General features: G+C 45.6%; 2 protein-coding genes across 3 annotated transcripts in view; one reads left to right on the top strand and one right to left on the bottom strand.

Moving 5' to 3' along the window:
- The window catches only part of ECRG4 (ECRG4 augurin precursor), an 11,414-nt gene extending 4,204 nt beyond the window's left edge, over window positions 1-7,210 (top strand). The window contains exons 2-4 of the mRNA XM_047068552.1: window positions 680-727; window positions 2,748-2,905; window positions 6,851-7,210. Coding sequence (XP_046924508.1) covers window positions 680-727; window positions 2,748-2,905; window positions 6,851-7,000 — 356 coding nt within the window. The 3' untranslated portion in view covers window positions 7,001-7,210. The remainder of the gene's footprint in view (window positions 1-679; window positions 728-2,747; window positions 2,906-6,850) is intronic.
- Window positions 7,211-23,333: 16,123 nt separating this feature from the next.
- Window positions 23,334-119,481, bottom strand: UXS1 (UDP-glucuronate decarboxylase 1). Of its 2 annotated transcripts, none has more exons than XM_047068645.1 (15): window positions 119,340-119,481; window positions 89,889-89,916; window positions 88,553-88,616; window positions 87,432-87,475; window positions 82,384-82,444; window positions 71,247-71,427; window positions 57,352-57,456; window positions 54,262-54,321; window positions 51,341-51,462; window positions 40,793-40,912; window positions 33,176-33,219; window positions 29,560-29,620; window positions 26,475-26,532; window positions 24,483-24,586; window positions 23,334-24,125 (listed from the first exon to the last, which is right to left on the bottom strand). In XM_047068645.1, the coding sequence occupies exons 1-15, from the start codon at window positions 119,431-119,433 to the stop codon at window positions 23,994-23,996; spliced, it is 1,278 nt and encodes a 425-aa protein (XP_046924601.1). In that variant the 5' UTR covers window positions 119,434-119,481; the 3' UTR covers window positions 23,334-23,993. The 2 variants fall into 2 exon arrangements, with proteins under 2 accessions (XP_046924601.1, XP_046924602.1); XM_047068646.1 differs by having other exon boundaries at window positions 88,553-88,601; window positions 119,340-119,480.
- Window positions 119,482-144,179: the final 24,698 nt, after the last annotated feature.

Raw genomic sequence — 144,179 nt, 5'->3', positions numbered from 1 at the left:
AGCCAATGTCAGACACTTAACTGACTGAGCCACGCAGGTGCCCCTGGACTGGATGTTTAAAGAGCTAAAGTGCCTTCCTCGGCTTATGACAGTGAAACTTCATGGTGCTTGCCCGCCTTTGTCCTCACATGGCTTCTTTGTACCCCCTCCCCCTCCTCCAAAGATTCCAGCCATTGGACTTTAGGTTCCATCCATCCGACATGATATCACCTCCTTCACGGTTAACTGAGATCCTTGATTACATCTGCAAAATGCCCTATTTCCAAATAAGTAAACATTTAGTAGTTCTGGGTGGATATGAATTGGAGGGTGGGAGGCATTATTCCATTTACCATACCATGAAAAGGGAAAGTCTACAGAAAGGTACATATGACAGACAACCGGCCCTCATAATAAGACGAAAGGAGCTTGAAAGAACGATGTCACTTCTCCTAGGGAATATCTCAAATCATTATGCCCTGGGTCAGCCATGGTCATTGTCACCAGTTTGAGCCATGAGTAGCCTGAATTGTTTTTCCTTCATGACAGGGAAGGCAACAAACATCAAATACTGTGATACCTCCAAGTTGCCAAGACAAGATAGGGGCACGCGGTGCTTTATTCCAACTCAGATTTTTGCACTTGAGAATGTAAAGGGTACAGTGCAACTCTGACATGATTTCTGTTTTCATTCCATTAGGTGGCGTAAGTGGGAATAAACTCAAGCTGATGCTTCAAAAGCAGGAAGGTAAGTATACCCCCCATGGATAATGGCTGCCTTCTTAATGGGGCACAGTGAAAGGCAATGTTGAGTGTGCTCACTGGGGTCTTGTATTTGGAAAATCAGAAGTGTTTACTCCTTAAAAGGTTGGCAGATCTGAAGGTCTTACTGTGTGTGTGTGTGTGTGTGTGTGTGTGTGTGTGTTTGTGTGTGTGGTATTTCATTGAATAAATATTATTGCCAGTAAATGTTTGAAAATTATTTTTCTGAAAGCTGTCGGTGTGGACTCAAAGATAACAGAAACAGTGCTACTGTGTTAATTGAATGCTATTTATTTTAGAACCATGATACCCTGTAGAGCACGTATCTAAATTTAGAGCATATCCTTTAGAGCACATAAAACCTCCATTGGTGGAATAGACACAGAATGGTACTGTTGTAGTATTCTATATGCAATCAGCCCCCGGGGGCAGGGTTGAACAGAAAAACTGTTTGTCACTAACACCTGTTGTGAAAAATACTCCTCCAAGGAATGTGATAGATGGCCCCAAAATGTTGTCGAACCACAACAGGTTGGGAGCCATACAATAGGAGTTCCAGGCCCACCATAATCAGGTAGATCAGTTGGACCAATCATGTGGTCTTACGAAGGCCATCTTCCCTTGGAACTGTCATCTTTGCCTGTAAAATGAAGAATTTGTACATCTCTTAGAAATTTAGAAGTGTGACATTTCTGATGCGAACCTTTAATCCCTTATATTCCTTCCCCGCCCCAACTCTGCCCCAGTTAATGGGAGAGTCTGGCAGGCTGAAGCCTGCTCCCTGACAATGTGGGGCTCCCTGGTGCTATTCATATGCTTCCCAGTCAGCCCCCCAGAGATCCCCTGGATGCTGAGCCCTGGGGGTTCCCCTCAGGGGCAGGGGGCTTCTGAAGGGGCTCCCAGCATCTTCCCCAGCATTTCTAGCTGCTCGTGAGGCCCTGGCCCATCCTCGATCTCTGTGCTGGGCAGCCCGCTCCTCCAGGACACCTGGGGTGACTGAAGCTCTTGAAAGGCCACCCTGTCAGAGGTGGGAGCAAACAGACCACTAAGATAATCACGAGTCCTGATGTACATCCTCAGCTTTTATTCAAGTCAAACCTAGAAACACATATTGAGCCCCTGCTGTGTACAAAAGGGTGCAACAGGCCCTGAAGGAAACAGGGATGAGCAGGAAGTGAGGAAACAAATCCACTGATACTTATCCATGTGACCAAAGAACACATAGAACACTTCACTCCCATTATCCTGTGCAGCCTTCGTAACACCACCAAGATGGGGACCGTCAGCCCGGTTTTGTAGATGAGGGGACAGACAGCAGGGGAAGACCCAGTGGCAGAACTGTGTTCCCTGAGCACGTCCTGCAGAAGGGGAGCCCTCTGAACCATTGAGACCACAATGGGAAGATGCTGGGAGAAGCCACATGCTAAAGCAAGGGCCAGTACCTTTCGAGACTCGGTTGAACAGTCGATGATCTGTGAGGCCCGCAGATGGTGACCCCAGGTGGCCCTGTGTGCTCCAGCTCTCCGGGGTGAGAGCATGCCATGGTGCCAGGCTGGGCCACTCCGAGCTCATTGTTCTAGTTCTTTTTCCTTCCTGGTCACCTAATCAGGCACAGCGCTCTCTTGTTTGCACGTGCAAGGAACGTACACCTTTATGGCCCTAGACATCTACTTGTTTCCTAAATGTCTAAGGGGTGGGCCACCAATCCCTGCAAGCGGCCTGGGGTCTAGGCCCGGTGAGTGGCTGCAGAGAATGGGCTACATTTCTTCTCTCCCCTGTGCGCCTTTATGTGACTGCACTCAAATGGAGAGCTTACTACCAAGGGGTGTGGAGACAGATGACGGGCAGCTGTATTTCATCACATGTGATGTAAGAATGAAGTTGAAAGTCAAAACCATCTAATGCGGGGTGGGCTTGGGGTGTGGGATGTTCGTTAGCGATTCACCCACGCTAAGAAGAGAAATCAACCTTTGTACTTTGGGGGGGGTGGGGTATTGATATTTCAGCACCTGCTTCACCTAAGACGAAAGTGGCGGTGGACGAGAACAAGGCCAAAGAATTCTTAAACAGCCTGAAGCGCCAGAAACGGCAGCTGTGGGACCGGACTCGGCCAGAGGTTCAGCAGTGGTACCAGCAGTTCCTCTATATGGGTTTCGATGAAACGGTGGGTATTCCTGGCCCCTGGAGGACTGGCTCCCTACAGAGCAGCACCATGGGGACAGATGCTTGGCTTGGGAAAATGGCACAGAAAAGTAGTCTTCATAGTTCACTCCAAAAAGTAGGAGACCCCATTATCTGTCAAGTGCTACCCAGGCATTGGATAGCATTACCATTGAGATGTAGGGACATCAGCTAGAATTTTCCATCACACTACGCCCAAAAGGGAGTCTCTCCCAACATGGTTGGGAAGCGGGGTTCCAGAGAAGCCACTGCCCAAAATGGCTGGTACCTAAATTCATCCAGAATCCGATTTCACTTATCTGTACAGTTTTGCCCAGGGGGTGTTTTTTTTTTTAATTTTTTTTTTTTTTAACATTTATTTACTTTTGAGAGACCCAGCACAAGCAGGGGAGGGGCAGAGAGAGAGGAAGACCCAGAATCTGAAGCAGGCTCCAGGCTCTGAGCTGTCAGCAGAGAGCCTAACGCAGGGCTCAAACCCATAAGCCATGAGATCGTGATCCAAACCGAAATCGGATGCTTAACCGACTGAGGCACTCAAGTGTTTTTGAGTGCCTGGGTGTTTTTAAGATAATTTATAACCTCCCCAAAACATTTGCAGCTTTACCTCCAAAAAATGTCAGAGACAACAAGATTGATGCAAAGACCCATGAGGATAATGGAAAGAGATGAAAAGTAACTTTTTATTGTATTCTTAATTTTTTAATGTTTATTTATATTTGAGAGAGAGAAAGAGAGAGAGAGCACAAGAGGGGGAGGAGCAGAGAGAGAAGGAAACAGAATCTGAAGGAGGCCCCAGGCTCTGAGCTGTCAGTGCAGAGCCAGACAGGGGGCTCAAACTCACAAACTATGAGATCATGACCTGAGCCAAAGGTGGACACTTAACCGACTGAACCACTCAGGCACCCCAAAAGTGAGTTTTAAAAAAATGTCTATTTATTTTGAGGAAGAAAGCATGAGGAGGGGAGGGGCACAGAGAGGGAGAGAGAGAAAGAATCCCTAGCAGGTTCTATGCTCAGCCCAGCTGGGGGCTTGATCCCATGACCGTGAGATCACGACCTGAGCCTAAATCAAGACTCGGACACTTAACCACCCAGGGGCCCCTGAAAAGTGGCTGTTAAAGAGAGATGGTCTTTGCATGTGCTTTCAGGGAAATTTGGCAATGCATTTACAGGAAAAGATGGCTCCGTTCCTGCGTCCAGGAGGTAGGTAGGTGAGTGGATGTATTCACGAAATCCAAGGAAAAGAATGTTGACAATCAGAGACTCCCAGCAGGAAACAGGTACAGGTGAGGTGGCAAGGGAGTTAAGGTCACGGATTCCACAGAAGCAAGTGTGCAGAGTGACCAGCAGGAGCGCTGGACTGGAGGCTCTGCAGCGACATCGAGAACACTCGCCCTGCCCCCCAGCCGGAAAGCATGCCGGGAAAGAAGAAGGGTGACATCTCCAAGCCGGGGGAGCTGGAAGGGCTTTTCCAAATGGACCCAAGATTCGTACTGTGCACAGAGGGTGTATGTATACAAAGCACCACAACTGATGGAAAAAAAAGATGAAACTCTTTAGAAGCCTTATTTTTAAAGGTTTCTTTAAAGGCAGCCATGTAACTGTATTACAATGTCCTTTCCATTCATGTATGTGTATATATATATATATATATATATATGTATGCTCTCCGTGTGCAAAAGGCTGAACACATACATCCAGACTCTGTGCCAGGCAGGGGTCTAAGCACGTAATATGAATGAACTTACTTACGGTCGCAACAACCCAAAAGACAGGTACTGTTACTTGCGTCCTTGTGTTTGATTTGTTCCTTCCTTGGTATTCCATTTTCCAGTGGAGTTACTGGGGCTGAAGGCAGAATTAGGTAAGGGTCTGTAAGCACTGTCAAAGTGCACATTCCCGTGAGTCACGTGGGAGAGCACCAGTCTACCCGCATCCTCAGGAACACCTGGAATTCTCACTGAAAATTAAAAAAAAAAAAAAAGTACTTATTTGAACATGAAAATGGCATGCCAGTTGTAGTAACTTGCATTTCTTTGCTGCAGTCCATGAAAAAGGCTACTAAGAGTTTAACGTGGAGAGGGGCGCCTTGGTGGCTCAGTTGGTTGAGCGTCCGACTTCGGCTCAGGTCATGATCTCACAGTTCGTGAGTTCAAGGCCCACGTCGGGCTCTGTGCTGACAGCTCAGAGCCTGGAGCCTGCTTCGGATTCTGTGTCTCCCTCTCTCTCTGCCCCTCCCCTGCTCGTCCTCTCTCTCTCAAAAATAATAAATATTAAAAAAAATTAAAAAAAAAGAGTTTAACATGGAGAAATGGCTAAAATAATGACTGATGACAGAACCAGAATAAGGGTGAGGATCCATAAGATTATAACTAGCCACAGAAAAGACTGGAAGGCAATAACGTCAAAATGTCAGCTATGCTTGTCTTTGGCAATGGAGTTGTAATCCCCCTTTTTCTCTGCGCCACTCCCACATACCCATTTGTAAATATGAGTGTGCGTTATTCCTGTATTCATAAAATATTTTTTTTTACTTTCTTGAAAACATCTTTTAAGCCAAAACCTTAAACAAGATTATAAAAACTGGGGAAAAACTGGGGAACAAGATTATTACACTATGGGAAAAGCTGTAGTATTGTACAAATTGTACAACTGTATTGTACAATTGTCTCAATTGTATTGAGAGCAAATGTTCTCTTTCTCATGCCAGAGCCCCCGGGGCTCAGCAAACAGAGGGGCGGAGTGGTGCCCATCAGCGTGGCACAGGCTGACCCACCGCTCACCCCAGTGGGTGGCCACAGAGAACACCATCATGGCCGAGGCCGGGCCTTCCAGCCTCAGGAGCGCTCAGATACGCATGTTCACTGGCAGTCTTATGGAATAGATGCCTGCAACCCAGCCACCGGAAAATTCCATCCATGAGGTGCAGAAGGGTGCCTGAGAACTTGCACTTTATAGCATCCCTAGAGGTTGGATGCACCAGCCACACTTTGAAAAAAATTGGACCCAAACTTCTGGATAGCCTGCAACCTCCCTAGGTCAGCCTTCCCTTGTCCCTGCCTTTTCAATCTCACACCAAATATCTCTCCGAGTCGTCACCATCCACACCTGTGAGCTTGCATCTACATTCACCTTGTACCTTCGTGAGCAACAAAGAATCTCTCTTTCCTCTAAGAGAGGCGATGGTGTCAAAGACCAGCTACCCCAGTTATAAACCTGAAAGTTGTTCTACACTTCTCAATCACTTCAGTTCTTCTTCCCCTTCTTCCTGCTAATTGCAGCTGCCTATTTTCATGTGTGTCTCAGTAACTGTAGGCTTCGTGAAGGCAGGGAATCTGTCCCAACTTGCTTTGGGTGGCCCTCCGGTGCCGCGCATAGGGCTGACAGGCTGCGCCCAGTTAAGAAGTGTTCGTGGAACGAAGGACAGCCGTGCAAGCTCTAGCCTACACCACGGGTATAAAACGGTCACCGTTGCTGCTGTGCACGGCTATCACATGCCCCGGTGGTGGTTAATTTAATTCACCAAGCGTCTACTCCGTGCACTCGAGTGGGCCAGGCACAGGACAGGACAGGGAGAGGATGCAGTGTCTGTAAGATGAGTACAATCAGATGTGCACAGTGCCCGCGGGTCAGGCCAAGTTATTGCCGTCTTTGGGAGACGTCCATTTTATCTACTAAAAAAGAGAAAAATGTTTAAGTGTTGGGTACATTTAGAACTCACAGGACAGAGGTTTTCAAGGGCTTGGATCAGTACTCTTTAGCTGGCTGTACTCACCTCTGAGTACAGAGTACGATAATGAAGGGTGATTGTCAGTTGGAGCTGTTAATCATTGAAGAAAAGCCACTACAGAGAAAAGGCAGAGGGAAGATGTGGTCTAGGGGGAGTGGGTGTCCTTCAATCCGTTCTCTGTTGTGCTCTTTTTCTCCAGAAATTTGAAGATGACGTCACCTACTGGCTAAACAGAGGTCGGAATGGGGACGACTACTATGATTCCTACCAGCGTCACTATGACGAGGACTCTGCGATGAGCCCCTACGACTCCAGGCACGGACCCATCGGCAACTACCATGACTACTAACACCCCGTGCATGTGAACCGGCGCCGAAAGTGCCCCCCACCCCACCCCCTTCGCTGCCTCGCACCATGTGGCTTCTGCTGGGCTTTATTCCAGCAGATCTTTTCTACCCCCTTTCTGCGACCAGGAAGGGTGAATTAAAACAAACAATATTAATGCTTTTTGATATTTCATGCAAGTACCTAACAACGCATTTCATTAAAAAATAGAAATAAAAGCATTTTGTTAAAAATGGAAGTCTCCAAATTCATTCGGGTGGATTTCAGTCCCTGGATTTTCCCTAAATTGAAGCCTCATCTGAGAGACAGCTCTCTGTTACCATCACCCTGCCAGGAATCCTCGCCACCACCGGGGCAGACCAGGCCACTGAGCAGGGCAGTCTTCCGTTTGTTAACATTTCTGCCCACGCTAAACCCAAGATATGGAACCAACAAGAAAATTTGGTTGAAAATTATTTAAGGCTACAGAACACGGCTTGGACTAATCATTCCACATGTGTGTGAGACCTTTCTGGGCCCCCAGGCCCTGAGCTAGAGCTGGGCCTGTTTAATATGATCACGCAGGAAATGAAGGGTAATAGAAAAAAGGCTGAAGTTTGGGTGAAGTCACGGCCTCATTTCTCTTAAAAGAATTAAAGCTTAGCCAATGAATTCAAGAAATATTTAAGAATATACTTCACTTCATATGTAAGCAACCAGAGTGAATGAGGGGTGCCTCGGTGGCTCAGTCAGTTAAGCCTCCGAGTTAGGCTCAGGTCATGATCTCTTGGTTAGTTGGTTCAAGCCCCCTGCAGGGCTCTGCACTGACAGCTCAGAGCCTGGAGCCTGCTTCAGATTCTGTGTCTCCCTCTCTCTCCCTCTCTCTGCCCCTCCCCTGCTTGTGCTCTCTCTCTCTCTCTCTCTCTCATTAAAAATAAGTAAATAAACAACCAGAGTGTGAATAAAAGAGAAAAGTGCTGCGGAGGTGAGGAGAGGGAAGAAGGAGGGAGATGGGGGCAGGATGGTGAGGTGAGGGGGTGCTGTCCGGAGACATTACTGATGGAGGGACTCTGGTCACAGCCTGTGTGATGACCTCTGTGCTGCGGCGGCAACTCAGAATGGCTCTTAGACTTTTGTGGGTCACAGACCCCTCTGACAGTCTAATGGAAGCTTTTCGTTCTTTCTCAGAAAAATGATAATTTTGTATATAGTCCCTGGACTACATCTCCATTCACAAACCATAACTAAAGATAAACAACGGGCTTCAGGAGAGTGGTATATATGGGCACTCATAACACCCACATATAAATTTTGTTTTCATAACTTTATGTCTTCCTTTGGCATCCTTACAACTTTTTAAAAATTTGGTAAACTATTCATAACATAAAGTTTACCGTTTTTACCACTTTTAGGTGTATAGCTCAGGGGCATTAAGTGCTTTCACATTATTGGCAACCATCACCACACCCATCTCCAGAACATGTCCATCTTCCCGAACTGAAATTCTGTCCCCATTGAGCACTAACTCCCCATCCCCCACTCCACTCCCCCACCCCCCCTCCGCCACCAGCTCCTGGCAACCCCCATTGTCTTTTCTGTCTCCGAATGTGGTGACTTTGGTACTTCACTGACGTGGAATCATACAGTGTTCTTTTGTGTCTGGCTTATTTCACTTAGCATAATGTCATCAAAATTCATCCATGTTGTTCCATGTGTCAGAATTTCCCTCCTATTTAAGGATAAATGATGTTCCAATGTATGTTTGTACCCCATTTGATTTATTCATTCATTTGTTAGTGGACAGACGCCTGGGTGGCTCCCCTCTTTTGTCTGCTGTGCATGATGCCCATGCACATAGCTCTCGCGTCCCTGCTTTCAATTCTTTTGGGTGTATGCCCGGAAGTGGAATTATTGGATCATATGGTAATTGTTTAATTTTTTGAGGGACTGCCATACATATTTTTCACAGTGGCTGTCCTGTTTTACATTCTCACCCTTTAAGCGTGTTTCTTCTTCTTGTCTACTATTAGGCTGGTTCAAACCCAGCACAATTAAAGAGGAGGGAGGGAAGGGTGATGGAGAGGCCATCTCAGCTTCGTTCCTGACCTTGCCATGCTTCTCCATGCTTGCTGGATGATTTTGGTAGATGTCTATAAAATTAAGGAAATTTAAGGAAATGGAGTTTCCTATTTATCGTGCTGGCTTTAAAAGTATCCTAAGAAAAGTTCTAAATGTCACGAATGGATGTCAAATTCTGTTTTCCTTATCTGTTGAGATGATATCACTTTTCCTTTTTAATCTATTAATTAATGTGGTGAATTCTGTTAACAAAATTCTAATATTAATCAATTGAATCCCTGGGGTGAAACCTAACTTGATCGTGATTTCTTTTTATTTATTGTTGAATTCTGGTTGGATATATGTTCAGAATTCTTATATCCATGTTCATGAGGAAGGTTGGCCTTAGTGTTTTCTTCTGGATGTTTTTGTCAATTTAGGTATCAAGGTTATTCTGCCCTCTTAAAATGAGCTGATTTCTTTCTTATTCTGTGTAGGAATGGAATGATTTGTTTCCTCAATGGTAGCATTCAGATAAAGCCATTTGAATTTGGTGTTTTCTTCATGGTAAAATTGCTTCCTATTGATTGCATTTTTTTTTTTTTTTACAGGTAAAACATTATTCTGACTTAATGTTTCTCCTTGGATCTGTTTTGTTAAATTCCATCTTTCTAGGTAGTCACCCATTATATCAAAGTTCTGAAGTATTGAGAGTTGTTCTTAATATCCTTTTACTGCTTTTCTCTGTAGTATCTGTGGTTTTGTTATTTTTTTTCATTTCCATTCCATTTGTGCCTTTTTAAAAAATGAACCGTCTTTTCAAGCATAAAGATTTTGCTTTGTTGATCTGTTCTTTTGTATGTTTCTCTACTTTGTGAATTTCTGTTCTCTTAATTTCCTTCCTTCTACATCTGTGGGACTTTGATTTATATTAGATCTCAGCTCTATTTTCAGCCTTATTTTTTTTTTGAAGGCATTTAATAGTTTCCTTCCAAGAACTGTATCCCATGAGTTTGATGTGAAAAGTTAAGAAAAGATGACATCATCTCATTTCAATTATATTTTCTCCTTTGACCCTTAAGTTGATTACAAGTGTTATTAAATTTCCAAGTGAATGGATTTTTCTAATTATCGTATTGGCTTTGTTTTCTAACTTAATTGCATTGTGGTAAACAATTGGAAAAACAAAACAAAACAAAACAAAACAACTATGGTCAGATCCTGATCCTTGAAACTATACTGAGGCCAGCTGTATGGTCCAGTGTGTCAACCCCAGCAAGTGTTCTATGTGTGTCTTTTCCAGACATCAGATGAAATCAAGTCCATTAGCTCAAGCTGGGTAGTTGTACTCTTCACATTTTCTATTTTCTTACTGACTTTTTTTTTTTTTTGGTCTGTTTGATCTACTGATTACTGCCAAATGTGTTAATGTGTACTATGATGATGGATTCAAAAGGGTTTTCCTTTAATTCTATCATTCTGGCTTCATAGGAGGCTATACACAAATTTGCATGGTATCCACACATTTCAATGCATCTTCCTAGTGAATGGAATCATTGCTCATTATGCAGCAAATTTGTTATTTCTAGTAGTGCTTTTTGCCTGAATTCTCCTTTGATATTAAGATAACTATATTTGCCTCCCTTTGGTTACTAACTGCCTGGTATATCTTTTCCATAGTTCAGTGCTTTTTTTGTGTGTGCTTTATGTGTGTCTTTTGTAAAGAATAAATAGCAGACATTTGTTTTGTTTTTAAAATATGGTGTGACTATTAAGGCCTTAACAGGAGAATGTAGTCCACATACTCTATTTTTAAGTTCATTCATTTATTCTGAGAGGGGGGAGGGGCAGAGTATGAGAGAGGCAGTGTGTGTGTGGGGGGGTGCCAGAGGGAGAGAGAGAGAGTGAGAGAATCCCAAGCAGGCTCCAAGCTATCAGAGCAGAGCTTGCTGCAGGGCTCGATCCTACAGACTCTGAGATGATAACCTGAGCTGAGCTAAGAGTCAGACACTTAACCAACTGAATCACCCAGGCGCCCCTATTTCACTTACTCTTAATGTGATGAGCAATTTGGTTTTATTTCTAACATCACAGTTTGGACTTCTGACTCATTCCATTTCATCTGTTCCTGCATTCTTATTCCTCTTTTCTTGCCTTCCTTTGGACTGTTTTGTTTTCCTTGGTAGAGTCTTTTCCTTGTATTTCTTTTGAAGGTATGCACTGGCTCTATTCTATTCGTGTTTGCTCTATTTAATGCATATTTGACAATACGCCAGGCACTCGGTAGCCGTATAGCCTTCTCCTGGACAATACAAGGACCTTGCAAAACCTTATTCTCCAATCTCCTCTCCCAACTTCTGAGCGGTTGTAACTTGGCATTTTAAATTTAGCCTTCTTTATTTTCCCCACGGATTATCTTTGTTTCATATGTAGTCATTAATTTGTTTAGACTGTCACATAGTTATCTTGGTTCATTATTTCTCCTTGCAACTCAGACCACGTACCTGAGGTCATTTTCCTTCGATTTGAATTAAATGTTTCAGGATCCATTTAGTGAGGGTCATTGGGTGGTAAACTCTCAAGTTTGGCATTTTCCCCTGTTTCACTTGGTACAGAATTTTTGGTTATTTAATTAGTACTTTGAGATGATTCTTACTGTCTTATGGTTTCTACTGTTGACGTTACAAATTTTGCTACTTACCTATCACTTCTCTCTGAGTGACACTGTCCCTCCAAGGGTCTTTTATAGCTTACTTGTCTGCTATCTCCCACAGCTAGGTCTATATATATTTACACTGCTTAGGGTGTGTTGGGCTTTTTAATCTGACGGTCAGCATCTTTAAACAAATATGGAAAATTCTCGCAATACTTGTTTGAATGTCACTTCTTCCCCATTCTATGATCTCTTCCCAAAACGTTACTCAAGTATATAAACTTCACTTACATTTTCCCTTTCTGTTTCAAATATGCTTAGTTATGTCTCTTGTTATCTGCTCAGATTTTCAAGTTTCTCTTTTATTTCCTTAAACGTATGAAACTTCTTTTTATATTGTTTGTTCTCTCCAGTATCTGAAGAAGCCTTTGTGGATCTGTTACGACCCTGCCATCTATCCATTGTTTTTCACCCATAATGTCATCTCCTCGATTCTGTGTAATGCCTAATTCCTGCTCATTTTATTTAGAGCTTTATTTGGTTGGGAAATATTTGATGCCTGATTTAAGCTGAATTCGTCCATGTGGCCCTTGTGTCTCCCTTTACGAGTGGCCTTGGGTGCAGGGGCTGGGACAGGTGGAGTCTTACCAAACAGGGACCACTGTAGATTAAATTCTCCACTTGTGGATTTATAGACCACATGGGGACACCTTGGGGTTAAGATTTTCATGGATGCTCTCTCCCAACCTACCCATCCACCCCTACCCAGCTCTCTGAAAGAAAGCATCTTCACTGCCCGCTTCAGTGTGATGGGTTTATTTGTTTATCCATCCAGGTGGATTCTTTACTCTTGTATCATTAGGAGATAACATCTAGAAAGATTGTTTTTTATTATGATATTTAGCACTTTATTTGCCCTTATTGGAGATATATTTAGGTTATCTAATCTGTCATACTACTAGAAACAGAACTCATCCTTGGTCATTCACTTCATTTATATACATATATTACTTTTTGAGTTTTTATTTATATTTGAGAAGGGGGGGCAGAGAGAGAGGGGGACAGAGGATCTGAAGCAGGCTTCACATTGACAGCAGAGAGCTGATGTGGGGCTCAAACTCACAAACAGTGAGATCATGACCTGAGCCAAAGGGGGACACTTAACAGACTGAGCCACCCAGGTGTCCCCTATTTGGTCTTTTACTTCATATCAGACGTTCCTCACTTTTTTGTGTATGTCTAGGAATCTCTGAAGCATAATGTTTTTAGTAAGTAAAATATATAGGATTAAAAATGAAACCAATTATATTAAAAAAGTTACCAACACTTTAAATATTTATTTTGGGGAGAAAGCACAGCAGGGGAGGGGGACAGAGGACCTGAAGTGGGCCGTACAATGACAGGCTGACAGTAGTGAGTCTGATGTGGGGCTCGAACTCACGAACCACGAGATCATGACCAGAGCTGAAGTCGGATGCTCAACCAACCAAGCCAGCCAGGTGCACCAAAATTTACCAGCATTTTAAAAGACAAATGTGTGATATAGTAATGAGGGTGCTTCCTTGTGCTATGAGTAAGAAGATCTGGTGCCAGGTAGACAATCCGATTCCGAGTAGTGAAATTATTCTGAGATATTCATAACAAGTATAATGTGATGGCATATCTGATTTGTACGCACGACAAAGTCCCAGGTAAGAGCAAAGACTATTGCAGTTTGCTGCCTATACTTATAATTAAAGAAAAGTCTACATTTGAGTTGGGGAGAGTAAAAGCAAAGAACGTAAGATCTTTCCCCATTCAAATTCATGAAACTGTTTATTAAAAGGTATTTCCAGGGGTGCCTGGGTTGCTCAGTCGGTTGGGCATCTGACTCTTGATTTCGGCTCAGGTCATGATCTTGGGGTCATGGCATCAAGCCCCACATTGGGGTCCACACTGAGCGTGGGGCTTGCTTATGATTGTGTCTCTCACTCCCTCTGCCCCTCTCCCCTGCTGGCATGTGCTCTCTCTCTCTCTCAAAAAAAAAAAATTAAAAAAAGGGGGTTTCCAGTCCAATTCCTGTAGTATATCCAGAGTGAAAGTTCCCAATTGTTCTTAGGTTAAAGGTGAAAATACATGAGTCATCCTAGGAGGTCTGGTCCCCGCCTCTGCCTTTAGCCTCCTCCTGTCACTCCCTCTTGCTCTGATTCAGCCACTCCAGCCTTTCCATCCTTTGAGTGTGCCACCGACTCCCTCCTTCTGGAAGGTTCTCTCTCCCTCTTTTGCCTGGGTAACTCCCAGACTTCCTTCAGTGTTCACTGTTGTCCTCTCCCCTCCCCAGTTCTTCCGGGTCAGCTTCCTCTCACAGGCTCTGCTACAGTGCTGAGATATAGCACCTTTCTAGAGAATATTGTCACATGGGCCATTATCTGATAAACCTCTTGGTCTCTGCTGGACTGGAAATGCCAGGACACACGGCATAACTACCTCTTGCTCACTCAAAGCCTAGCACAGAGCCCATCAGAATAACTGTTCTTTAGTATGGGTTGGATTGAGCCTGACTGCATTTGGGAAGGGAAAAGTTGATCTAGTCTCATTTCTACAAATGGGGAAAATGGCCAGAAGGGCTGAAGGACAGACACCTCCTAAGATACAAAGTGAAACAGGAACAGAACAGGAATACAACTCAGATTTGGGGGTCCTTCCCATATCAGATGATCTCTCTCCTTCCTCCTCAGGACATGCACCACCCTACATTTGCTTATCCCCATGTCCCTACCCCCAATTTCCCCCATGGCAATGTCCACCTCCTTTCTCCAAGGTGTGCCTCATGGGCCTTTGGTTTTCTGAACCTGTTCTCAGACTGGAAATGGCGAACTAACTTTTTTCCCACTCGTCCAATGCCGGCTGCCTTCTGAGCAGAAGCTCACATGATCAAGGATGAGAACTTGAGGCCAGGCTGGGTGGGAAGCTTTTTCAAGCTTGGTCAGAGGCCCTTGGCCATGTGCTTTCCAAATCATACCACATAATTCTTTTCAAATCAAGAAATACGGTCTTCTTTTATGGATCAGAATTACTCTCCAGGATTTTATAAACCAATTATTTTCATATACAGCTTCAACAAAGGGGGATGGGGAATGCCGTTGTAAAAAGATACAAAGATTGGAAATGGAAGGATGACACGTGCACAGACATTGCTCTCCCCCTCTTCCTCTGCCCCATGTTTTTAAACATTGAGTAGACAGCATCTGGGGGAATATGACCAGATCATCCCAGGAATCTATGCTAGGGATAAAATGCCTGGAGTGACTGGACTGCTCATGTTCAAACATCTGAAGAGCTGTCAAAAGAAACAAGTCTTTGTCTCGTTCTTGGAGAGCCCAAAGGGCACAACCAGAACCCAATTTCAGCTCAAAATTCCAAACGTAGAATGGGATGCTTCAAGAGGTTAAGTGCTTCCAGCAGGGTGAGTGAACATTTTGACAAGATTGTTTACTGCAAATTCTGCGTTCGAAGATTAAAGTTCCTTCAAGTCTGGGATCCTGAAATACTCAGTGGTGATTCTCATAAAACGGCAACTCACTTCTCCATCCCTGTTGAGCCTCTGTGAAGAGATCTAGCACCTGATTCCTCTGAAACCCTGACTAAGCCTTTTTCTCTGATAAAACTAATAGTACATACACCTAAGGTGCATAGGCAAGACTAGATAATGGCAGACATGTTACAGCTCAAAGATTCGCTCCATTCAGGCTACAGGCCACTCAATAAAGGCTCTAGTAGTCTGTGATCTACCCTGCCTCTACATCACAGTGTAGCAATGAGGGAAAAACAGGAAGATACCTCCAGGGAATCGGGATTTACAAAGAGCTGCGTCTTTCCCTTGAAAGTTCATTTCTTTTCTTGTAAATAAATACCTAGCTTCGCTAATGTAAGATGGCCTGGGGAGAGGGCAGACAAAAACAACAAGCGGCGCCACTGCTGTGACCACCAGCGTTATGAAAAAGCCGAGAAGCAGCCCAAGAGGCAGATGTAGTTGCTCCGGGGGAAAAAAACCGTGTAGAGTGGACTCTGTTATAAAGGATGTGTGGTGGGCGCTGCCTGTAATTCATGGCTAGTTTTTTGTTGCTTTTAATTGAGCTCTTTCTCATCCTATTCCTTTCTGATTTCCAGTTTCTTTTCTCTTTTTGCTGAGAAACAAATCTTGTGAAAACAGACCAGCAAATGTGAAATAGAACATGGTAAGCATCTAACATTAAAGAAGCCCAAATGCTGATAAGAACGCTGATGAGTGGGTCTTTATTGCACTGACGACAGATGAATTTTACCTCCTGCCATTTGACCTGTGGAGCTAGGAATGATGATTTTGACTAATTGTCCATCTATGATCTTTCCAGCTGGCCGCTGACTCAGACACGGTTCTGTTGTGGGAAGTATAAACACAATCATCATCATTTCCTCCTCCCATCTGTATATTACATCACTGCAACCTCACTATCACCTTTAAAGTAGGAAAATCGGGTGTTATCACCTTCACTTATTTTTTTTTAGTATCTTCAACGAGTTTTATTTCATTAATACTTGATTACTGAAATTCCCTTTTTAGCTACTGATTCCTATTTAATCCTTTTCAATGCCTATCACATTTTCCTCCCTTTATTTAAAAGTAATCTTTCAGGGTGCCTGGGTGGCTCAGTCGGTTAAGTGTCCGACTTCAGCTCAGGTCATGATCTCGTGGTTTGAGCCCCACGTCGGACTCTGGGCTGAGAGCTTGGAGTCTGGAGCCTGCTTTGGATTCTGTCTGTCTGTCACTCTCTCTCTGCCCCTCGCCTGCTCACACTCTCTCTCTCTCAAAAATTGGGGCACCTGGGTGGCTCAGTCGGTTGGGCGTCCGACTTCAGCTCAGGTCACGATCTCACGGTCCGTGAGTTCAAGCCCCGTGTCGGGCTCTGGGCTGATGGCTCAGAGCCTGGAGCCTGCTTCCGATTCTGTGTCTCCCTCTCTCTCTGCCCCTCCCCTGTTCATGCTCTGTCTCTCTCTGTCTCAAAAATAAATAAACGTTAAAAAAAAATTAAAAAAAAAAACACTGACTTCATAAAACAAATTGGGAAGTGTTCCTTCCTCTTCTAGTTACTGAAAAAGATTGTGTAGAATCGATGTGACTTAAGTATTTGGTAGAATTCTCCAGTGAATCCTTCTGGGCCTGGAGATTTTTCAGGAGGCTAATTATGAATTCTATCTTATACGACTATTCAAGTAACAGATTCCATACTGGGTAAGTTGTGTTAGTTTGTGCTTTTCCAGGAATTGGTCTATTTCATCTAAGTTGTCAAATTTACATACTGAGTTGTACCTAGTATTCCCTTATATTCTCTTGTCTCCTAATTGGTGTGATTGGCCATTTTCGTTTAATGTAATTATCATATTAAGGCTTAAATCTGCCTTTTGTTTTGTTTTGTTTTCTACTTGTTTGTTTCCTTTTTCCCATCTTCCTGTGGGTCATTCTTTTTTTTTTTTTTTTTTACAACTCTATTTTTTCATTTGAGTATATCTCTTTCAGGAGTTGCTCTAGACATTACATTGTATGTACACATGACTTCTCAAAATCTACTGGCATCAACTTTCACCAGTTTGAGTAAAATATGGAAGCTTTTTACCTTCCAGCATTTATACACAATTGCCTTATTTCCTTTAAATTAATTAAAACCACAAGAGTGTTATAATTTTTCCTTCAACCATCAAACATAATTTAGAAAACGTTAAGAGAAGGAAAACCTGTTACATTTTCTCTTATTTTTGCTCTTTTCATGTTCTTCCCTCCTGCCTGATATCCCAAGTTTCCATCTTTTGTCATTTCCTTTTTGTTTAAAGAATTCTACTTTAGTCATGCTTTTAGGGTAGGTCTGCTGTGAAAACGTCTCATAGTTTTCCTTCAGAGGAGAATGTCTTACTTTCCCCTCCATTTCTGGAGGGCATTTTCACAGGATTGACAGTTCTTTTCTTCCAACACTTAGAAAATGTGCCACTTATTCATGGGCTCGTGGTTTCTGATGAGAAATTCCCCGGTCATTCTGTTTTGCCCCCAGAGGCAATGTGTCTTGTCCCTTTGGCTGCCTTTGAGATTGTTTTACTTTGGCTTTAGGTTTTCAGTTTGACTATTACGTGTCTTGGCATGGACTTCTTTGGGTTTTCTTATTTGGGGTTCGCTTAGCATTTTGAATCTGTTGGCTTATGTTGCTTTGCCAACTTTAGGAAATTGTCAGTTCTTTTTCTTGGAGTATTTTTTTCAGTTCCATCTCCCTCTCCTCTCCTGGACAATGACATGACCGATTTTTTGTGATACTTCCATACATCTTTTTTTTTTTTTTTTTTTTGGTCTATTCTCTTTTTCAGACTGGGTAATTTCTACCGTTTCATCTTCAAGTTCATGGCGTCTTCCCTTTGTCCTCTCCACTCTGCTCTTGAATCCATCCACAGAGCTTTTTATTTTCATTATTTTATTTTTCAGTTCTACAAGTTCCATTTCATTCTTCGTATCTCCTCTTTGCTGAGATTTTCCATTTTTCATGTTCCAAGCATGTTTGTAATTGCTTGCTGAAGTATTTTCTTGATGCCTGCTTTAAAATATTTATCAGATGGGGATGAGAGAGGTACAGCATCAGTAATATAGTCAATGGCATTGAAGTAGTGTCCATTGTACGGTGGCAGATGGTAGCTACACTTGTGACCATAGTGCGACATACAGAATTGCCAAATCACTATTTTGTACACTTCAAACTATGTAGCATTGTGTCAACTACAATTCAAAATAATTCACAGTAAACAAAAACTAAAGATACATAGAAGTTAAATATTTGCCAGATAACGCTAACATCTGTTGTCTTCTCTTATTCAGTTTGATCTTGGTTCTTGGGGTGACATGATTTTCCATGGACACCTGGTCAATATTCTAAGACAAAACTCTGGGCCTTGGCAGGTTTCCTCTGATACTGCTCCTGTGAGTAAGAGGGAGTACTGCTCTTTACTACCTGTTGGGGGTGGAGGTCCAGGCTCCTCACTGGGTCTCCACGGATGACATTCAGGCCAGAAGGGGAAGGGGCACTTCATTACTGCTGCCCAAGTGGTCCCCACTGGGGTTGCTTTGTAACTACTGATCAAAGAGCTCAAAGTCCTAACTCGCCACAAGGCCTCTGACACCACCCCAGTGGCAAATGAAAGGGACACATCAATGCTGCTGGGTGGAGGTGGAAGTCCATGACCCCCACGTGGTCTTACATCATACAGATGGGGTCATTACCAGCCATCAGAGATGCGAGTCCCATATCAGGCTGTCTAGTCCCTAGCTCCCACGAGGCCTTCCGGGATACCACCAGGGAGAGGTGTGGGGGTGGGGGGCTGGCTGAGGCATCTTGTCACAGCCAGGCAAGGGAAACTCCAGGCCCAACTTGGCCTTTAATGGCAGAAACAGGATTGAGCTACAATTTTCTCACGTGGTATTTGGCTGGAGTAGACCCATTATTGTTTGAAAGTTTTCTGCCTTACTAGGCTGCCCCTTTCCTGGTACATTTGTTACAGCGAACAGGTTTGAGGGGCTTTGACTGTGTCCACTGGCATTTCTGGCTTGTGGCTTCTCCATTCGGGGATGTATGAGGCAAGAAGAAAATCCAGGGAACTCCCTACTTGTGTTAGTTTCCTAGGGTCGCCATAACAAACACTGGACACTGGGGGGTTAAACAGCAGACGCTTATTTTCTCACAGTTCTGGAGGCTGCAAGCCCAAGGCTAAGGTGTCAGTAGATTTGGTTTCTCATGAGGCCTCTCTCCTTAGCTTGCAGATGACTGCCTTCTGGCTGTGTCCTCATACGGTCTTTCCTGTGCACATGCACACAGATGTCTAAATTTCCTCCTCACAAGGTCATCAATCAGACTGGATTAGGGTCCATCCTAGAGATCTCCTTTTTAACATAATAATCTCTTTAAAGACTTTATCTCCTGCATTCTGAGGTCCAGGGGATTAGGGATTCAACATGTAAATTTTTGAAGGCACACAAGTCCACGCATAACACCACTGTGACCTTCCTCAGGTCCTGAGGTATGCAGTTGTCTGCTTTCTTCTATCCATTTCCTAAGCCTTCCTATGTTTGATTTATATATAATGTCCAGAATTTTAAATTGTGCTTCCTGGGAAGAAAAGGGAAAGTCTTATCTACTCCATTCTTGGAAACAGAAGTCTCTTCCTTGCATTTTTCTTTATCTTCTTTTCTTTAAAAACTCACCTTCTGTGGCTGGTAAATGGTAAAGCCAGTGAATCTTCCGCCTCCTGCATCCCGGGTCTTTAGATCACATCACATTAGTTTCATTCCAAACGAAATATATCTTAACAAACACAGAAACACAAAATTCAAAGTGTACCCAGATAGCAAGACTTTCAAACACCGTTAAAAGTTCTTGCACGCGCCCGCCGTGGAAGGAGCTTGCAAGTCACTCCTCCGTCCCAACCGCTAAGAAGCAAAACTGGAACCACCGCCAATTCTTCTCACATTCAACAGAGTAGTGAGGTCACAGGGCAAAGTGCTTTCCCCCAAACTGGAGACTGGAGAATATACAGAATCACAACTTTGCAGGATAGCAAGCTCTGAGCGAACAAGGACCATGGGAGTGAAGTCTGAACTGTGACGCACAAACTACTGGAGGCTCAGTGTGGACAAGGCTTGGTTAAGAAGTCCAGGGGGAGCCAGTCAGAGGGGGACCCGCGGTTTTGTGTTTTTTCTCTAGCTCCACCTGGTTCTCTCGGCGAAGAGCGGAGAAACACTTCATGCTCCTGGTGTGCTCAGGAGAGAGGAAGGAACTGTTTGTGAAGTACACCAGAGTACCCAGTTGTCCCTAACAAGACCTGCCCTCGAGAGACACTAGTCAACCAGGGTAACCTGCTGGGGTTATCTCAGAGCCTAACTGACCTGGAGAACGGGAAATCATGCCGGCCCCCACTAGACACCTTCCCACCTAAAAGGAGAAAAAAAAAAAAATAAGATTTTTGATAGTAAAACCTTTTTTCCTTCCCTCAGCACAGTTGTAGATAAAAAAATGACCCTGATTCCTAATGTGCCTAAGGTACAAATAGGACACAGTCAAGAATTTTTAAAACAGAGGAAACAGGTGGGTCAATCTTGGTAATTAGAACAAAGCCCTACTAGTCTTTGAAGCAGTGTGCGTCCCTTCCTCCATATAGTATAGTAAACAGTTCTCAGGGCAATGCACTTTTTCAACTCCCTATCAGATGTAACGATCAACCACAGAAAGTCTAGGTAATACACAGAAATCCCCTGTATATGCAAATTGGAACTCACAGCTCCTCCTTCAGTGATTTCAGGAAATCACTGAAAAGCTCCCAGATCTCCCCATCTCCCTTATGAGGCTAAATGGTAAGTCACTCCATGGCCAGACCAGCATTTCACTCAATACAACTTTGGAATTGAGGATGAAGTCAAGCTCACAGTCCAGCCCAGAACCCTGAGAGGCAGCCCATGCAGCACCAATGTCGTGACTGAAGATGCCACCAGGGCTCACGGAGTGGTAACCAGGCTGCTGTGAGAGTCTAACTGGGGACAGTGGGCCAGGATCAGTATCTAAGAGTGTGTAGCTGAAAACCAGTAAGTTTTGATTCTGTGATGTGCACCTTGCTTGAGCCCATTGTCACGGAAGGAAGAGGAGTTGTGCCCCAGCACTGATGCCCAGGTCAGGAGCTGATCCTGACACATAGGGGCATCATCACTACCCACCCCCCCGTCCCTCTCCAGGCTCCCTCAATACCGCTTTCTTCTCTCTCTGGGACCTTCATATGCTCAATCCAAAGCTTACATTATTTCCCTGGATGCATGACCCTTTTCCTTAGGGAGAATCAGACATGATCCTTCATCCCCTTCTTTCTCGTTTCCTGAAAATTTTTATGAAAATCATGGGGACAGAAGTCAAAAGAATTCCAGAATTCTACACACAAGCAAATAACAAGGTAAGAGAATTGTGCACCCAAGGCTTTTGGGTACCCCCAAACTGTACTGCCCAGCTTAGGTCTACAGAAGTTCACTCCAGGTCTCTGTTTGCTCTTCATGTCTGGGATCACCGTTAGCAGCTCTCAAACCTCTCAGCTGTTCACCTCTGCCCAGGAAAAGGTGTATCACACGCTTCAGGCCAAAATAATGACAACTGAAATAAGAAACCTTCCCTGAATCCTCTCCTTGACACACGGTCCATTCTAGCAATGATCCTCAGCTCCAGGAGTCTTCTGGGGATTAGCATGACAAATGAAACAGAACCACAGCTTCCTTAGCCTGGCCTCCAAGATTCGGTGGGAAAAACATGTCCAATTAAGAAAAAAAAAATCCCTAAGTGCTTTTGAAGGGCAGGAGAGTCTGGCGTTCCAGGGTTAGCTGTGGAAACAAGCATTCTGCCTGCTCATGTAGAGCCACCTGGCTTGGAAAGTGCAGTCGCTCTAACTTCCTGCATTGTTCTTCCATTTGTTTTAAAAGGAATAACAACAAAAAATCCTAATGCTAAACCTTGAAAGAATTCTTTAAAAAAAAATTTTTTTTTATGTTTATTTTTGATAGAGCACAAGTGGGGGAGGGGCGGAGAGAGAAGGAGACATAGAATCCAAAGCAGGCTCCAGGCTCTGAGCTGTCAGCACAGAGCCCGATGCGGGGCTTGAACCCACAAACCGCAAGATCATGACCTGAGCAGAAGCCAGATGCCCAAGCGACTGAGCCACTCAGGCACCCCCCCCCCCAAATTTTTTTTAATGTTTATTTTTTGAGAGAGTGAGACAGAGTGTGAGCAGGGGAGGGGCAGAGAGAGACGGAGACACAGAATCCGAAGCAGGCTCGAGGCTCTGAGCTGTCAGCACAGAGCCTGACGTGGGGATTGAACTCATGAACCGTGAGATCATGACCTGAGCCAAAGTCGGTTGCTTAACCGACTGAGCCACCCAGGTGCCCCAAAGCTTGAAAGAATTCTTAACAAAAGCAAAAGCTCTCAAAGTTTTCACTCAATGAGCCTCGCTTGCAGATCGTACAACAAAGAGCACTGCTTTTTCTCCATCTGGTCTGTGCTGCCCAGAGAGGGACACGCGCAGACAGACCCGGGTGAACGCTGAGATCTCTCCACGCTGCAGTTAGCATGCTACGCACATTCAGCCCTGCTAGCTTAGCAGTTCCTAACGTCCACTCATCAAATTACATGTACCAACCTGGTTGTTTTCAGATTTTTCCTCTGAATTCTGCAGTATTTTTCTTCTTCTTTTACTTTGAGAGAGAGAGAGAGAGAGAGAGAGAGAGAGAGAGAGAGAGAGACAGAGAGAGGAAGGCCGAGTCGGGGAAGGGCATAGAGGGAGAGAGAGAATCCTGAGCAGACTCCTTGCTGTCCACACCGATCCCACCTTGGGGCTTGAACCCATGAACTGTGAGACCATGACCTGAGCTGAAATCAAGAGTCGGATGCTTAACCGACTGAGCCACCCAGGTGCCCCCCTACAGTATTTTTCTTAGCAATTCAATAATACACATGCAAAGCAGAAAGCCAATCTTTAGAACTACAAGTGGGTTTCAATATTTTATTAAAATAGCATATATTTAACCACCGTTAACCAAGAATACGTTAACTTTGTCCCCCCACCCCCACCCCAAATACGCAGCACAACACAGTAGTGATTTCGAATATCCTTGATCGTGATAACCAACAGAAGTATTTCAAAGTCCAGTTTGCAACTAAAAACGAGACCTTGGAAAAATTCTGAATTAAAAGAAACATAAAGCCCTCAAACAGAATTCTTTTATCCGCCTGAGGAATAAATGCCGGTGTGCCACCCAACTGACAACACTGCTTAAGTTTGCGTTTTTTTTCTTTATGCATAGTACAACGTCTCATTTATAAGTACCCACTTTTATAAATAAAATTGGCATTTTCACCCCATTTAATGTTCCTTTTCAGCTTCACAAAGAAACCAGTAAATAAAACTGTCAACGACAGTCACAACATATGCTCTTGTAGCAAGATAAAAAACGTGAAAATACGCAAAGATGCATCTACGCTATTTTACATAAAAAGACAGATTTTAAAAAGTGCAAGGCAAAATTTGCAGTTTTTGGAGGGGAGTTTTTAGGCACATCCATTTCTTTAAAGCAAGCTTCAGAATGAAATTCCAGTTTGTTCTTCATGACACCTGTTTTAAGTCTTTCCTTTAAAAAAAAAAAAAAAAAAAGAAGAAGAAGAAGAAAAGAAGAAAAATACATCCCATCAAGTGTGAAACAGGGAGTCTCCCGTCCGGAGAAGTGAGGTTTTCAGTTATGGCGTGTCCGTCCTTTTTTTATCCTTGCGGGCTTTGGTTTGGGGATGTATTGATTATTTGCCTGGTACTCGAGTTCTTTGCGGAAGTAGTGGATAGCTTTGTTTAAACCTTCCTCCAGCGGGACCTGTTTAAAGAGAAAGAGAACAGGAGGCAAGGTCACTGTCAAGAAACAGCCTACCTTCCTGGGGAAGCAGGAAGGAAGTGCTGACATGGGGTCTGCCCTCTGGAGGCACACTCACAGCACCGTGCCACCACCCTGGATGCTGCTTTCACGGATTCAGCCACGTGTGTGTGCAAGTTTACAAGAGCAGGCTGCATCGTGGGCTCCCATTTCCCCCCGTAACAGAAGACAACACATGAAAGGAGAAGCCGTGTAACAGCCTGGAGAAAACCCTACATCTTGTCTGCCCAACCACGCCTGCGCCCAAGAAAACCACCAAGGGCCTTTGTCAACAGGGCAGCGTCGGGCCCGCGCACTCACCACGGGCTCCCATGCCAGCATCATCTTCGCTTTTCTAATGTCAGGTTTTCTTTTCTGTGGGTCATCCTGGGCTTCGGAGAGAAACTGAATCTCACTTCCACTTCCTGAATTGTTGAAGAAAAAAGAAAGGTAAGAGAATCACAAACCACTCTGGGTGTGACTTCTGCTATACACCTCAAAGCAACATCCCATCTGTGCAGTGAATAAGGGAGCACATCGCAGAACACATTTCTCACGGAGTCACTGAGCCACGTGAGGAACTGTACCTCTGGTCCTACGAGAGCTTGGTGAGAGGCGGTTACTCTGCCTCCACAGGCCTGAGAGGAAGGACAGGGCCTGTTCTAGCTGCCAGCTCCAGGGCAGACCAGCCACCATCAGCGAACATAGCAGGCATGCCCACAGGGTCCGACTCCGAAGTAAGTAAAAATGGTGAATGGGGAGTGTGGTCATCTGTGATGCCGATGGCGCCAGTGAGCCACATCTGAGGCATCCATGTGCCACAGGAGCGCCGTCAACTCGTTTAACCAAGTAGAGTGCAGGAGGAATGACCGTGGGCCAGTCCCGGGCTGATGGCTTATGGAAGACCTGACCATTTATTCACCTGCAGGTGTGAGCTCTGAGCCAACACATAAGCTGTCCAGCTACCCTGCTGAGGAGATCACATGCAGAAGGACAGAGAACCTGGCTTGTCCCGCATCCTAGCAGGGCCCCTTCCCTGCTGGCCAGCAGAATGAAGCCACACCAGGGGCCATCGGCAAGACCTGCAGAAGAAACCCCCAGCAGAGGCCAGCCCCGATCACAGATCCGTAAACAAATAGGATGGTTGTTGTTTTAAGCCTCTGCAGTTTGGGCTGGTGTACTTACTACTCAGCCTTTCACAGAACCACAGAGGATCTTGTCAAAATGCAGATTCTTATCCAGAAGACATGGGTGGTGTGTGTGATTCTCCACTTCTAACAAGTATCCCATGGGCCCCACTTGGGGTAGAGGTTCTGAATGGTCTAGATCCCAGACAAGCTGTTATCTGAGTACATCCCTTCCCTACTTGGGTAGAGATGGGCAGACCCAGAGTGGGAAGGCAGGGGGAATAGAGCTAGGGGAGGCAACTGGGGCTGTGAGATCCTGCAATTTACGTCTGAGGAAGGTCAGCTCCCATCCTGTACAACTGTCTGGAGCTGATTAGAACATGCTGGTAGATGACAGCCCCATGCCAGGAAGGACAGCCCTGAAGAATCAGCACACCCAAGTGTGGGGTCTGAACAGGCAAGGCACTTCAGAACATCCTATGTTAGGCTTACCCCAGGTCTAACCACTCCAGTCTAGTTGTGTCTTGACTCAAATTTCTCGATCAACTATGGAAAACAGGCACCCACTATGAGCCAGACTTCCCAGAGCTCCAGTAAGCGTGCCGAAATGAGGACAGGCTTGCCCAGTGCACACTTGCAGCCCAAGGGCTGGCTGAAGATACACGAGCTTCTTACAGCTTTTAGAGTACGCCCTTGACTAGGGCTACTCCCAGTGTCTACGCTGCCTCCAGTGGGTGATGGCCAGGTTGGCCAGAGCTGTAAAGAGCTTGAAATCGCCAACAGGTTCTGTCAGAAACATGCAAGCTGGTGTCACTCCCTCTTGGACCTCCAAAATCCCCTTCTCATCACTGTCAGTGATGACTGTTTGGACACCAAACAATCGTCACCTGTGCAGCGCTCCACCAGAACCGTGTCTTGAGCCCTGGGAACAAGCGCTTCCTCCTGCTCCACCCCGACCTGCTGACGCAGCTGTGACCACAACCCATCTCCTTTCCCACGCCCCTTGGTCTTTATCTTCCCATTACTTAATTAAAGAATCAGAAAACAATTAAGTGTTCCTGATAAAGTTCTGCTTTTTAACCAATTCAATTAGCTTGTATTAATTACACATTTTTTAGTCAAGGTGTTATTAACTGATAGCGTGAGTGCTGCCAATTTCACTCAGCACGGTGTTTGTCCTACTTACCAACAAGGTTTTTAATTAACTGAGCAAATTCTAGGATTGTGTGTTCTTCTGGGTTCCCCTAAGGAAGAAACGGTTGCTGATTAGAAGTGTAATCCCAACAGCAGAGATCTCTACCACTCAAACTGCATGTAGATCTTCAAAGCATCCACGGGCTAACTCTGGCATCTTAGAAAGTCACCAGGCTCCTGCCTCTTCCTGTTTCATCAGGTGCTTAACTGATCGGGATGCTGACTAATCCCTCCAGCAAAGTACTAAATTGTACCGAGTACTGCTTTTGTCCTCCAGACTTTCTGTTAACAAGAACACCCTTCAGCTAGGTGAAGAGCATCTAATAAGGACATACACGTTACCTGGCCTAGAAGACCAGGACAATTTCCGTATCTAACATTACTATAACTGCGTTGTCACTTTGCATAAAAGTTTGGTGCTGCAAATTAGCTCTCCTAAGACAATATATTTCCCTCTGGATGCACTGTGTTAACAATTTCAGTAATAATGGATTTGCAAACTTGCACAAGGAAGCTGTAACAGAAATGAAATGCACTCACGGATGAGGGCTCTGGGCAAGCCAGAGGGAAAGACTCGATGTGGTTTATAAAGTGAGCTTGCTTTTGGGGGCTTTAAGGAAAATCATGTTCTCCTTTCTTTTCCTTTCCTATTCCTGCTACTATCTATCTATCTATCTATCTATCTATCTATCTATCTATCTATCTAGAGTGCACACACACAGGCAGGGATGGGGGGTGGAGAGAGAGAGGGAGAGAGGGAGAGAGAGAATTCTAAGCAGGCTCTGTGCTGTCAGCACAGAGTCCGACCCAGGGCTCGAACCCACAAACCATGAAATCATGACCCGAGCTGAAAGAGTTGGACGCTTAACCAACTAAGCCACCCAGGTGCCCCCCAATCCTGCTACTTTTATTTGCCACCTCCTCTCCATCATAAGAGACCACCATCAAGTTTGGCAATTTCATATCCTAAATATGCTGCACTCCCAACTTCCTGGTCTGGTCGAAGCTAGAAGGAAAGAGAGGTAGGAAGGGACCCTGGTCTTACATATGAGCACAAAGGAAGGACTAATTAGCAGAGTGGAGTGATAGGAACTTGGGAGGGAGGGGCCTTGTCTATGTCAGGACTACTGGCAGACATTTTTCAGACTTCAGGGAAGACAGGTTTCTATAAGAGATGGGAGTTCCCAAATGGCCCTGTGCAAAGCCACATAACCCCCAGAAAAAAAGCAGGAAGGAGCTGGGTATCTTAAGACAAGATTGGTTACTTTAGGAGGGCGATAACTGACAACATGCACATTTTAAAGGGTCTGGAGCAAAAACCCAGGATGAGGGTGGCATGGCCTTTAAAGTATCAGGTAAGCAAATGCTCAAAAGACACTGAGGCTCACAAGACGTGTCTCATTCTATTTTTAACTTCACGTTTCTTCAAAAGTACATGAAGGTAGCCCTACGTAGGCCCTTGCAGCAACTGGCCCCCATGATCGGTCAACAGCCAGACAAGGGAGTGACGTCTCCATGTCTCCTATTTGGTCAGAATTCCCTCCAAACTCAGGGAGACAGGAACTCTACAGCTTGACTGCTGGTTACAAAGAAAAGTACAAGGAAAGGTTTTTGAGGGAAGTGGTTTCAAGAAATAAGCAGGCATGACCACTCCTGTGCAGGAAGCAGGAAGAGGTGGTTTGGGAGAAGCACCTGAAACAGACTCTAAGTCTTGTCAAGGTGAGGCCATGGCTCCAAAGAAGCTACTGTCAGGGGCCATAGGCAGAACATCTTGAATGATGGACAGTATACACTGGACAAGATGGAATGAGGGTGCCTGGGTGGTCAGTTGGTTAAAGTGCCCAACTTTGGCTCAGGTCATGATTTTACGGTTTATGGGTTCGAGCCCCATGTTGGGCTCTGTGCTGACAGCTTAGAGCCTGGAGCCTGCTTCAGATTTTGTATCTCCCTCTCTCTCTGCCCCTATCCTGTGCGCGCGCTCTCTCTCTCTCTCTCAAATAAACATTGAAAAAAAATTAAACAAGATGGAATGAAGCCATTCAGAAGACAGCAAGCAAGAGGGTAGGGGGACTCCAGACATGAACATGAACTCTGGCTGAGAGCTGGGGAGGAGACTCAGAGGGTCTGACCTTGCCCTCCAAATCCTTGGAAAGCTATCACACTGTACAGCCATCAGACTAGCTGTGAATGGTCCCCACGCTGGGAAGTAAGGCCAGTGGGTAGCTCACAGACACCAAGATTATAGTTCCAAATAAGTGCTTCCTGCCAATGAAGTGCTCTGAAGGGAAGCACGTTCACCAAGCAGAAAACCATGGGGCAAAACCACCTTCTGATCCCTCCAACAGACAGACTCTGGGACCATGGGAAGCAATGAAGGAAGAAGCAACAAAGGTGCTCGGGGCAGTCAGTTGAACTATAGATGTGATCAGAAACTGGGAAACTTTAACAACTTCTGTGATCTGACTCTCACTTAAAAATGTCTTACAGAGAGTAGATTTATTATGTCAAACAATGAAGAAAGGAATGCACACAAAAAATTGTCCATCTACAGCCACAAAGGCTGTCACACATTTTTAGACCCAGGCCATTCAGGATGACAGAGGTGGGTGAGTGTTGTTGTTGTTGTTTTATTAAAAAAAAAAATTTTAACATTTATTTCTGAGAAATAGAGCGTGAGCGAGGGAGGAGCAGACAGAGAGGGAGACACAGAATCTGAAGCAGGCTCTAGGCTCTGAGCTGTCATGACAGCACACAGCCCGCCTCTGGGCTCGAACCCATAAACTGTCAGATCATGACCCGAGCCGAAGGCAGACGCTTAACTGACTGAGCCACCCACGCGCCCCACGAAGGTGGGTGAGTGTTTATCATGCCATTCATCCATGCCTTGCAGACATTTTACTCCTTTGCAAACTCTTACTTTGTGTTTATTTTTTCCTCTGTTATTCAGCAGGTAATACACACGTATGGCCTACGTGTGCTGCTGGGAAATATAGCACAGCCTGCTGCCCTGCATGGTTTTACAAAAGCAAGGAACTCTAACATGACCTGGGGGGCATGGAAGGGGCGGACGTACTCACCAGGTTGACGGGGCTGCTGACGTTGCTGTTCATGAGAGCCACGAGACCATTCACCAGATCGCTGGAAAAGACGGGAAGGCAGGGTCAGGCGTCGCCTGCTATAGTGCCCAGGTGCCCTGCAGACCCACCCCATCTCCCGGAAGAAAACCAAAACCCAAATGGAAAACCAACAGTCAAAAGCAAAATCCTGCAAATCAGCAGCGTTGAGAATGCTGTACTCATGGATGATGACATGATGTCTGGGATTCGCTGTCAGTGTGTGGGGGACAGACGGCCAAACAGGATGGAAGCTGACTGATGGGCCTACGTGCTCTACTTCTGTATATTTCTGGAACACTTCAACGATTAAGCGATAAAATAAAATAGGCGTACACCCCAAAAGATGGTGTTTCTACAGCTTCTGATGAAAAGTCCATGTTTAATGTGAACCATGTAGCTGGCCCATGTGAAAAAGCAATGATTCAAAAAAAAAAAAAAATAAAAGACCCACTGAAATGAGAGCACTCCAGTATGTAATTCTCATACTGGCAAATCACAGATAAAGCCAAACAATGCACGTTGAAATAAACCGGACCACTGCTGCCGCCCCTCAAACTTCACTTTGCCACCTCCCCCCGCCCCACCCCCCCCAGACTCCTCGCATGGAACGGTCAGGGGATCTGGATGTTTCAGATGGATCGTGACCGACTGGGCCATGAAGGTGAAGAGAAGTAAGCAAACTTTCGCTTACCAAGGTTTGGTTCTTATTTTCAGAGGCTTTAAAGTGTGGCTCTGTTAAAAAAAAGTTACTTCGTAAAAATGACACCTCACTGTGGCACACAAGCACTTGTTCTACGTCTACTTTCATCGGCTGTGCTGCTCAGGAGATGTTTAAAGTTCTGCTCTGGTGATCCAAAGGCAGTCTATGTTGAAACCTTCCCCTCCTCCTCTGTCATTACCAGCAAGGAGCAGGTTGCCAGGGTCAATTTCCAAAAGAAAACCTGTTTTTGCTTTCCTTTTCATTGGGGAAAAAAAAAAAAATCTGGGGGGTGGGATATTTAGCAAACTATTTTCTGAATTTTTGTCTCTGACGATTGAGTATTTTATGTGAACATGCCTCAAGTCCGTTCCACTCTCATAGGTCAAGCACAAATACAAGTAACTGCTGACTTTGGATGACTTTTCTAGAAACTGACAAAAAGTCACTTCATCATGATGGCAGTAATTATTATATTACATCACAACACGTCTCTCATGGCATTGGCCACTACATAACTCGTAAGAAGACGTTAAAAGCTGCCATTCCATAGCATCCACAATCATTTTTTGAACTGAAGTGGGGTGGGGGAGGGAGGGCCCGCATTAAACTGGAAGGCAACGGACTCGTGCAGTCATCCTCGTGGCAGGGACACGCATCTTTTATGTAATAAGCTGGCAACTTTTAAGGTCAAAATTGCATAGATCACACTTTTAACCTGAAGCTCTTTGAAAGTGTCATTTTGACAAAGTGACTTTAAAAAAAAAAAAAAAAAAAAAAAGCATGACTTTCTTGTGTGAATGAGGCCGTAACCTGACCGTGAAAACATCAGACCCAGTCATGCCAAGATGTGAATGTGTATGGTATGATCACCTGGACCTCAGAAACCATGAAATGTCGCTTCAGGGCAACTGTGGATTTTGGAAAGTTAACTTAGTACAGTAAGCACAGACTCAGACGTTGCACATTTTTAACTGCAAAGTAAACAAATTCTCAGTTTCTAAAAAACAGCTTGGTAAAAATAGCAAAACTGTAAGTTATCTGCCTCAGCGGGGTCTTGAATAACAAAAATTGGAAGTCAGGAGAGCTGTTTGCCCGAGCTTGCTACAGCCATCGGAGCACACACCGTGGGCACGTTTGGTCCTGAGCTGGCATGGTGTCCGTATGTGCACCATTGAATTCTTAAAATATTTTAATCACTGGCGGAAGAGGTATGAGGCTATTTTAAATGAATTTTGTATCTGCTGCCTTTGAAATAATGAGCACGGCGAAAAAGATCCAGTTCTAACTGCTCTGTTACTGCACAGTCTCAATGACAGTTCACGAGCTGTCACCGCTGGAGACGTTTGGGGGCCACCGGTGAGGTGGCTCCAGGAAATGCCAGGAACTGCAGGACTCCCTCACAATGTGCACAGGCTGGGGGGTGGGCGAAGGCAGGTGGGATGAAAGTGTGTTATTAGGAAAGATGGTGCTCGATACCCAGAGGTCCAATTAAGATGGTCCGGATACAGAAATGTAGCATGATGAATTTTCTCTGAGCGCATGGTTCCTGGGGTAAGTGCTTTGAAATGAAAACAACCCTGAAGGAGTGGCTGCTGCAAATTTCCTGGTTAAATCCTTCTTAAGAGTATCTGGGCAACAAAATGTACCAGTTATATTTTACTCCCAGGCTTTGTGTCCTGCTCGGCAAGACACTCAAGGCCAGGGAGGAAAAAAAACAAAAAACAACAACAACAAAAAAAAACCACTGACCATGATGTATGTTTATTCATAGCTTTCTTTTAGACTAAATGTGAAAATTAACAAATACTTTCGGGGGAAAAAAAAAATCTACGGTAGTTGTTTTAATTTTGTTTAAAAGACTATTTTTTTTCCTAGAAGTTCTATTTTTCAAAGAGACTTCCACCCAGGACTCTCACATAATCAGACAAAAGTCTATGGGGTTGCTCTGGCCAAGATGGCCCAGACCTGTGCCCACCCCCCACCACCCCATCACCGCTGTAGAACCCCTGGGATGGCCTCGGGACACACCAGGAATAGCATTTTCCGAATGACAGGCATCCCAGGGTATTTGCATTGAAAAGTGAAAAATACAGGGTACCCAGATGCAGAGCTGGATTTTACGAGGATTTAGGATATCAGAAACTAATAAAGAACTCATAGTAACCATGTCATGTGGGAAAATATTTTGGTATATCCAACTGTTTATAAAGTACTCTCTTCCCAGAACCCAAGCTGCATTTTAAAATGTCACCAACTGAACTGACTGACAAGAAAACTAGACATATGAGGATTAACAAGAAAACGATAAAAATTACCACGTGAGACTATTCAAGAAAGTTCTCAAATGTGTTTTTTTCCGTTCCAGCATAAAATCTGACCTGAGGACAGTCTACCTTATCTTTCCCTTAATGAGGACAGTCTCACCCGCCCCAGAAAGCCACATTTCAAATGGGTCTGATTTTAGCACCTGTAGGTTTGCTGGATGATTAAGGCCATCTCTCCAATTGGTGTGAACCGGAAATCAAGTCGCCCTCAGAACTGGGCAAGTTTCCCTATGAAACACTAGGTGGCAGTAAAAGATTAGCACATGAGTCATAAAAGTCTGGGACTTACTTGCAAAAAAAAAATTAAAGATTTTAAACGTGGGGCTTGAACTCGCAACGCCGAGGTCAAGAGTCACATGCTCCACCAACAGAGCCAGGCAGGCGCCCCTAGAATTTTAGCTTTTAAACAGAGAACCCTAAGGGCTTTCCATCTGAAAATTAAAACGGACTTTTAACCGAGCCACGACAGAGATGTGACAATAATTAACGTATAAAACAGACACAGGCTGTTTGGGCCGCACCACCTCTGCCGGAAGCGGCCCAGCTGCCTTACCTGACATACTGGAATGCTCTCGTCTGCGACCCGGATCCGTACACCTAGGAGGAAAGCAACAGTCAGGCTGCCCGAGAAAACCACACTGCGATGGGAAAACGGGGTTCCTGAGAACTCCAGGGGCACAGACTGACCTCAGAACTGACAGCGGAGGGGCAGTGATGCGACAACTCACTCTGTACTTCAAAATAATGCCCCAACACGAGAATGTGCACATACACACGTGTCAAGTCTGTCCTCCAGAGTCGGCAGCGGAAGGAGTTGCTTCTACTGCGGTCTTGTGATGGGTCATGGATTACGTTGGGTTCTGGGGCCTCTGCGTCCAGCAGGGTGACGGACACGCATAAGCAGTGAGCAGTACATGTAACAGTCCACCCCGACTGCCCATCAGAACAGCTGGTGCTCAGACCAGTCACAGAATCTCTGGGGAGGAGGCGGCAGGCACCTCGGTATGTTTACAACCAGTTCCCCAGGCGATCCTAATGTGCAGCCAAGTTTGAGAACCACCCAGGAAACTCTGGATAGGAGACAGAGGTGGCGGGAGAGAGGAAGGGGAGGGCTTCAACGCTCCATTTGTGTCCCCTGCATATCGTCATGTCTCCGGGCCTCCACTGGGTTCCTTTCCTCCACCGCTACAGACCCCCTTGTCTAAACGTCCCCTCCTTGTGACACTTCTCTGGCTCGTTCTCCAGGCCAGAATGAACGACTCTGCCCTTGATGCTCAGCCATTCACACCGTTCCTCTAGACTCTCTCCGCCACTCACACCAGCTTCCTAGGCTGTGGGCTCCTGGGCACAGGCGCCATGTCTGACTCACCCGTTCCCTGCTGTAGCACACACCACCAGTGCTCCATGAACATGTGCCGAACAGTAACCTTGTAATAAGCTCTGCAGTTTACAACCGCTTAGAATGAAGAGATGGACACAGAAGGCTCTTTGAAGCACCCCCTACAGTCACAGAGAAGGAAGGAGCCACAGGGCTTTTGTTTGCCTGCTTGCGGTGGGACGGTGGCAGTGGGGAGGATGAACCGCCTTCTGGGACAGCCTGATTTCCAAGCCGGAACAGAACAACACCGGCGCCTCCTGCCACAGGCCGCCTGATGCCAAAGAGGAGCTGGAGGCCAAGAGCCCCACAGTCCACACCAGCCTCCTGGCCTTGCTTCCCAACAGGGCTATGCAGGGCTCGGGCCGCCGGACTGGAGAAGCAAATGGGAAGGGACAGGTAAAGGGAGAAAAGCATGCCTCACAGGCACCTGCCTTTTTCTTTCTTTAAAAGGTTTATACCTGAATAAACATTTGCATATACCAACGTCAAAGGGGCATCAGATTGACCTACTGGGGCGAAGGCCCTCCCAGCGAGAAAAGCCCAGGGAACTGATTTAGGGAGTCTTCTGTCTACAAGACACAAAACATCAAAGAAAGAGGAGTGCACCTCTCAGAAGCAGACCCACCCTTTCCGGGCAGTTCTGCCTGAACCCAAAGCCTTGGTCTTGCTGGCCCTTCTGCTACATTTGGGCAAGTGAGAAAGGAAACCTCGGGCCCAGTAAGTAGGAAGTAGAATTGGGAGTGGGGGAGGGCCATCCACTACTGCAATGCTGGCTCGTCCCCCTTGGAAATCCACCTCCATCCGAGGGGTCCTGCAGGTGTGACGTCCGTAGTATTTTTCGTACAACCTCATTACAGATGGGGTCATGGAAGCTCAGAGCGCTGCAGTGACCGGCATCCAGGAGAGCAAAGTCTACCCTGACTCCAAGTCCGGGGATTTTTTTTTTTTTTTTAATTTTTTTTTTTCAACGTTTATTTATTTTTGGGACAGAGAGAGACAGAGCATGAATGGGGGAGGGGCAGAGAGAGAGGGAGACACAGAATCGGAAACAGGCTCCAGGCCCCGAGCCATCAGCCCAGAGCCCGACGCGGGGCTCGAACTCACGGACCGTGAGATCGTGACCTGGCTGAAGTCGGACGCTTAACCGACTGCGCCACCCAGGCGCCCCCGGGGATCTTTTTCCTACCCCACCGCATCAGTAATTTCAGAACGGCCTGTAGCTTCAGCTGTCAGCGATGGCCTACCAGTTGGCACTGAGCCATTCTCCCATCTCATTATAATGTGATCCGATTTAGACGACCCCCCTCAACCCGAGTGACCGCATCCTCAATGCATAGGTTTGCGGATGTGAAAGCTGTACTGTTGGTTGTTGGCCATGTACCTGCCGCTCCCGGCTTGTGGAGTCAACACGGAGGGTGCAGACACTCCTCTCTGCCTGCACCTTCCCGCCGCCCCTGGTCAGGTCCCTGCGACAGTGGGTCAGGTGGTCTGCTGCCACGTGCCAGCAACACGCATAGAAGCCCACTGCACGTGCAGAGCGGCAACGGCCTTCAACGTGCCTGGCTGCAGGCATGGTCTCTACTCCCACGAGCCCTCCGTCCCCCTGATGGGACCCAGTGCCGCGGGCTGGCTGAGCCAGAGCGAGGGGCAGGTTAAGTGGGCTGCCAGCGTTAGGACTCTGAAGAATCACACCACACGCCTTCTCAATAACAGGAGTTAAGAGAATCGTGATGGCGACGCTCACACAATGTCGTAAACCCAGAGGGAAAACTCAAGCAAGCTGCGTCTGTTGAGTGTTTCGCACAGTGGCCTTGTTCAGAGGGCCCTCCCAGACGGGGCAGGGACGACCAGAGGCCAGGATGTCCTCAGGCACACCTCCCCAGCTGTAGGCACCTGAGTCGGCAGAGGCGGGGCTCAGTCTGTCTCCTTGAGACCCAGAGACAAAAGCCCCTCAGCAGCACCCCCACTGCAGACACCTTCCACTGAGGTCCCACTTGATGTCCAAGTGGGGTAGCAACTGGCCCTCGGAAAAGTCCCTGTTACAGAAGGAGGCAATGCGAGGACCCCTATGCCCAGACTGTGGCAGGAATGCAAGGATCCCGGGGACCCCCATGCACAACTCTCCTGGATCCTGTCGATGATCGACTTTGAAGATGTGCTCCAGTGTGTGCACTTAGTTCAAATGCACTGTGAGTGGTGCCCCCGGACCCTTCTTCCCTTGCATCCTTATAAAGTCCTATTGGATTTAAGTTTCTGTAGAGTATCGTATCCTTCATCTCTGCTTTGGTTTAAATCCGTCTCCCTATATACATCCCCAGTATTTATTAATACGATGACCTTGAATTCCTGTGTGTACAATTCACTGTGTGCAATGTGAAGAAATAAAGGATGCACGTGTGAGAGAGAAGATGCTATGTGCCCCTCTCCCCAGCAAATACACCCACCCTGACCTCAGAGCACCCGGAGCCCTGCACACCCCCCGGCCCAACCATAAGGCACACCAGGGCAGGCACCGAATCTCACCCGCAGTCCTGACAACAAGCAGATAAGCAACAAATGCTACAACATGAACAACCCAGGGCCTGGTGCTGCCGGTGAGATGGCACAGCTCCCACGGCTGCCTAGTTTTCCTCTAAGAGAAGACAGCAGGGCTCTGAGCAGCTCTGGCTTCGCTTCATGGAACAAGAGAAGAGCAAGGAGATTCAGGGTCCTGCTCAGTCTGGTAACGAGGGCTGTGTGCAGGTCAAAGCAGAATGGAGATTCAGGAATTCCCAAAAGGGAGAGGTAAGCCAGTGGGCGGGGAGGCAGCCAAGAGCACAAGGAGCACTACCAGGGAGTATCACGGGAGGGGGAGGAGCATACTGAACACTGCAGGGGAGCACCACAGGGGAGCACTTTGGGGGAACGCAGCAAATGTGGGGGGCATGAGGAGCACTGTGGGGCGATGGGAGTCATGGGGAGGACAGCCAGGGAGCATGGGGAGCACTATGTAGCGAGCATAGAGAGTAGCACAGGAAGCACTGCAGGGGAGCACAGAGAGCATGGGGGTCATGAGGAACACGCAGGAGTATAGCGAGCTCTGTAGGGGAGCACTAGGGGGAGCAAGAAGAGCACCACAAGGAACTTGTCAGAGAGGATAAGGAACACGGGGGGTGGTGGGCGAGGTATGAGGAGCCCTGCGGGGCATCATGGGGTGCATGCATCAGCCCAAACCCCACTGCTGTGCCTCGTGCCTCTGTCAACGAAGGCCCCAAATCAGAGAGCACTTCTGATACTACACTGTGGATACAAACAGTGCATAAATAAAATGCAGACTTTGGTCTCAGAAGTAGGGTTTCTCCAAAATTTCCCTTTAGAAAAACAGCAAGACTTTTTAAAAGATACAGACTGTGACTCAAACCCCAATTCTTACACATCCAGAAAAAATCAATGTCATCTGCAAGTTGGAATAAATCACAGGAAGGTGGCAAGACAGAATTAAACCCCACTGTGAACGTGTGTATAGGTCACATGTGAGCGAGCAAGTGCTTAAACTGAATGAACTCAAGTCTCTTCAAAATAAACTTAATAAGCTAGCCCTCCTCAAACCATACTCAACTATTTTCTAAACTTTCTGAACTGGATTGCAGGATTTTCTGAGCTTCTGTGTGCTCAAGCTAGACAGAACAGAGCTTCTGTGCGTGACTCACAGAACTCAGCAAAATATTCCGAGTCACCCTAACAGAGGTCTATGACTCAAGGCGGGGACAGGTCCAAAGAACGGTATTTGCCCAGAGATAAGATAACAAAAGACTTCAGGGAAATAGCAGCTGGAAGGCGGGTGACCACAGTAACCCAGCTTGGAAAAGGGAAGGCAAGATACTAAGCTGCTACAAATGAGATCTTTAGTCTTAGAAAGAACTTGCTGGCAATGAACAGGAAGGGAAAGGATGGTTGCACCTCCTCGTTAAGCAAAGTGTTCCCCAAGATGGGCTGGACAGAGAGTCATGACACATGACCTCCTCCTCCAAGACTTCTCCACAGAGACATCTGACGAAAGAAGAGAGGCTATCTCAACGGGGTAGCAAAGGACGAAAAGTTTAGCGACTCCATCAAATCACTAAAGGGAAATAGAATGCTGTGTGACAGGAGGGACCAGACACTTCTGAAAAGCCTCCCTGAGGACTCCTGCCACCAGAGGCGCCTAGAAAAGATGGAACGCGGCGTGTTTTGGACTCGTCGCAGTCCTGCTCGGCACCAGTTGTCCTGCTGCCGGGTCCCTGGCACAGAAGCTCTGGTGGCGAGGAGACAACACATGAGTTACCACCATCTGCCCACAATAGGTGCTTTCTTGGGCAGGCGAGGACTAGCTTCCCACCTGACACTTGGAGCACTGGCTGCAGCCCAGAAGGCAATCAGTCAAGAAGCTGTTTCTCAGAAAGCTTTTAACAGTTTGCTCTGCAAACAAAGGCAGCTCTGATCTCGGGTGTGAAGATAGTCAGCGAGGGCAGTGGGTAAAAAAGCTCCGGGAGTGTCCCTGAGGGTGAGGAATTCTCAACCAAGCAGCTGGACTTGAGGGGTCCCCATGTAGGAACCCGGGGGGCCCAAACAGCAGGCAGAAGGGGAACACGGAGGAGAGGCAGCTTAGCTTTCAGTAACACTGAGACCACTACTTCCAGAACAAGCCCCATAGCCCTTGTGCTCATCACAAAGGCAAGCAGCCACTATAAACCCAATCGTTAGCTTGACCAGCACTCATCACACGCCTCCTGGGCACCAGGCACTCTTCTGGCAGCTGGGGACTCGGCCATGAATGAAACTAGTTCCTGATTCCAGAGCTGACACTCGAGAGGGGATTGGTGGCTGGAAAAATAATACTTCGGTCAGTGATCAGTGCAAGGAAAACAACAGAAAGCATGGTTAGGAGGGGAGAGTGGCAGGTGGGTGTCATTACATATAGAATGGTCCAGATGAGAGGATGATTGAACAGGGAGATGCCTGGAAGGAACGTGCTCCCTGGAAAGGTAGAAGCAAAAAGCTGGGGTTGCAGAGCAGCGGGGCAAAAAGCTGGGGTATGCAGGGAGGCCCGTGAATCACGCTCTCAGCAGGTGAAAGCTCTCGAGCTTCTACTTATCTTTAAAGGCTCCCCTGGCTGCTGGGCAGAGAGCCCCCGACAGGGAGAATGAGCGGCTGGAAGGCCAAGGCAATAAACTGGGAGTGTGTGGCATGAGGGCCAGGGGCAGTGACAGAAGAGGTAGACGGGGCCGGATTCTGGATCTCTCTAGGGCAAGACCACCAGGCTGTGCCAATGGAGTAAGAAGGAGAGGAGCCAGGGTGTCCGCGGCGTGGCCATCTGCAGGCCCCGAGGCTTGGAGCCAGCAGCTGGTAAGTGGGAGGGGGGAGCAGGTGTGTGGCACCCTGAGAAAGGGTTTGGATTCACCTCTCTCCCGCATGTGTGCAGCAAAAGTCACCCACAACATGTGTCTTGCCCTGGATCAGGGGGCACATCATCTTGTAACAGGCTCAGCGTTTTGTTCTGAATAGGCAGTGGTGTAGCCAACCTAGCCAAGAAGAAATAGGAGCACCACAGGGAACAGCGATCGAGAGCAGAGGCTCCGGCTCAGACTGGCAGCCGCTGTCCGGCCACATAAGCTTGGGCAATTCCTCTAACCTCCATGCTTCAGTCTTCCCAGCTGGACAGTGGGCTAATAGAACCTGCGCCCCATACAACTGTCGTGAGCACTGAGTGACTTAATGGAGCTTCAGTCTCCCCATCTGGACAACAGGCTAATAGAATCTGCGTCCCCCACATCTGTCGTGAGCACTGAGTGACTTAATGGATGCAAACGTCACTGAATAGGAGACGGTAAATTTACTCCGTTGAGAGACAGATGGATGGATACGTATATGTACACAGAGCTGTAACGTTCCCCCGGAATCCACTCAGCTGATAAGCAAACCATCCTGCAGTTTTCAGAGTAACCAGACCCTTATCTACCCTGGATGTCCACCAAACACTGAGCCTGAAAGGACGCAGAGGCTACAGGGCTGGAAGATGTGAGGCAGACAGGAGGAGGAGGAGGAGGAGGAGGGATAAAGGAGGCAGGAGGGCAGAGGAGCAGGAAGAGGAGAGGAAGAGAGAACAGAGGATTGAGCAAAACCAAAGAAAACCATCTGAACTGAATCAGCAAACCCCACATAGAGCAGGCGAGAGCCACTCCTCCCCGAGGTGGCAACAGGGGGTGGTGGAGATGAGCTACCCATCCTGATGCCACAGGGGTGTCTGAGGGCATGGGGCCGCTGGTGCTCACCTGTACTCTACGCTTGAACCATTGACCCCAAACCACCAGGATCCTGAAGCCTCCCAGGTTGAGTGCAACCAGCAGAGGGAATATGGGCGTCACCATGACAACTGCCAAGACTTGCCCCAGACACCTCACTTAGCAACCTGAGGGTCACTGAGGACATACACAGCCCTGGCTACAGCCGGAGGGCCAGAACAATGTCCAGAAAGGTGGCTGCTGGCAGGCTGGTGCGGCCAGACATACCTCAGGGCCCGAGCAGCATGGACCAGGCTGTAGCCCGCACACTAGACTATCTGTGCGCCTGGAGAACAAGTCCACCAGGTTCTGCTGCTCCTCTTCTGGGTTCTAGCTCCGCGCCTTCCCTCCTCTTCACTAAGGGCAGCAGGATGTGCCCCGCGCAAAGGGACAACTGCGGGAAAGTTATTCCCTGAACCAAGAGGCACTGCTCCTTTGTCACTTGCTGGCAGACTGCCAATTTTTTCTGCCCCCACCCGAGGCCCGCACAAACCGTGAGCGGCTCGCCCTGTAGCGCCTGCAGGATGAAGTTGCTGACGACCCGGCCGTCGTTCATGTGCATGCGTGGCCCAAAGGTGTTGAAGATCCTGGCCACCCGCACTTCCACGCCTTCCTGGAACAGCAGAAGAGGACATGAGATGCAGTTCACTTCATGTTTCTGGTGCCCGGCCCATAAAGGAAGTCTGAAAATGTCTGCCTTTTTGCTCCCAGATGAGAGTGGTTTTCTGGTTCGGTCTACATGATGCATTCGTTAACAAATATGAAGACTGCACACAGTTATACCAAACTCAAATGTGTCCCCGATCCCACTATCAGGCCACTGGCATCAACCCTCTGCCAGAAAACCTGTGAGGTAGCTAAACAGTACATGGGGAAAACATGTTTGGAGAAAAAATTTTTCCCAGCAAATAAATATCTATTTCCCAAATAGGACCATGCCATGCATAGTCCTTTATAATCTTCACACAGTATTTCCAGAAGGTTTACTAGTCAATAGTGATTTAAATGTCAATGAATGTTTAATAGCTGATTTGAAGAAAAACAAGCAAATACTTTATCCTGGAAAAGAAGGGACATACGGGTATTCTTTTGAAGAGCCACGTTGTCTTACGCTCTCAATCTGGTTCACTGGAAAACTTGTTTTAGTGAAAACCTAAAGACAATCTGGCACCCCCCGTAGGTTGGTATCTAAAAGACCTGGAAAGATACATGCCAACATTATTTAGAATGGCTGTCTCTACATGGTCGGATTACAGGTGCTCACTTTCTTCTACGTGTTTTTTAAATCTTTCTATTTTTGTTCCAATAAATATGTATTACTTCTTTTTTATAGTAAGAGAAATTTTTTTAATTTTTTATTTTTTAAAACGTACATCCAAATTAGTTACCATATAGTGAAACAATGATTTCATGAGTAGATTCCTTAGTGCCCCTTACCCATTTAGCCCATCCCCCTCCCACAACCCTTCTCATAACCCTCAGTTTGTTCTCCATATTTATGAGTCTCTTCTGTTTTGTTCCCCTCCCTGTTTTTATATTATTTTTGTTTCTCTTCCCTTACGTTCAACTGTTTTGTCTCTTAAAGTCCTCATATGAGCGAAGTCATATGATTTTTGTCTTTCTCTGATTAATTTCACTTAGCATAATGCCTTCCAGTTCCATCCACGTAGTTACAAATGGCAAGATTTCATTCTTTTTGATTGCCGAGTAATACTCCATTGTCTATAATATACCACATTTTTAAACCATTCATCCATCGACGGACATTTGGGCTCTTTCCATACTTTGGCTATTGTTGATAGTGCTGCTATAATCATGGGAAATATGTAGTACTTTTGTAATCAAGAAAAGTATATTTTCAAATCTATAATCAGGAAAGTTTTTTTTTTAAATGTTTTTATTGACTTTTGAGAGAGAGAGAGAGAAAGAGATAGGGAGAGGCAGAGGGAGAGGGGGAGAGGGGGAGAGGGAGAGAGGGAGAGAGGGAGAGAGGGAGAGAGGGAGGGAGAGAGAGAGAGAGAGAGAGAACGCATGAATGGGGGAGGGACACAGAGAGAGGGAGACACAGAATCTGAAGCAGGCTCCAGGCTCTGAGCTGTCAGGACAGAGTCTGATGCAGGGCTCGAACTCACAAGCGGTGAGATCATTACCTGAGCCAAAGTCGGATGCTTAACCAACTGAGCCAGCCGGGTGCCCCCAGGAAAGTACATTTTTAAACCCCAAAAGGCTTCTCTAAACTATCTCACACAATTCTTAATTTCACAGGCTACTTTTTCATGAATCAAAAAGTTAAATGTTTTGGGGCGCCTGAGGGGCTCAGTTGTTTAAGTGTCCGACTCGATTTCTGCTCAGGTCATGCTCTCACGGTCCGTAGATTGAGCCCCATATCAGGCTCTGCGCTGGATGTGCAGCCTGCTTGAGATTTTCCCTCTGGCCCTCCCCTGTGCATGTGCTCATGTGTGCTCTGGCTCTCTCTCAAAAAAAAGTTAAATGTTTGCATTACACCCTGAATTAGTGGACTTCCACAGCATCTGTGTCTCTAATTTGTTTCACCCATTAGACTACAGACACATATTTTCCAGGCGTCTGAGGACAGGCAGGATGGCAGCGTGAGGCCCAGGGGCTCATGTGCCCTCCAACTCCACATGTTCTCACTGAGCTGCACTATATACTTTGGAGAGAACAGTACGTACCTCACAGGGGGATCATAAAAAGGAAGCCGGTCCTGCATAACCCTTGGCACGGGCCTGGCAGCCAAAAGCAGTAGTTGCTATTGTGTTTACTTGACCAGAAAGTTCTTATCTTTTCTAATTCTACTGCCTCAGATCTGGCACAGGCTAGGAGCCAATGGACCCTCAGCTAACCGGGCTGATTATGCACAGACTTCACCACCACTGGAATGACTGAGAGGTGATGAGCTACAGGGTCCCAAGGGCCCATGAGGTCTCCCTGTGGCTGGAACCACCTGGCTGGCCACCTCTGCTCACGGCAGCCTTATCTCTGTCCCAGTTGCTAGACAAACATTAGCAATTTTATGGGCACCAAGATGTGAAACTGTTGGGAAGCATGGATCCAGCAAACAGCTCACTTCTAGAAACCAGAAGGCTACATTTTTGCTAGGGCCTCCCAGCAATACATTATAATGCTCACATGAGCTACTCAGAGTTTTAGGATTAAGGTATGAGCTCTAATTCTAGGTCCATGAATAAATCATTCTTTTCTGTATTGAACTAACCAGAGAATATTTCCAAAATGGGGTGAGGGGGAGAAAGAAGCAGAGATGTTGACCTCAGTAGAAAAGAACTCAAAAAGTAGCCACTTGCATTTAAATGTTAAGATGAGGAAAGATCAGAAGTGGATGAATATGACATTATTCTAGAAAAAGACTGGAAAAGCCTCAGCAAATTTACAAGAGCCAAACCCACGTGCCCAGCAAGGGGAAGCTCGTGGGCTATGTAAGGTTTGCAACAAATCAGATGCTTTCATCCTCTGGACTTTATCCTCTGGAACAACCTTCCAGAACAAGGCCTTATAAAAGCCGCATTCTGAAGACATGAACTGACCAGGATGTAAAGGAGCCTGTTTTTATGGTCTTCCCATTTGGGTTATAAACTTAGGTGCTACAGGACAATGCCTCTGGATAGGTGTGGTTACCAGGATAGCCACCTCACCTTTCTGAGAATTCCAGCTCTCAAACATGAAATCAATAGCTCTCAAATGAAATCAACATAAACCCAAGGCTCATGCAACATAAGACCCACTCTCCTCTCATGCAGTGGCTCTGAAGTTTGCATACTGCCTCCTCAGGACACAAAGGCCACCCCCATTCTGCATGCACAGTCTAACAGCCCTCATCCCCTGCGATCCTGCAGGGCCCTTGCATGACAGGGTGGACAGTCAACAGATACTGACACGGCTGCTTATGGTGGCAGCTTGGTGGGTGGACACATACGCACCTTGGAGGAAGGTATAATTACTCCCCATCTCACACCTGAGGAAAGGGCCAGTGTCTGACACAAAGCCTACTTCCCTGGATGAAACCCCAGAAGGTGCCTACAGGCTGCAATGCCTCTTCAGGGAGACCCTCCTCTGAAGGACCAATGAGCAAACGCATGCACAAACTCCTAACTCATATTCAACCTTCCGTCTGCCAGGGACAGAGTCGTGGTGACTACCGTGCTGGTGCATGACCTTCCACCATGGCATGTTGCAGGATCTCTGCACACGCACACGTGTGCATGCACACACACACCAGCGACCCGGAAAAGGAACTGCTGAGTCTTTCAGAATGGCTGGGTTTCACTGTGTCCGTGGTTTTGTCCTGGGTGGGGATCAGGAGTCATTCACTTAGGACTCTGAGCATCAGGAAGTTTTTATCAAGCATTAGGGTGACTCCTCCAAGTTTGAGACACAGCAACACAAAGCCAGTGGAAACCTAAGAGAAGACAATGCTCGGGGTGCCACCCGAGTGGGCATATGTAAGCACACGCAGGTAAAGAACACGTGGCTTGCTTCGATAACTGGGCTTTGGAAACCGTGGCCAGGCTGCAGTAATACACAACCCCAGATGGTAAGCTGGCATCAGAAGGTCTCTTCCCCTATTTCTAGGGCCCAAGAGGGGTGAAGGGTTTGGTAGGCAGGCCTGACTGATCAACCAGTGGTAACTTAAGAGATACAGTGAGGGAACAAAGACTCCTTCCTCCCCAGATATCTCCAGAGGACAGAAATGCTGCCAGCAGGGATTAAATGAGCTCTCCCTCAAAAGCTCTCTTTTAAAATGCAATCATTGCTTGGCAACTACTGTCGCCAGCTACTGAACAACACAGCATGATCACAGTCACTGTCTTCGCCGATGGCAGGTGCCGGAGGACAGAACACAGAAGCCCTGCTTCGGGAGAGCAGGTGCCGACCAAGAGCTGACCATCTGCCACCCACTCCGTGGTTGTGGGCAGCCTGTTCGGAAGGCAGGGATGGGGACAGAAGAAACAAGAAGTGCTCCTGGGTACGACCGGCCTGACTCTGTGATGCTTCCATAATCCTCCTGACACCGCTGGGAGAAGTGCACTCACGTCCCCAAAGCAATAGGATCATGAGGCCCTGAACAGTGACCTGGGTAATTCCCCTACGACCTCTCTTAAATGCATCCTGATGAGGTCTGCAGGCTGTTACAGAACACAGAGCAGTCTTGCCGTGCAGGGTTCTCCAAAGTGCTAAAAAGTTCCAATTTGCTCTCAGTGGTGGCGGAGGGAGGAGGACACACAAGGTCAGGGGCCGCTAGCTACGTGTCTGCCTGGCAATCACCCTCAACAGCCCTGCTTTGGTCTTAACAATCAGCCCAGAGTGTTCGCTGTGCAGCGCATGGTGAAGCCAGGAGGGGTAAGTGCTACTCTGCCAGTTTCCGGCTGGGACTTGTGGGGTGTGGAGGGCCAGGTGCTCAGCGAGTAAGCCGCGGAGCCAGGAGACAGGACAAGGCTGGCACTAGGCAACTCCAGGCCACGAGTCTTAACCCCTACGGATGAATACTACCTTCAAATATTTGACTTATAAGCTGCTTGCTGAATATATATTTTTCAAACTAAAACATATATACCAACTATGTAATTTTTTAAAAGTACCCTGGGGTGCCTCAGTGGCTCAGTCGGTTAAGTGTCCGGTTTCAGCTCAGGTCATGATCTCACAGTTCACGAGTTCAAGCCCCACGTCAGACTCTGTGCTGACAGCTCAGAGCCTGGAGCCTGCTTCAGATTCTGTGTCTCCCTCTCTTTCTGCCCCTCCCCCGCTCACATTCTGTGTGTGTCTCTCTCTCAAGAATAAATATTAAAAAAAATTAAAACAAAAAAGTACCCTGATGTCAGAAAATAAAACAAAACCCAAAAGACCACTGGACTAGATGATTTCTGAGTTTTCAGTCTTTCTGCTTGGCCAATCTATGGTTTTATGAATGGTGGCTTGTTTTGCAGACCCAGTCCTGTAGGTGGGCCACAGACCCCAGAGAGTCAGACTCACGTGGGGCCGTGAGCTCAAATGCACACCAACCACTGACCACAGCGAGTGGATAAGTCCCCACATTTGAAGTCCCCAGATTCATCCAAGTGCACAAAGAACGCAGACCTTAATTCCTCCCTGACAAGTTCAAAGGACAGGTTTCCCCTGGGATCCAGAAGTAGAGTGTTTCTATGAAACCCTTCATAAGCTGGGATGACATAAAACAAAGAAGCAATTACCATGAATTTATATGGGAAAATTTTTGAGCATTCCCGGACTCCAAAAGTAACCTCTCTTCGCCTTTTCTGATACCCAAGGACACACCTTGCTAACATGAACAGAATAAACCGAGACAAAGCCCAGATGGTCCCGGACACAGGTCAAGGCTCTGGCATCTGGCGCGATGCTGAGATGCTGTGTGTGGCTTCTGGGTAAGGCGCTCGGGGAGGGTGGGGGGGTGGGGGGGATGGCTCACAGCCTCTGTAACGGCTCGCTGAAAAACCAACCCTGAATGCTACTTTTGCCTTTCACGTGTTTTTGTAAAGGTGACGATCCTGTTTGGGTTCCATCTCATTCCACCCCCTGGAAGAAGACTCACGGGAGCTTCTCCTTCTGTAAAGGATGTGTTCTGAAACGTGTATGTGCGATAGATTTTTCTGAGAAGTCAGGTTCTATTTAGAATATGTTAGCATATTTCCATACATGAAAACAAACTCAGGATTCTGAGAATCTTTTGGGAAAAGGGAAAATCGTCCTTTAGATCTTTAGAAAAAGATCTCTAAAATCTTTAGACCAAGATTATTCATGCCTCTTTTCATCTTGATTATATTCTCCATCCTTATCCATTGGATTTATTCAGAGTAAGATACAACCACATACCATATGGGGTCTTCCCAATGAAGTGACAACTGACACTTCAGAGATGTGTCATGTAAAAAAAAAAAAAAAAAAAAGAGTTTAAGTTATTGAAATAACTAAGTAAAGATATGCCAAAGGATGATGGTTTATCCTTCTCTCTGGTCATTCTTTTTTCATCTGTTTCCAGACAGCGTAAATTGTACACCTGAAGCTTTGAATGTATCTTGCTATCTTGAAAGGCTGAATTTATAACTATAAACTGGCACAGTTCCTTGGTGGTTAACCTCACCGCTCTATCAGCGGCTGGTCATTCCAGAGCAATGCCGTGTGGACTGCCGGCCTGGGTGTCCTCACTGAGTGCGTGTGCTTCAGGGCAGCGCCGACGCCCGTGGACTCAGAGCTGCACCTTCTCTCGCCCAGCCAAGCTTCCTCACCCGCAGTGCCCCACCGGGACCACCAGGAAAGGGCCAAGGAGCATGCGCTGCTGCCAGTGTGGGTCCTGACTCCACTTACAGGCGGGGGAGCTAAGAACAAGTTTTGTAGCCCACCTTCCCATCTGGAAAATGGGCCACCCACCCCTACCTCCACGACGTCATGAGAATGAGGGGCTATTAAACAGACTACGCCCTACAGGCTGAGCCCTAACAGAGGCCAGCACACCGCAGGCCCTCACAGCCCACAGGGTCCGGCTGCTCTGAGCCACCCAGAACAGGCCTGCAGGGCAGCACCTCCAGAACTGCGGGGCACTGAACTGAGCACTTAGGGTCCACAGGGCTACATCCACTAAGGAAGCACAAGCAGCAGCAAAGTCAGAGTTCTGAAAATCAGTCACTTGGGAGTGAGAACCCCAAAGATGGTCTGATTTGCCCCAGACCAGGCCACACCCCGAGGGGCCAACATTGACTCCCTCAGACCAGGCCACACCCAGAGGAGCCAACCCCATATGGACAGGAAGTGTCCGACCTACTCTTTCTGGGAGCTAATGTAATAATCCCGAGTAAAAGATTTTACTTGGGTCCTAAACGTTTACATCCTTCACAGTCTTCTCATGGCGGCGTTTATTTTATTTGTTTTGTCCTTATTTTTATCTCTGGATGGGACTACGGGTAACAATTTTTCTTCCTTCCTGCTCATCTGTGTTTTCTTATTTTCTATTCCTGGCCCTGCATCCTGCCAGAGCAGGAACACAGCACACTTTTCGACTGCAGGAAATGCACCAATGTTTCTCTCCTCCTCCTCAGCATGGATTCAGACTAAGGAGGGAGACAGAAGCCGCAGGGGGCCCAGTTGTGGACCCATGGCTCTCCCTGCAAGGAAGCAGAGTTATTTGTAAGGCAAATAGTAGTGGGGTGAAGGTGGGAAGCCCATGCTGTGCCTTCTTCACAGGCCTCTCAGAACTCGGGCAAGGCCAGTGACCTCCGCCCCAGTGCACGGCCCTTGGCTGTGCTGTCCACACATCAAGAGGCGTGACCTCTACTTGTCTGCTGTGCGGCCACCAGAATCAGACATGACCCTGCCACCCAGAGGCACGGCCACTCCCTGACCTAGTGGCTACCCCACAGGAGCAGGAGCAGTGCTACGGCGGAAGGCGGTGGCATCACATCTGCTTACGAGTCCCAACTCGCCACAAGGGGCATGTGCTATTTCCAGATGACAGTGACTGTAACACTCACCCCAACACGAGTCCTTGGACAGGTGTGCCAAACAATGTGATGAGTCTGGACAAGTCTACAGGCCACTAGGTGCTGTCAGCCAAGACCCCAAGCTTCTCAAAAGCACAGAGCCTTTCTTCCACAAGGCATTCTCAGACCTAGTACCAGGACACAGTTCCCACAGGTAGAGCCCCTGGTGTTCCAATGAGAAGCACACGATTAACTTGACCATGGATGTGACTCTTCCATCCACACAACACTCGTCTGCTGGGGCCTTCGGTGTGTGAAGCACATCCCAGACATTCCACGGTAAAGGCATCATTCAAGTGAGGGACCGTCCTTCACCAGGACAGCCCCTGCAATGCAGGGACACCCTCTTGACAGGGCTCTTATCAGGGACACTTAGGCACAGACCAACTGTACACACAAGGGGCTTCTGATGGGAACATGAGTTTACAGTTTTCAGAGTAATGCTACTTGTGCCATTAACCTCCCAAGACCTCCGTGAGCAGAAACATAAATGCTGACAGATCCAGATTTATCTAGACGCTACATTCCCGATATCATGAGCCAGATGAATTGGATGCAATGGTAGTTTGTGTTTGAAATGAGTACCCTAGCTAGTGTGTGGATGTGTATCACAGTTCCTGGCATACAGTCGGTGCTCAATAAATGCTGGCTATATTATTACTATTACAATTACCATGAGCTCATACCTTGAAGAGATAGCTATTCCCTATAGACACTCCTTAGACTCACTGAATAAAAGTTCAATTAAAATGACCTATTTGCCCACCAGCTTTAACCTATCTAAAAATTCACTAGGAAACACCACAAGAATGAAAGCAAAAGAAAACAGTTGAGAAACACAAGTCTTCAAACTCTTTATACAATAAAATCACGACACATGCCCCTTAAGAACACAGGTTAGTTTTCTCAAGTACCAACATATCCAGATGTTGTTCTCTGTATCTGGGAGGCCATCTTATGTACATTTTATTTTAATATTTATTTATTTTTGCGAGAGAGAGAGCCAGAGTGAGAGCAGGGGAGGGCAGAGACAGAGGGAGACACAGAATCTGAAAGACTCCAGGCTCTGAGCTGTCAGCACAGAGCCCGATGTGGGGCTCAAACTCACAGACTGCGAGATCATGACCTGAGCCGAAGTCGGACACTTAACTGACTTAGCCACCCAGATGCCCTGGGAGGCAATCTTAAATTGCGGGGTCAAGGTATTCTGGACTCAAGAATGAGAAAGTTATGCCCTTTCTATAACTGATTAATGCTTCTCCTTTTTTAAAATAATTTTTTTAATGTTTATTTATTTTTGAGAGAGAGAGCATGAGCAGGGGAGGGGCAGAGACGGGGGGAGACAGAAGATCCGATAGAACAGAGCCCAGTGCAGGGCTTGAACTCACAAACTGTTGAGATCATGACCTGAGCCAAAGTCTGACGCTTCTGAAGACTGAGCCACCCAGGCGTCCACTGATTAATGTTTCTTAAAATAAGTGGATAACACAAGCCGATTGCCCAAAGTAGCTTAGAAAGCAATTAGTTTTGCTTCTGGCTGAGAAAAAAGACAGAATAAATAAATGCCCACATAGGCAGAGGTTATTTTATGGGTCTTTAATGTTGGTATTTCACTAAAAATATAAGGGAAAAAACCCCTCCTGACAACTCGCCTCTGAAAAAAAGAAAGATGCTCAGGGACACTCCGTGCCGGTCACATTGACAACGCCTCTCCCCTCACTGCCATCTGAGGTTGCCTGCTGCTCCCAGGGACAGGCAATCAAGTCTCTAAGTCCTAGGAGTATGGGCCACACCATCCGACTGCAGTCCACAATGATTTATGCCCATATCCCTCCCTCTACTAGAGGGCATGTCTGGGGGGACCTCAGAAAGCTGGTCCAAGCTCAGGGACAGTGACCAAGGAAAGGATGGACTAGCCTGGGTCCTTGCCTGGAGGCAGAGCTGGGGTGGGAACCGAGGCCTTCCACCTCTTGGTCAGTGGGCTCTTTTGGCTACAGTATGTGGGTGACCAGATCTGCCCCATGACACCATCCATGGGAGAAACCTCCAGTACAGCAATGAATAATTAAGAAGGCAGGAAACAGTATGAAATAAATATAAACAACAATTCCTAAGAAAGTTCAAATTAAAGCAATAATGAATTCATTTGTAGACCTATTAAATAACTCAGAAGAAAAGAAAACAACAACAAAAATAAACTTCACTAATTTGAAGGCTTCAGGAAAACACAGGCACTTACTAACTGCTGATGGGCAATTAGGCAATAAAGAAATGTACCATTCATAGTCATGTAACAGCATTCCAAACCAAAGAATGTATCTCCAGGAAACTGTTTTTTAAAACGGACATACACGGGAAAAGCTGCTGATAATACTATTAATTTACAGTAGTGGGAAACTAAACTCTCCCAGTAGCCACTTAATCAGGGCATTTCATTCCTGTATGGCGCTTTGCATTTGACGGGACAGGTGCTCCATGTGTCTACACCCCAAGCCCCCCAGGATGCGGTTCGATACCTGCTTCATGTAGGCATAGCACATGGTCTCGGCAACGCGCTTCCCTTCATCGTAGCAGGCTCGGGGTCCTATTGGATTCACGTGGCCCCAGTAATCTTCACTCTGAGGGTGGACTTCAGGATCTGTGAGTGCAGGAAAGTGAGACCATGTGTTCATCAAGCTTGTATGCATCGTGAACAATGAATATTTACGATGCAAGAGACTGCTCTAGAAAGACCAGGGTAAACATTTACAAATGGAGAGACCCTGATCAATGCTGCACTGCCCATTCTCTAAGTTCCAGTGGGACAGGCTGGACAGTACTTTTACAGGGGAAGAAATAAAGTAAAAGACCAGGGTTCTCTCAACTGCAAGCCCCTCTCCCGTAAACTGTTCTTAACACTTAATTATACAAGCTATAATTAAATGTAATCTACGTGAAGGGATGTATGGTTCAACTTTATACTTATAAAATATGTAACTACAGCAAAGCCTGTACTTCTTGAAATAACTTCAGGAGCACCTCTGTGGAACACAAGGACTTCCCCACGTGCCAACAACCCTAGAACAAACTCAAGAGCCTCAATGAGACATTAGTACCCTGGTCTGTGTAGGTGGACAGACGGAGCGTCCCTGAGGCAAATGACCACTTGTTGCCTTAGCACACATTTTATATTTCCCAACTTTTGTTTTTCTGGTGTGTAAATCAATCACATTTTAAGATGTGCCAAAGGCACAGACCATTTAAAGAAACCTAGTAACAAATTCTTTTTTAACACAAGTGTATTTTGGGAATGTGGATACCTAATTTATATGGCACACTAGGAATTTTATACAGCCATAGCCAAAAAACCTGGACAGTGTACAGGAGCTCTGTGTTATAAATTCATCTTGTGCTTATCTTATAGCCAAAATCTGACTGCAGCTCATGGATACAGAGTCACGAATACACAGGTGCCCGAGTCGGCCGGCCCCCCTTGGAGACTGGTGCCCCCCACCCCTGCAGCGTGGCCGAATCCAGGGGCAGGTTCAGACCTCTCTATCCAGTGCTGTGGTTTAAAGTTCTCTTAAGAAGGGGGCATGTTTTTACTACAGGATGAGAGAAGAGGTCTATGGCAAATACCCCCTGAGAGAAGAAAACCAGCAACTTAATTTCACACAGATGTTAACAGATGATGGACATTAGGCCTTTTCTGGGAATTTCTGACAAGGGCCAGGCAAGCTAGACTCCAAAGATACCATCATAAATTTGGCAAATGGTAAGAAAGAAGACCAGGCACACGCATGCATCTGTCCCTCAATCAGCACCCCTGGGCTGAAGTGTCCAGGGTGCCCAAGGTTCAAGACACCACTTTAAAAGTGCCCACTCTCTGTGATAAAAGTAAAGGTCTAGAGTCACAATTGATTTCCAATTAGTCTCCCCTTCTCAGCATTTTGTGAGGCTAACACACTAAGCACCCACTCCACAAAATGCCAGTTTCCTGCACTATTCAAACATCAGAGCAGACCAGTTACACCCTGATGTTACTTAAGAACCCTAAAAACTGATGACAAACCGTCATCAAATGTGCAGATAATAAATGAAGTGAGAGGAGGAAGAAGGCTGGACAGGGAAAAGATGTCACTCACTGTGCCCTTTTGGCCAATATGAGGAGTACCTTTATATTTGAGACATTTAAAAAGATTCAGCCCTTTGAGATGCACCTGGGTGGCTCAGTTGGTTAAGTGTCCTACTCTCGATCTTGCTCAGGTCATGATCTCACGGTTCATGGAATCAAGCCCCGCGTCAGACGCTGCGCTGACAGTGTGGAGCCTCCTTGGGATTCTCTCTCTCCCCCTCTCTCTCTGACCCTCCCCTGCGTGCTCTCTCTCCAAATTAAAAAAAAAAAAAAAAAAATCCAGCCCTCTCAACTGTGATATATAAAGCTCATCAGAGGAAGAGAAGGGGAATCATCCAATGACTTATAAAGGGAAACTGACCCCTTGTGAAGTCTTGCTATGGAAAGAAACAGGGAGGCGGAATGCAAACCCACTCAGCTGTCTGTTCTAAAAGCAATGAGGGGAACAGGTAGGGGGTGGATGCTTTTAACTGCCAAGATTTCATTTTCACAGGAATTACAAAGAATAGAACTGCATTTAGTAGAACTCCTCTTTTTCTAGATTTTTTTTCACTCAGTTCCCTTATTTAAAAAAAAAAAAAGCATCTCTTCCTATTTTGCCCCTTCACTTCATTTCTCTGTCCAAAACAGTAATGTGAAGTAGATAAGTTGCATGTCAGGGTCTAGCTTCTGCTGCTTCAACAATGCCGTCCTCCACAACCCTGCACCCGTTGATTTGGGGCTGAACCCGCACCCCTCATCCTGCTCCTATCCCAGGCTGGCTTAATGGGCCTGGAAGGGAGGTAAAGTTCTGCAGGTTGGCAAAACAGGCTCGTGGTTTTCTGGCATTCCCTACTTCAGGTTCTTCCAGAAGTCATTATACAACAGGTGAGGCAATCAGTACATATCTCTTTGTCAAGCAAGCAAAAGCCAACCCCTGAGCTCTCGGTGGGTCAGGCTCACAGCACCCACTGCTCATACTGAAGAATAACGTGCTCCAGCTAACCTGGCCAAAAAATCCCTACTGCATGATTTCTGGGGTCCTTTCAGAGCTGAATGGGAAACACCCCTCTGGCTTTGCAAATGGCGGGGCCTCCTGGGCAAGGTGACATGAAGCAGTCGTCCAAGGGTGTTCTTCGGCGGGAGGAAAAGGGGTTCGTGCCTTTTCCGAGAGCAGACCACGGGTGGCTGACAGGTGGCCTCGTTGCTGGCTCGCGCACAAGCAGGGAGAGTGGGCTGAGCCATCTTACACACGGAATCCTGCACTCATTTTTGATTCCTTCTTCACCTGAGACAGTCCCATGGGCCCAGAGCAAGCACGACTGGGGGAGCCCCACCACTCACCTCCATACACCTCCGAGGTGGAGGCCAGGAGCAGGCGAGCGCCGACTCGTTTTGCCAGCCCTACAGAAATCAAAGATACGATCAGGGAAGCTGACAACCTCAGGGAAACGAGGAAGTTACAGAAGCGCATGCATGTTTTTGTGGCCAGTTGATGCAGTTTTTTAGTATTAATTGTATCTGATCATCTGTGCCCTGTGCACCATCCACTCATATTGTATCTACCTTGAAGCAAACAAACAAAAAACCAAAATAGAAGAACACAAAGGAAACCTCAGAGGCACAGTATTTAGTTGGACACTTGTAGGTGCAGGTGCAGGCAGGGCCAAATGGAGAATCTGTTAGTTTGGTGAGGTGTGGGTTTGGGGTTACCACCAGTAGGCAGAAGGCAAGGCCATACGCACCTTCCCTTCCACCGTCCCTGTGACGCGGCCCACCTGCCACTTCCTTGACGTGCCCCCTGGCATTCTGACTGTGCCGGAGCCAGCCCCCGCCGGCTGGGCCCCTCCACACCGCGCCCCCCCCCCCCCCGGCCACCTCCTTCAAGGCTCGGCTGCAACAGCCCCTTCTCCAAAACGAGTCATGACATCCCTGTGTCGGGCTCTAAACGCTTTCCTGCACAGACCCCTTGCAGGCAGAATGGACTAGAACACTGTGCTCGGTGGTAGTCAGGTAGGTATGGAAAGTCTCCAGGCACTCACAAAGTCCCAATGTTCATCAGAGGCTCACGGCAGCTGTGCGCCAAAGAGGCCCATCGCCCTTCACTTAACCCAATGGCTCCCGAACGTACTTCCCCTCGGAGCCTTTGTGGACAGATGCCACCAGGTCGACAGGCCGGGGGGTGCCACACACCCAGTGCTGCACGCATGCCCGCCCACGGGGCAGAGGTCCAGCGAGGTGTCTGTGAAGTGCTAGGGCTGGGAGCTGGGTGTACGCACACAGCCTGCGGGCACTTCTGGAGGCAGCCAGGCGACACAGAAGGGCCCTGGCATGAGGGGCCTTGGGGTGTGGGTGTGGGAGCACCCAGGGGAGGAAAGCAGGGAGCCATGAAGACGCCCAAGAACAAGAGAGCAGGGCTGCCAAACAGGAAGGATCTGGAGATCATCTGTGCAAATGCCACAACGTGCTGGAACAAATAAATGCTAAAAAGGGACGTAGCAGCATCTGGAATTTATAGGCTAAGGCTACCAACACCACAGGTCTGTCTCTTTCACTCCTATTTCAGCCCTCGGAAGTCTGCCGAGTGATCACTGTACCACATCACTGCATAGACGCAACGGCAGCAGTTTCAAAAGGAAGGACCCCAGGGTGTTGGGTGTTTTTTTTTTTTTTTTTTTGTAATACACTTTTGAGGTAACTGTAGAGTCAAATGTGGTCATACAAAGTCAACAGAGAGAGACCCTGCATAGCCTCTACTGAATTCCCCCAACAGTAAAAGGCTGCAAAACCAGAGTACAATGTCCCAAGCAGGACACTGACATGGATACACTCAGGACCCAGAGCATCTCCATCATCATGAGGACCCCTTGGCGGAGAGCCAGGGGAGCCCCACCTGTGTTGTTCTAGTGCCCAGATGTTTATGCAGAGACTGGACAAAGGGGTCTCATCTTGAAGAAACCGAGCAAGGGCCCAGAGAAGTGGGGAGCCACAGAGAGGGAAGGGCCCCACCAGGAAGAGGCCGGGGGGGGGTGGTTCACTGCATCTTGTCTCAAGTGCAAAGCGATTAATGACAGCACCTCTCTCCGTCTGGAATATGAAGTCCCTCTTAAGTCTTTGCGGCCGAGCGACCGTCCCCCACCTTCAGCTTTTGTCCCTGTCATTCCTGAAAGGAGTTTATCATTCCTTCAGGACTTCCAGGTCCAATCTCACCCATGGCCCACGAGTCCCTTCTGCCTGGAACTCTAACAGCATTTCACTGGCACCTCCCTTTGGGAACATTCCCTTCCTCCTTGGTGTCACTGGTGCCTGGGCCCATATATCGCCTTCTCCAGGAAACACCAAGTTCCCTGGCAAAAGACAGGACGGTGCCTGGGCATAGTGACTGCACAATGGATGCTATCTTCTTAAACATCACGTGCTTGGTGGCTCCTCTGTTGTATCTCACTTGGGTACGAAGGAGGCGGCTGGGGCGGCAGAGGGAGTGTGGGGAGGGGTGGGAGCAGCAGGCAACTCTACCAGTGTCTTACCTCTGAGCAGAAGGGAGACCCTGTTCTGTCTGGTGACCAGGGCAGGGGTTGTAACAAAGGGAACATAGCCCCTTCTACACTAGGAGAATGAATCATCTATTTCTTGCAGAGCTGGACCCCTCAAACTGTTTAGTCTACGAGGACTGAAAACCAGTCTCCGGCATCCCTTTCGGTCCCTTGTCTCCATCCTTCCCTCGAATTACAATTTAGTGCTGCATCTCCCAAACCCATTTATAGAAGCTGTCTTAAATGTTACCATAATTAAATCCATTTTTCACTTGACATTTTAAAAAGTGGTTCCTTTTTCCCCACTTTGCAACTAATCAAAACTCCCAGTTTTTGAAACCTGTGTCAAACTTAAGATGCCTCTGATTTCAAGCATTCATAGGTACGCATTATCCACAGCTACCAATCTATGGCGTGTTGTTTGTAACATGCATCCGTGGCCCCCTTTGGTGAATCCCGCAGTTCAGCCTAGACTTGGGCACTCAGCTTGGACAACCCCATAAGGTTGGCTGGTTTTCTGCTCCTCCCAGGAGCATTCCTGAAACCTCCGTGCGTGCAGTCCGCACCGACCTGGCCTTGGATCAGAGTCTCCAGTGCCTCTTCCAGCTCAGAGGCACACACACCATGTATCACAGGGTAAAGTGAAGGAAGGTGTCACACAGTCACACACACAGTCACAGTGACAGGTGGTCACTCTCAGGGGATTCATGTGGCAGTGCAGACTGGTTACTAGGATGGTGGTGTCCCCCATGACAACTCTGATGGCTCGTAAAGTCACTCCAGGGGTGAGGGAGGGGTCTAAAGTCCAAGACCAAGCTCTAACAGAACGTCGATGGCCTATGCCTGGGATTGCCTACAACATTCCCCAAAACAGCTGCGAAATAAGAGAAGGACAACTTACCTAGCATGTTTAACGTCCCAATCGTATTGGTCTTCAGCGTTTTGATGGGGTTATACATGTAGTTTGGAGGGGAGGCCGGAGAGGCCAGGTGGTATATCTGGTCAACTAAAGGAGACAAAAATGGAAGTTCGTGATTTCCACGGAAAACAATAAACATGTTCTGAATTCCTAAGAATCAGACCGTATGATACAGGCATTTCTGTAGCACTGAAATTCTAGTTGTTACTGTTTTACTCTTCATAAAAAGTAATTTGCTTTTGCAATTAGAAGAACTTTAAACAAAAATAGAAAGTCTAATTGTCTGCAACAAAAACACATGGGGGCCCAGTAATCTGGGCCTGTTCTCTAACGAGAGTCAATCTGATTCCAGAGTTGACTGTTTTCTGAGATCTGTCCCAGATACAGCATGCAAATCAGGAGGAAGACCAATTTTTCAGACACTGAATTAAACATGAACATCCAAAGCAAGCAAGGTTTTTAATTTGTAAAACCAATCTGACATGAAAGCACTAACGTACGGGAGGAAATAATCTTTTGCTTTGTTTTTGCAAATCTTGTGTACATAAAACCAGACCCTGAGATGACAGTTGGGGGGTAGTTTCTGTTTTTCATTGACTGATTATTTTTTAATTTTTGTTTTCATTGTTTATTTTTGAGACAGAGAGAGACAGCGTGAGCGGGGGAGGGAGAGAAAGAGAGGAAGACACAGAAGCAGAAGCAGGCTCCAGGCTCTGAGCTGTCAGCACAGAGCGTGACGCGGGGCTCAAACTCACCAGCCGTGAGATCATGACCTGAGCTGAAGTTGGACGCCCAACTGACTGAGCCACCCAGGCGCCCCCTCATTGACTGATTATTTATTGAGGATCTGCTTAGTGGCTCCTGAGCAAAAAGACACACTGGAAACTAACGTTAATAATGAGACTTCACTCACTGAATGCCTATTTCGTGAAGGACACAGGACAAGGGTGGGGATACAATGACAAATCACCAGCTCTGGGGGATTTTGGCCTGATGAAGGAGACTGGGCAAGGGGGTCTTGCTTCGAGGCGGGCCTGGCTGTGCAGAGAGATGGGCCAGGAGCTCATTCCCGGCTGGGCTACTTGGGAGTGGGTGTGCTGCGTACCAGGGACGGGAAAGGGTGAGGCTACAAGGCAAGAGTTTCTGCTGTGGCTCTGAAAGGTCTCAGTGAAAATTTGGTCCAGCTACAGCATGTGAGACTTTAAATACCAAGATAGAACCTGGATTTGCACTGACAATGAAGACCACTTAGTTCAGAGCAAGAGACATTCTGAGAACCTGGATTTTGGCACCAATCACTAAGCAGCTGATAACGCATTGTAATAATCACCATAATTTTGAGGGTAAAATACCATTATTCCTGTTTTACATAAGAGATTACGAAGCTTGCAGGTGAAGCAGCTAAATAATGACAACGCCAGGATTTGAACCCAGTTCCATTTTAATCCAAACCCAGAGCTTTTTGAGCATTATACGGTACTGCCATCACTAGAGTTGTAGTCGGAGGGTGGTTTTTACAGCCACAAATGGTGAAATGACTGGGTTCTGCACGACTCCCCTGTGTACAGGCATTCACTGGAACATCCCCATCCCCAACCCTTGCTCTCTGCCACACAGCACAGAGGCCCTTGGGAAGCAATGTCTCCCTGTCAAATAGCATGTATAGGAAAGCCATCCCTCCAGACAAAGTCTATTCTGTGCCACTGCACTTCAGCTCCAGGTGAAAGAAAATGTCACCACCATCACAGCGAGCCAAGGAATGGGGGATCTGAAACACCACAGCCAAAACGAATCCTTCTTGTACATGGCTCAGCGCCCATTCAAGAGGGCCTGCAGGGACCTCCTCGGCCTCCCATCCTCTTCCTAACCAGGGACCACTGCTCTCTTTTTAGGTAATAGCACATTAGGGGCTAGGTTTTAGAAACCACAGACAAACCGGCAAACTAGGAAAAACAGTTCCCATGGTGAATTCTCCAATGTAACTTTCTCAGAAAACATCCCCTCCCACCAAAAAATGCCCACCCTCCCCACCGACACTCACTCACCACCCATGCCCTCCTGAAAATCTCCTGTCGTGCCCGGATGGCATAGGAATCACCACAGTGCCTTCAGGGGCCGGGGCTATTTCCAAACACTCTTCTCACCCAGGGGTGAGAGCCTGATGACAGTTTATCTTCACACAAGGGGCAGAAATGATGCCTCCACACAAGAGCATAATATTCTAGGCTGTGAGCTTGGTCTCTACTTAATTCACGCTAATTATCACAGTCTTTCAAGCCCAAGCACATCTGGGAGGCTCAGTACACATGAGCCACCAAGACTAGGAGAAAGCAGAAGCCGGATGGTTCTATGAAGATAGTATCTTTGGGAAGGGGTTCTAGGTACTGCACAGGCTCATGGAAAAACCTGGTAAGTATATGTTTTTCCAATACCATGACCATCCCTCAAGAAAGCAAAAACAACATGTAAAAGACTATAGGCCCCATTTTCTGGATTATTTACAAGGCTTCTTTTTTGCCAAGACTATTCCAGAAAACTTCTGATGTGGTTGCTTTAAAAAGTCTTAATTTTGGGGATGCCTGAGTGGCTCAGTCGCTTAAGTGTCCAACTCATGATTTTGGCTCAGCTCATGATCTCATAGTTCGTAAGTTTGAGCCCCGCATTGGGCTCTACGCTGACGGCATGGAGCCTGCTTGGGATTCCGTCTCTCTCCCTCTCTGTCTCTCCCCTGCTTGTTCTCTATCTCTCTCAAAATAAATAAAAAATTTAAAAAGTCTCAATTTTTTCTAAAAGAAGATACTTCTGCAACACTATATCAAAATCTCAATAGCGATTTTTGCAGATACAGAAAAAAAAAACCATTCTGAAATTCATATGGAATTTCAAGGAACACTGACTAGCCAAAACAATTTTGAAAAAGAGGAACAAAATTGGAAGACTTACATTTCCTGATTTCAAAACAGTACAGAACTACACTAATCAAAGCAGTGTGTTACTGGCATAAAGACAGATGTATACACCAATGGAATAGAATACAAAGTCTAGAAATAAAGCCTTGTATACATAGTTCAGTGATCTTTGATAAGAATACCAAGTCACTCAATGAAGAAAGGACAGTCTCTAACTGTCAGTTGGGAAAACTGAGTATCTACATGCAAAAGAATAAAATTTTATTCTTATCTTACGCTATGTACAAAAGACCTAAATGTAACACCTAAAACAATAAAACTCTTAGAAGAAAACAGGGAGAAAGCTTCATGACATCATGGCAAAGATTTCTTGGATAGGACACAAAAAGCAAAGGCAACAGAAGCAAAAACAGAAAAATAGGAGTACATCAAACTTAAAAACTTTTCTGACAGAATCAAAGGACACAATTAACAGTAAAAAGGCAAACTATACAATGGAAGAAAATATTTACAAGCCATATATATGAAAAGGTGTTAATATCCAGAATATATAAAGAACTCTTAAAAATCAACAGAATCAAATAACTCAAAAAATGGCAAGGTCTTGTATGCCCAAAAATGATATACAAATGGCCAACAAGCATATGATAAGAGACTCAACATCATTAATCATCACAGAAATGTAAATCAAAACTACAATGAGGTATCATTTCACACCCATTAGGATGGCTACTATTTAAAAAAAACAAAAACAAAAACAAAACAAGTGTTGTTGAGGATGTGGAGAGAATGGAACCCTTGTACACTTTGGCGGTGACAGAAAATGGTGCAGCCACTATGGAAAACAGTGTGATGATTCCTCAAAGTCTTAAACACAGAAGTAATGTAAGAACAGGAATCCCACTTCTGGGTATATGCTCAAAAGAATTGAAAGCAGGGTCTCGAAGAGAAATTTATAAACCCATGCTCATAGCAGCACTCTTCACAATGGCCCCCAGTAGATGCAACCTAAGTATCCATAGATAGATGAACAGATAAACAGAATATAGTGTTAGCGTGCATGTGCGCACACACACACACACACACACACACACACACACACACTGAAATGTTATTCAACCTTAAAATTGAAAAAAATCCTGTCACATGCTTACAGCATAGATGTACTCTGAGGACATCACCCTAAGTGAAATAATCCGATCATGAAAAGTAGGATTCCACTTACACGAGGTACTTAGAGTCGTCAAACTCAGAGACGCAAGGTAGAACAGTGACTACCAGGAGGAGCGTTACTGTTCAGTGGGTCCAGAGTTGCAGTTTTGCAGGTGAAAAAGTTCTGGAGAGCTGTCCTAACATAATATGTTTAACACTACAGACTGGTACACTTGAAATCAATGGTGCATATGGTAAAAAACAAAGTAAGATACTGATGAGCCGTAAAAGCAGATGAAAAGAGTGTTAGTGGAAAAAGGGTATAACTTACTAAAGCTGAAGTCAAAATGAATAGTTTTTTGTGTACATATGTGTTCTCTTCCCTTTCTCTACTCTGGGAATATAAGAGCTAAAAATAAGGCTCATGAGCCACTGCCAGTCATTCAAGATTCTCAGTCAATCCTTGCTATGTATCTGTCACCCAGTGAAGCTTTCGAGTGAAAGATGCCTAGACCCCTGGCATCCAGGGGCAGACGTCTCAGGCAGGGAGACTCTGGACCTTTATAGACACAGATACTTTTAAAGCCACATTTGAAGACTACTAATTTAAAAGTAGAACCCACACTTTTGAAAGACCAATCTTTCTTTAAGAAAACACAAAACCTTTGAAAATGATTTATAGTCTGTTAATATGCAAGTTTGTTAAGAGTATCTATCTAAATACGAGGAAAATCCTAGGATTGCTTTCTGACCCTCCCCCCTCCCCCAAGTTACTCAGAGTTGATAAATAGCTGAAAATAAGAAGCAAACAAAGATTTTACTGTGAGACCTGTAAGTTAACAAGACATGTCTCACAAAATGCCATCATTTTAAGGCAGTTTCGTCCTTTCCAGCTTACAGACAGGACCGGTAACAGCAGTCTGTTCGTGCTCACCTGCTTCAAAGCTCAAGAACACAGGTGTATGTAGCTGACCACTAACTCCACATTCAGGTACAGCATTTCCAATTATTTTTTAGTTTATTTATTTATTTTGAGAGAGAGGGGGAGAGAGAGTGCAAACATGAGCGGGGGAGGGCAGGGAAAGAGGGAGAGAGAGAGAATCCCAAGCACGCTCTGCTCTCTCAGTGTAAAGCCTGGCACAGGGCTTATTCCCATGAACCACGAGATCATAACCGGAACCAAAAATCAAGAGTCGGAACACTTAACCGACTGAGCTGCCCAGAAGTCCTTGCATTTTCTCTTTATAAAACATCTCATCACACCCCACTGCCTCTCTCGGGGCAGAAGCAGGCCAGATCCACAATACAGTAAATCTGGCCGAACCTTCAGAGCTGAGTGCCACCCCAAAGAGCCTACTCCCGTGTGCCTGGAACTGAGCTTGCGACCTCCGGATTTCTGCTCATGCAGGTGCAGCTGCCACATGCTCCCCAAAGACCGTGCAAATCGAGGGTACGGGTTGTGATCTCACAGAAGACATCATTCAGCACTGCTTTTACTCTTGAGGTGACAACCTATGCAGCGAAGAAAGGAAGGTCTCCAAAGCATCAAAGACCGCGGGAGAAAAGGGTGCCCTGAGAGCCCATCCCTTGTGAGTCTGACACCAAATAAAAGGTGCAAGCATTTCTAATCCGCTCCATCTCCTTTGCATATGCAGGATCCATACTTTCTCCTGCAAGGCTCAATTCAGATGTCAGTTTGTGTGGGGAGCCTTCTTGCGGGCCCTGGTCAGAGATCATCACTCTTACCACCGGCTGCCTGTGCCACTGGTTAATTACTGCGTTCTGCCTTGTCAAGTGCTTCCTACACATCCTGTTCACCAGATGAAAAGCTCACTGAGCACACGAAGCAATCCTTTTTCCTCCTTAGATCTCCACACAGCTTTGCTCTCTACAGCAGGGGGGCCGCCCTTGTTACCTATGAGCACACATGAAGGAAGATTCCTGGGCAGACCTAATGCATCAGAATGGCTAGACAGGCCTAGGAATCTGCCATGGAAAATAAATTCCCCTACATGGCGCCTTGGCCGGGGCCAATTTGGGAACGGTGCTCACTAAAAGTTAGCTGAGTGAAGAGACGAGCCATAGACTGGGGCCTTTTCATCCAAAAGACTATTCCATCTGCTAGCTCAGCCTGAGTGCAGCCTCTGTTACCCCTTGGAAAGGCTAGTAAGTAAGGTATGCCCTATAAAAACTATGTCACAACGCCTAAGTAGCAACACTGATGCACTGAAGAAGAACCTGAAATCCTATGAAAATTATTTCCAACAGCCCCTCCTTCCCATGAGAACGTGTTCTGCCTATAGCATTAATGACAGTAACTCTGGTTCCGGTCCTAAAAAGGACCACATGATGGAGGCTGTTGACTAATTATCCGGGTAAGGAATTATGAAGAGGAGAGCAAGGGGGGGGGGACTTTAGAACACGCATAACATAAATAATTGGAATGAGAGGTGCTATGAAAGTACTAAGTAATATTAATAATAACAGAACAGTAAAGTTAACCCTCACATCCCAGAGGGGGAGAAAAGCCCTCAAAAAAAATGTCAACTGCCTTATCAAAAAGTACACCAAAAATGAGCGTGGCATTCAAAAATCTAAGTTCAGGGGAGGGAGAGGAAGAAACAAGTAGAAAGGCATGCCCTCTCATTTGCTGGAGCTGTGCCTCTGGACTTGACCACCATGTGACCGTCCTGCGACCCTGTCACGTTTTCCAGGGCCATGTGCTGTAATCATGGAGAGAAAAATAGGAGCCTGAGAAATGAGCCCTAAAAGATTAGCTCAAATTAATGATCAAGGAAGGGAAACAGTAAAGCAAGCCAGTATTTTCCTTTTTCACAGAATTTCCTTAAATAGGTCCAAAACAGTATGCCTGCCAAAACACAGGACATTATTTTCATGCTGGGAAGAGGATGGGCCAGGGGAGGGTACGGCGGAGGCTCGTTCGGCCCCACCATGGATTCTGAAAATAATACTGCAACTACACGCACCACAAACGAACGTTTTATATGTTTTCAAGATGAGTTTCACTGTGCCTGCAGTCCACGCAGATGATATATAAATATAGAAGGAATAAGGTGTAGAAATTGAATGACTCCTGAGAAACCCCAAATTGCTCAGGTTCCATGAAAAAAAAAACAAGTGTGCTCTCCTACCAAAGGGGAAATCCACATAAAAGCCTACTGAATGTTTACATCTCCTGGTGATTTATTTATTATTTATTTATTTATTTTTGGCACAACTTCCCAGCATAGCCCAGTCCAACCGCCTCCCTGTGCCAGAGCCACACCTTACTTAACTGGTAAGGAGTTGCACCCTGCAGCTTTGGAAAAACTACAAAATAAAACAAAAGGTTGATTCTTGCTGTGAACTTGTGGGATTATTTAGCATACAGCAGAACCCCATCGTAAAGATACTCCTTACACGTTTTCTTTCCCTGCAGTGCAGGCTGGAGCCCTGCCACAACTACACAAGGTGTCCCTCTTTGCAACATGGAACAACGCGAGGCCTAACCCTTGTCCCCCAACACCAGTATTTACGATGGAAAACAGGATTTAAGAAGATACATAACGTTTCAGTGTAAAGACCAAATTTCTCTTGGCACAAAGAACTCAAACAGTGGGATTTTGCCTTCATTTCACATCAAACAATATTGACTTAATACGAAGGGAAGACTGTGTATGCCAGAGGTCTGGCTCAGCCCCAGGACCCAAAGTTATGGTCAGTGCTGCTGCCTGTCAATTTCCTGCAGCTGGCAGCCACCCGCACCTCCCCTGGAATCTCCTCCAAGTGCCAGGGGGTCACTGTGATAACACCATGGTGAGAAAGCACCTATGATGCCAGAGATTCACTGCAGGATTTCCCCATGGCTCCAAGCTGAACAAAGCGGGGGATCTCGGATCTGCAGCCTCTACATTTTATGTTTACATTTGCAACAAACACTGAAAGAGAGAAAAAATTTTCTAAATTATAATTCAACAAAAATATTCTAATCAGAACAGCACTCCTCAAACACCTACGTCAACATGGACCCAGTGTCCTTGGCAAACACAGTTTCCATCCACCTTTCTTGAACAATTCTGGGGGATCGGGTGTGACAGTCCAGCCTCTCCTCCTGTCTTCCCTGTCTTGGTGCCCACCTCTCCTGGCCCTGCACAGGATCTCCACACCTGGGTACAAGGTGGGTAATAGGGCTCCACGCACTGGTTCCCTCACCTGAACATGAGGATAATAAATGCCTACCTCACCCGTATGTTGAAAGAATGAAATCTGTTAATTATACACAGTGATTAGAATAGTGCCTGGAACACAGTGAGTATTCATTAAGTGTTTGCAATTGTTATTTTCTGCTTTCATTGTTCTGGACCTCTTACTCACAGGTACTGCATGTTCCAGGACCGGGCTTCCCATGACGCAATGGACGTCTCTTGTCGTTTTCTGTCCTCTACAGAAATGTTGGTTTCAAGGTTGCTGCTTGTACAGATGGCAGACAAGTAAACTGGAACAGCTTTTGGGAGGGGCCCAGGCTATATACATCAGGAGCCTGGACATGAGTCTAAGACAATGACAACAGTGACTTCGATGTGTATACGGGGCGGCTTTCTCAAGCAAGGTTCATGATGGCCCCATACTTGCAAACTTGCAGACACCCGAGACAACACCAATAAAACTATGTGAAATTCGCATGATGGGGAAGTGCTAATAAAATAACCTCCTGAACACACAGCTTAGTCTAGCGTGCCGCACACATGCTTAGAACGCTTACATTAGCCCACAGCTGGGCAAAGCCTACTTTGTAAAGAGCGTTGAATATTTCCTGTACCTTGTCGAATACCGTACTGAAAGCAAAAGCAGAGAGTAGTTGTCAGTGTACCAGTTGCTGACTCTCGTTATCACTGGCTGACTAGGAGCTGTGGCCACTGCCACTGCCCGGCATCACAAGAAGACAGGACTGCATGTCCTCAGCCCGGGAAAAGATCCAGATTAAAACTCTGAAGCATGGTTTCCACTGGATGTGTACTGTTGACCACACCATCGTAGAGATGGAAAATCATTAAGTCGACCATCATTAAATCGGGGACCGTCTATACCTCCATCCTCCTTCAGCAGTGTCTGCTCCATTCTGAAAACCCTCCGGGGGTCAGTGCTCAGTTTCCTATGTGTCTTTAATCCTTGCCTGAACGGTCACAACGTTCTTTCTCTAGACATCCTCCCTTCTCACTGAGCCCACCCGTGGCCAACATCCGCCCAGCAGGCCTCCAGGCTGGAACAAGGGGGCTGTCCCAACGCTGCACCTCATTTTCACCATCTCCATGGCCTGGCATCTCCCTCGCAAAACCCAAATACAACCTACTACCCACCAACTCTCGCTTCTCCGAAACTTCCCCATGTCCTAAATAGATGGCTGGAAGAAGAATTACCTCTGCTCCTCCCAGAGCTCAATACAGATTCACCTTCTGCAACTTAAATGGTAACATCTGGTAAAATCCAGAGTTCTTTTAAAGCAATATAAAACCAGATCAAGTTATTTCAGTGAGTATTACAATTCCTTCCAAAGAAGCTCTATCTCTTCTCTACAGTGCAGCCCAGACAATGCAGAGGCCTCTAACATAACCCCTGTGACAACAGCACCTCTGGTCTAAGTCAGTTTTACGGTTAATGACCACATAGCGGTCCCCAGATTCTGTGGTACCCCATTCCCAGCCCTGACGTGCACACCCCGCGTGTGTAGCAATCACTTTCTTCCTTCCCAATTCCACCACCACAATCTGAGTCCAGATGACAGTTACTTTCCCACAACAGTTACATGGCTAATGCCCCTCCTTCTGAAACATAATGGTTATACTTTGAAAATAACAAGAGGAGGAAACCTGTGCCGAAGGGAAACTAATGAAGCTCCGCTAGGACACTGCCAAATTAAGTGACACCTCTGTGTGACACCCATTACAGTCCAAAATTTTGCCAGCTCCAGAGAAACAAACCAAAACAAATCCCATGTAATACTTTTGGAAGCTGAAGAGCGTTACTGCTATGGTGTAAATTTCAGATCAACTGGAATTTCTTTTATTAGGAAAAAGGTATGAAAAAATAGTTACGTATTAAATGCTGGGTGTACATACTTTGTAATACACTGTACCGCACAAAGGAGGAGAATAATTTGACATCAACAGGACATATTAACTCGTTCATCACTGCTACAAGAACAGCGTACATTGGGGCACCTGGGTGGCTCAGTCAGTTAAGCATCCGACTCTTGGTTTTGGCTCAGGTCATGATTTCATGATCTTTCTTGGTTTCCTGAGTTCAAGCCCCCAATCAGGCTCTGCGTTGCCAGCTTGGGATTCTCTCCCTCACTTTCTGCCCCTCTCTCACTAGTGCTATCTCTGTCTCTCTCAAAATAAATAAATAAATTAAAAAAAAAAAAACAACATCTGCATACATACTACACCAATGGTAACACCACTTCAGGTGAGTACAGGCTGTGAAATTCAATCTGAGGAAAATCTAAAGAGAAGTCTAAGTGAACTATAGCAGGTACTAGAAGCACGAGGCAATGATGGGGCACTCAAGGGTCCCCTAACTTATGCCTTCCTTTGTGTGAATGCAACACCGAGGAAAGGAGGCAAATCAAACTAAGTTCATCCGGTTAAATTTATGCTGTATCTGATTTAAGGCGGGGAAGGATTATTCCCCCTGAAACACACAACTGTACCCACACGCAGGATTGAACAATGCCCATCCTCCCATAAGGGGCTTGGATTCAGGTGGGCACTGTGGGGGTAGAAGCAGTGAGATGGGGTGATCGGGGCAGGGGTGGGCAGACTGTCACAGGCATGGAAGACTCACGCTAAAGCTGGAGAAAGTGAAACACGGGCTTGGACTACGGAGGTGGAGAAACGTCTTCTGTTCTGCCACACTGGTGCCACTCCCACTGCCAGCAAAGGACAGAAAATGTCAACCCTTCTCGTGAGCCCACGTCGTGAGTTCACGTGTGTGTTCTCCACACAGAGTCTACTTCCAGAAGCAGAAGTGGCCTCGAATAGTTTTGGTGTCAAAGCCCAGAGGCAAAGCAAGTAATTTACTTACCAACATACCATTTTTACTAAGTTTTGGTTTCTCCGTAGTACTCAAATTATGTAATCAGTAGTTACATTTCACAAACGTTTACTCGCATGTGCAAAAAGGGAAAAGTAATAATAATAATAATAGCAGCTACTATTTGGGGAGCACTTACTGTGGACCAGACCTTGTGCCAAGCCCTGTGGTTTTCTACTGATGCCCTAACAGTCTTAGAGGCTACAAAAATATCCATTTATCATCTACTGGGTCTGCAGGTCAGAAGCCAGGCACTGTGTGGCTCAGCTGGTTCTCTGCTCTGCCCTCACAGGCTGAAATCAGGGTATCAGCAGGGAGGGCTGCATTCCTGCCATCAGAGGGTGATTCAAGGTGTTGGCAAAACTCAGTTCCACGAGGCTGCAGCACTGAGGGCCCCATCTCCCTGATGGCTGTCGACTGGGAGCTCCCAGAGACTGCCCGCGGGCCCTGGCTCACAACGGCCGCTTTCGAAGCCAGAAGCAGTGGGTCAAGTCCTCCTCATACCTCGAATCTTCCGGATTTCTCTACTGCCTGTCTCTCTGAGGCATCCTTCTACCAGATCTTCCCAGCTGGCTTCTCCGCCTGCTGCTGCTGCTGCTGCTGCTTTTAAGAACTCGTGTGATTATGTGGGTCCACCCACATAATCCCAGGTAATCTCACTATCTTACAGCCAGCTGATTCATGGCCTCAATGCCAAGAGCAGGGCCTTTCACTGCAGCGTGTTGACTCCTGCACTTGGCAATTCTGCCTATCACATGCATGACCTCAGTTAACCCTCAGAGCACACCCATGATCAAGTCCAGGGGGAAAGTCAGCCAATTTATGTTACCTAAATCATCTGGTTAGCTAACAAATTATAGCCTAACCCCCAAATAATCCCAGATAGATTAAATAATTAAATGTTTAAAAAGAAACAAAAATATCACACAAACCAAAAACGCCATGGCTAAATATTTCTCTATTCTTGGGACTCTTATAAGCATAAAATAAATAGAATAGCAAAGAGGAAAATAAACAGATGAGCCTAGAATTACAAAAATTAAAGGCAAAAGCCAGATTTGGGAAGAAGGGCAGGTGTTAAGTATATACCAGATGATTAACATCCCTATTATGAACTCTCATAAAAAACATTTTTTAAAAAAGCAAAATAAACTGTTTAGATTTCTTTTCTGAATTAACATGTTAGAAAATCTAACTTTTTTTTCTTCTGTCACCAGGAAGTCGTGGGTTTTCTACCAAATTAGCAAACCATCTTGTTAGCAGTTTTGGAAGCTAATGCTGAACGTCACTCATGCGTTAGTGACACAGACCCCAACAAACAATGAAGGAAACGGATCAGCATTTGGCGTAATTCATATTTGAACACTTGATTAAGGAAATAAAGTTCAGACAAAGACAGTTATAATGAAATCCTGGAAAACTTTAAGGGCAGGAGTGAATAAAGCACGGTGTCCCCATACAATGATACTGCACAGCAATTACACTGGCTCTCCAAGATACTTTGCATTACGCAGACACGGGAAAATGTCCCCGACATGGTAATACTGAAAAGTAGAATGCTACACTACCCGCAGGAGGAGGAGGAGGGGTGGGTGACGAATGAGCTTTGGAGCCTGAAGCCCAAGGCTGAATTCTGGCTCTACCACTAATAGCCCTATGGCTTTGGGCAGGCCACGACCCGATTCTGGTTTTCCATAAATAATCAAACCGGGATGACACCATTTACCTCTCAGGGCTCCGGTCGGATTTAAATGAGAATTAACAGCAGGTCTGCTGATCCTAGGAGGCCTGCTAGCCAAGCACCTGCTGGAGGTTCTCTTCAGTACACCTCAGACAATCTCGAAAAATGTCTACCGGAGGCCCCCCATATCAGCCTCCTGTGGCCGATGTTGTAACTGAAGTACCATGCACCAGGTGAACCGAAACACCAGAAATTTCTTTTCCCACAGATCTAGAAAACAAGGTGTTGGCAAGGCCACACTTCCCCCAAAGGTTCTAGGAGAGAATCCCTCCTTGCCTTTGAGGTGGTCCTCAGCCTGGGGCTGCATGGCTTCAATCTCTGCCTTGGTCTTCGTGGACCTGCTCTTCTCCCCATGAGTCTGCGTCTTGTCCATTCTGTCTCCTATAAAGGCACTTGCCATTTTCCAATGGCACTTCTACACGTATATTTCCATATGGCCCACCTGGGTAATCCAGGCTGAGCTCATCTTGAGATCCTTAACTTGATTATGTCACCAAAGATCTTTCCCCGACATAAGACCACACTCACAGGTTCCAGGGGTTAAGCCATATGTTTGGGGGGATCCATCTGGCCCACTGCAGTGCCCAAACCCGCAAAGTTTGTGGAGTGGCAAAGTTAGATGTGGAATTTCACTACTAGTGCCACATTCCACACCAGCCGGCACCCCGCATGAAGCTACAAGTACTGTCACACGAGTGGGGCAGCCACCGGATCTACCGTGCAGTGGGGACGACTGTGCACTACACAAGCCCTCCTTGAAAGGACCACTATGCCCAAAGCCAGGGGTGCTCGGAACGGCGAAGTCAAATATCCACGCTGCCATCACTGTTCTCTTATCGCGGAAACTAGGATAGTGCCTTGTACCTGGTGAGACTACTTCAAAAAGAAGGCAGAGCCCAAACTCACTGTGGCCAGGCCGGTTGGCTGCTCTGGGGAGCAGCCTCACCACGCTCACCGCACTGTCGACGTGCGCTTTTGCTCACCTTCGATGTAGAGTGGCTCCACCACGTCGTGGTTAATCAGCTCGAAGTTCTCGTGGCCGATCCAGTGCTCCACATTCCTCTTCCTGCCAGTGAAGAAGTTGTCCACCACAGTCACCTCGTGGCCATCCATCATGAGCTTGTCCGTGAGGTGGGAGCCCACGAACCCCGCTCCTCCGGTTATCTGCACCAGGACGGGGTGCCCAAGGTCCCCAGAGAAAGCACAAGAGGACACGGTGACAACCAGCTTCAAGGGGATATGCCTTTGGTGCAGCCACAACTTAAAACTTGGGAGGAGAGCAAGGAAGGAGGACACTAATGGTTTCAGGGCAGCGTCCTCTCTCTTCCTCCAGAACAAGTCGTCATACTACTGTCGATTTCTAAGCAGTCTAAAAACTTAAGCTACCACCCAGTAAATATCAGTACAGAAAAGCAGCTACAAGTTTCCAAATGTCCCCTCTGACAGAGAATTTCACATTAAAAGGTTCTTATTTTCTGCTGGGTGGGACACTGAACATCACTTGTGTAATTCTAACACTCCTGCAGAGTTTCAGAATGTTTTAAAAAGTGATTGGAACATGCAGAGATTTGGTGAGCTACCAAATAATATATGTTTTTTTTTTTTTTTAAATGTTTATTTGGGGCGCCTAGGTGGCTCAGTCGGTTGGGCGTCCGACTTCGGCTCAGGTCATGATCACGCGGTCCGTGGGTTCGAGCCCCGCGTCGGGCTCTGTGCTGACAGCTCAGAGCCTGGAGCCTGTTTCAGATTCTGTGTCTCCCTCTCTCTCAGACCTTCCCCCATTCATGCTCTCTCTCTGTCTCAAAAATGAATAAACGTTAAAAAAAATTAAAAAAAAAAAAAAATAAATAAATAAAAATGTTTATTTATTTTGAGAGAGAGAGTGAGGAGACGGGCACAGAGAGAGGGAGGGAGAGAAAGAATCCCAAGCAGGGTCTGCACTGTCAGCACAGAGCCCAACACGGGGCTTGATCTCACGAACCATGAGATCATGACCTGAGCTAAAATCAAGAGTTATCAGATGCTTAACTGACTGAGCCACCCAGGCACCTCTGTGGCTTTTAAACTGGACACAAAAAACTCATTAAAAAAAAACTATTATCTTCCCAACTGCTTGTGAGAACAAATGAATAAGCAATAGCTACTGTCTTCAGACCTAAACCCTAAGTGATTGAGGTCCACTGTTCGGTCAATGTCTGAGCGGGAGCACAAACACTGCGTGGGGTCCACCAACGGGCCTACAGGGACGCGATGCAGCTGTGGGGGGCAGGGGACCAGCAATGCCATCCTGCCAAAACCGGAAGAGGCAATCGCGATTGAAAAACACAGCTTGAGGTCATAGATACTTTATTCAAATTCAATGGTGTAAGTGGAGGAGCCAGATAGAGCATGTACTGTATTTTGAGGAAAGAGTAGAAAGAACAAACTCAGAAAGCAGACTCGTGAAGTCAAACTATCTTCTCTGCCCTGTTCTGTTCTCCGCCCTGCCTTCTCTGTTCCCAACTGAAAGGATTAACAGAAGGAAAAAACCCACCAATTCTCTCACTGAAAAAAGCACAAAAGCCCCTAGGCCTATGGTTTTAAACCATTTAGTTTGCAACAAAGCCCTCTGTGATCTGACACGTAATTCCAATGTTGACCACGGGTGAGGGCAACGCTGCCTGGGGTGAAGAAGGTAGATTTGGGAGACAGTGCAGGGGAGAAAAGCCAGCCACCAGCACCAACAAGACATTTACACTTGCTCTGATGAAAATCACAGACACAGCTGACCCTTGAACAACTAGGGTGTGAAGTGCACGGGTCCACTTGTATACAGATTTGTTTGATAAATACAGTACAGTACTATGAGTGTATTTTCTCTTCCTTATGATGTTCTTAATAACATTCTGTTTTCCCTAGTTTAAGAACAAAATACATAATACACATAACACGCAGGATAAGTGTTAATCGACTGTTTACGTTATGGAAAGGCGTCCAGTCAACAGCAAGCAAAAGGAGTCAAAAGTCACATGTGGATTTTTGACAGCCTGTGGGGGTGTCGGGGGTGGATGGTCGGTGCCTCTCGGCCCTGAGGTGCTCAAGGGTCAGCTGTATGATGGTTGAGAATGTGGATGGTTGAAAAATCCTGATGCTGAATAGCTTTCAATCAGCTGCGTTCATTTAAAAAAAAAAAATTATGTTTATTTACTTTTGAGAGAGAGAGACAGAGAGACAGAGCACAAGCAGGGGAGGGGCAGAGAGAGAGGGAGACACAGAATCCGAAACAGGCTCCAGGCTCTGAGCTGTCAGCACAGAACCCAATGTGGGACTCAAACCCATGGACTGCAAGATCCTGACCTGAGCCGAAGTTGGACATTTCACTGACTGAGCCACCCAGCCGCCCCACAGCTGCATTCATTCTTAATGGAGAGCACCACTTCCTAAATCCTTTCTGCTTCTGAGGTAAGAAACAAACACCCAGAGGAACTGAATTTCTGACCAAGGTCCCCAGGTCATCAGTAATGACAGAATAAGCCCAGCCTTCCTAATTTCATATTCTCTCCACTACCTGTAGATTTGTCTGGTTCATGTTTTATCTTCAGCACCCCTGTATTTCACCTGTATACCTGAACAATGATTTAAAAAGAGAATTTTGGGGAAAGATTACTAAATTCCAAATCTCGCTCACTATATGTGCTTAACTCAGGGGATGAAAATCCATTTTATTTTGCCTTCATTTCATTGCATTTTCCCAAGCTTCCCACTTAAGCTCATAAATCAGAAAAAATACATCTTTTTAAAAAGAAATTTAACCTCTTTTAATGTAACTCTATATCCATACACAAATGTTTCTTAAACTAAGACGTTCTGTAGCATGCTAACTTTACCTCCGCACCTAAAATGACCTAGCGACGACTCAGCTAAGCAGAAATGCGGTGTACTAAATTATACACAATTGCCTCCAACATTTTACTAGTTTTAGTGGTGACATAAAATTGCTGGAAGCACCTTAGTCCTCCTTAAAAATGCATTTGAACTGTTTTTTTTTGAAGAATTCCTTTCTATAGAAAATACTTAAAGATTTATGTAACATAGCTGGCTCTCCCTAATCAATTTCAGTCCATTAGGCAAGCATTTCAAACAGAAACAAGACTGGCAGAGGCCCATCACTTACAAGCTTCCTCAGGAAAACTAACTACCAAACCCGGGCCTACCCTCCCAATAACTAGGAGGTAACATCGAAGAAGACAGTAGGAAGAAAGGACAGGAGACCTCTTATGCTGAAATTGACTGTGCTCCACGCAGCTTTGCAGGGCTCTGCAGTTAGCAGCTCATCTCCACTGCTTGTACTTCTGCTCTGGTGGGAGCTCACAGGCAGTGAAAAGTGGTCCTGTTCAAGGGTGGCATTCAAACTCATGCTGCTCAGTAAGTCAGCAAGAAGAAAGCCTTTCTGAACAAACCTCTTCTCTGTGCTAAGGCTTCAACCATCACTGAAAAGGCTTTGGGTTTTAGCAACAACATGGCACCAGATGACTCTGAAATGTGGCTTAACCTATGAGCCAGCTCAGTCCATTTATTGTGGCTACATGTAAAGTGGCTCTCGGCATCAGCAGGGAGATCATCTCACGTGGAAATAATAACCCTTGCAAGGCTGTGCAGGGTTCATATACTACTGTATGGTAATAAACATTCTGATCACTCTGACATGTGGTAGCAGAGAGATCAGAAAAATTAACTTTTCTCTGCTGCTGAAGACATGGATGTATTTCTCAAGTCATGCTTAAATGCCTACACGTTTTTGATACGATAGAAATAACCCAAAAAGATGGGTGTACAAGTATAATAGACTTTAGAGTCTGCTCAGGGTGAGATTTATGTAAACCATCTAAAAAGGCACAAGGTCTTCTATAACTTCCAGAAGAGAAAGGCGATTATGTGGTATAAGTAGTTTAACAATGATTTAGGAGTATTACTTGGCTGTTTGGGACAAGTAGTCCTACAGCCTAAACAACGGGTAAAAGAACAGAAAAGCTTGTGCACCAACCACTTATATATCAAGGTCACAGATAAAGCATTTCCTACAGAATGGCACTGTGAGGTGCTCCACAGACCTGTCCCTCAGCAAAACCCTAACTGTGGAGGATCAATTCAAAAACCTAACCAGTTAAAGTCTTTGGAAATTGTCCTAAGGGTATACATACAGCAGATGAAGAAACGCTTATTCAAGAAAATCTACAAAAATTCAGTAAGAACAGTGAGAATCTGTGACACTTGAGCCATGGACCACTCCCTCCTTCCACCCTACAAGCCCAGAGTTCAGAGTGGGTGAGTGTTAGGTGTGGCCAAAACAAGGGAGCTGGCAGTCAAAAGATCATGGTATCTCACCTGGAAGGGCAGGGCTCAGGCCTTTCTGATTCCCTCCAGCTGTGAGCTGCACAGGCTAAATTCCTAAGGTGTGAGCCAAGTGGTTAAGACCTTCCTCCTCCAGCTCCCACTCACAGGGCAGAAGCTCTACCTACCCCAGGCAGGGCAGGCGGTGAACGCATGAATAATGGGACCATGGTCACCCTTGCCCAAGCTCAGTCAAGGAGTGGATTCCATGTCCAGAGAGGCCAGGCGAGAAGACCAGGGGGTACTGCTCCTGCCTGCCCCCTGCTTGTAAGCAAGAATGTCACTCCCTCCTCCAGTTCCACAGCAGTGACTCAGAGATTTTCCCCTGGGGACAGAGGCAGTCACTAAAAACACAGAGCTCCAAAGCTCCCACAGAGGTATAAACTAAGTTTGAAAGACAACGTGGGAAAGTTCAAGCATAAAGGTGATCTCAAGCATAATGAATGGAGATTTGAAGTGGTAAGCAACAGAAAGGAGCCTGGTAGCTCTCTGAGAACAACAAGCTTGAGCACAGGCTGGCCAGTTTAGCACAGAGAACCAGGGAAAGACACACCTAAGAGCCCTCCTGGGCTTAACAATCGGCCTAAAAATCTACCTCTGCAAAGGGGCCAGAATTTAACTGGATCCGACTGAGGAAAGATTTATAACAGAAAGCACTGATTAAAGCATAGTTTGCTCAACTAGAGATTACTGGAGCCTAAAAGTTGGTGTGGATACCACACAAAGCAGACAGCTTAACAGAGAAATCAAGCTAAAAGATGGTCACCAAGAGCCCTGCTAGAACCACTGCCATCCCAGGGTGACTGTGTCCATCCCCAAGCCTGCAGCCTCTGAGCAGTGACCGTCAGAGCTTCACCCTCCAGGGAACGCACGTCACTGAAAGAGACCAGCCAAGATACTCAACAGATAAACAAACAGGCAAAAATGAAACAAGGCTTAGGGAAAGGGGAGAACAGTATCCAGAGTTGCTACAATATACTACCTAAAATACCCAGGTTTCTATAGAAAATGTTGAGACTGGCAAAGAAACAGGAATGTGTGACCTGGACACAGGGAACACCACCAGGCCCATCCGTGCGCGGGCCCAGCTACCACGTTTACCAGAGTCTTCAAATCAGCCATTATCAATAAGTTCACAGAATGGGAGGAAACCATGCTTTAAGAAGTAAATAAAGACTAAAAAGGGAAAAATTATAAAATAGAAACAAATGGAAATTTGGGGGTTGACAAATATAGGAAAATTCACTAGAGAGATTCAACAACTGACTGGATCTGGGAGAAGAAAGAATCAGCAAACCTGAAGATACATCAAGAGAGTTTATGCAACCTGAAGAGCAGAGAGAAAAACGAAAGGAAAGTGAATAGCCTCATCCCAGTCTGAGACGCCAATAAACTCACCAACAGGCACGTAAGGGGAGCACCAGAAAGGAAGAAAGAGAGGAACCGAAAAATTATTTGAAGAAACAATGGCTGAAAAGTTCTCCCATGAAACACATGAATCTATACATTTAAGAAGCTGAACAAACTCCAAGTAGGATAAATGCAAATATGAAGCATGAACCCATATCACACTAAAAATGCTGAAAATCAGAGACAAAGATAAAGTTTTGGAAGCAGTTGTACTGGGTTAAAATACTGTCCTACAAAAGTTATATCCTTCTTGGAATCTCAGCACAGGACCTTATTTGGAAGTTGGGTGATCGCAGGTGTCATCAGTTTGAGATAAAGTCATACTGGAGTAGAGTAAACCTTGAATCCAGTATGAGACACACAGGGAGAGCACCATGTGATGATGGAGGCCAAGACTGGGGAGATGTATCTACAAATCAAGGAATCAAGGACGGTAGCAACATCAGAAGCTAAGAGAAAGGCATAAAACAGATTTCCTCCTAGAAACTTCTGAGATAGCACGGCCCTGCCAATACCCTCACATTAGAATTCTAGCTTCCACTACTGGGAGAGATTCAATTTTGCTTGTTTTAAGCTACTGAGCTTGTAACTGTGACAGCAGCCTTTGGAAAGTAAACAGGAGACAAAGGAAAGGACTCAAGTACAAGGAAACCCCCAACATGATTAACAGCTGACTCTCCATCACAAATAATAGAGGAAGCAGTAGGGTCACCAACATATTCAATGTGCAGAGAGAAAACTGCCTGCCAAGAATTTTATGTACTACCAAAACTTCTAAAAATAAAAATAAATAAATAAACAAAAAATGAGAGTATTCATTGCTAGCAGCCCTGCCATTCAAGAAATACTAAAGGATGTTCTTCAGGCTGAAAGCAAATGATCCCAGAGAGCATTTCCCACAGAGGAAACAAAAGGGGGAAGGAACAAATAATTAGTAATTATAAAAGACAATGTAATTGCACTTTTTCCTTTCCACTCTTAATTGATTTAAAGACTAAATTGTACGGCACAACAATGTGAATGTACTTAAAGCCACAGAACTATACACTTAAAATGGCTAAAATGTGGGGCACCTTGGGTGGCTCAGTAGGTTAAGCAACTGACTCTTTGATTTCAGCTTGGGTCATGATCGCAGGCCCATGGGATCAAGCCCCGCAACAGGCTCTGTTCCAGCTGTGGAGCCTGCTTAAGACTCTCTCTCTCCCTCTCTGTGCCCCTCCCCCCCCCACTTGCAAGCATGCTTTCTCTCTCAAAAAAAAAAAAAAATGGTGAAAATGAAAAAGCGTGTTATGTATATTTTACCACCACCACAGCAAAACAATTGTAAAAAATAATAACGTGAATTACTGTATTACTTGCCCTGTAAAATATAGAAATCTATCTGACAACAGAATGAAGAGGGTAGGTGGGAGCCAAGTTGTATTGCAGTAAGGCAATGACACCAAAAGTTTACTCAAACCCACAGGAACAAATGAAGGAAACCAGACAAGGTAATTAAAAGGTTAATGTAACAAATTCTGCAAATGTCTCTTTACTCTCCTTCATTCACTCAGCTTATTTAAAAGATATAAAATTATATAAATATAAAAAAATTATAACAATGTATTATGGGGTTTGTAACATGAGCTGAAGTAATACATAAAATGGATAGAAATAACATCACAAGAAGGGGTAAAGGTAGTAAACTATGTAGGAGTGGCAGGTCGACATCTCACTGGATCTGAAGTCTACATCTCAGGGTAAATCTGAAGTAGAGTATCATAAGTTAAGATGTACATGGTAAGCACTAGAGTAAGTAGTAACAGAATGAATTTTTAAAATACATAAAAAATAATTAAAGAAATTCAAATTACATATAAGAAAACATTTACTTAATGCAAAAGAAAAGAATGGAAAATGAGAGAAACAAAGATATGAGGCATACAAGAAACACAAAGGAAAATGTGTTGTAACTCCAACCATGTCAGTAATAACATTAAGTGTGAATGGATTCAGCAAACCCCAAAAGGCAGAGATTGTCAAATGGGAGAAAAACAAAACAAAACAGGATCCAACTATATGAAGTCTTAAGGGAATACACTGAAGACCCAAAGATACAATGTGCTGAATGTAAAAAGATACAAAACACAGCATAGAAAAATAATAAGAAAGTTGGAGTAGCTTTGATGGTATCAGACAAAATAAATTTTAAAACAAAAAAATGTTAAGAGATACAGAGGGGCATTCTATAATGATAAAATCCATCAAGTGAATGTAATAATTATAAACACTTATGTACCTAACAACAAAGACTCAGAATATACAAAGCAAAAGTTGAAAGAATTAAAGGAAGAAATAGAGATTTTAACAACAATAATTGGAGGCATCAACACCTCACTCCCAATAACAAACAGAGCTACGCAGAAGATTAGCAAGGAAATAAAAAGACTTGAAAAACACTGAAAACCTGCTAGACCCAGACCTAACATATATCTTTATCCGTAGAACACTCAACAACAACAGTCCTTTTAAGAGTATATGAGGGACGCTGGGCTGGCTCAGTGGGCAAAGCATGTAACTCTTGATCTCTGGATTGTGAGTTTGAGCCCCCACATTGGGTGTAGAGATTACTTAAAAATAAAATCTTAAAAAGAAAAAAGAGTACATGAAATATGCTCCAGGACAGACCATATTCTAGGTCATAACACAAGCCTCAATAAATTTAAAAGGAAAGGATTTGAATCATATAAAGTAAGTTCTCTGACTCTAATGGAGTGAAATTAGATCTCAAAAACAAAGAAATCTGAGAAATGCACAAGTACACAGAATTTAAACAGCACACTCCTAGATAACTAATGGATCAAAGAATAAGTTACAAGGAAAATTAGAAAGTATTTTGAAATCGGTGAAACAAAGAAACAGCACTTAGGGTAGGCAGCTAAAGTGATGAAATTTCTAAAGAGATACAAACAACGACAATTAACTCAGGAAAAAATGGAAAATCTGAACAGGTCTATAGAAAGAGATTGAATTAAAAATGTTAAAAAAAAAAAAAAATTAACAACAAAAAAGCCCAGATAACTTCTGTGGTGAATTTCACCAAACACTTCAATGAGAATTAATACCAAATATTCACAAAAGCATCTCAAAAAACAGAAGAGGAGGGAACATTTCTCTACCTATCCTATGAGGTCAGTATTACCCTAGTACCAAAACCAGCTAAAGACATCATAAAAAAAGGAAAATTACAGACCAAAATGTGTTACAAATACAGGCATAAAAATCCTCAACGAAATGCTAGCAAATGAAATCTACCAATATATAAAAAGGATCATACAGGGGCACCTGGGTTGCTTAGTCAGTTAAGTGACAGACTTCAGCTCAGGTCATGATCTCACCATTCGTGAGCTCAAGCCCTGCATCGGGCTCTTGTGCTGACAGCTCGGAGCCTGGAGCCTGCTTCGGATTCTGTGTTTCCCTCTCTCTCTGCCCCTCCCCAACTCATGCTCTGTCTCTCTCAGTCTCTCAAAAATAATAAATAAATGTTAAACATTAAAAAAAAAAGGATCATACATTAACCAATTGAGATTTATCCCAGATATGCAAGATCAATTGCAAAATGAACAAACTAGGGGCAGAAGGGAATCTGGTCAACTTGATAAAAGACATCTATGACAAGCCCTCAGCTAACACCATATTTAATGGTGAAAGACAAAGCTCTCCCCTAAGATGAGGAATAAGACAAGGATGTCTGCTCTTCCCACTTCTATTCAACACTGTATTAAGGATTCTGGCCAAGACAATTAGGCAAGGAAGTGAAACAAAAAGTATTCATACTGATAAGGCAGAAGTTAAACCACCTATAACTGCAGACAGTAGGATCTTATACAATATATTGAAAAGTCCTCAGGAACCTGAAACTATTAGAATCCAATGATTTCAGCAATTTGCAGGATATGAGAAAATTCAAAAATCTACTGTAGTTCTATTTACTTGCAATAAATACAAAATAGAAAAATGGAAAAAACAATTCCATTTATGCCAACATCAGAAAGTATAAAACACTTCATTCAGAATAAATTTAACATAAGAAGTGTGAAACTTATACTGTGAAAACTATAAACAAAAAGTATGTTAAAAGAAATTAATGAAGATGTGAATAAATAGAAAGCCTCCCCTCCCCACCGTTCTCAAGGATCCAGAAGACAATATTGTTAAGATAGCAATAATGCCCAAATTCACCTATAGATTCAATGCGGTCTGTATCAAAATCTCAGGGGGTTTCTTTGAAGAAACTGATGAGTTAATTCTAAAACTCACCAGGCCTGTAAGGGATCCAGAGTGGGCAAAACTACCTTAAAAAAGAAGACAAAGTGGGGGGATTCACACTTCCCAATTTCAAAACTTAGTATAAACATACAGTAACCAAGACAGTAATACTGGCCTAAGGACAGACAGGATCAATGGAACGGAACTAAGAGTCCGGAAATAAATATTTTCACTATGGTCAGTTGGTTTTTGACAAGGGTACCAAGACAATTCAATGGGAGACGATTAGTCTCGTTAGCCAATGGCGTTAGGTATATACCCAAGAAAAAGGAAAAGCTAGGTCTTCACAAAAACTTAAATACACCTTTGGTTCACAGCAGCTTTATTCACAATGGCCTAAAGTAGAAACAACCCCAACTGTCCATCAATTGATAAATGGATAAACAAAATGTGGTACACCCATAATATGGAATGTTATCCAGCCACAGAAAGAAATGAAGTACTGATTTGTGCTGCAGCGTGGCTGAACCTTAGAAACATTACTCTAAGAAGTCAGATAGTAAAGACCACATAGTCTATCATTTCATTCACAGGAAACGTCCAAAACAAGCAAATCTATAGAGACAGAAAGTAGTTTCAGTGCCTGCCAGGAGCTGGGAGGAGGATGGCCGGCAATGGGGGTGGGGCTTCTTTCTGAAGTGATGAAAACATTCTAGAAATACAATATGATGCTGTTGTGACTTTGTGAACACACTATACATCATACTCGGTATGGATGACCTACGGTATGTGAATTATACCTCTTTTTAAAAAAGCAAGTTTTGGGGCGCCTGGGTGGCTCAGTCGGTTAAGCGTCCAACTCTTGATCTCAGCTCAGGTCATGATCTCACGGTTCATGGGATTGAGCCCCGTGTCAGACTCTGCGCCGACAGCATGGAGCCTGCTTGGGATTCTCTCTCTCCCTCTCTCCCTGCCCTTCCCCCCTTCTCTGTCTCCCTCTCTCTCTCAAAATAAATGAATAAACATTAACAACAACAACAAAAAAAGCAAGTGTCTGGATATTACAAATATTAATCAGATGTGCAAACTTACCAAAATTCTTTTACGGTCCTTTTCAGATAAAAATTTTACTGGCGGGTATTTCTGGGTGAAGCTGTAGAACGTGAAGAGATTAGAAAAGTCAAACATCTCCTGTGAAGATTTTCTCTAGTCCCAACAAAACAAAGGCTAGATTGTGGAATTAACACTGTCAGCCCTTCTAGCCATTCCAAAGAGGCTACAGGAACCAAGCAACTCCCGGCTCGTTCGAATTCAAGAGATATGCAACCCGCTCCTTGGGCAGAATCAAGCTGAGGATCGCGAGTCCGTGCTTGAGAAGGGAACATTTGTCACTGCACAGGCTGTGAGGAGCCAGAGCTAAACACAAAACACGGGAGGTGGCAGCGTCCTCACAATGCTGTCTGGGGGTCCGGAAGGAAGAAAGCAGCCTCGTGAAGTCACAGATCCAAAGCAGGAGATTGTGCCTTGCAAGGGTAAGAAACGAAAAAACGAAGCCTGTTCCCTTATTCTGGCCCATTTCACAATTGCATCATCCGTTTCTACACCAGTGCCCCCGGACAAGATGACTGGGCATCAGCACTTTCTGTCTCCCACAGTCCGCTCTGAACCCATCTTAAGTGTCACTTTACCCTTCCAATGCCTCTTGCCCCTGGTAAAGGTTCCATGGTCCCCAACCCACACTGATGTTTCGGGGCAGGGCAACGCAAGTAGCAGATAAAACATCAACTGAGAGTTGATAAATGCAGATTTGAAACATCCATTCTTGAAGTGGTTCAGTTAGGAACAAAAGTGCTTTAAGTAAGTTCAGAGAAATCAACTTTGCAGTCATTATTTTAATTGGAGAGGTGCCAGGGGCACTGTCTCATGCCCTCCACATCCCCAGCTGGGATACAGAATGCATTTCCTTAATGGTCGCTGAACTGAACAGAATATGACAGGTCATTAGACAGAAGACCTTGAAGCAAGTGTTTCTCATCTCTTGGAAGAGTGGGAAACATGCTTAAATTGGAGCTTGGGGCAGGAGGGCTTTCTCTTACAATGCAGATGAATTCCCCTATTAAGAGCTTCCAGATTCTCAAAAGGTCAAGTTCCCCTTGCAGACTACAAAACCAGACACAGGCAGGTGGGAGCATCTGAGGGAACTGGTGACAATCTTGGGCTTCTCCCTTACTAGTTCTGTGACCCAGAGCAAGACCCCCAAGAGCTCTGGGCACATCAGGGCCTTCTGCTCCGTCAATGGTAACCACAGCACCTCCCCGAGAGGGCTGCCCTGGAACGGACTGTCTTTACCACAGGCCGCCATGGTGAGGGCCGAGTGAACGTTCTCACAGCGGCCGTGGAACAGGGCAAGCTCCGCCTGCTAGAACACTGGCAGCCTTCAGGGAGCCTGACAGATGTCTTGTTGGCAAAGTGACACTTCTTGTCATTCCAAGTACTTCCTCTATCAGTCAGCTGGAGGGGGGCCAAGCAAACGACAGCACTGCCTGCGTGCACCCCTCACATGGGCCCGATGTCCCCTCTCTTCTCTGAGCGCCCCACATCCACCATTCAGCCTCAGTCCCAAATTCTGCAACCAGCCACGTGGTGCATCTGCAATGTCTCTCTCCTTCCAGGCCGACCCTCTGCCTACCTGCCCACTGTGGCCCACTTGTACTGGAAAGAAAACAGCAAACAGTTTTCTTACAGGAAATATACTTAAAAAATAAAACTGAAGGTCACATGTGAAGTACAGACTGATAAACCTACTTCAAACAGTGTGTGCTAAAACTTAAAAAGAAAAAAAAAAAAAGAAGACATTGGCTGGGCTTCTTGCTGTTTTTCTTCAACATGTAGCAACCAAGTTTCAGATTTCGTATGTATGATCAAGCGATTAAAGTGTTGGAAAAATTCTCACAACCCTCATTTCTTCCTTTTAGAAGCCAGGCACACAAAGCCAGACGCAAGAGCAGGGGGAAAGCTCCTTCGGGGTCCTCCTCAGTCCGCACTTCACACTGTTTGCCTTCCTGCAGCCACAGATGACAGTTATGGGACTGCATGAGGGGACTGAGCGGCAACCCTGAGGTGGTCATGTGAGGTGACTGCATGGCAACTCTGAGGTGACTGTGTGAGGTGACCCCATGGTAACTCTGTGACAGCATGAGGTGACTGTGTGGGAACTCTGAGGCAGTGACTCCGGGGGTGACCACATGGTAACCTGTGACTGCGTGAGGTGACTGCTTGGGAACTCTGAGGTCACCGCTTGAGGTGACTGCGTGGTAACTCTGTGGTGACAGTGTGAGGTGGTTCTGATGTGGTGCTAGCTGGGCCACTCCTTCAGCACATCATTCAGCCCTCCCCTGCTGCACTTGCCAAGCACTGAACAAAGTGGGTAAGGAAGAGGCATAGGCTTCTTTAAAGGCATGAAGTAGGTTAAAACCCTATGTAGTAGCATACTGGCTCATCCATACATTCATTTGGGAACTTTTTAATGAGCACCTATTTTGTGCCACACGCTGAGGATACAGAAGCAAACAACATAGAGGGCCAAGGCCCTGCCCACATGAAGCCTGCAGTCGGCATTTCTGAGTATGAGAGAGACAAGCAAGCAAGGGAGGCAGAATGTAGCACGAATTGAATAATGGAACTTTTCTTACCCCCCAAAATTAATCCTTTAGTAATTATTCTATGCCATTCCAGACTCTACCCTTACTGTTCATTAAAGTAGCAATAGTAAGAAGTGTTTTTACTTAGAATTTAAATTCTCATCATGACTTGCTATCTATTCACAGAAAATATAAAGATATGGAGATGAAATTAAACAAATGGCAAGCAAACTCTTAAGAAATGGGAGGGGGGTGCTGTAAAGAAGAGAAAAAACTCACACAACCCACTTACTCAGGCTTCTCAAAGGGCACTGTCCCCATTTCTTTCCTTGTATGAATATAATCTTTACCTTTCAAAAATATCCTTAAATATCTTGGGGGCCACTTTGCCCCCAGGTGACAAGCACATCAACACAATGTAGTCCAGTTATATTCTTATCTTGCTCACGTCAAGATGGGTGTTTGATCATTCTTATCATATAAATCAGTCAAGAAAAATAAAACCCGACAGAGCTCCATCGATTTCTACCACAAAGTCTTGTCCATACTTGACTTTCTAACACACACAACTTGGGCTCATCTGTCGCCTGACTTGATCACCAAACTGGAGAACAGAACCAGTTGAGGATGAATAACTAGTAAAGCAGCCCCAAGAGGCAAATGCTTGACCTCTATACCCATCCTAAAGGGAGCTCTCACAGCTTGACAAGAATGAGTTACTGGTACTTTCTTCAAAATTACATTCATACTTGTGCTTCTCTTTCCTGTTTAAAAAGCACAAATATTGTCACAAAAGTATCAAAAGGAATCATAAAATTCTCCTATTTCAAGAGATCTTGTGTGTAAGCCATTGCTTTAGGGAAGTGTTATACAATTGATTCACTTTTCATAAATGAATATTACTCTCTAAAGAAAATAATCACTGGCGGGCCTTTTTTTTTTTTTTTTTTTTTTTTTTGGCCAACATAAAACCTGGTTGGTTATTCCTTACCATAAGCAATTTTTTTTTTAAGTTTCAACTAAAATCTCTCAAATTCTACCAGTCTTATTAAAGGTGGAATTTCTGGCTCCCATCTAGTGAATTGTTACCAGCAGCATAATTTCAGCCCAAATCACAGCAAGAAAAATTTAAAGAACAAATAACAACTTTATATTACTAACTCAATCTGCTAAAAAATAACAACTTTTAGTACAGCAAGAGTTGAAATTAATAGTTTGTATGACTGCATATAAACTATCAATTGAGGACAAAGAAGAAAATGGTGAACATATTTAGTTTGATGATTCTTCACCCTTATTTCTCTGCGATCATTTATTGCAGACACCGAAATCAAAGAAAAAATTGCTCTCCATTTCTTCTTTTATGAATCTGGGCTTGATAAAGGCTCATACAATACTGATACACATCATCCAAACCCATGCCAAGGTAAGGAAAAAAAAAAAATAACGTCAACTTTAATGAGGGTTTTCATTTTTCTGTTTTAAACCTCTAAAAACCCAACTGTTATGCTGGATGCACAGTTTTCCAGATAAACTCAAGGGAAAAGTTCCAGTGCCCCGAGCTCCCATGTTTTGGAGAGAGAGGGAATGTGGGTACAACAGAACTACACACAGCAGGAGGAGAGTCGGGGAAAACACCAAGACAAAGGGTGAGGAGCAACTTGCTCTGGAATCTGATTCAAGTAAGTTCCCACCATATTATACAATTCTTCCCTCCCAGTCACTTCACCTGGACTCAATTCTGGAACCTTCCTGAGGTATGGTGACAAGCAAACAAGTGACCCCTAATTTCTTACAGTACTTACATATAGTACTGGGTTTTAGACCCTCAGGTTTTTTTTTTCTTCTTTTGGAATTCCCTCAGATTAATCAGTATATGCTAGAAACCATCTGATCGCCTTGCATAACTTAAAAGAAGGTAAGGCCTAGCCTCAACTTGTATGCCACGAATTTTCAGGAACTGAGAAATTCACAGGGTTCAGAAAAGGAAGATTTCAACACACCTAGATCCTATCTTCTTCAAATGTTTGGAATATTTGAGTATTATATTCAAATCGGGATTAAAAACCAAAACCAAAACATTTATGTGGTTATTTGTTTAGATAGGAGAGTTTGTAGAAATCAAACTGACGGGATAACAGAGGAACGACTTTTAGTGTAGGATCTGTGTGGTTGAGCTTCAGGAAGACTCCTGAAACAATTAACTTTATTGAAATAAATAAGTTTTTTTTCCTAGAGAGAATCCATAGCTTTCATCAGAAATAGTTTGTAAAAAGCAAAATAAAGGAAGATAAAGCTTTAAAAACACTGCATCAAATTTGACAGTAAACATCTACCTTCTCACAGAAAAAAGTTCTTATGTTGAAAGCACCTAACACCTCTCATATTATAGAATTACATGGTTAAAAAAATAATGACAGAGGTGAGATGAGCTTATATCAGATGCTGACCTTCTAAAGTCAGTAAATAGAAGGATTTTCCTTAAAAACGTGCACATACCTTTTCTCCAAATCTCTGATTTTCTCTCTTAGTGGTTCAACAATCTAAAACAAAAATAACCAAAATTACTTTTGAAGCAAAGAGAGTTCTCCACCATCCCTCTTTGATGTTCCACACAGACATGATGTAACACAAATCAGATTTTAATTTCTTCTACTATCCACTTCCAGTTTGAAATTAAGTTAGATCACTTGAATCACACGTTAAGAATCGAGATGATAAACTGTATGTTGGAACTCTTACTCCAGAGACACTTAAGTCTCTCTCAGAAAATTAACTTTTTACTTTCCTTACTAATGAGCAAAGTGGTTGAGGCTCACAAAAAACAGACAGATCACCACCACCCGTTCTTTTTAGGAACTAAAGAATCCCCTAAACGTTGCCCTCCCCTAAAAGCTTAACCTCTTGTTTCTGCACATAATCGCCATGTCATCTGCTCAGCACATGAATGAATGGCAGGCTGTGAGCCGACCCACAATGCTGTGTTTTAACACAGGGAGCTCAATCCAAGGGCTTCTCCAGGACTGTGACATTTGGCTTCGAACCAAAATGAGGGACTCTCCATCCCCTCCCACAGCCCACATCACACTAGCATACCTATATCTACAATTATTTGACTAAAAGCGTAAGCGATTATTTTCAAACAGAAGGTGTATAAATCCACCAGAGGAGCTAGCTTTCTCAGAGGTGGGTGTGTAACTTCCCCCATCTGTGCATGTGGGCACCCTCTGTGTTCCCGGAGTCCCAGCATCTGAGTTGGGCTGGTTTTCCTTTCAACATCTGCTCTGGCACTTGCCTGCACCCCTGGTACTCACCTCCCCCTCTCTAAGAAATTCTCGAAGGTCACTTGAGAAGTCGTAACAAACTTTTAAACCCATTTTGCCTCTGAGTAGGAATTCAGTACATCACACCTTGATAAAACAGACAAACACTAACACAGGGATGCATCCAAAGCATAAGAGACAGAAAGGCTCCTCTAAATAAGGGTAAATTTTGGACATGTTTTCCAAATCACGTATTAGCAGCAAGCCGCCACACTAAAGACAGCAGCACCAGCGAAGGAGCTGAAATTGACAAACATAACGAAAAAACCAGAAACAAATTACGGGAAAGGAACTAACCTCTTCAATCTTGCTCTCGATTTTGAGTTCACCGTTTTCCTGCATAGACCTGTTGAGTAGAAAGCTACAAAACTGAGATCCACTGAAAGGCTTGGCGACCTCAAGATTTATTTGTGAACAAAGTACAACACACACCGACGCCTGCAGACCACCTCGCCGCTCCCCTTCCCAAACATCGGTCCCGGGCTCCAGTTCCCTCCAGAAGGGGGTACACCAGAGGAACAGAAGACAGCGGAGGAGAGGAAACCTCAAGTTCATCTCACCCCCTCACCTCTACTGCAGAAGGGTTATTTCTATTCAACTAAAATAATCTCACTTGCATGTTACACCCAACGTGGGATTATAAATTAGAGGCAGGAAGCGTGTCTATAGGAGTCCAAGTCTGTCGGCTGGGTTTTCCTGGGGCTTTAATGCAAAATGGAGCTTTTCCAAGTGAAAAAACAGAGTTCCTTTAAATGGGATCTGAGCACCCCTCCTAGTCACACACAGAAAGAAGCCTTTGTCAGGAGATACTCATGACCTAGCGGTGGGAATCAGATCAACACGGCCCCACCGGCCTTGCAAAATCTACTCAATATGAAAAGCCTGGTGGGGACACAGCAACCCTTTACCCTAGTGGCCTCCTGCAGGGACATTCAGCTTCCAAACTCACCACGAGCACCACAACCGTGGCTGCAGCTCTTTTATTTTCACCACCAAGAAGTAGAGAGTGGAGCAAGTTTTGCTTCAAACGTAAAACTGTACTAGCAATGCCAAATTTGTTTTTATGATGAATGCCTGTTATTATTATTATTTTTTTTTAGAACATAAACACAAAGATTTTACTCTTCTGAGTGCCCCTCCCGCATTTATCATGAAGAACAAATAATGCACACTCAGTCGGAAGCCTCCCTGGGCCTGATCCTGAGGTAAACAGATGACCTCAGCCTTCACGGTCTGCTCCCAGGGCCAGGGGCCAGCCGTGGTTTCCCTAAGACAGCCTCTTTTTCAAAAGGCTTTGGAAAAGCGCGCCCCCTGTGTGCCTGCTTGAGCCACCCTGAAACACACCTTACATTTCAGCAGTGTAAAAGCTAGGGTCAGCCCCTTACTGCGTACCAAAGGAGGGAAGGGACCCTGAGGTGGGCAATGCAAGGGAGCCAACCAGTAAAAATGGGTAAGTAGCAAAATCAGATGTATTCCTCGAGAACGTAAGGAGAAAGACAAAGCTCAGGTGTGCGGATAGCAAAAAGACCCAGTTTTGTTCTTTAAATATTCTTCAATTAACCCATGACATGTAATGACTGAAATGCATCTACAAAACCCCACCAACAGCATCCAAGTTATTAAAAAGAGTTACCTCATGTTAACGAAGTTGCCCCAAACAGCTGTAAGGGAAAGAAGAAGAAAATAGGTCAGTATTTAACTTCATGACATTCAAGGATTCCAACGAATAGAATTTTAATATTTAACCAGTATTTTCAAGTACACTAAGAAATCTGAATTACAGCTCACGAAGACAACAAAATGCACACTTTTAAAGGATTAAGTCCTACTAAAACGTAAGTGAAAAAGGATCCTATGCCTCTCTTTAATTCTGGAATACCTCTTGTGGGGTCTGGAGTTCAACTATGCTTGTGTTTGGATAAACAGTATGTCCTCAACCTTTGTTTGAGGAAAAGCCAGGCAGGAGAATCAAAGAACTGCAGGCCTGAAAGAGATCCCAGGGCTCAGTGCAACCTCTTTCTTTAAATCTCTATGAAACCAAAACCCAGAGAAGTTAAATAACGGGCCGAAGCCGTGGCTTAACCTCACCTGGAAGTCCATCATCTCTCAGCACTTACCACGTCTCTCTCATATTCCAGTTTCCGGTCGGCTGGCCTGCCTCCTTGATCATAGACACCCAGAGGGTGGGTCATCATGTGTACACAGCTGGTGCCCAGTAAATGTGCACAAATCAGCCCCAGCTGCAACACTGACGTCCTGCCATGGCTGACTTTGAAACATACTACCAGACCACGAGCGCCCATGTGACATCACGGAACAGAGGATTACTTCATAAGGAAACCTTCTGCATGAATGAGTGGTTCTAATATTGTGTACGCATTCCTGCTTGTTTGTTTTATATTTTTATTTTATTTTTGAGACAGAGAGAGACAGAGCATGAACGGGGAAGGGTCAGAGACAGAGGGAGACACAGAATCTGAAACAGGCTCCAGGCTCTGAGCTGTCAGCACAGAGACCGACGTGGGGCTCGAACTCACACACTGTGAGATCATGACCTGAGCCGAAGTCGGACGCTCAACCGACTGAGCCACCCAGGCGCCCCTACGCATTCCTGTTTGGCTCTTATGTAGTCACTCCCCAAATGGTGAACACCTCCTCAGGGCCAGGTGCTCTTACATGCTGGGGAAAGAGAGAGAGCAAAGACAAAGACCCTCCCCATCCTGGGGATGGTGATTCTGTGAGCTGGGAAAGGCATTAAGGTTAGTACCTACTCTGAGGCACCTTCTTATGGTCATCCTCCGGTACGTAGTAGGGTTTAACAAATATTTACAGAATAGGACTTAACTTCCCAAAATCACATTTCACTGATTCCATAAAAGCACATTCCCCTCCGAAAGGAGAAAGCAACTAATACATAAGACAGCAATAAATAACTAAAAGTGGCAAAAATGCAAGAAATGGGAGAAATTAAAATAAATCCATGCTACATTCCTTATTCATTAAAAAAAATAATGTTTTTTACCTTTGGACCATGTGATCTTACTTTTGAGTATTATCCTCAGGATACACATTTATACACAGTAAAGTTGCCTTCACAAATCATGGCTTTATATTAAAAAGGGGGGGAGGGAAAAATCAAAATATCCTATAATGGGGGAACTGTTCTATAAATTATGATACAGCCATTCAATGAAATCGCAAAGCCATTAAATATCACTGTGACTTTTATCAAACAGAGAAGAAAATAACAAGTGTCGGCAAGCATGTGGAGAAAAGGGAACCATCATGTACTGTTGGTGGGAATGTAAAGTGGTGCAGCCACTACGGAAACCAGTAAGAGGTTCCTCAAAAAATTAAAAATAGAAATACCATATGATCTAGCAACTCCATTTCTGGGTATTTATCTCAAGGAAACAAAAACGCTAACTGGAAGAGATATGCATTCTCAGGTTCACTGCAGCATTGCTGACAATAGCCAGGACACAGACACAACTCAAGTGTCCATCACTGGATGCGTGGAATATTATTCAGCCATAAAAACAAAAAAAAAAAAAAAGGAAATCCTGTCACTTGAGGTAACATGGATGGACTCTGAGGGCATTATGCTAAGTGAAATAAGTCAAAGACAAACACCGTATGATCTCACTTATACGTGGAATGTTAGAACAAAACAAGAAACCAAAGTTGATAGATACAGAGAATACATTACTGGTTGCCAGAGGTGAACATGTAGGTATTGGTGAAATGGGTGAAGGTAGTCAAAATAAAAAAGTCCTGGGGATGTCATTTAGAGCATGGTGACTACAGTTAATAATATAACATTGCATAAGTGAAAGCTGCTAAGAGTTAATCTTCAAAGTTCTCATCATACACACAGTGTAAGTATGTGATGTAATGGATGGTAACCAGAGTTACATAATATATATTATATATTATGGGTATTTATATATAGTATATTTATAGTGTATATAGTGTATATATAGTATACATATATAAATACATATTATGTAATATGTACTAACACATTATATATTGTTATTTACTAAATAATACTGTTACATGTCAATTATATCTCAATTAAAAATATAACTATGAAAATACATTGTAACATGGTAATGCAATTATGACCATTTCGGATGAGAAAATACACATGCAGTATGACTTCCACTACTAAGAACCACGTAGAATAAAAAGACGGTCCGAAGATGCCAAAATATTGTTCAAATGGTGACATAATCGTTTATTTTTCCATGCATCTATGTTCTTTCCTACCTTGTTTTCTAAAAAAGGAGGGAAAAGATTTCCAAACCTTTGCAGAACTCTTTGCCCCCCACACCATGTGCCCCCCTTTCATGTGCCCCCCCACTACCATGAGGTGGCCCCCACCCAGAAGACCCAGGAACATCTGGGTCAGTGGTCATCTTGGACACCCAGCATTGTGGACCAACCAGCAGTTGCCAAACTCCATGGATCCTGTTCTCCACTATGTATCTCAAATAAACACATCGTCTCATTTTGGCTTTAGGATTCTGCTGCTTGTCAGAATATGCCAGGAAGCAGTCCCTCTCTGGCTGTGGAACCTCAGGAGGGGGGAAATTAATTATCCATTCCTTAAGATGCCTTCAGGATAGATAACGCCTTTGACAGCCTTTTCAAATCATTCCATGGTTACTAGTTTATTCGGTTTCTTTTTAACCTTTTCTTGAGTGGGTTTAAAATGTCTCAGAGACATTTCTCAATCCTTCCATCATCCTTAGACTACCTCAGAGCACATAAGGCTGCCCCCTCTCCTAGACATCTTCTCCCTACTTGAAGTACAGACACCAGGGCTCTGAGGGCTCTCCCCTTCCCTACTGGTCCTGTATAAACACTCCTCCCCTGGGTGGCAGGTGAGGACCCTGGGATCTGTCCTGAGGAATAATGCTCATGACCACATCGTTGCCACCCTTAATGAGGGGATAATAATGGCCATCATGGCTAATGCCCAAACCTATTCTTGTGGCTCAGACTTCTTCCATTGGCTCCCTGCACTTGGACAAACCTCCTGCACTTCCCAGTTCACCCCCCGGAGCTTCATGAACCCCATCTCCCCTCCTCACCAATCAGACCTCCACGCCCACCACCCCAAGCCCCGCCCACCACTTGCAGCTTCCACCCTCCCTAAAGCAGCTCCACCTGTGGTGGTCCCCTTGGCCAGAACGCCTCACCTGAGCATTCCGTTGTTGGGAAAGCTTCTTCAACCTCCCTCCCTGCTCCAGGGGACAGGAGGAGACCCTCCATGTTGTCACAGCACCCACACTACACACCTCTTTTTAATAGGCGGTTTACAGGTGGGTTTCCCTGAACACCAAACACATGCAGCCAGCCACCAAATTAGTGGAATGGAGGAGGTAAGGAATGTTTTCACTTTATTACACTTATCCCTTGCTTAGTACTTTTATCTTCAGAAGTGTTATTACTAATTAATCTTTAAGATGTTTTTATGTCAAGTGTTTTTGGCCTCCTTTTAAATTCTCAACAGCTACACCGCCTGCTTTGTTTTGAAGAACAAAAAGGACTCAGCACCCAGCTCAGACAAAAAACACACACAGCAGGCAGGGAAAGCTCCTGAATTACTGCAGACTCATTTCAAGGGGGGAAAACACAAGCAATTTCCAACAATTACAGAGCCTTGTTCCTGGTGTTCAGTGTAGACTAGCCTAGAACCTTGCACAGCATGGAGTTTAAAAGTTAAACATTGCTAAAAATTAATGTTGCTCTTAGAATTTTGCAACCTGCTTAAGTTAATCTGACCCACCTTACAGTGTCTCAAAAGGATCTCTGAGAATTATGAATAGCCGTATTCTATTGATGTTTGGACTAAATGGAACTAAATTAAGTCAATTACATACCATATAAGGACTCAATATTAAGAAAGGTATTTTTTAAAAAAGATAATTATGGGGCACCTGGGTGGCTCAGTTGGTTGAGCGTCCAACTCCTGATTTCGGCTCAGGTCATGATCCAGTCAGGGTTGGGCTCTGTGTTAATAGCCTGGAGCCTGCTTGGGATTCTCTCTCCCCCCCCTCTGCCCCTCCCCCAGTACTCTCGCTCTCTCACTCTCTCTCTCAATAAATAAATAAACTTAAAAGGAAAAAAAGATAATCATTCGCCATCACTAACAAATGGCTTAACACCAAATTCCCTTACGCTGCTTTCAAGATATTTTAATTTATTCTAATTTTTATTGCAAAAAATACTTTGCATGCAAACTGAGGCACACTGGTTTCACGATTCTTTTACTGTCTGTATCCAAATGTCATGCTATGCAAGGAAACCCTGTTCAAGAAAATCTATCACATAGAAATTTTCATTTAGGGCAAAAAAAATTGAGTGATTTTTAAGGGTATGATTAAAAATGAGTGTCTTCTCCACCAAAGAAAAAATTAAAATGCTAACTCAATGCTTCTGTGGTCTCTATTAACCTAACATGGTTTCTTAAATATTAATCAGGTATCACTTTTATTTATTTTTATTTATTTTTTTAACATTTATTTATTCTTGAGACAGAGAGAGACAGAACATGAACACAGGAGGGGCAGAAAAAGGGAGACACAGAATCCGAAACAGGCTCCAGGCTCTGAGCTGTCAGCACAGAGCCCGACACGGGGCTCGAACTCACGGGCTGCGAGATCACGACCTGAGCCGAAGTCGGACGCCCAACTGACCGAGCCACCCAGGCGCCCCAAGTATCACTTTTAGAATGTAATTTCTCAATCTGCAATCTGTGGGTCTCCACTGAATTCCTGAATGAGTTTCAGGAAGTCTTGGGAAAATCCTAGAAAGTCCACACAAAACCACATATACAAAGCTTTCAAAACTCCCCAATAAAAGTTTGAAATTTCAGAGGTGAACTGGTTTTAGAATGTTTTAGAATGAGGATAGATTCTGAGTTCTTGAATGCCAGACTTTAGTGAAGGCACGGATTCTGCACCAGCAACCCTATTCCCCTGTTTGAAGTACCGTTGTAACACTGGATCAAACAAAACTACCATTTCTGTTTCACACCTGTACATTTTCAATGGTTGAAATAGGCTTCTCAATGTTTTGTTGGGCATTCTGATCACCATTTTCACCTAGAAAGCACATGTATTTTTGCCCTAAGTCAGAGGCAGAAGAATGAATTAGGAAAGCTGCTCTCTGGCCCAGCTAATGGGCACAAACCTGTATGACACACAGTATACCCCATGTGCCGGCAGGCGAGGACAGCCAGACACGCTATAAACCAGCATGCCAGGGGCTCACCGACTCAGCTTGGTGATGTTAGGACAGTACAACCACATGGAGAACCCATGCAAGATTTGCCCTCTGTCTTCGATGTTTGCTAAAATCCTTTCTGGCTCATTCACCAGCCAGCCAGCCAACAAAACTGGTGCCTGCAGATGCGGAGGGCTAAGAAGACCCTGTGCATAACTTCACCTGTATAGTAGGCAACATACACATGATGGTCAGCGAGGACCAGAGGAGGAGGTGAGGCTCAGCTGGCAAGAAGCAGTAGGGTCCACCTGGAACCACAAAGGGAAACAGCTTGACCCCGTTCATGCAGGAAAAGGTGGAGCGCCAGCCACCCACAAAATGATGGGGAACCCAGATCATAAACAGTCCTTCAAAGACGGGGCAGTGGGGAGAAATGGCATGCCCACAAACTGCAGTAGAAGAGGACAGTCATCAGCATAAATGTAGGTCTCTTTTTAAAAATGCAAACATTTAGGGGCACCTGGGTGGCTCCGTCAGCTAAGTGTCCAACTCTTGACTTTGGTTCAGGTCACGATCTCATGATTTGTGAGATTGAGCCCCAAGTTGGGCTCTGCACCGACAGCACGGAGACTGCTTGAAATTTTCTTTCTCCCTCTCTCTCAGCCCCTACCCTGCTTACACTCTCTCTCAAAGCAAATAAATAAACATTTTCTAAACATGCAAACATTTACATATTGAGCCCCTGCTAGAAGCCAAGCACTGTATGAGGTCTTGCAGCAAATGCTCCTAATCCATGTTCCCTTTGGACTGAAAAGGTTCTGTGAGACCTAACAATGGCTAAGAATTAGCAGGGGGGCAGGAAGAGAGTGGAGTGAGGGTCTGTGTTCTCTAGTCTCAAGGGATCAAATCTGGCTTCCCAGAGCCTGTGAGGCCCTACAGACCTCTTGAATCAGAATCTCTGCAGAGGAGCCTGGGCATTGTATTTTTTCAAGTGCCCGCTGGGGAAGGTAGAGAGCCCGGCCCTAAGGGATCTGGTGACCTGCCACAGCCACACTTCACCTTTGCCCACCTATCTGCTTATACAGTCCAGCCTCAAAACACTCTGGTCCCTCGTAATTTCTCCAACATGCCAAGGCTGTTACTCCTGCCTCAGGGCCTTTGCACTTACTCTTCTCCCAAATGCCTCTTTAACTTGCCTCCTTCAGTTCATCTAGGTATTGGGTCAAGTTACCTCATCAGTGAGGTCTTCCTGACCAGCCTATTAATAGTGTCCCCCTTCTCTCCTCCCTCCCCATACTCAACCTGCTTTCTTTTTCTTCACTGCACTTATCATCAGACAATATACCCAATGTATCTATCTATATGTGCTTGTATGTTTCCAGCCCAGAAAATGGAAGTTCCGAGACAGCACAGACTGTTTCATTCACTACTGTTCCCTAGGAAACTGAGGTGCTTCCTCGTGATATTCAGCGCTCATGCAGTATTTGCTGAAAGAATGAAGGAAAAGCTCTCCCAAATGATTAGGAATCCCAGTTCTAAGGCAGGAGTCATCAGCAAACTTTTTCTGTAAAGGGGCAGAGAATAAATATTTCAGGCTTTGTGGGCCATAGGATCTCTGAAGCCACTACTCAACTCTGCCACTGTAGTGTGGACAGAGTCATAGATAATTCACAAAAGCGTGACTGTGCTCCCACACGACTTCATTCAAGGACACGGGAATGTGAATTTCGTGTGTGATGAAATAGGATTCCTTTTTTTTTTTTCCTTTTCTTCAACCGTGTAAAAATTGTTGAAACTTTCTCAGCTCAAGGGTGGGCTGGATTTGGCTCATGGTGCATAGTTTATCGTTCTGTGCTCTACAAGAAGTAGAGGCTGCCATCGACCCAGTCCTGGGGAGCAGAAAGGGGACGAGAGGTCACCGAACTCTGAAGATGCGGGCTGCATACAGGCAGGGACATCTACTGGCCTGTGCAGGGGATGCCCTCGGAGAGGTGGGAGGGGGGCAATGCTAGCAGAAATACCCTGGGGAGGGAAAGATGAAGGTGTAGGGTCACGTGGGCCATGAGGGCTTTCCTGACAAGCTCCCCATGGGGATTTTCTGTTAATGAACCAAATGTGGGCACCCCTGGTTCCCCTTCCTAGCATTCCCAGACAGCGGGGCTCTGGTTAGTGGGCGACCAGCTCAGAGTGTGATGCAGGGCAGCTGTGTTCTGGCCTAACAGGAAGTAGGGGTGTGAGGGACAGATGGGTCGAGAATGGAGAGGACAGGAGGGAACAGGCGGTGTATCAGGGTGGGGGTGGTGAATGGGTGTTATCAGGAGACGGCTGGGGGAGGGGACCATGGTCTGGGATTAGCACATATTCCCTTGGATGCATCCTGTAGTGATCCAGGCTAAAGATGTCTACTAGGCAAGTAGAAACAGAGGCCTGGAGCTGGGAAGGCCAGCGCCAGCCAGAGGTGCAGGTAGGACACCTGCTTGTGACTCATATGTCAGAGGTTCAAGAGAACGTGGCACGGACTGCTGCATACAGCCAGGTGATGGCCACAGCCCTGGGGAATCTCGTGACAAGGCCAAGGCCTGTGACCAGGAAGCACAGCGATGCCAGTGTCACCGCCAGTGGCCCCCCACAGGCCTTTCTTGCTCACTGTTTCTAGTCACAAGTCATGGAGCTATTATCTCCATCTCACAGCTGAAGATAGGAGCCACGAGGAGTCTCATGGGACTTGCTCAAGGTCACAAGGCCAGTGACAGCCCTCACTCCCCCAACACTTCCAAGTGTGAGGCCTCATTCCCAGGCCCCAGAGTCACCCCCATCTCTGGTGAAAAAAGACATCTTGATTTTGTTTTTTTCTTGTCCTGTCCTCCAAGCTAATCCCCCAGCCTCAGCGGCCCTGTGTGTGGCGTGTGCTCCAACTAAAACTGAGTGACGCTGAGGTCATGAGTCCTAAGGAGGGCAACAAGCCCATGAGTGCTGAAGACGCTCCCTATTTCAGCAGAGTGTGCAGCCATTCCCATCCCCGCTTGCTCAGGTCAAGGAAACTCTAATTTAGAGAAGCATTCAAATCAGAAGCCCTGTACAATACCAGGCACCTGGAGCTCGTGGAAAGTGAGTCTTACTGGCAGAGGAAGTTCCAGCCACGCTGAAGTACATCAACACGGCTGCACGCATTCTGTGACTCTGTTTACTGTTCCTCTCAAGGTTTTCTGAGCGTGTTAACTACAACAGAACGCCTCGTCTGGGCTATGACTCACTTTGTGCCAAGTGCTCACTGCAAAGCTGTATGGTGTCGTTGTGTTTTGTACACAGTGCCTCCCTGGCGGCACTGAAGACCTGTCCGAAAATTCTTGGACACGCCTCCTGTCAGGAGGTGGGGCGTGTGCGGCCCCCCCTTGAATCTGGTGGACTTGTGACCCTCTCCAGCACAGGGGAGGGCAGAGGTGATGCCATGTGGCTCCTGGACTGGTCGCAAACAGCGTGCCCTTCCGCTAAGTTTGCTGGCACGCCGGCTCTGGGGGCCCTGGGCCGCTGTGGAAGAGGCCTGATCACCCCGCTGGCAGACAGGTCACCTGCTGGAGCTAACAGCCAGTCCTAGCTGAGCCGATCCTCAGAGGCAAAGATGTGGCAGCAAAGAAACCTCCAGCAAGTAGATTCTCCAGCCCCAGCCGTTTGAGCCATTCCAGCTGAAGTTCTGGAGAACTTCTGCATTTCCAGAAAACTTGTGCAGAGAACATCTGCATTTCAAATTCCTGACCCACTGCTTTATTACATAGCATACAAAACGGCTGCTATTTTATACCACTAAGTTTTGAAGTAACTGGTAAAGCAGTACAACATAAATAGAAACGAAACAGACAGGTATGTCCCCAGCCCTTTCGTCTACCGATGAGGCAGACCTCGACTCAACCCAGGGTACAGGATTTAATTCCTCCCCACTCGACGTATCCCCTACCAAGTGCATGTGTACCCTTCACCGCGTCCAAGCACAGCTTTGCACAGACTCGTCGCCTTGGTAAAACCCTGGGTCAGGGCTACAGTCGTGGGGAATCCCTCCCTCCCCAGCCACCTCCGCCTGAACAAAACTTTAAATGTACTGAGGAAAGATGCATCCTTGCTCCCAGCCATGAGCCTCAACAATCCTAGTACCAGGAGACAGCAAATATCTGACTCCCCTTGGGTAGCCTTTGAAGCTTTTCAAACAAGAATACACATTACTTTTTCTTTCATGCATTACTCTCGTAAGAAGAAAAGTATTAACAGTGTTTAAATGGATTGGAAGGTTCAAATTAGGAGATCTTCTTCTGTTTTTAATTCTTCAAACAAGAAGCCACTGAATGGGGATCCTTGCTTTCTGCCTGACCTGAAGGAGCCTAGCTCCAAAGCCTGAACACTGGGCAGCCAGCCAGGTCTGTCACTGTCCTAAGCAGTTACACAGGATGAAAACTGCCCCACAGGAAAAGGATACTTGGGGTGGCCGAGCAGACCCCAGTAACTGGCAGGCTTCACAGGCCTCACGGAGAGCACCTGCTTATCGGACCTCCCTGCGACACTAGCTCTCTTCTGGGCCCTCCCGGAGGCCAGGCTGCAGGGACAGCACCTTCTAGAGCCTGCCCTGTGTTCCCTGCATTCGAGGCTGGCAGGTCCCGAACTTGAGCTGTAAAACACTTGAAATGATTCTGACCTCCTCACAGGCTTACCTAATAAAAGCGTACCAACATTCCCATGGGAAAAAAATTTGTCCCAAGAAGTTCCTTTTTTTTACAAAGTGGTTAAAAAGGCAAGAAAGCATGGGCTTTACACAGGACATCCGGTCCTCCAAAGAGTATTTACATGTTAAAAATGTCGATATTAAGTGAGAACAGAAACTTAGTAGAACCAATATTTTTTGCCTTTTAAAACTATACACATGTTTAAAACTACCCACAAGTGTATTCACAGAATACGTTTCTATACTTTTCTATTAATTTCTACATCTTGCAAGAAGAAAGTGTGAAATATGTTTTTTTGGTCTGGAGAGGACATTGAGTTCCTTCTGTCCCTTCCAGGTAGGGCAGCATCACAGCCTGCAAAGCACAGGGTGACCTATTAAATTCTCCCAAACTGGTGAGAAAAACTTGAAATCCAAAACGATTAATTCAATTATCATCTCAAGAAACTACTATTCTGTTTTAAAAGCCTGGATAAGGGGCACCTGGGTGGCTCAATCAGTTAAGCCTCCATCTGTCTGACTTCAGCTCAGGTCATGATCTCGCAATTCATGGGTTCCAGCCCCATGTTGGGCTGTGTGCTGTCAGCTCAGAGCCCAGAGCCTGCTTCAGATTCTGTGTCTCCCTCTCTCTCTGCCCCTGCCCCACTTGTGCTCGGTCTCTGTCTCTCAAAAATAAAATAAATGTAAAAAAAGAAAAAAAAATTTTAAAGTCCGGATGAGAGAAACACTCTTCCGTGGGGACTCTCCATAGGTGCGCAGGACAAATGGTTGTTTAGAACAGAGCTACACGAAGTGTGTCCCTGAGCAGTGGCAGGAGCATCATGTGGGGACTTGTCTGAAATGCCTAAGGCCCAATGAGGGCTTCAGATCAGAAACTCTGGGGTGGGGCACAGCCACTGGGTTTTAACAAGGGCTCCAAGTGATGCCAGTTGCCCTACAATCTGAGCACCTCTGCAGGAAACGGCCTCCCTTTGATCTTCTCCCATGTTCACATTCTCAGACACCCCATGTTTTGTTAAGAGGACAACAGAGTTGGGGCGCCTGGGTGGCTCAGTCGGTTAAGCATCCAACTTCAGCTCAGGTGACAATCTCACGGTTCATGAGTTCGAGCCGTGCATCGGGCTCTGTGCTGACAGCTCGGAGCCTGGAGCCTGCTTCGGATTCTGTGTCTCCCTCTCTCTGTCCCTCCCCTGTGCTTACTGTCTCTCTCAAAAATAAATAAACATTAAAAAAAAAAAAAAGTCCTGAGCATGCGCTCCCTATATATGTACATGCACACTGTAAAGGATGAAAAAGAAGTGCATACACATACACACACACACACGCACATAGATGTTCCAGAATTTCGGGGCACCTGGGTGGCTCAGTCAGTTAAGTGCCCAATTACTGATTTCAGCTCAGGTCATGATCTTGACATTCGTGAGTTCGAGCCCCACGTTAAGTTCCATGCGAGTAGAGTAGAGCCTGCTTGAGATTCTCTCTTTCTCTCTGCCCCACCCCTGATCTCTCTCTCAAAGTAAACAAACATACTTTAGAAAAGTTCCAGAATTTTTCACTGCCCCCCGCCATGTGAAGGAGGGTTCCACAGGGCACACCCTCCCCCACCCTAATGCCAGCCACGCAGGATGCACGGCTCATCCCCAGTATCCTGGCCTCCACTCCTCCACCTGTCATGAATAGGCCAGCACGGTTCCGAACATACTCAAACCTCCCTAGGCTTCCTACCCCACCGAATGTCTTCGGGATTCTTACATCATATTTCCACTTCCCACTTAGGAAATAATCAGTGCCTTATAGATGGTCTGACGTCTCTGATAGAAACCAAGTTGTTAAGATAAAGTTTGTTTAGGAATGGGTCGCTATGAGCTTGACCCAGCACACTTAGGGACAGAGCCTCTGTGTTACATTCACTGCACAGCCAAGTCCTGACATAATCACAGCATTTGACTTTCTCCCCAAAGGGGTTATTGCTCCCTCCCTTTGGTTCCCCCATGCCCAGGAGGAGTGCCCTCACCAAATGCAAGCCAATCCCTGGGTTCTCTCTGCCTGTCCTCCTGGGCAGGACACCCGAGGGACCCTTCTGCAGCCCCCTCCAGCTTTACTCACTGCCCTTTCACGCTCTCCCCTGGCACAGTAACACTGAACCTTGATGTCTGAGTGCACTGTGCTTGCGCTGACTTCAAATCCTGGCCCTGTTCTTCCCCTTTTCACAGAGGCCCTCCCAACCCTCCACTTCTCTGGGTCAGGTGACTCTCTTCTGTCGTCTTTTTAAGCCCTATGTGGGCCTTACCATCCCTCAGATGCCCTCTCTGACCCTTTCTTGGTACCACTGCAGAGCTTTATACCTGCTTCTGTCTCTACCTCCTCACCAAGGTCACCGAGGTCAAGGCCCCTGTCCTGTCCATCCTATCACTCTGCAACATAAACAATGTAGCAGAATGAAAATTACAATTGAACTTCCACACACTGACCTTGAAAACCCAAGACAGTCTTTAAAGTAAAGCTTTAAGGGGCACCTGGGTGGCTCAGTCGGTTGAGCGTCCAACTTCGGCTTAGGTCATGATCTCACACTTGGTGAGTTCAAGCGCTGTGCTGGGCTCTGGCCTGGAACCTGTTTCAGATTCTGTGTCTCCCTCTCTCTCTGCCCATCCCTCACTAGCACTGTGTCTCTTTCTCTCTCTCAAAAATCAATAAAAACATTTAAAAAAATAAAGCTTTAAAATTCCAAATATTGAGTTATCTGTAACAGGTGTCACTCTTATTCAAGAAAGCTGTAAGAACAAGAGTTTGAAAGGAAAGAACTCTCCCATTGAAAACTTCAGCCATGCAAAACCTTCCTTTAAATGAGGACAACCTATGACACATACATCTATCACTGAGATCTAGGCAACCATTTAGATTTTTGAATGAAATCTGTGTTAAAAGATTTTTTTCCATATATTAAATACAAAAGCAAATCACAGAAAATCCATAGTATAAAAACATTTACATTTCAAAAACACCTAAATATATTTTATGAACACATAATGCACAGGAAACTATCTAGGTGATTCATACATACATCTAAATTGTCAACAAGTAACAGACAGGAAGGGAAACAGAGTTAGCTAGAAGGGGGAGGAGCAAGGAGAGGATCTTCCAAGTGCTTCCATACTTTTAGGATGTTAAAATTATGAATTAAAAATAGACCCCCAAAGACACATATCAATGCCCTCTGCACCTTACTATCCAAACGGTAAGTTACCCTTAACCACTGAAAACCTTTCTTTCCTCCAGGTTCAATTCAGCTGGGTACTCAGAGGCAACAACCTATCAACAGAAAGATAACATGGTATTTACCATGATACTTGTAACAACTATGTGTCTATTTCTTGCAGCTGGAATTAAAATACGTTCTGTTCCCAAATCTTCACCTGAGAAAACCACTACTGCCTCTTCAGGAAAGGAGGCAATAAATTTGTAAACTCGTTCCACTCAAACATATTCTCAAGGTTCTACTGCATGGTATTATATTCAATTAAGTAAACATTCAAAAACTGCTTAATCTGCACAAGACAGTAACATAAAATCTGGAGACACAGGTACGAATAAGATAGAAAAATGCCAGACCACCCTGGAAAGCAAACATGCACTTGGATTCTTCAATCTTCGCCTAAGGCTACCAAATAAGGGCATCTCCTTAGTTTTCTGACAAAAAGAAGAAACAGATTAACTAAAGAAAAAGGAGAGCAACAAAGGGTGAATCCTTCCCAGTCCAGCCCAGCATCACTGCTATGGGCAGGAGAGATGAAAGCATGCCTTTACCATCCCTGTAACAGATCACAAAGCCTAAATCACAATCGCAGACCTCACTTCTCAGGATTCACCCTGAAACTGACCCAGAGTTCTTGCCCTCTGATCAATTACTACCCAGTGGGAACAGAAGTCCATAGAAAGCCTGCATTTCCAGACCCTAGCACAGAGCAGGCCACTCAATAAACATTTGCTGCCCAAGTAGATGATGAATCTGCTGAAAACTAACAAGCAACAGCTCGGCTTCCTTTTCAACTAACTTCCAATGAGCATCACTGATTAGGTCTGATAGTAAGCTTGGTTGGATCTATTTTTAGATTGCCGAAGGCAAAGAAAGCCGGAAGAAAAGGTTTGGTTTTTGTTTTTGTTTTTGTTTTGTTTTGTTTTGTTTTGTTTTAAGTAGGTAGGAAGGAAAGGACAGTTCAGACTCTTCACCACAACTTCCAGATGGAGGAAGGAGCCTTCATGTGACCAAACCCAGAATGTGAAACTATGACAGAACACATAAAGGTGTAGTAACCGTTTTTAGAAAGTAGAACACTATGATTAAGAACAAGATGGAAAAAGAAAATGTGTATATGTGAGGATCAGTACAAAGCATGAAGGAGAAACTTTTTAAAAATGGAATATAACTTTGGGGGAAATTCTGCAGCTTGCTGTTAAAAGTTGCTGTGTCGAGGGGTGCCTGGGTGGCTCAGTAGGTTAAGCATCCGACTTTGGCTCAAGGTCATGATCTCACAGTTCGTGAGTTCGAGCCCCGCATGGGGCTCTGTGCTGACAGCTTAGAGCCTGGAGCCTGCTTCAAATTCTGTGTCTCCCTCCCTCTCTTCCCCTCCCCCACTAGTGCTCTGTCTCTCTCTCAAAAATAAATAAACATTAAAAAAAAAAAAAACAAAAAACGTTGCTATGTTGGGGCACCTGGGTAGCTCAGTCAGTTAAGCATTCGACTCAGTTTCGGCTCAGGTCAAGATCTCATGGTTTGTGGGTTCAAGCCCCATGTTGGACTCTGTGCTGATAGCATGGAGCCTGCTTGGGATTCTTTCTCTCTCTCTCTCTCTCTCTCTCTCTCTCTGCTCCTTCCTGGCTCATGCGTGCTCTCTCTCAAAATAAATAAACATGTTTGTTTTTTTTAAAGTTGCTGTCAATAATATGTGTGCTACTGGATCTTTATGTAAAATACTAAAGAGAAACTTGATAAACATAAATTCCACAAAAATAAAACCTACATGAAAAAAATTATAAAACTTTACTGAGGACCAAAAAGAAAGATCTCACTGAAAATGAAGAGACATCACTCACTACCTGTATGTGGGAAGACATTTTACTATCCTAAAATTTGAAAGACTGATTTTATCATTGTACTTCATTCTGTTTTTCCACACTGAGTAAAGTACATTATTTTCCTATTTACGAATTATCTACTCTTATTTATTTATTTAGGTTGGGGGCAGAGGGCAGGGGCAGAGAATCCCAAGCAGGCCTCACGCTGTCAGCACAGAGACCAACTCGGGGCTCTGGGGCTCGATCTCACAAACCGTGAGATCACGACCTGAGCAGAGACCAAGCGTCTGACGCCTAAGTGACCGAGCCACCCTGACGCCCCTTGAGGATGGTTTTAAGTTGGCCTTTTCATTTTGTATTTGAAGAGGTAGAGAAGGAAAGAAGGTGCGGGAGGGACTCAGGAGGGACATTTCAGACCACGGTGCCCACTGGAGTCATCTAGACCACAGCCACGTGTGCCACGCCCATGACCAATGCAATGATTCCCCACTGGTAGGTGGCCATCCATAGGGACAGAAGCCCATGGAATGGCTGTGTCCATAGGTCACCCGAACAGGCCTGGAAAATACCAGCCTTCTACCCACGGCGTTAGTCAGGAATAGCACAGCCCCGGAGAACATGAGGAAAGCCCCTGACTAACATGAGGAAAGAGGTATATGGGAGAAGCCAGATGAGGGGGTGAGTGTGGCGGGGGTGTCTGTGTGGGGCTGGGGGTGAGAGCTGGGAGAGAGGGAAAGAGACATGAGTAGGACAGGACAGACTGGGTGGGCGACTGGGGAGGAGGGTAGGAGAGGGGGTGAGGGGACAGGTGGGGAATGAGGAAGGGGGAGATGGAGAGGGAGAGAGGAAGCAGAAGGGAGTGGGCAGTGCAGGGAGTAGCAGGGACTGTAGGTGAGGTGGGTGTGTGAGAAAGGGGAGGTGGGAGTGTGGAAGGGGGGAGGGGAAGAATGGATAGGCAGACGAGGGGCAAGGGTGTTGGAGCACAAGGCGTGAGGTGGGCAGGTGCCTTAGAGGCCTCAGGAAGGTCCCGGTGCTCAGTGGTGGGGGACAGGGTAGGTGAGCCAGGCAGATGCAGGTACAAGACCCGCCACTCTGGCTCAGAAGGGCTGCGGGCCCTACAAACTCAGCACCCTGTCATGGACAGGACGCTGCTGCTGGGACAGAGGAACAGGCCTTCCAACCACCCAAGCTGCATGGGCTTCAAGGCAGACCAGCTGCCCAGCAGCCACCTGGACCCACAATGCTCATCAGCCAGGTTACAGTCGCAAAGAAGAGGGGGTGCTCCCACTGCAGGGCCAAACGGAGGACCAGAAGCCAGCCGATCACCCACCAGCAAGGACCAATGCCCAGGAGTAGGGTCCTCTACAAAACCTCCTGGCCCCTCCGCCTTGTAGGCACCCCACTGGGGCTGCTTCAGAGTAAAACATTGTTTCAGCACAAGTGTCTGTAAAAGTCTACACTGAAGCTCAGAAATGGGGTTCCTTCAGGTCCCTCTACACCATGATGGAGTATCAGGCTAAGTGCCGGGGCAGGTGATATATACACCCTATGTCTCATTTTCCCCATCAATAAAATGGGGAGATTATCCTCGCCTCCCTGCCAGACAGTAGCATTATCAAAGCAGGCCACTCCTCATGCTGCATTATAGCATGTGCACCAGGGGTGGGAGCAGGAAGTGGGGCGGGGGGGGGGGGGGCTTTCATTACTTTGAGAGCCTGGGACAGGAATTATGTCTTTTAAATAATTAAGATGCACTGGGAATAAGGAGATCAAGGAATTAGAATAAGATTCTATCCAAAAACAAAACAAAACAAAACAAAACAAACTAAAAGGAAGAACAGACCTAAGATCCCGATGTGGCTACGTGCAACTTATGTGGAGAACCACTGTTCGTGGCCCTTATCATTCACAGCTAGTAACCATTTCCCAAGGATTGTCACTGCCCCTGACAGTGTCAGATTAATGGGATTCTTTCATTTGACTCCAATGGAGCCATCCTAACCCTCAGTCTTCTGTTGCTGGTATAACATGGCCGTCTGCTCACATCTTTCAAAATAAATAAACGAAACTCAGATCACTTACATTACATATGTCAACAGAATTCTAAATTAGAAACAGCATGTCTGTTTTCAGAAAAACTATAAAAATGTTCAAAGATACTAACAATAAAATTCCAAGGTCTCACCACCCTAACAAAATTGTTTTCACTTTCCAAGACGTTCAGACCCTTTCTGAAAAAGACTATGATAAAGCAGTCCAAGCGTTTGCTACTGATACTTTACAGCACGTAACTTATTCTGGTTAGAAACATAGAAAGCTTAACCAGAAACTCAAAGAAACTAATGGATTAACTTGATGTTCACCCTTGCTCTTCAAAGGGGTTCCTCAGTCCACCCCCTGGGGAGCACCCACTTGCCCGCTGTCACTGCCCTTCCTGAGCAAGGACAGTCCCTCCCCACAGGTCACTTTCTCACACCTACACCTGGAGACATCTTTTCTCCCAGGTGGCTCATCAACTGAAGCTATCATCTCTTTAAAGAAATTCTTTCAATTCCTCATAATGCTTTTTAAAAAGTACTACTACCTGGGGCGTCTGGTGGCTCGATCGGTTGAGCATCAGACTTCTGCTCAGGTCATGATCTCGCAGCTCGTGAGTTCGAGCCCCGCGTCAGGCTTTGTGCTGACAGCTCGGAGCCTGGAGCCTGCTTTGGATTCTGTGCCTCCCTCTCTCTCTGCCCCTCCCCTGCTCAAGCTCTGTCTCTGTCTCTCTCAAAAATAAATAAACATTAAAAAGTACTACTACCTGCAAGGTAGTAAGAGAACATAGTATTCCAATTTTATAAGTGCATAAAAATGGAACAACAGGGTTAGGTGACTGTCTCCAAGCCAAACTATGAGCCTAACAAGAGCAAGTGAAACTACCCTTCTCTGTGGGAGGAATCACTCCTCCCACATGGATCTTTCAGGAACTCCTAAGACCCAAGACATCTGTAGAACATACAGCAAGGGGGGGAAAAAGTGAAGCAGGCATTAATGTGGATTCAAGGCACATGGAGAATCTGGAAACAGGCCCTGCCTGTTAAACATCCATTTGTCAAAGCTCTTCGACATCACAACAACCACGCTCTGGGTTTCCTGGCTTACACAGCAGTACCACACAGCAGGCCTACAACCCACCAGCACATCTACACGAGGTCCGGGATGCACACAGCAGACTGCGACATCCTGGCTAGACAGGCTGCCCCCAAACGCAAAACTGATTCCACGTGACCCTGCCCTAATGCTTGAAAATTCAGGGTATTGTTCACCAAAATCTCTTATCTTCTTGAGCCGTATGAATTTTGATCAAATGTTAACTCGTCTCACTGAATAAAGATTATGCTGGGGACAGACTTCAAATGCTGCCTTTAAGGGCCTGAAGGACTCCTGCTCCTTGCACCCTATCTCCTCCTCCAATGCCATGGTCATGCTGGCATCTTTGCCTTCAACCCTACCGTCCAAATCTTATCCCTCTAAGTAGCAACCCCTGGGCCTTGAGGGCATCTCCATTCCTTCATAGTCCCTGGTCTCATTTCTCTCAAGGAATACCTTGACCAGTTTCTTAAGAACAATGTGGGGAAAACAGAACTGTTGGAAACCAAGATTCCCAGGTCCAATCTGTTTGTGCCGTCAGAACACCTCTGACACCAAATGTGTGGATTTTTTTTCCCTCCACATTAACAACCTATTCTCCAACTCTCTGGACACTAACTGTATGGGTGTCCAACAATTCCAATTCATTCTGACACTAACAATCTAGAATTAGGACAGACCCCAGTTAGGGTCTCAATCCCACAACACTGCCCCCACTTCAGATGGCAATCACAAGTCCCTATCCTGATGAAGTGGCTATAAAGCAAGGGCTCCTATGACCCCATACCTGGGTTTGATCATTTGCTAGAATGGCTCCCAGAATTCAGGAAAACAGTTTACTTACGTGCACTGGTTCATTATAAAGGATATAACCCAGAAACAGCCACGTGAAAGAGATGTACACGGCAAGGCAGGGTGACGGGACTGGAGCTCCCACAGCCTTCCAGTACCTCCTTGCATTCAACAACCGGGGAGTTCAACAAATCCCACTGTTCAAGTTTTTGTAGCACTCTATCTCCAGCACCCCATTCTCTTCCCGGAGGACGCTGGGTGGAGCCGGAGTGCCAACCCTCTAAGCACATGGCTGGTCCTTCTCATGACTGGCCCACCATGGCTACCTAGGGACCCACCCTAAGTCACCTCGTTGGCATCAACTCAGGTGGGATCAAAGGGAGGCTCTCATGAATAACAAGACACTCCCATCGCTCAGGAAATCTCAAGGGTTTTAGGAGCTTTGTGCCAAGAATAGGAGACAAAGACCAAATATACTTTCCCCCCTACCACGCCAGGCATGAGAAAATAGTCGCCATTCACTTCACAGAGGACAGTTAACATATATAGAGAGAGATCTTGAGAGATCAGTGGAAAAGAAGGATGCCTGGCTGGCTCAGTCAGGGGAGGATGAGACTCTTGATCTCAGGGTCATGAGTTCAAGCCCCATGTTGGGTGTGAAGCCTACATAAATAAATAAGCGCAAAAGAGAACCAACAACTCAATAGAAAAATGAGCAAACCCATAAACAGTTCTCAGAAATATATATATATATATATATATATATAGTCCTTAAACATTTCAAAAGCAGCTTCATGACACAATAAAAGAAATGCAAATTAAAACAAGGAGATGCCATTTTCAGGCTGGTGACAAGTCAAACGTTTGCCAGCAGCCTCGGCTGGGGAGGCTGAGAGGAGACGGCTGCTCACAACCCCTGGTGACAGCATGCGCACATGTCTATTCACTGCAGCAGTATTTGCGACAGCAGCATTTTGGAAATAAACGCCTTCCATAGGAGACTGGTGCGTGCACACAGGAGTACTACGCAGCTGCACAACAGCACAGGGGGCGGCTGTGTGCCCCCACACGGAGCCCTCGCTCTCCAGGAAAGGGAGGCAAACAGTCTACGCAGGATGCTACCTGCTCAGTAAAAACGGATAGCAAGGGCATGCATACACGTGGACTAAATGCTGACGTTTGTAATAAGATGGGTAAAACAAACCAGAAGTGTGCAGAAGGCTTGAGATTGCCCCCAAATCATCCAATGTTTCATGTAGTTCGACTCAGAACCATGTACATGGCTGAAATACTTTAGTAAAAAGAAGAAAGTTGGTCGCAAACCAAAGCATGACCCTAACTTGTTTCAGCATTTAAAAAAAAAAATGATCACAAGTAGCTTCTGAACACAATACTCTAACTGCACATCCTCAGTAGGACATATTCTGAGGACAAAAAGAACTCCAAAGAAATCCTGAATTTCGCCAAGTTTGTTACTGGTAGTGGTACTGACGTAGCAATTCTGAAACTGTTCTGTCTGTATGGTAGTGGAGAGCTGATGACTTTTTTACTGATGCTAGAAATGAGATTTTCACAGTGGGAAAAAGGAGACCGCAATATGGAATGGGGGAAGGTAAGGAAGATAAAGTGTGCATGCTTCCCGGCTCCGTTCCCTACAAGCCCTGGGAGCAAGGACACCTCAATGGCAATATGCACAACCAGGGCCCAGGCTCTGATTCCTAAACAACATTCTCCAGTGAGAGAAAGCAGGGATCCTTGGAGAAATGGCTAATTCCAGGACTGGGGCAGGGAAAGATGAGCCCAGAACATCTGGAGATCAAGGTAGTGCTCAAAGACTCTGAGTCCACAGTGGTATTTTTTTTAAACAGGAGTGGTGAACTGATTGGTGACCCCCCAAAATATGTCCACATTCTAATCCCTAGAACCTTGACTATGACCTTACTTGGGAAAGGATGCTTTGCAGGTGTAATTAAGGATCTTGAGACCAAAAGACGACCCTAGATTATTCAGTTGGGCCCTAAATCCAGCACCACGTGTCCTCATAGGGGACCCAGGGGAGATGTGACAGCAAGAGGCGGCAACGTGACCACCCACAGAGGAAGATGGTAGGGATGCATCCACACACCAAAACATCTGGAGCCTCAACAGAGACTTCGGAGGGAGAGGAGCCTTGTCAGCACCTCGATTTCAGACGTCTGGCCTCTGAACGGTAAGAGAATAAATTTCTCTTGTTTGAAAACCACCTTGTTTGTGGCAACATTACAACAGGCACAGGAAATTACTACAGAAAGTGAGAGAAGATAGAGGAAGGCAAGTTCTTTCCAGAAGAATGCAAGTTAATAAACTCAAGAAAAGCAGGGGCGCCTGGGTGGCTCAGTCAGTTAAGCATCCGACTCTGGCTCAGGTCAGATCTAACGGTTCGTGGGTTAGAGCCTTGCATCGAGCCTTGCATCAGGCTTCTGCTCGGAGCCTGGAGCCTGCTTCAGATTCTGTGTATGTCTCTCTTTCTCTGCCCCTCCCCAACTTGCGCGCGCGCACACGCGCGTTCTCTCTCTCTCTCTCTCTCAAAAATAAACGTTAAAAAATAAAATAAAAAATAAATAAATAAAAAATAAAATAAAAATAAACTCAAGAAAAGCAGCATTTTGGATTTCCCAGTGTGAAAACTGATCTAGGCGAGGACTGCCAATGGGCACTGAATGCACTCGCTGGACGAGAAGCCACTCTGTCTCTGAGAACCACCTCTGGGACTTTGTACCAGGAAAAGGCACCTTGCACCTTTAATATGAAGTGCGGCGATGGCCAACTCTTCCAGGCATCAAACGTGTCATCAACAGTGGGGCAACCCTGATAGAAGGCAAATCATCAAGCACGATTATAAAAATGTTCAGCTGACTTTAATTATAAGGAAGCAATCAGACAAATCACATCGCAGAATGTGAGATGTTTTACAGGACAACTGGCCTGGGCTTTTTTTTAAAGGTACATGTTATTAAAAAAAAAAAAAAAATTAGAGACGTAACAGCCAAATGCAACATATAAACCTTAACTGATCCTAGAGTTTAAAAAAAAAAAAGGTGGGGGACGGTGGGGAGCACCTGGGTGGCTCAGTCTGTTAAGCATCCGACTTCAGCTCAGGTCATGATCTCACACTCCATGAGTTCGAGCCCCACATCGGGCTCTGTGCTGACAGCTCAGAGCCTGGAGCCTGCTTCCGATTCTGTGTCTCCCTCTCTCTCCGCCTCCCCCCATCAAAAATGAATAAACATTAAGATTTTTTTTTTAAAGGCTATCAAAGACATTGATGGTACAACTGGGGGAATCTCAAACATGGACTGTCCACTAGACAGTATTATTTATGTTAATTTTTAGAGCGTGTAATGGTGATGACATTATACAGAAGATGCCTTTAGTCCTAGGAGATCTACGTGAAAGTATTTAAAGGTGGGGAAACTTTCAAATATTTCAACACAAAGATGTACAGGTTAAAACAGAGAAAAAGAACAAATGTGGAAACAAAGAACAGCTGGTAAATCTAGGCAGAGGAGTATTTGCCTGTTTGCTGAATTAGTCTTTCATTAGGAATAAGAGAAAACAGGTGTGTAAATTATTAAACTAAGATGCTGAGGGCTCAAAACAACTTTGAGGTGCCCCTCCCAACCCCCAAGGAATGGATTCCCAGGGTCTCAAGGATCCTGGGAACCTCCACTTCACAAGCGCTGGCTGATCCTCAAGCTCAGGTAAGTCTGGAACCAGCACCTGTACTATTTGCTTTGTCTTCCCCCCCCCCTTTCCTCCCTGGAGGCAGCTGGCATCAGGATGCTGTCTAACTCCCTGTGTCTCCCTGGCAGCAGGCCGGTGGATGTTTACCGAATGAATTCGAGGGACAGTCCCTAGTCACGCGGGGCTGATCAGATTAAGGGCAAAGCTGTTCTAACGAAAGCCCGAATCCGACAAGTTTGCAGTCTGTTTCCATAAATGCAATGCAAACACACATAAACCGCGCTTTTATATGGTTTTCAGTGTTTCATTTCGTAGCGTTTCTCTTCAGTGGGGTGTAAGCGACAGGACTGAAGGGTGCCACGGCTGCAGTGTCATTACCACAAGATCCCTGATATGCCAAAACTTAAATGAGGATGACAGGGTATCACAACTCTAGCTTTCACGAGCTGAGGGTGAAAGTAATGGCTCCTGAAATCACTACAGCAGAAAGGAGACTTCTTTTTCATTCTTGTTTAAGGTCTGGGCCTGGGGGGGTGGGAAAAGGGGAACACAATGCAGCTAGAAGGCATGAGGAGGATGAGGCAAAGTCAAGAGAACACCTGGGACAGATAGTGGGGAGGCCCAGCCGCACCCGGCAGAGTCAGGAATGGTCTTGCCTTGTGCATCTGGAAATGGGGTGACAAGTCCACTGAGACAAGGAGTTCTGGCTTTCAAATGTGTGCAAACAGCAGCATGACTGGCAGCTGTACTCCCCACCCGGCAGCAGATGGGCAGTCCATTCTCTGGAAGGGGGTCTCAGACTGGGGAGCCCCAGGTCCACCTGGGACGATGATCATGGTACCGCTCAGACCTGAAGTCCTGTCCCCACGGGGGCTCCAGGATGCGGGCAGCCTGGCCTCCTTGTCCAGCAGACAGCTGGCAGAGCCTGGGCACCAGGGCTCAGAGGACAGACCTACAGCACTCTCTCAAATAGGAGTGGACAACCTAGGGCCACCAGAAGGCCAACGAAAGCCTCCAAGAAGAAAAGTGGGAAGGCACCAGGAGGGAAGAGATTCTTTAGCGAGAATGAAAAATAAACAAAACTACCATGAAAAGAATACAGCCATGAAATAAAGGCCACTGCTTTTGTTTGTTTCTGGTTTTTTTTTTTTTAATCCAGAGAAAAAAGAACTCATATTAATGAAAAATGATAGCAAAAATAAATTTTTAAAAAAAATCATTAGAAGCTTTAAAATGTAAAGTAGGGGCACCTGGGTGGCTCAGTCGGTTAAGCAACCAACCGTGGCTCAGGTCATGATCTCATGGTCAGTGAGTTCGAGCCCTGTGTCTGTGCTGACAGCTCGGAGCCTGGAGTCTGCTTCGGATCCTGTGTCTCCCTCGGATCCTGTGTCTCCCTCTCTCTGCCCTTCCCCCACTCATGCTCGCTCTCTCAAAAATAAATATTAAAAAAAATTTTTTTCAAATATATAAAGCAGAAGTGTCTAGAAAGTAGAGCAAAACTTTTAAAGAGTGGACAGGCCGCCTGGGTGGCTCAGTTGGTTAAGTATCCGACTCTTGGTTTCAGTCATGATCTCACAGTTCGTGAGTTGGAGCCCTGCATCAGGCTCTGCACTGTCAATGCAGAGCCTGCTTGGGATTCTCTCTCTCCCTCTCTCTCTGCCCCTCCTCCACTTGTACTCTCTCTCTCTCTCTCAAAATAAGTAAACTTAAAAAAAATTTTTTTTTAAGGAGAGAAAATAGGAAAAGGACTAGAGCAGGTAATACTACATCAGCGTAATAAGATTCAGAGAGAGAAAACAGAGAATGAGGAGGTGAAACAAAGAATAATTTAAGAAAATCCCAGAACTGAAAAGTAAGAGTTTCTTGGGTTGCAAGGACACAGAGGACCCAGTGCGTGGGGCACAGGTGCTATGTGCACCTCCCACATCAGGGGACAGGTGCGTCAGGGCAGGCTCTGCTGAGCTGCAGCAATGAGCGAGCCCAGACCCTATGAGGCTTAAAAACGAAGATGTATTGGGGCGCCTGGGTGGCACAGTCGGTTAAGTGTCCGACTTCAGCCAGGTCACGATCTCACGGTCCGTGAGTTCGAGCCCCGCGTCAGGCTCTGGGCTGATGGCTCAGAGCCTGGAGCCTGTTTCCGATTCTGTGTCTCCCTCTCTCTCTCTGCCCCTCCCCCGTTCATGCTCTGTCTCTCTCTGTCCCAAAAATAAATAAAAAACGTTGAAAAAAAAATTAAAAAAAAAAAAACGAAGATGTATTATTCAAGTTTGTGTCACTCTAAGGAAGGGGTGGGGGTAGGAGGGTGGGGGTAGGCTCTTCACTGAGCACCATCACCTTGAATGATGTCAGTTATCAACCCAGAGGGGAGGAAACATGTTTACAACTAATCGCTGGGCCCAGAACTGAAGCAGGGCACCCCCCTCGGCTCCTGGGCATGCTGACTGCGTGAGGCCACCAAGCTCTGGGAGAGAGGAAAGGCCAGGCAGCAGAGAGCTGAAAACGTGTGGTCTACGATGACTTGTGAGCAAAAAGAAGATCCTGACACCTTCCAGAAAGAAAACACAAGCCCCACAAAAGGCACTGACCTGACACAACTGGTCTATGGTAGAAGCCAGAAAGTAATGCAATAATCCCTGAAGAGTTCTGAAGGAATCTTCATCTAGAATTCTACATCATTAATCTACCAATTAAACGTGAAGACAAGACATTTATCACATGTCTCAAAATTCTCCTCCAATGCACATTCAAGTGAAATAAGTGCGAAATAAGCAAGAGGAAGTCAGGGAATAAGACATCTGTAATGGGCAGAGCAGGTCTGAAGGCTGTGGGGGCCATTCTTCAGGAAGGTGCCCCATCAAGAGGTCCTGATGCTTCTGAACATCTTAGGGCAACTGACAAAACATGTGGAATTGAATCAGAAATAGTAGACAGAGAAGGGAAAAAAAAAAGAAAGAAAAAGAAAAAGCCATTTATTAGCTCCAGCGAAAACAAAAGTCATGCACAACACAGCTCACTAACAAGAAGAACAGCATTTAGTCATACACATATACACTAAATGCTGATCTCAAAATTACACCACATCTACATGGGGGATGGTGAACACAGGGGAAGCAGGGAGATAAGAAAATAATCATCTTGCAAAGGATAAAGTCACTAGGTAATACCTACAAATGAAAAATCAACAAGCATATGTTTCTATGGCACAAAGATAAACACCAAAAACAATCAGCTAAGGGAAGTGCTTGCCTCCGGCAGGGGAAAATAGTGGCAGGGACTCTGTTTTGCCTAACAAACCCTGAAGACTCTATTTGACTTTTCAAACTATGTGCATGTTAAAGAAACACTAAAGGTAATTCCAGCTGAGCCTCTACCTGGGGAGCTACCTACCTAGTAGGTTGGCAAGATTTTCAATCAGACCTTTGAGCTCTTCAGTACTCCATGGGCTGAAACGCTGAAGATAGAAGCCCTGTTCTCAAGGACTGGGAATTTTACTGAGAAGAAAACACACGCATGGGAAAGACCTTTAGTGCAGTGCAAGGTGTCATGGGCTGACTCCCCTAGGCATGGTCCAGAAGAGTTCAGACGCACGAAGGGAGACTCCGGCCCAAGTAGGCAAAAAAACAGCCCTTTGAGAAAGATCCAAGTGCAATGAGAAAGACTGGCAGAACTTGAGAGAGGAGCAGACAGTGCACTTCCAGAAAGGGAACTGGCTAGCTGTGAGGCTGTGTTAAGTGGGAGTATGGACAGTTTTTTCAAAGAGATTTCACTCTTAACAGGGAGGGCAAGATTGTCGGTAAGACTCCCTGCTGACTTACATTCTCAGTATCCTTGGACACCACCTATCAGGAGCCCCGTAACGTTTTTCCGGCCGTGTCTCAGATGTACCATCCCTGCTCATTAGTAACACTGCTCCACCCTGTTCTTGAGCCCCTCATAACTAAAATCAGATTTTATAAGCTGGCACCAGGCCTCTCCCAAGCCGGCCAGCTCTTGGCCCCTGTCTGGTCAGCCTCATCACTGTACCATTTTCACGCTCCAAAAACACTATCTTTCTTTGCATTCCTACAGCCCTTGGCTGCCACAGGACCTCTGCACATGCTGGTCCTCCTGGAACACATTCCCCCCTAAGCCTCCCTATTCTACACATCATTCAATTCTCAGCTCAAGCCTCAATTCTCACAGAAACAAATGTTCCTGATCACCCTAATTCAGGAGTCCCATGCATGATCTCTCATGCATTCCTTTCCTTTATACCAGTTTGTAATTCAGCCCTCATCGAGGCGGTTATCTCATTCTTGGCCACCTTACCTTCTAGACCAGTGGTCCCCTGACCATAGCAACAACTTCCCAGATGACGCTATTACAAATACACAACCCAGACCTACTCAATCAAAACCCTGAGGTGGGAGGCAAAAATCTGTGTTTTGAAAACCCTCCAGGTGATTCTGATATACTCCCCAGTTTGAGAACCACTGCTCTAGGCACCAAGATGGCACTTCCTCAGTGTCCCCCAGCACCATTCACAGTAACAGACAAGGGAAAAGACTCGGCAGGATTTCCTGGTTGAATGAATGCTGAAAAACTTCCCAGGGCTCCCTAAATTTCCCTTTATTAATTCTAATCACGATGGAGCACCTGGGTGCCTCAGTTGGTTGAGCGTCTGACTTCAGCTCAGGTCATGATCTAATGGTTCATGAGGTGGAGCCCTGCATGGGGCTCTGTGCTGACAGCTCCAGCTCAGAGCCTGGAGCCTGCTTCAGATTCTGTCTCTCCTTCTCTCTCTGCCCCTCCCCCACTCACATTCTGGCTCTCTCTCTCTCAAAAATAAAACATCAAAAAAATTTAATTCTAAACACCTCTGTCCAACCTAGATCAACACTGAACCGTCTGCAGACCTGGGTTCTACCCCCAGCTCCCTGGCCTTTCTAGGTTCAAAACTTGGCTCTCTATAGCTTGTCATCTGTATAATCATCCATAAATGTTCCTAATTCCTCTTGGTCTAAATTTTCCCACCTCTAAAATGGGAATGACCATAGTATTTCCCAAGATTGTTGAGATAATTAAATAAGCCAATGAGACTCATGCCTGCACACATATGTAAACACTCAGCAAATTTAGGTGCTATTATTATTTCATAACAATAATTATGCAATTTTAAGTGATCTTTCCCCTGGGTCTCAGCTTTCTTGCTCAAGATTGACCACATTCACTTAAGAGCTCTTTCTCCCTTTCAAACTACTCCCATCTAACACCCAACCCGGCATGAAACTCTGCCTAGGATCCAAAAGCCCTGCTTGAGGTTTCTCTGCTCCACCTCCTGGAACAGCTGGGCTATGCTGGACAATCTGGGTCTTAATAACACATGTCCTCCTAGAGCTCAACTGAAGTCACTTTCCCAAGTCCCCTCTCATCTCGGGAACCAGATCTTGGTAATTCAACCAGTTAGCAGGTTGTTTCATTTAAGAGCATGTCTGTGCGGTGACTAGGATTCAAAGGGAGCTTACACTGTAAGCTATTTCTAGTCCAACTGCGGTCTTTGGTAAAGTATTAATAGCAACAATTATAATATATGCTCATCGAAAAGATCTTAACATAAAAGGGGGGTGGGGGTTTCTGCCTCTTAGAAAACACAGGGTCCACCACCTGCCTGCGAAGTGCCCCTCCTGCCCTGTCTCAGGCAGAGGCCGGGAGTCAGGATAGACACGAGGACCTTACATAGCAAAGCACCGCCCCGGGTCTCCGGGAGCTGCGCCTCCCCACTGGGCCGATCCGCCGCGCCCCGGGGACCCTGCGCGCCCGGACATCTGGGCGCGGCCGAGGGCCGGCGGGGATCAGCAACACTTGGCTCCCCAATAGTTAAATGCTGAGTAATTTTCCTGCGGAGCAAACAGTCGGAGCGGGGGCTCTGCCAACGGCAACAGTATTTTTATCCTACTTAACCAACACGGCGGCGCGGCCACGACTGTCCCCAGGGTGTCCCCGCGCGGCACGCTCGGGAATCGCCTGCCGGACCCTCGCCGGCTGTCGGGACGACGTGGACGGGAGTCCCACGCGTCGGGGCGGGGGGACTGGGACACCGGGCTGGGGCCTCGGCTGGCGCCTCGGCCGTGCCGGGCCCGGCAGTCCCAGAGCTCCGGGGCAAGGACCCTCCGCCGGACCGCCAGGTCTCCGCGCCGGGGCCTAAGCGCTCGAGGGTTTGCGCCCAAGTTGGCCAGCTGCTTTGCCGCAAGAGCGGAGAAGGGGAAACGGGTCCTCGCAGCCCCCGAAAAGGAGTGAAAGCAGGGAGCTTAGGTCCCGCTGGTACGCGGCGGGAGACCGGGCAGCAGGGCCACCCTACCCACAGCCCCCCGACCCCCGGCCCCGCTGCCGCGGCGTCCGGGAATGAATGGGGCTCCCCGCCGGCCGCGGGCGCGAACTCACAGGCTACGTAGGCGAGCAGCGCGATGCCCAACAGCAGCTTCATCCTCCTGCGGTTGACGGCAGACACGAGGCGCAACAGCGCCTTGCTCACCATACCCGGGAGCCGCGCCGGTCCAGGGCCCTTGCCGCGCGAGGGCCCGCCTGCTGCACAATGCGCGGCGGCGGGGACGGCGGCGGCGGCGGCGGCGGCGGCGGCGGCAGCAGCAGCGGCGGCGGCCGGGGAGAGCCCCGCCTCCTGCCTCCGGCCCGCGCGGTCCCGCCCCCGCGTGCCGGGTTTCCTGCTGGCGGGGCCACCGCGCATGCGCCACTCCGCCCTCGCCCCGCCTCCTCCCTCGCCCTCCCAACACGCAGCCCCTCCGCCTGCTCTCCCCGCAGGCGCAATTGCGCCTCTGCTCAGTTTTCGAAGAATGTGGCCGCGAGCCGAAGGCGGGGCGGGCGCGGCGCATGCGCGTACCGGCGTGTTTTCCCCCTGCCGGAGTGCTGCTGGCGCGCTGTACCGAAGAGGTACGTCCCCGACCCGAGGGCGGGACCGCGGTCGCCAGTTTCCGAACCCGGCCCAGGGGGTGGCACGCTGTGGGCATTCATATGTGGCGATCAAAAGAAATATTTATGCTAAATTTGGCCATGTCTTTGAAGTTCTTTGAACGCCTCTTTCAGAAAGTTGACTAATTCTGTGGACTGTTGTGTTGACTTCGTTAGGAGCAGCAGCGAAAATTATTAATCCTCTAAACACTGCTAAAGTGAAAACCCGATGCCTTTTTTCTCTGCTGTGATCGACTGGGATGTCTTTCTTCTTAAAATATTTTGTTATTATTGTGAAAACGTAATGCTGGTGATATAGAATTAGGACAAACCGGGAAAAGGAAAGGGTGAAGCCGCGCTTTGTCTCTGCCTAGAGAAAAACGTGTCATCACATGTGTTTCATTCCAAGCTTTTTGTTGAGTGCATATACTGTAAAGTAGTTATGGAAGTGAATTGCGGTGGTGTACCGATTGCGTGTGTGGTGGCTGAATGTATTTATTCCGTAGGCATTTATTGAATGCCTGCTGCAAACAAGGAGGTGTGTCAGACATGGACACCAGAAGCTCGCCATCGGAGCCACAGAAAGCTGGTCCCAGTAGAAAAGAAAAGATGGTACACATAGGTCTGTGATGCCTAGTCAAGTGAGACCCCAGAAAATGTTGGGGTACTGGCTAAAAGTGCTGATCAGCCACAGACAGAAGTCAGAGGAGCCAGCAGCATCCCTGGAGTGCCAGGCCATTTTGCCAAAATCAAACACTTTGTGTTAGCTTTATTAGAAACCTCCAAGAAAAATAAACAAGTAGCAATAAATCAAAGCAGCAATATGTTACAGCCTTAAACTACACAGCCCAAATGCTGTGATTGTATGATTCTAAATACAACCTCCCCCCAAACCTGGTCTCCCCAGTAACTTGCTGAGAATCACTGAATGGGAGAAAACATGCTGAGGGGTTTTGCCCTAGGAAGAGCCACCCTCCAATCATGCCGCCCACAAACGGAGTGGCCTACTTTCAAGAAGTCCCATCCCAGTCTCTGAAGTATCAAAGGAGGCTGCCAAGTGACATTTCCTTCGCTTCCTTTGGAGGCAGAGGCAGCCCTGCCTTGGGAGCCAGAAGCCTAGGTTCCCACAGTGGCAGGGCTTCCAGAGCCCAGCTGTGAGCCTGAAACAAACCACTTTTTGCCTGTGAGGCTTAGTTTACCTCTCATTAACATTTTGGGTTTGGGTTAGTTCTATACTTGTTGCACAAAAGTGCCTAGAGCAGGTAGAGCTTTGGGCTTTTCTGATTCTAATATTTTTAGATTAAAGGTGAGGAGCAGAGACGTGAGAAAAGATTTTTGACACTTGTCCTACTGGGAAAATCAGATTGAAGCTGTAAGCAGATTTCAAGCATATTCGGTTATCGGCAGGATGTCGTTGATAGGTATCTATCAATTCAGACGGGACAGAAATTGTGAAATACATGCTATTTCTGTACAACAGTGTGTAATTGCATTCCTAGTCGAGCGTCTCTTCTGCCACCACGCACCAATGCCAGTGCTCCATTGCTCCTGCCCCACTGGAGTAAATACATGGAAATGCCATCAGCAGCTGTAGGTAAAATTCTGCTGCTGTCGTTATTACCACCAAGAAGGCTGTTAGTGGCCCAGGATCCCGATTTCCAGCTCCACCAAAGCCAGAATTGGGGCGTAGGCAGTAGTACACGTTGTGCCCAGTGGAGGTGGGAAGGCACAGGGGGAAGGGGATGCCAAAGAGGCCCTCCAAGCTCATCAGGGAAACCGCAGGCTTAGGTCTGTCCTTACCTGTGCTCCTCTTCTCTGTTTTCTCTGGTCTTTTTCCAACTGGCTCACCTCCACTTCCTCCAACAGGTCCGGGCTCACGTCCCCAACCCCTACCCCGTCCTTGCTATCAGTTACTTCATTCTTTCAATGGATATGTTAACAAGAATATTTTTGAGCAATTACTAGTTACAAGGGGTGATTAAAAACTGAATCATAATATGGCTCTTCTCCTAGAGTGCTAAAAATCCTAAGAAGGGTAGGAAACTGCACTTATTAAAGCTTCTACCACGTGCCAGGGACTGTTACGCGGGATGTTTTGACATGTTGCCTCATGTAATTTTTTTTAAGTGTCTGTTTATTTTTGAGAGAGAGAGAGAAACGGTGTGTGCATGCACCACTGGTGGAGGAGCAGAGAGAGACAGAGAGAGAGAGAGCGAGAGAGAGCGAATTCCAAGCAGGCTCTGTGCTGTCAGCACAGAGCCCGCCATGGGGCTTGAACTCATGAACTCTGAGATCATGACCTGAGCTGAAGTCAAGAGTCAGAGACTCAACTGGCTGAGCCAACCAGGCACTCTGCTTCTTTTAACAGCTCTGTGGTATAGGCTCGCTGCTGCTGCTGCTGTGTTTAACAGAGGAGGGACTGAAACCCCCGGGGCTGGGATTTTAGCTCATGCCTTTGCGCTACTTAAGGATGCTTTTCTGCAGGAGGGTGAAGAGGTGTGCAGAAACAACTGTAATTCATGGTAGAAAGCAGTGAGTGCTGTGGGACAGACTCCATGGATGGCTAAGGAATTTCACAAGACAGAGACACTGCTTCCGGGTACTGTGCTACACGCTCACCAAAGCGGAGTGGCCGCACCTCCAGTGGGAGCGTTTATACCATGGAAATGAGCAGTTGCTCTGAATCAGGGCTTCTTCTTTTTCTTTTTCTTTTTCTTTTTTTTCTTTTTTTTTTTTCCTTTTAACCCACACACTTCGGCTTCCAGGTGAGAATAGTGAGAGGAACATTTGGCAGAACAGGAGCTATGTGAGCAGAATTTGAAAGCATGGGGAAGATTTTTACTCACACACATTGGGCAGGGGGTTCCCTCAGGAAATAGCCAGGGCGGGGACACTGGGGAAGGAAAGGATACCATAGGGCGTAGTGGGGATGCTTGTTTGGCTGGAGGAGCAGGGATTGCGAGGAGAAGGTATACATGTTGGAAAGGAAAGATTCTGGAAGGCCTTGAGGGTTGGTACAAACCAAGAGTCAGTCCGGTCCTGGTCAAGGGTCACTTTCTTTGCTAGCTACTTACCAGTTGCCTCAGTCTCCATCTGTGCTTGTTCTGCTGGGGCTGGGAGTCCATGCACTGCATAATCCAGCTGCTGGTAGGTCCTGCCAGTGGGAGGCCCCGGTGGGAGACCAGCAGGACAAAGAGACATCTGCTTCTGGCTCTTCCAATGTGGCCATGGCTAGCGGTTGCCGGACGTTGCTAGCATTTGCTAGCGAAGGTGGGTGATTCCGGACCCCAGCCGTCCCGAGCCAGGCAACATCTTGTCAGAGAATCAAGGCCTCTCTTCTGGGCTGCTCCAGGGCTGACCACCCGTGGGTATTCACTGCTTCTCATCTCTGGGTATCACTCCATTCTTTCTTGTTCTTTCAGAATTCCTCTCCTTTGTCTTCTTAGGCCTTCCAACAGCTTTGTAACCGATCTCCTGCATTAAAGTCCTTATGTTTGAAATACTTACAGTAGTTTTCCTGACGAGACCTTGGCTGATACATCTTCTGGTAAGGTATTTGAGAAAGAAGAGTCTCAGCTTTACTCTGGAGTTGCCTGTCATGAAGCTTCTCCTCCATGCCACTCCAGCTGTGTTACAGGTCACTGCTGTTTTCCTTCACTGGAGTCCCTCCGTAAAGGACATTACGTCCATGGGTCTCAGAAGAGGGACAAATGGGAGGTAGGTCTCTGTACTCAATCTCTTTGTTTCCTGCCCCAGTGTCACATCAGAATGAATGAGTGTACTGTACCTTCCATCAGGCTTGGGGACACAGGAGGGTTTAATATGCCAGCCACCTAAATAGTCTGAAATTGTATATCTAACATTCCCATTCCTATGAGTCTGTAAAAAAATTTTTTTAATGTTTATTCATTTTTGAGAGGCGGAGAGAGTGTGAGCGGGGGAGGGATAGAGAGAGAGGGAGACACAGAATCTGAAGCAGGCTCCAGGCTCTGAGCTTCAGCACAGAGCCCAACACAGGGCTCGAACCCATGAACCATGAGATGATGACCTGAGCCGAAGTCAGCTGCTCAACCAACTAAGCCACCCAGGCCCCGCCCCCCCCGATGAGTCTTTTTTTTTTTTAAGTATATTTATGTATTTTGAGAGAGAGAGAGAGAGAGAGAGAGCACATGCAGGGGAGGTCCAGAGAGAAGGAGAGACAGAATCCCAAGCAGGCTATGCACCATCAGCACAGAGCCCAATGCGGGGCTCAAACTCACGAACTGTGAGATCACAACCTGAGCCAGTATCAAGAGTCAGATAGGCCTAACCGACTATGCCACTCAGACCCACCATGAGTCTTCTTTAAAAAATAGACTTTATTTTTTATAACAGCTTTAGACTTAAAAAAAAAAAAGAACAGCTGTAGACTTGCAGAAAAATTGAGAAGATGATACAGAAAGTCCCCACGCACCCATTTCCCCCTGTTGTTGATATCTTGAATTCCCATAGGATTTACGTCCCTTCACGTCAGGGCTTCATACTGTCAACATGATTGTGACTGCTGACGTTGGCCTTGACCGCCAGGCTTAGGTGTGTTTTTCTGGTTTCTCTACTCTGTAGCTACTCTTTGTCCCCTTTCCATTCTGTCCTCTTTGCAAGAAAGCCATTCTGCACAGCTCGCACATACAAAGCGGGGAGTCACAAGTCACCTCCTCGAGGATGTAGTATGTATATGAATTATCTGGAACTCTTCCTGAAGGGACTTTTGTCTCTTCTACCCCATTCATAGACATCCAGTCATTTAATTATCCAATCCATCCTCCATGGGACTCGTGGCTGTTGATTTTGTACTTGGAGTTATAATGCCATACTGCTTTGTTTGTTTCATTGCTCAAATTGTCCCGGCTTGGGTCACTAGAAGCTCTTTGAATTGGCTCCTCTGCGCCTTTGATATACTCTCTTCATTGTAGTTACTTTGCCTTTGTTGGTTTGGTTTCCTGGGGCTACAAGTGCTCCAGGTTCATCATGTATACTTCCTGCCCCAGCCCCAGAATCAGCTACTTCTCCAAAGAGTCCTCGTTCCTTTTATTGGAGAATGATACTGGAAACCACCATCTGGATGCTGGATGTGCTAGTACAGGAGTGTTGTTGTTTCCGGGCTTTCCTAGATGACAAAGCAAAGAACTGTGTGTGTGTTCACATACACGTGGCAGTAAGCACTTCTGCAGGTAACAGTGTGTGTCAAGCTGAGCATGCGTTCATCCTGATGTCCCCAACTCCGATCCATTGCCGCGTGGATCCTTCTACCCTCCTCCCTTATTTGGCTGCAACTTCCCACTCCATCAGTGAGAAACCTGGCCCCTCCCATCCACCATCCATTCGCTTCATTGTCTGATTCCAGTGCTCATGTACAGCAGCGTCACCCAAGAGTTCTTTGACTACTGCATCCCTGGGGATGGCCGTCTGTGCAGTCCTCCACCCCGTTCTCCCTACACACACACACACACACACACACACACACACACACATACACACACACACACACACACCGGCGCACGCATGTGCCCCTTTCCCCTCCTCTCTCCTCTGCCCACTGCCACCTCCAGGCCCCCTGTCCCACCCCAACCCTGGAATTTCTATGCTGGGTGGTTTGTTTCCCCTGGGTTAGTCCATACCCTGCTGGCCTCCCCTTTTTATCTTTCTAAGCAAACACAGTTCCCTTTCTAAGAAATACTTTGGTGTCACCCTTAAAATACCTTCTTTTTTTTTTTAAAGTTTATTTTGAGAGAGGGTGTGTGTGAGCAGGGGAGGGGCAGAGAGAGAGGGAGAGAGAATCGTAAGCAGGCCCCACACTGTCAGCACGGAGCCTGATGTAGGACTCGAACTCACAAACTGAGATCATGACCTGAGCCAAAATCAAGACTCAGACACTTAACCGACTGCGCCACCCAGGTGCCATGAAAATATCTTCTTAAGCTCGATCAGACTCCGGGTCTGCTCTGTGGCCTATAGACAGTGAGTGTGCTGGGCCGGCCCTGAGCAGCAGCTCCCGTCGTCAGGCTGGTCTCCTGGTGTCACGGGAGAGGCACCTGGCGTGGACGGCTGACACGACAGCCCAGGTGGACAGGAGCAGGAACACACTAGCAGTCATGGTGGAAAGGGCATGGGGTCAAATTTGAGGGTTATTTCAAAAGTAGAACAGTGGAAGTTCTAGTTGATTGCAGAGGTCAAAGGGGAGAAAAATTAATCACATAAGACTCTGATGTCACATGCTGGGGTGACAGGTCTTCCTGAGGTGTTACTCAATGAGGACTGAAAGCATTTTTCCTCCAGGGGTTTGCATTTTAATGAGACTCCTGGTCTTGAATTCAGAATTGGCAAAGAGGTTTCAAATGCATGCCAATTGCAGCAGCAATGTTGCGGTTGCCCAAAGCAGGAGTTAGGAAGGGCTCCTGCATCCAGACATGGCAGGAAACGTGCTGTGATGTTAGTGACGCCTGCGTGGCTGGGGAAGAGGGGGGCAGGGTCTCCCAGGCCTTTTTTGGTTGTTGTGGTTCTATCTGCGAGCTTCCTTCTAGTTCAGGGATTTTGTGGTTAATTTTACATACTACAAACTACCATTGGAGGAGATCATTTTGAGCAAAGCCTCTGTATCGTATCCTGTAGGCATCATCCTTCCTTGTCTAGTCTAAAGGCAGTCCTGTATTCCAGACTAAAATAACCAAGGAGCTGGAAGAGAGCCTGGTAACAATGAGTGCCTTAAAACTGACCTAGGACTTTGGTCAGAGCATTGTGTTACAAGGCAACAGTGAAGTAATCAGTTACCTTAGTGGGTTAGGTATTGGACAGTAAACCATGCTTTTCAGACCTTGTGATACTTTACATATTAAGGAAGAAAGCTTAAAATGAGAATTTTTAGGCACAAACAGTGGTCAGGAGAGAAAATTCTGTGTGTGCGTGTGTGCATGTGTACATGTGCACACGTGTAAGCAAACATCTGCATGGGATCTTCAGAAGCAGAGAATGCAAAATACAGCATTCTCATAGGAAGCAGAAAAAGGCTCTTCTTTCTCAATATGCCTTCCTCCTATCTGGCAGGAAGTTGTCATAGTAAATACATAAATCTATGTTTTCTATGATAGTATGCCTTTAATCAGTGTACAACCTGCACAACTGTATGTGGTATACATGGCCAGGAGTGGGGTGAGATGTAGTGACACTGCAAGAAGGGGAGAAGATAGTAAGAAAATGGCTTCCCCGTAAGCATAAGAAGCCATGGAGTTATAACAATGAGACCTGCTCTGATGGGTTTTCTGGTGCACAACTAATGATAACTTAGTAAAGCACATCAAGCAAGCAAGCACCCGAGTCATGAAAAAACATACATGAAATAGTCTGCATCTTCACATCCTCCATGTCCACTTCACTGTCTGGGCCCACAGTCACTGACAGCAGCAGGGTAAGTTGGGATGTGATGGAATGGAATTAAGTCAAGTAGGGAGGAGGTAATCAACCATGACAGCACCCTGTGCCTATAAAGTAATAAAACCCATAACAGAGATGTGAAGATAATTCCACAGACATTTTGAGGAGGTGATAATTTTGAAGGACAACATATATTTAGACATACATTTAAAAAATCAGTTACTTTATGTTTCACTTCATATGCAGCTTCCTAATTGCTTTTAAATTACCGACATCAGGGAAAAGCAGAGACCTTGTGCAGGTAGCAGATCTCTGTCATCAGGGAGTGTCAGAACCAAGGTTGAGATGGGTGGATTTTCCAGGGTTAATGGGATAACAGTGAAGTGTTTGGGCAGAACAAAACCCAGAGTGGGAAGGCAGAAAAGGCAGAAGATTCAGTACAAGTAGATATCACTTTATTCGTTTTAAAGATAGGTAAGCCTCCTTTCATATACAGGTTCAAGGTGACCCGTGAAGCAGTGATAAAACAGCAGCTCAAGAATTGCCAAAGGACTTCCTCCCTTCATATGCTGGAAGCAACTTGTCCTGAATGCTGGGTTGGCTTAAGGGAGATTTTCACTGGAACAGAAGAACCTCGAAAGAGATATCCCCAGGTGAATTTCTAAATAAAATTAACACTACCCAGGTGTTCAACAGCAGATGAATGGGTAAACAAAATGTGATGTATACACACAATGGAATATTATTCAGCCTTGACAAGGGAGGAAATTCTGACCCGTTCTAAAACTTGGGGGAAACCAGACACAACAGGGCAAACACTAGGATTCCCCTCGTATGAGGAACCTGGAGTAGACACATTCATAGAGACGGAAGGTAGAATAGTGGTTGCCGGAAACCAAAGGAGAGAACAGACAGTTACACTGAATGGGTACAGGGTCTTTAGGACAGATGGAAAGTTCTGAGAATGGATAGTGGTCTTGTTTGCACAATAGGAATACACTTAATGCCACCCAACTGTATGCTTACAAATGGTTAAACTGGTAAATTTCATGTGATGTGTATTTTGCACAACAAAAAAAGAGGAACACTGCTACTTTCACTGATAAAGTGATAAAGTGATTCTAACTTGATAAGAATCTGAACTTCATCAACTTGTAATTATGTAACAGATGTGTCACTCTTCTGGTTTCGTATTTTCTCCCGGTACCATAAATGTATTCTTAACAATGAAAAAAAAAAGACATTAAAATACCCACCGAAGCCCTTTCAAAGATGTCCGTCAAAACCTCCCAAAGGAAATTCTTCTGAATTATTTCATCAAATAGAGGGGGTCGTTTACTCTGTGATTTGCTGAAATTAAAGCAATGCCATCCTACAAAGCAGCAAGGGCCTCGTAGAGTAGACTATAACATCTCGTATGCAATTTGCATGAACTCTCACTTAGAAGTTCAATTTCTTTGCCTCGATAACCTTTCTGAAGCTTTATAGAACTTTATAAAGGTACATGTGTCTGATTGCATTGTGGCCACTGTTGTGAGTAGTTCCCCATCAGACCCTTCTTTGACCCTCACTACAACATCCTTTCTTTGAAAAAAAAAAAAAAAAAAAAAGAGGACATCTTCCTTTGACTTATGCATGTTGTCCAAAAATAGTATGAGTCCTAAGCATTGGTGACAGCTTGTCACTCTCAAGGATTTTTTCTGATCCCCATACTCTTATGTCCCTCCTGCTGAGAAGAGGTATGTATTTGTGCATGTTAACGTGAGAAAGCATGGTAGCCTTCTTTGGCAATTTAGACTAACGTTTCATCGAACAGAGACCCCTGCATCACCCTGCCACAGGATGGCTAGTAGCCACACTGTGGGCGAGGATGGGAGGGCACAGTATTTAACATTTAAAGTCAAGTCATGATTTCAGATTCCAGTTCTGGCCCCATAACCCGAACTGGCTCTGGATATGGTACTTAGCCTCAGAGCCTCCATCTGTAAAATGGGTTGAATAACACCTTTCAGGGTTGCTCTGAGGATCGGAGACAATATATGTAAAGCCATACAGTGCCTGGCAGGGAATGGACACTCCATTAACACTGGTCACTGTTGCTTTTATCATTGCTGTCCTTGTTAGAGTGTTTGCTCCCAACGGCGGACTCTTAAAACAATAAATATGCTTTGGCAAAAAGTGTGCTTTTTCAAAACTTTGATATTAATGCTGAATTTAGAGCGTCCATAATGAGCAATAGCATTATTGGTTGATTTCAGTAAAATCCTTCACATCTGGATTTGTTAACTCTTTGAACTTTTCTGGTAATTTTCTGGAGGGAAACTTCACATTCGCAGGGACAGAAATACCATACGGAAAATGTCGTATTAAAGCCTGCTGACAATTGCCTTCACTAGGTGAAGAAAAAGGAAATGTCTATTTTTAAATGTGTTGCATCACCTTATCAGGATGATCACACACAGCAGATGTTGAAAACTACAGGTTGTGGACTTAGCAGTAGGTGCCATAAGGAAGTCAGTCACCAGGAGAAACGTCCCACGAACCCTCCTCATCCCTGCAGCAGTTTTCATCAGATTAGTGAAATGGAGCCTTCAAGTGTGGCGTTATTACTCTTACAGCTATGTCTCTCTTAGCATTTGAGAAGCAAATGTTTTTGCCCAATCTGAGGTTGCTGGCAAGTGACTGTTAGGACAGTTACAAGTGCCAATGACCAAATTCATCCTAGTCTTTCCCCTGAAGAAGGAGGCTGGAATTATTCACACAATCAAGGGAAGGACAATAGGAACTGGGGCCTTAGGGCCTAGAACTGGGAGCCCAATAAGTGTCTAACACACACACACACACACACACACACACACACACACACGGTCACACGCACATATGCACACACGCTCAAATTCTCTTACCCTGGATAAGACTGCCTCTAAAGACAGGAAACATGGTCCCCAGGAGTTCTAGGATTACTGTACAGAATCAACAAGCTACTGCCTACTGACTACCTGCTTTTGGGTAGCCTACACGTCAAGAATGGTTTTACTTTTAAATGGTTAAAAACAATCAAAAAGAGAATGCTGTTTTGTGACGTGAAAATCGTATCAAATGTACACTTCCATGTCCATCAAGTTTTATTGGAGTGTTGGAACATAAACACACTCATTCATTTGGTTGCACTGGCACCACAAGGGCAGAGTTGAGTAAACACAAGACACCATGTATGACACTTGTCACTGTAAACACTACACATGGCAGTGACACTGAAACGTGACGACGTTTCACTGCCGTAGATACCAATAGATTACAGGGTCTTAAGTTTTATCACCAATGAGTACTCATTATGCCAAAATACAAAAGCGAAGAGAAAACTGGGCTTTGAATATCTGCCTTTAAGGCACAGGAGAATGTAGATTACTTTATTGGATTAGATGGCAAAGCATTTTTTTGTCATGCAATGACACTACAGCATGCTAACTGAATATGACATAGATTAGTGTTATCAGACTTAATGCTCACAGCAATATTCCCAATTCACAGGAAAGCAACAGTCAGAAAATTTAGAACATTTATTTTTCTCTCTCTCTTTTTTTTTTTTTTTTATGTTTTACTATTTACTTTAGAGAGACAGAGACAGAGTGCGAGCAGGGAAGCGGCAGAGAGAGAGGGAGACACAGAATCGGAGGCAGGCTCCAGGTGCTGAGCTGTCAGCACAGAGCGGCTCGAACTCACAAACTGCAAGATTGTAACCTGAACTGAAGTCAGATGCTTAACAGACGGAGCACCCAGGCGCCCCTAGAAAAATTAGAACCTTTAAAATAGGAAGTGCCATCATGCAGATTCCTGCACAAAAATGAAAAGGGAAAATAAGGCTACAAAGTAAGTTTCCTAATAATTCATTTGTTAGCTAAGCGAGGACAGCTATTTACCAATGGTGAGTAAATTAAACCATATTTTATTGCAGCAGCCAAGGAAATGTGTCCAGAAAAAATAAACTTATTTAAATATATTATCTTTTGGTGAGAAATAGTTCCTCTCAGATTTGAGGACTTTTTTTTTAAAGGTAAATGATTTCAAGTGGTTTTCCTTTGTCCTTGATGAATTAGCAAATGTTACTGAATGTGGTTCAGCTGTCCTTGTTTGCTTAAGAAATCAATGGTGAGCTTGAAGTAACCCAAGAATTAGCTCCTCTAGTGTGTGTGGAAGAGCTGAAGGTCAGAATATTTCCAAAGAGGCTGAGAACATGTGAATTGAGTACAACTTGAAGTGGAATCTCCTAAGATGTGTTATTCTGATGGTGATATAAATGTGTGTAAAGTAGAAAAACAGCCTAGTTGGAGAGATTTACAAAATTTGTGAAAACCTAAGGTTTTAAAGCCTGTAGTTACTCATTGTATTATTTATCAGTAGATACTTGGTAGAAAATATTTTAAGCATAGTATGTGCTACTGAACAAATAGCATCAACAGTGGACTTCATTCACTCTAATGGGCTTACCCATTGTCAGTTTCATGCATTTGTTTTCTTTTTCTTTTTCTTTTTCTTTTTTTACCAAATAGAAGCTGCATATCCTGAATTGACCAACCACACAGCAGTTCAGTGGCTTGGCAATGGCAACGTTTTATTGCAATAGTTTCAGCTCAGGGCTTAGATTGAATTTCTGAACAAAAAGAACTGCACTTAACCCCGATTATCACACATCGAATAGCTCTCGAAATTAACTTCTGCTGCAGGCTTCATAATGTTTCTTAATGAATTCATCCTAAAACTAGAAGGCAAAACAACACTGTACGTGTTGTTTTAAACTGTGGTAAAGCCATTTCAATAGCAACTAACGTTTAAATCACATATAGCATCAAGCAGCTTTATACACTTCTCATGCTGTCAAAAGTTAAAATAAGAAATGATATCTCCATTCCCACACAAATTTGCAGACGATATATATATATCTCCTTAGCTCAAACTGCAGTTCTAGTAGTGTTTATCAAATCTTGAGGCAAGCCAAAAGGAAAAGGAAATTTCCATATTGCAAAATCTATTGAGCTGTGCGATTCAGGAGCTTCCCCTAACCTTCCATTGGGAGTGGTTCCTTTTATTTATTTATTTTTAAAATGTTTATTTATTTCTTTGAGAGAGAGAGGGAGCACAAGCAGGGGACGGGCAGAGAACGGGAGACAGAGGACCCGAAGAAGGCTCTGCGCTGACAGCAGAGAGCCCAACACAGGGCTCAAACCCACAAACCTTGAGATCATGACCTGAGCTGAAGTCAGACGCTTAACTGAGCCACCGAGGCACCCTGGTAGTGGTCCATTTTAAATGCAATGGCATGTAAATACAATTATCAAAAGAATCACAGAATTGTAGCAGTGCTTTCCAAGGAATGAATATTCTCGGGGCGCCTGGGTGGCTCAGTCGGTTCAGCGTCCGACTTCAGCTCGGGTCCTGATCTCACGGTCTGTGAGTTCAAGCCCCGTGTCAGGCTCTGTGCTGACAGCTCGGACCCTGGAGCCTGCTTCGGATTCTGTGTCTCCCTCTCTCTCTGCCCCTCCCCTGCTCTCGCTCTTCTTTCTCTCTCTCAAAAATAAACATTAAAAAAATTAAAAAAAAAAAAGGAATGAATATTCTGAATAAAATCATAGGCTCATGGGTTTATACCAGTATTTGGCCATACTTCCCTGTATGGGAAGACATTTTCAATGATGAAATATATACTGTCTCAGTATTAGCGTATGAACATTTGTAAGTGATTATAATAAGAACACTAACATTGAACACCAAATTAGCAAAATCATATCTCACAAAAAAGAATTCTATTATTCTCATTAATAAACTTATTATGCAAAAGAGTGCTCAATTATTATTACATTTTGAATTTTGTCAGTAAAATTCTTGTAGAAATGTGTTTTGTCTCTTACCATATAAGTACTTACACCATATCCTTATTTTGCCTCTTGTTTTGCAAAGTCTAAAATATTTGCTAGGTGGCTCCGTAAAGAAAAAGTCTGCCAACACTTGCTCAAGAAGAAAAGAGACTTTTACCTCTGATTCCACTTAGAAAAGTGAAGAATTAGGGGCGCTTGGGTGGCTCAGTCAGTTAAGCATCCGGCTTTGGCTCAGGTCGTGATCTCACGGTTCATGGATTCGAGCCCCGCATCAGGATCTGTGCTGATTGCTCAGAGCCTGGAGTCTTCTTGGGATTCTGTGTCTCCCTCTCCCTCTGCCCCTCCTTCACTTACATTTTGCCTCTCAAAAATGAATAAACATTTAAAAAAAATGAAAGAAGGAAAGAGGAAGAATGAGCCAAACTCTCATCATGATCCTATCCCTGAATCAAAAACTGTGGCCAATAAGATTATGATCTATGATTGGATGGGCCTGGGCCACCGGCCGGTCCCTGCAGCCAGAGGGATGACACAGAGCCCGAGCAGGGCCCATGTAACTGCAAGGTGGAATGACAAAAGAGAATGAGAAAAAGTCAGGAAAAATTGTCACTGGGTGATCTGAAAAGGAGTATGTTAGTTGAAAAGAGATAAAAAAGCAGACTAAGACCACATTACAAGTGGTGACATATATATTTTAGAAAGAAAAAAAAGTTAGACATTGCAAGTTTTTAAAAATGTAGTAAGTTTACTTATTTATTTTGAAAGAGATGGAGACAGCATGTGGGGGAGGGGCAGAGAGAGAGAGAGAGAGACAGAATCCTAAGCAGGCTCCGCGCTGCCAGCACAGAGCCTGACGCGGGGCTCTAACTCACGAAACTGTGAGATCATGACCTGAGCCTAAATCAAGAGTCAGATGCTTACCTGACTGAGCCACCCAGGTGCCCCTAGACATTGCAATTTTTTAAAAACCTCATTGGATTTTGATCTGATGAGAGCTAGAGTTGACACCATGAGGAATGTAACACAGAGGTGTGGAAAATACCGGATGAGAGATAAAACACGTGGAATCAAAAAAAAAAAAAAAAACCCAAAACAAAACAAAACAAAAAACCCCATGGAATCAAGAATGAGAGATCCAACATGTGACTAAGAATCCAGAAGGAGACAATAGAGAGAAAGGGGTAGAAGCAGTGCTTGAAGAAATCGTGTCTTAAAATTTTTCAGAATGGAAAGAAATAAGTCCTCATATATTAACAAACACACAAACCCATACAAAGACCCTCCCACCAGAGAAACTGCAAATACTCAAATTCAAAGAGAAACTTCTAGAAGCTAACAGAGGGAAAAGACCTATCAACAGTTTAAAAGACTAACAATTACGTTATGAGTAAGCATCTCAGTTACCAAAAATGGAAGCCAAAAGATAATGGGACAACTTAAATTACTAAGGGAAAAGTAATGGTCAACTGTGAAGTCCCTACACAGTTAAAACATCATTCAAGAAGGAAGGTGAAATGAAGACATTTCTAACATCAAATACTGAGTTTCCTACTTACAGAAGGACACCAAGACTAGTCGAGAAAGAAGGATAAACAGCTGGGGTGGGAGGAAAGAACTCCTTTTATTTTGGACACTTTGAGATGTATACCCCCCCCCCCGGAAAATGTCCAGTAGACAGATACAAATTTGAACTCGAGGCTCAGAAGAACTGAATAGAATGATGTCAAAACATTAACTTGCTCAGGGAGACAGACTGCAGTGAGAATAAAGGAAGGCTAATGACAGAGGAGTAGAGAAAGCAGAGAGTGGAAGTGCAAAAACCCAGAGAAGAATGAGTGGTGAGGCAGCAATGTGGGATGCTACGTAAAAGACAAGAAGCATCAGGAGAAGATTTGGATTCAAAGCATTAAGTCTGTACTGGTAGGGTTATTCTTTAAGCCAGAATCCCATGCAATCTTCCTGTTCTTAGAGACCTCATGGGATTTTTTTTTTTCCTGCTCAATGATCATTTGATTAAGTCAGGATCCAACCAGAAAAACAGCAACTACTCAAAATCTTTTTTTTTTCATTTTTTAATTTTTTTTTAAGAGAGAGAGCGCAAGCCTGGGAGGGGCAGCGGGACAGGGAGAGAGAGGCAATCCCAAGCCGACTCCATGCCCAGAGGGAAGCTACACATGGGGCTCTATCTCACAACTGTGAGATCATGACCTGAACTGAAATCAAGAGTCGGATGCCTAACCGACTGAGCCACCCAGGTGCCCCACCGCTCGAAATACTTTAAATGCAGAGAATGCCAAGGAATATAATACAGGGAATTTGTTACAATGGTGACAGCTGGGATGGTGAAGCACTCCAGCGACTGGCACGGACAAAAAATTACTGCCACCCTGCCTTCCCACAAAGGACTGAATGTTTGCGACCCAGTCTAAGGTACTTTAGCATATAGCAGCCCAGACTGAGTAAGACACCCCCACTGTCTAGAGGGACAAAGGTGGGTTGCCAGTGTTTCCAGAGCACAGAAGCCAGGGTCACCAGCAGGTGCTATAAGCACCATGAGCCTGTTCAGTAGGAGCTGGAGCCACGGAGAAAACAGGTACCGCAGGAGCTGGGTCTGAGGTTTGAGCAGGAAAAGGGCTGAACACACACCCAGCTTCTCTCTTCTTGTTGCCTCTAGCCATCTGGCCATGCCTCCTGGCTAACCAAGCTGGAGGCCGGCTGGTTGGGGCTCTGGGAAGTGCAGCCTGAGCCCCTGCGAGATATGGAACACAGCAGAGGAATGGCAAGAAATGCATCTGAGAGCAAAGAGGCCGGGTCTTGAACCTCGGGGCACTTTATCTGTTTTTCTTCCTTCTCCTCCCATTAACCTAATGCTGGTGGAACTGAACTCAGGCAATTGCACTGACTCCCGTGATTCTCTGAGTTTAATCTTATGCTCTTTGCTTTGCTCTTTAAAACCCCTCACTATCCACAATGTCCAGCTGAAATGGCACTTCCACCGTGAAGTTTTCTTGATCCCCTGGTTAGCAGTCATCCCTGTCTGCACTGGATTTTCTCAGCATTTTATTATCTCTTCCGATAGACGGAGCTTCTTGAGGGTGGGGACCACATGCCCATTTTCCTGTTTTCCGTGGTGTTTTGTTCATTATAGGCATTCAATGCAACCTCCTGTGGTGGTAGAATAAATGTAGGTAAGAAGCAATCACTTGTATGGATTGAAATGACCCCATGATCATGATCTCACGGTCCATGAGTTCAAGCCCTGTGTCGGGCTCTGTGCTGACAGCTCAGAGCCTGAAGCCTTCTTCGGATTCTGTGTCTCCCTCTCTCTCTCTCTCTCTCTCTGCCCCTCGTCTGCTCACACTCTGTCTCTCTCTCAAAAATAAATAAACATTTAAAAAATGTTTAAAAAAATGACCCCATGATTCAAAAATGAAACCAATGTGTGTTATAAGGGGGAGAGGGTATATACATGGAGACACCCTGATTATACTATGGCAGAGGAGAGACCATAATCTCTGTTGTTCCTGAGGACAATGGCTTCAGCCATTGGTGTCTTTATTTCTATTATTACTCTCTCCATTGCTTGGTCTGTACTTTGCTACTTACTTCAATTTAAAGAGAAACTAATTGTGGTGATGATGGCCATGGTGATGTGGTAACAGTGTATTAAGATCTTACTTAGATTCTCAAGAACCACGGATCTAGCCAGAGGTTCTCAATTTGGTGGCACATCGGAATCCCCTGGGGCACTTACAAGAAATAGCACCCCTAAGGGCACCTGGATGGCTCAACTGGTTAAGCATCTGACTTGGGCTCAGATCACGATCTCACAGTTTGGGAGTTTGAGCCCCACATCAGACTCTCGGCTGTCAGCATGGAGCTTGCTTTGGGTCCTCTGTCCCCTCTCTCTCTACCCCTCCCAGGCTTGCATTCTCTCTCTCAAAAAAGTAAAGAAACATTAAAACATTAAAAAAGAAAAAAAGCACCCCTACCTAGCCCCACAGAGATTTGGCCTGAGCTGATCTGGGTTAGGGCCTGATCATCACTTGCTGGTTCTAATGTGCACATCAAGCACTGAAATTTTGGACTCTTTTAAAGAAGGAACAAAATATATGTTCTCAAGCAGTTGTCTCGCTTTTTATGAGCAAGAGGTATGAGATCAAGGACTTTAGACAAATTACCTGGTGCTTGGTTTCCTCTTATTTTAAGTGGAATCAAGAATAGTACCTGCCACATAGTGTTGTTTTATGGATTAAATGAATTAACACGTGGAAAACACTTAGGAAAGTGGCGTATTATAAATGCTCAATAATATTGGATATTATTCCAAATCTTTGGTCTTTAAGAAAGCCATCAAATTCCTACTGGTGAGCAGGGTTTATTCTATTCTGTCATAAAATTGTTTCCACTTTTATACTCTTAAGTGTGTCATTGTGATGACCAAACAAGTTCATGTACCATCTATTCCCTAACATGCAGCAAAGGGTCTCTCCTTCCTCTAAAGCTTGCTCCTCATTAAAAAAAAGTCACCTTATACTTGCATTACGAAGATTCAGAAAATGAGATGCAATCTCAATTACTTTATTTTGAACATGTAAGCTCGAAAGGGACTTAAAAAATGCTAGTTTTGGACGTTTCCAGAGGTTACCTAAGGAATCATTTATTGAAAAAAAAAAAAAAAGGAAGACATCTGGCAGAAGTTTAATAATGAGCCTGAGGGTATGACCTCAGCTTTCAACTACTGAATGTCATAGCACACAGGCTTTGTAAAGATCAGTTAAGAAAGGAATCGAGTAATTATTCAAATTACGGAGATCGTGAACAGGATAAACGAAAAATCAACTATCTAAGGACTCTAAGCCTGGAACTTACACGCAGCAGGCTTTTATGGTGTAGCAACGAGCCTAGCAACTGTCTGTACGTAGGCTTTCCCCCCTTGAATGGCCAGCACGCTCCAAGGAGATCAAGGCCCGCCACCCAGACATTCCTTGTCACAAAAAAGACACTCTGGGGCGACCACCCCTTGAGCCCCTGACCTTGAGTGCCCAACAACAGGTTCTTCTACATGTTCTGCTTGATGGAATGTAGAGGAGGACAGGATCTGTACATTCTCAAGTCGTGATTAGCAGGGGCAATCAGGGTGTGCCTGCACAAACCAGCCTTTCAGCACGTACTATGAGAATGGGTATTTGTGATTCGGACGGAACTTTCCATTGGCCGCGTAATACACTGTTCAAAAAGTTCTCTGTCTCAACTTAGTCAAGGGCTAAAAGTTGTGGGCTCTAGAAAATGGTTTTAGAGCCTCAAAGTTGGCTCTGGTAATGAGAGAGATGCTTATGTCAATACCACATAGTTTGAATAAAACTGAAGAAATAAGAGAGTGTGAAAATTAATATTTCTACATTTATGTATTAGTGAATATATTTTTGTAGCATGTATCACAGCGAAATTAATAAGTGAGAGAAGTATTACAGGGAAGCATCTGATCAAATCTATATTCACCCTGATCAAACTTCGTACTCTAGTGGTCTACAAAAGAAAACAAACGGTTCTGGGTAAATACTGAGAGCGTTGAGCACAGGACCTGGTTCTTAGTACGTGGTAATAAATGTTTTCTTGGTTTTGAATAGAAATCTTGCCTCATCAGACCCACAAACACCCTAGCAGAATGGACACCTGCTTTCTGCCTTTGTGACTCAGCATGGCCTTGTGGCTGCCCTCGGAGCAGGGGTCTTGCTCGTGAGGGCAGTAGTCTTGCACTTGTGAGTTAGAGCTTGCGGAGAAGAGAGGGAGGCGGTCAGGTTTGTACCAATCAGCAAGAAGCTAAGTGCCTGTGTGATCACCTCCATCAGATAGCCTCCCAGCAGCTGCCTGCAGGAAGAACTGGAAGAAAAACCAAAAAACCAAAAAGCGAGGAAGAGGGGGGTTTTGCCTCTCTTCCCCAGGCCCTCCTCCCACGGAGCTGAGGCCTGGTCTGGGTCACAGGTCTGACAGTGATGCTGAGCCCTGGGGGACACTTCTTGACCCCTGTGCCACTCCCTGTCCACATGTAGACCTGGCATGTGTGCGTCCTGCCCTAGCATCATCTCACCGTGGGCTCTCATCGTCGGAGTGAACAACGATCTTTGGATGATTGTTGAGGAGGTGACAATATTGGGGGCAGCCACGCTCCACCTCCCCTCTGCTGCCTGCAAGTCCCTTATTGAAGGGGCCCGATGGGCTCTGGATTGAGCTTCCAGAAGCCAGTGTTGGCTGGGAAGCAGTCTGTTTCACTTGAGACGGTGAGGAGGCACCAAATACCCGAGGGACTGAGCCGGGCAGAGAGCCAGCACAGCTGGGACACCCACAAGCCGGACAAGAAATGCAGGGATGGTCACGACCACAGGGAATAAATGGGAAGCTGGTAACACAGCCAGGGAGAGCCAGTCCCTTAAGTATGTGTGTTATGGGGCATGGGGGCCAGTTCTGGGACTCTTGCTTCTGTTGCCTGCCGGTGTTTGAGGTTTGCTTTTATGGGGCAGACAGAGTCTGTTGGAGGGTGTGGGCTGAGTGAGGCACGTGAAGGAGTCAAGGACCTTGAAGGCTGTTTGCAGATATAAGATGACAGCATTTTGGTCCCCCTCGCTGGCATGCCCTGGAGCATCAGAACAGAGGATTTCACTGGCAATCTGCTAAGTCCAAGTTTAGAAATAGATCACTCTGGCGTGACTAGTAATTTTTGAAGTGCTTAATTCCAAGCTTCTGTAGAACTTGGAAGATCTACAAGAAGAAAACACAAAGACCTGTGTGCCGAAGTATCTGTGAGTGAGGAATAGAGTAGGAAAAAAAAAAAAAAAAAAAAGAAGCTTTCTTCACTAATTCCTTAAGGCTTTCCCTCTTTTGTCCTTTTGCAAGAGGAAAGCGTGAACTGTCATTTGTGTATCTGGGTGGTAACATTGTCTCTCTGCTTGGGAGAGGTTTCTGATGAGTAGGCAATAAATTCTCGTGGTTAATGGGCATGCCAGCTGTAGCTGTGGATGCTCTGTGAATACTTATCGACCAACTGACTTTAGGGAAGTGCATTAGACAGGCGAATTACATTTTTAATTTGTTATTTTGTGAAGTTTGCATTACCCATTAAAGAAGCTTATTTCTCTGGGGTGTGTTGAGTAATTAACTTCCCATCAGTGGAGAAAAAAAGCAGCCGTCAGATACACAACACCACGATTCACAAAGTCTGCTTTCGAAAATGGTTGTTATCAAGTTTAGAGGCAGACTCCTTGCCTTTTAAATCGTCACCTTCATCAACTATAAATCTGTTCATTATTAGAAGTCCAATTAATTTTAAGCACTCTAATTACATGGTTACATACTGATACCAGACAATTTTAAGAGTGAAAATGCAAAAGGCTTGCAGAAAAAGTGTTAACAGCCCATGTTGGTTCTTCCTTTCCCAAGAGGAGAGGTGAAACCTGTTTGAGATGGAAAGGAAGGTTTTGAGGCTGTTTGGAAAAGATGGTCCAATACACAGATGCTTTAATTAGTGTGTAAATTGCAAATCAGTATTATCTATTACTCTTCATGTGGGAGGACAGCCTTATAAAGCATGCTCCTCAATTGGCATTGCATAATGTCCCCCTCTCTTCTTTCCTTTGGCCAGATGCAAATTATGCTCAGAATGGGCTAAGGAGAATGTGTTTCAGAACTTAATGTAGGCTCACCTAGAAACCATTTTGCCTTTTAAATTAAAAACAGTTATAGCTCTGTCTTAAAAACAGAAAAGCTGTTGGGAGCTTTACTGTGCATAGGCCAACCCTTTCAACACTTTCCTCGGGATTACTTAGAAAGAACACTGCGGTTTTCTTTTGGGATAGCTCATCGTTTTAAAGCAATGTATAGCAATTCGATGAGCAAGCTGAAATCATACATTTGTTGGTGAACTGTTCAAAGTGCTGCATGAAAGGTCCCCAGTTGCCCACAATCATTTAAGAACTGGCACCAGCATTGCCTTCCAGTTGTTTCCTACTTAATATCCTAGATACAGTGGGGGATGCAGACAAAACAGCTTCTTCTCCAGGAATGTCTCATCTTATTGGACAGGCTCAATTGGAAAAAGCACAAAACCTCAACAAGAGGAAATTAATTCAGTGGAAACTAGGCATTTGAGACCTGGAGGGGGTCATCCTGAGTTATCCTGGAGAAGCCGTTAATCTGGAAGGATCAATCCTAAAAGTCTTTCCTCAGGAGATGAGTTTTGAGTTGGAATTTTAAAAATGACAGGACATGATCTGGCTGGAAGAATAAGGGGAAGAAGGTGGAGTCACCGTTAGAATGTGACACAAAGTTGTGCAGAGGTGGGGTGCACATTGGTTTTATTTTTCCTAGGATCTTTGTTTTAAAAACCCTGCATTCTAAAGGGTAAGGACAAAGGCAAATCATTTTAGACTTTGAAGCAAATATTTGAAACAATTGGAGTCTGGAAGTCATCACCTCCCTGGACGAATTTGGTGTACATGCTCAGTGGGCATCCCTCCGCTTTCTTCTGCACAGAGGCTGACGCTCCCAAGCATGTGTTCTGGCTCTTGATGGTTTGTCCCTCCTCCTTTGTATTTTGGGGCTCGTAAAAATACCTTGTTCTGCAGTTTTGTTGCAACTGTTTTCTATGGATTTCTTATTTTGATTTTTAGGTTTGGGAAGATTTAAAACCTATACTGCTATGCTACTGCCGTGTTCCCAGGTCTGTCCCAAGTGTGTGTGTATGTGACTGTGTGTTCCAATGATTTTCTTAAAAAAAGACTTTATTGGGGCGCCTGGGTGGCGCAGTCGGTTAAGCGTCCGACTTCAGCCAGGTCACGATCTCGCGGTCCGTGAGTTCGAGCCCCGCGTCAGGCTCTGGGCTGATGGCTCAGAGCCTGGAGCCTGTTTCCGATTCTGTGTCTCCCTCTCTCTCTGCCCCTCCCCCGTTCATGCTCTGTCTCTCTGTGTCCCAAAAATAAATAAACGTTGAAAAAAAAATTTAAAAAAAAACAAAAAAAAACCGACTTTATTGAGCTATAATTTACATACCATAAAATTGACCTACTTAAAGTATACATAATTCGGTGGTTTTAGTACATTCACAGACACGTGTTACCATCACCACAGTCAATTTTAGAACATTTTCATCACCCCCAAAAGAAACCTCATATGCTTTAGCTACCATCCCCCTATTCCCTTCCCTTCATCCCTAGGCCTCCACTAATCTACTTTCTGTCTCTGTAGCTTTCTCTGTTCGGGAGAAAATACATTTTTTTTTTATGTTTACTTATTTTTGACAGAGAGAGAGAGAGAGAGACAGCATGAGCAGGGAAGGGGCAGAGAGAGGGAGACACAGAGTCTGAAGCAGTCTCCAGGCTCTGAGCTGTCAGCACAGAGCCTGACAAGGGACTCGAACTCACGAACTGCAAGATCATGACCTGAGCCAAAGTTGGACGCTTAACCGACTGAGCCTTCACAGAGTTTTCAGGCGACCCTTCACAGAGTTTTCATTGACTTCTGAGGATTTGCTTAGAATTAACCAACCAACCAATTGATCAGCCTACTTGTAATATAGAATGAAAGAAAACAATTTCACAAGGCAACATCTGTTTCAACTTGACACATTTTGTGTTAGGAATTCCAGCAGGCGAATTGCCCAAAATACATAGGAAAGCCATCAGAGTGTTTAGAGACGGGTATTGACTTATGTAATTTTGAATTAAAGAAATATATTTTTTTCCTAAATTGTCCCATAAGATGATTTAGCCAAGGAGAAAATATAGTTACATCTTGGTACAGTTTCTATAGATTTGGATCAGATTCTTCTTACTTACTAAGGTCTTCTGAAGTTTCATTAGTGACTTGTCTTTGGACAATGAATCAAAATCAGATATTAAAAGCTTGTTTAGGGGCGCCTGGGTGGCTCAGTCGGTTAAGCGGCCGACTTCGGCTCAGGTCATGATCTCGCGGTCCGTGAGTTCGAGCCCCGCGTCGGGCTCTGTGCTGACAGCTCAGAGCCTGGAGCCTGTTTCAGATTCTGTGTCTCTTCTCTCTGACCCTCCCCTGTTCATGCTCTGTCTCTCCCTGTCTCAAAAATAAATAAAACGTTAAAAAAAATAAAAAAATAAAAGCTTGTTTATAAATTTCCATTTCCTCCATGTTGTGCCTGGTTCCTGCATTACACAATCAAATTATGTCTAGACAGAATATTAACATTTATCCTGGCTTCCTTTGTCCCCTGTTGTGTCTAAGGTATGTGTGCATTGTTCGGACAAGATTCCACTGAAAATTGCATAAAGTCTCCACTTAGATGTGTTCCCTCAAATATCCAATTTTAACTAATGCTGTGAAAATTTCTTGGACACAAAGGTATCTAAGTATGAGAAAATAAATTGATTTCAGCATTCCTGCAGATAGTCAAAACTTGGGGTGTTCTCTTTCTCTTATATAGAAAAATCAAAAAGACAATTTTAATCTGAGGTAAGGTGTTATAGTTTACAGCAGGAAAGAGGGGTACCATGCCTTCATTAGAAGAGATCCACATTATTCTTCATGAATCTCCTATTCTGCATTCGCTAGAACTTGGAGAATAAAACAAAATTTAGCAATTCTGTGGTCCCTTTTAATCTCTAATTTTTTTGTTTATTCATTTGTTTATTTTCTTAACTTATTGGGAGTGCTTAGACTCATGTTGGCCTTTTAGTGTATTAATTGTGAAAGTCTATGTAAAAAAAAAAAACAAGAAAACAAAAAAACAAACACAAAAACAAACACAAAAACCCAAATCACCACTAACCCGTGAATAGTTTCTGAGAGAAAACATGGCCTTCAGTTCTTTTCTTTTTCTCAGCTTTATTGTGGCATATTTGACATTGCATTTGTGTTATTAACCAAGAAGAAAGAAGTCAGAGCAGTGCAGACTTCCAACTAGTTCATTCCATGATCTACCCACTGAGGCAAACCTGCCGAGGACCAAGAAGAATGGTGGATAGGCCTTTCCTCCCTGCCCCCACCCCAGGGTGTGTTCCCCGAGAACCAGGGT

Source organism: Lynx rufus, unplaced genomic scaffold, assembly GCF_022079265.1.
Source record: "Lynx rufus isolate CCGP_SWC_20201006 ecotype Redwood Valley unplaced genomic scaffold, mLynRuf1.p SCAF_8, whole genome shotgun sequence".
Lineage (NCBI taxonomy): Eukaryota > Metazoa > Chordata > Mammalia > Carnivora > Felidae > Lynx > Lynx rufus.
Note: the sequence above shows the minus strand (reverse complement) of the source record. Positions and strands in the feature narration are given on the sequence as shown.

Coding starts and splice junctions, on each gene's coding strand:
- UXS1 (XM_047068645.1), bottom strand. CDS start 119,433: ATGGTGAGCAAGGCGCTGTTGCGCCTCGTGTCTGCCGTCAACCGCAGG. Junction 51,463..54,261: donor CACCTCGGAGGTGTATGGAG/GTGAGTGGTGGG, acceptor CTGCACTCACAG/ATCCTGAAGTCCACCCTCAG. Junction 26,533..29,559: donor TCAGCAGCCCCGTCAACCTG/GTGAGTACGTCC, acceptor TTTCTTCCTTAG/GGGAACCCAGAAGAACACAC.